We start from the raw sequence: 131,344 nt of genomic DNA on the forward strand, positions 1-131,344 counted from the left end.
CTCCGGTTCTCATTGGTTTGTATTGGCCGGATGCAACAGTCCGGCTCCGCTCCGGATACGTCTGCCGGAGGAGCCGGACCAAAAAATAGCGCATGTTGGATCTTATGCCGGAGTCCGGATCCGGTCCGGACGCATGTGAACGGACGCATAGACTTTCATTGCTATGCCGTGCGTCCGTTCCGTCCGTTCCGCATGCGGTCCGGCTCCGGCACGGCGATTCCGGACGGCGACCGCTAATGTGAACCGGGCCTTATCCGCTAACCTTTGTGTCTCCTTCCCTAATGTCTCCAACCTAATACCCTCTAGATTGTAAGCTTGCAAGGGCAGGGACCTCCTCCTAGTGTGTCTTACTATGCTTTAACTTATCATATGAAAGTGTACCAGTATGGGTGATGTCTCAAACCACACATCAACTATGTATGTGTTTGTTTTTGTATTGCTGGATGCCCTAATTGTACAGAATCTTGAATATCTCATGTGGTTCTCACCATTTATTTTGTACTCTGTACAGCGCCACAGAAGATGTTAGTGCTATGTAAACAAAAAAATAATACGCTATGAAAATAAAAAATAATAATATTCAACAAAAATTATTAACAAATGACATTGTAGTGTGCAAGTACGAAGATCATGTCACTTCATGGCCTGCTGTCCATTAATTAACTGCAGAAGAGGCGGGCACTGGGCAGCAGAGCTCACACAGAGAGGGCGAGGTCTCACAGATAGGCCGTCATGTGGCAGAGAGCCAGGGAACCCGACCCTGAATGTGTCCTGTGTCCATCATTTTACATGCGTTCTCCAGTAAGAGTGTTGGGGAAAGATGACTGTTTTGCCAGGTGTGATGGATGAATGAGCTTGTGTTCTCTGGACAAAGTGGAGTCACCAGGTGCTGCGGAGCTACACATCCAGCCTATAGACTGTGGTCTGCATCTCTTAAAAAAACGATCTGCATTTTAAAGTGTTAACTTCTATCGGTATTCCGCCCAAAAGTTAGAGTATACCACGTCTGTAAGGCCATTTGGGCTTAAAGGACAACTACTGCCAAATATTGTAAATTGCATACGTATAATATGTACATTTCTCCCAGAGTAAAATGCCCTATAATTTACTTTTCTTCTATATTGCTGTTGCTCTTGAAGGCTTCTGGAGCCTCTATTATGAACACAGATCTTCAGTTTTTTTCATAGAAATTCAATTGGATTCAAGTTGGATGATTGACTAGGCTTTCTACCAGCTTTATTTTATTTCTCGGAAACCAATTGAGAGTTTCCTTGACAGTATGTGTGGGATCATTTTCTTTCTGAAATGGGTCCACCCTTGTTTCATTTTCAGCATCCTGGTAGCATCTTTCTCTATTCCTACTTCCTTCAGTTATATTAAGTCTGCCAGTGCCATACGCTGAAAATCATCTTTACATCATGATGTTTCCACCGGCAAACTTCACTGTTGGTATGGTGTTTTTATGGGGTGATCTGTGCAGTTCCATTTCTCCTCCAAACAAGGTGTGTGCAATTCAGGTCTCATCTGACCAGACTATATTCTCCCAGTCTTGAGTGCGCCACGTTGACTGATTGCATTACTTATTATTTTCAACACTTCCAGGTTGAAAAGCTCACTGAGTTTGGTCCTTGGCTCTTGAACAACTTTTCTGATTATTCTTTTGATTCCTCTATTAGAAAGCTTGTGAGGAGCCCCCTGGTCATGGCCAGTGTATGGCGAAATTATGTTCTAACCATTACCGGGTTAAGGTGTTCTTCGGGTTAAGATGGCATTAGTTGCATCTGTAACTAATGCCATCAGTATATTTTGCAATAATAAGGTTGCAAAGGTGTTTTTGAGGACTCTTGCTTTTACCTATCATGAGTTATTTTTAAAGAGACTCTGTAACAAAAAAAGTTCCCCCGGGTGGGGGGGTACTCACCTTTGGAGAGGGAAGCCTCAGAGTCCCAATGAGGCTTCCCCCTCCGCTGTAGCTGCATGCAGTCCAGCGCTGGCTCCCCAGAGGTGTCCCGGAATCCTCCCCAACAAGCCTGACAAGCCCTGATTTATTTACCTCTCCTGGCTTCAGCGGGGGCGCTGTTGCGGCAAACTGTTTGGAGATAGGCGGAAATACCCGATCTCTGTCGGGTCCGCTCTACTATGCAGGCGCAGGAGACTTGCACCTGCGCAGTCAGTGCAGTTTCTAGGCTAAAATGCACCCAGGGCGAGGGTGTAAAAATTGCGCCCCCCCCCCCCCCCCGAAGCAAGGTATGGGTGCCCGCAGTGTAGGTTAGCCAGGTCTAGTTGCAGTATAGGTAGCCAGCTATAGGTCCCCCCAGTATAGGTGGCCAGGCATAGGTGAGCGAGCCAATATAGTTGCCTAGGTAGGTGCCAGGTATAGGTTAGCCAGGTAGGTGCCTCCAGTATAGGTAGCCAGTATAGTTGCCCACAGTATAGGTTAAATAGGCAGGCGTCCCCGGTAGATAGTTAGGTGCCCCCAGTACAGGTTAGCTAGGTGGGTGCCTCTAATATAGGTAGCCAGAATAGTTGCCCCCAGCATAGGTTAGATAGGTAGATGCCCCCTGTATAGGTTAGTTAGGTAGGTGCCTCCAATATAGGTAGCCAGTATAGTTGTCACCTGTATAGACTAGCTAGGTAGGTAGGTGCCCCCAATACAGGTTAGATAAGTTAATGCTCCCACTATAGGTTAGATAGGTAGCTGCCCCCCAGTATAGGTTAGGAAGGTGCCCCCCAGTATAGGTTAGATAGGTAGGTGCCCCCAGTATAGGTTAGATAGGTAGGTGCCCCCCAGTATAGGTTAGATAGGTAGCTGCCCCTCAGTATAGGTTAGATTAGGTAGCTGCCCCCTCAGTATAGGTTAGATTAGGTAGCTGCCCCCCAGGTTAGATAGGTAGGTGCCCCCCAGTATAGGTTAGATAGGTAGCTGCCCCAGTATAGATTAGGTAGGTGCCCCCCAGTATAGGTTAGATTAGGTAGGTGCCCCCCAGTATAGGTTAGATTAGGTAGGTGCCCCCTCAGTATAGGTTAAATTAGGTAGCTGCCCCCCAGGTTAGATAGGTAGGTGCCCCCCAGTATAGGTTAGATAGGTAGCTGCCCCAGTATAGATTAGGTAGGTGCCCCCCAGTATAGGTTAGATAAGGTAGGTGCCCCCCAGTATAGGTTAGATAGGTAGGTGCCCCCCAGGACAGGTTAGATAGGTAGCTGCCCCAGTATAGGTTAGGTAGGTGCCCCCCATGATGGAGGGGGGAGCCGCAGCCGCGGGGAGGGCAGCCCGACCTCTCCCTCCCTTCCTCTCCCCGGGCCGCCCTCCGTGCGATCCCCCCTCGGACTCACTGCAGAGTAATGTGCAGGGAAGCGCTATAGAAAACTACTCACCTCCCTGGTTCCGATCGCTGCTCTCTCGCCGCCAGTCTCCTCTCTCTCCATACACGCTGATACATACACACGCTGCTTCCAGCTAAACAGGAAGCAGCGTGTGTATGTATCATCGTGTATGGAGAGAGAGGAGACTGGCGGCGAGAGAGCAGCGATCGGAACCAGGGAGGTGAGTAGTTTTCTATAGCGCTTCCCTGCACATTACTCTGCAGTGAGTCCGAGGGGGGATCGCACGGAGGGCGGCCCGGGGAGAGGAAGGGAGGGAGAGGTCGGGCTGCCCTCCCCGCGGCTGCGGCTCCCCCTCCATCACAGCGCCCCCCTCCCAGCAGCGCTCCGGGCGGCGGCACGCCCCGCACGGCCGTAGAAACGGCCATGTGCGCAGTAGAGCGGGCTGACAGCGATCGGGTATTTCCGCCTATCTCTGAGCGGAGAGCAGATAATGCGCCTGTGCTGGAGAGGGAAGGTAAATATTTACATCCCCGTTGTTCGGAAGGGAACAGCGAGGCTGCCTTGGGACACAGGAGGATGGGGGAAGCCTCGGTCAGATCCCCCTATTGAGGTGAGTACCCCCCAGGGGAAATTTTTGTTGTTACAGAGTTTCTTTAAGGACTAAACCAGCTGATATTAATTTGTAATGATCGGTGACATGGTTGTTAGCGGCGTTACTACAGGGGTTCAGCCTCTGCGACCGCAGGGGGGCCCAGAGCTGTAAGGGGGTCCCAACTACTACTTCACTCCCTCTGATAAAGGGGTCTATCCTTCAGATCAGGTGTTATTGTGTGAACACTTGTTATGGGTGGTGATGATGCCGATGTCCACACTTGTTTTATGACCCTTGCAAGGTGGCCTCCAGGCTGTGAGGGTCACCAGGGGTAGGAAAGGGTAAGTGTGAACTCTGGGGGGCCCGTCAAAGTTTTGCTGGGGGGGAGGGGGGCATGATTTGTAATTATGCCCCTGAGGGTTGCCTTCTAAATACTGACAGGATAAGCCCCATTAGAAATGTATTTCTTGAGAAAAAATGTAATGTGTTCAATACTTATTTTTCACACTGATATATATATATATATATATATATATATATATATATATACATACATACTATAGGGATAGGCTCCCACAGTGCCACAGTGTTAACAAGGCAGCCTAAAGTTTTGCACACACACAACGGTTCTCAGCTGGTGTACAGCGCCTCCCGATCACCTCGATGCATCATCAGATGATCTGCTAAGGCAGACCAACTCGGCCGAGGGCCCTGTTCTCTCCCTCTGCCAGCCTTCAGCTCTGTCGGCCCACCTCCCACATCCAGAGTTACAGTTCTCTCCATTAACTTATTATGAAACTGTCACCTAAGGGATTGAGTCCCAATGCCTGCCAGGCAACCTTTGTCCTACGTGTACCCAGCTTCAAGGAAATTCGAGACAAACATAAATAGTGTTCTTTTACTTACCTGGGGCTTCTCCCAGCCCTCATAGTCTTGTAGGTACCTCCAGAGCCGGGACAAGGTCCTCCAGCATCCAAGGCGGAGACACCAAAATGCGCCCCTCCATCCCTCCCACCCCAGCCATCACACACTGATGCATTCTGCACATGTGCACTACATTAAGACTCGTAGTTGTGCATGCACAGAATACTCCCATTCAAGAGAGCGTGATCAAGGAGGTGTGCTGCCGGGTAAGCACATGCACAATACTTGACCACCCCCAGAGTTCAACTAAAAACAATTGGAGCCAGAGCTTTCTGTCATGCTGCCCCTACCCTGTGGAATTCCTCCCCAAACTTTATCAAAACAGCTCCAACCCTGGACCCATTTAAATCAAAACTGAATAGTCACCTGTTTAGTCTGGCATTTATGATCACATAACTTTTCCCCCCATACACATAACTATGTACTGATCTGAGTTTTGGGTCCTACAGGAGAATATCGCTTTACAAATGTTTTGTTGTTGATGTACTTTCAGCACAGTTCATTGGAGGAATGTCAATGTACTCTGTTTTGTGAGAAAAATGTGTTCTACTTTATGGTAGCGCAACAGACAAAGCTGCAATGGACTCTTGTGAATGCGTCAACATGTTATACAATGTCCTTTAACCTTTGCGATCCACTGCAGAAATATGCCAAAGGCACGTTTGTAGAATCATTTTTAGCTGTTACATCTTTCTTCCAAAACTGTCACACATCTATAGCAGTGTCACCCAGTTCCACTAGAAACATGCCTACAGGTCTGACGGACATGTGTGCAATGCTAGAATGGCGGACAGCAGTGACAGATCTATCCCAGGGCTGAGGCTGAAAGTCAGGCAGCTATCAGGTAACAGCAGAGGAGGAGGAGGTTCAGACAGGTTCCTGCCATGCTAACACTGTGACAGCGATCAGATAACAAACAGTACAGAGGAGGAGGAGCAGGTAGCCACCATGTGACAGATCAGGTAACAGCACAGGCTTCTGCTGTATCGTCATTGTCACATTGATCAGGTAACAGTGCAGGGGATGTACAGCCAGGCTACTGTACTGCCACTAAGACACTGATCAGGTAACAGTACATAGAAAGAGGACCAGTTAGTCACTAGGACACTGATCAGGTAACCGTACAGGGGGATACTTAGTCACGCTACTGCTATACTGTCACTGTGACACTGACCAGGTAGCAGTATATGGAATGATCAGTTAGGCTATTGCTGTACTGACACTGTGACACTGATCAGGTAACAGCACAGAGGATGTTCTGTCAGTTAGGTTACTGCTGTACTGTCACCGTGAAAGAGATCAGGTAGCAGTATATGGAATGATCAGTTAGGCTATTGCTGTACTGACACTGTGACACTGATCAGGTAACAGAACAGGGGATGTTCAGTCAGTTAGGCTACTGCTGTACTGACACTGATAAGGTAACAGCACAGGGGATGTTCAGTCAGTTAGGTTACTGCTGTACTGTTGCTGTGCCACAGATCAGGTAGCAGCATAGGGGATGATCAGTCAGTTAGGCTACTGTTATACTGTCACTGTGACACTGATCAGGTAGCAGTATATGGAATGATCAGTTATGCTATTGCTGTACTGACACTGACCAGGTAACAGCACAGAAGATGTTCAGTCAGTTAGGCTACTGCTGTACTGACACTGATAAGGTAACATCACAGATGATATTCAGTCAGTTAGGCTACTGCTGTACTGACACTGATCAGGTAACAGCACAGAGGATGTTCAATCAGTTATGCTACTGCTGTACTGACACTGATAAGGTAACAGCACAGAGGATGTTCAGTTAGGTTACTGCTGTACTGTCGCTGTGACACAGATCAGGTAGCAGCACAGAGGATGTTCAGTCAGTTAGGCTACTGCTGTACTGACACTGATAAGGTAACAGCACAGAGAATGTTCAGTCAGTTCGGTTACTGCTGTACTGTCGCTGTGACACAGATCAGGTAGCAGCACAGGGAATGATCAGTTAGGTTACTGCTGTACTGTCGCTGTGCCACAGACCAGGTAGCAGCACAGGAGAGGATAGGCTAACACTGTGGTGATGATCAGGTAGGGGAGGGAAGGATAGAGATGGTGATGATCAGGTAACAGGTGCAGCTCATCCCTCTCCTCCTCTCAGCACTGTACACAGGAGGGAAGAGGGGGCGGGGTGGGGCCGAACGGATGTGACGTCACCATTCACCTGCTGCTCGGTGGGCTGAGCTGGAGGCAGCGGCACAGTCAGAGACACACATAGAGGATCCCGGAGTGTTGGCTGCATCGCACACATGGCTCTCCCGACTCTGCTGCTGTGCCTGAGCTGCTGCTGCTGGGGTGAGTACCGCACCTGCTGCCACCACCACCACCCATCCCCAGCCTACTGTCACTTCTATTCTATCTCACACTGGGGACTCTCTCCAGCCACCCCGCACCAGGACTGCGGAGATCACAGTGCAGCCACCTCCCATCCACTGCCTGCTGCGGGGCTGCTCATTCTCTTTCAACTTTATTTTTTCCGATATCTGCTTTATACTCCCATAATGTGTGACTTTTTCCAAAGTTTTTAGTTTATCATCTAAAGTTACCTGCATTTTATTAATTTGTGTTGATTTGGTGTACTGTTATTATGATTTTATGCACTTAATTATGTCACTTAACTGGCCCTCCGAGGGGCTCAAAATCTATTCCTTACCATAGTCCTATGCATGTATCCTGTAGTGTATGTATGGTAGACAATTTAGTGGGAAGCCAATGAACTTATCTGTATGCTTTTGGGATGTTGGAGAAAACCAGCGTGTCCGGAGGAAACTCACACAGACACCCTCCATGCAGATAGTGCCCTGGCTGGGATACAAACTGGGGACCCATCGCTGAAAGGCGAGAGTGCCAACCGCCACCGTATATGGCACAATTCATCACAGGACCCCTTGCATCAGTCCTACATGGATGGATTTGATAACTGTTCAAAGCAATATACTATATTAGAAGTGACTGGACCACTAGATCCTGATTACATCTAGTTGGAGAAGCCTGGCCAATGTTTATCCAACAAATGATTGTATCACTGATGACTGGAAATTGTGAAGAAGCCCATTTGTAAACAAGTGATTGTTTCCTCCATCCTTTTTGCAATTGACCTATACAGGAACCCAAAAGATCAGCCGCAGAAGCATATGGTATTTTTCTGGCTGAGTAAGAAATCAATTTATGAGGATCGATCACCCCAAAGTTTTTGTGGATCTGCTCATGTGTACACAGCCTAAGCTGATTGAATTGGCTTCTATGGAAGCTTTGGTCCTAGTCTAGTTCAGGGGACCCAGCAGGGAACAGTTCTCCAGTCACAGCACCCTCTACAACATGAAGCGTTCTGATTGGCTGAATAGTGTGGGTGTACTTTACTGAAAACTAGCAGTTTGAGAGGTTGCTGTACACTCACTCATGTTAGCAGAATATCCCTATAAGGTATCCTGCTGGGTCCCCTGAACTAGACTAGTACTGTTCAAAGCAAATGAAATTGAAACCTACTGACCTGTCCAATCCCCCTTTTCAATTGACCAGAACCTCAAATTCTATCAGAAGTGATTAAGGTTGGAGACAAATTCCAAATCTGGAAGAAACTGATTGTTTAGGTTGAACTGTCCAAGATCACCTAGCAGATGATCAATCTCTACCCAACCACAAATCCTATAACATAGCTATGGCTGGTACCACCTTGTCCCACTCAATCTTGGTTTGAAGCAGCCAATCTCCTTTCTGAAAAACTTCCAGCCACTCCTACCGTAGTTAATCTTACAATCAAATTTTGTAAAATCAATCAAAATTTATTTTATAACCCAGTATCCTGGGTGCAAAAGATAACCAACTGATTTGATTAAATCAACTGAAAAAAAATCTGCTTGTGTGGCCGGGACAGATAACTTTACAATCTGAAGTTAGCATACATTTTAATTGCTGCCTTGTATTCGTTGTACAGTGCTGACATATACGATGCTTTAGAGTATAGAGAGGCTCACATCTGTCCTGGCCCCTGAGGGAGTACAGAGTCTAAATATATATCCTCTTCTTACCTGGTACAAATCATTTCCTGTTAATCTACAACTAAATGGAACAGATATTGAACTGCATTGTGTGCTGTTGTGCTTTTCCCCCTTCAGCCATCCACTGCATGGCACACATGCAAGTTGGGGTACCCTGACCACAGAAAACTTTGTAAAGTTAGCCATGCATACCAGTTATGGGCAGACGTGTCTGATAATATTAAGGTAGCCATATATCAGGTGATTTTTTGTGGTCTGATCAACCTTTTAATTGGATCATTTTATTGGATAAGATGAGAATTGATTGTTCTATTCTGCCTGATCCACAAAAACTGGTCAAATCTACCACTTTAGATGATCAAGCAGAGTGGAAGATGACGGTCGATTACACAGGAATCTGCAGCTTTTCCTGTAGTTTCAATCGACATGGAATTGATTTTTGGATTCAGAATATGAAGGCACATCATTGGTCAGATCGATTAGTGAATCGAATAGATATTGCTTGTAGTGTGTGGGCCATTAGTTGATCAACAGCACTGTAGTTGATTGCCCGGCACTAGTCTACTTTAGGGGAGCCAGCAGGAAAACTCGTAGGGAAATGCATCTATTGTGATTGGATGGACAGCACTCTCTCGACCTGCTGGGCCTCCAAAAGGCTGTAGTAAACTACACCCACACTATTTGGCCAATCACAATACTTTGTGCTGTGATTGGTGAACTGTTATGAGGTTACCTGCTTGGTCCCCTAAAGTAGACTAGCACCGATTGTCCAATAAAGCCGACCAATGCAAAATCATCTGTTTTCCTACCTTTACCCCATACCTGAACCTAGATTACTGTGAGGTGTCTGTAAGGAAGCTGGTAATCATCATGCTATCCGCTATACAATACTTCTGCTAGTTCGACATTTTCCGCTGCCCTGATTGCTTTTGTGCTTTGAATCAAATTGTACATAATTCAGGCATAAAGATTGACATTGGCCAGGTGTAATTGTTATATAAGTAAACCAGTTTGCAGTTTATGGTCCGTGGATTTGGTCGTACACCTAATCTCTTGTCTTTCTCTAATGCTGCTCTGAGTCAGTTGTGCAGCCGCTCACATGCTGGGCAGTTTGTGCAGTGATTCACCTCCTTTGACCAGCAGTCATTCCTACATAGTTTTTTAATATGTGTGCTAAATCATTTTTTACATGGTCGTGTAATGTGTTAATCTGTGAAGTGTGTACATAACCCTGTGCTGGTGCTTTGTAGCTGTTTAGCATTGTTGTTACTGGTTTTATATATTTCGGTGCTTTCCTATTGTTTACTCTGAGTAGACCTTCTTGTTTTTTTGCACGGAAAGGTTTTCAATCTTTCTGCTGCTTTGTATTGTTGCCGTTGGGCTTTTGTGGGTAATTTTTTTACTGGCTTTGACTGTCTGTAACTTTTTGATTCTGGATGGAGAAGCTGGAGGCAGAGAGGATTGTTGTGTTTATTATGTGTGCATTAATTTGCCTCTTTGCTTTGAACACATTGTTGGTGTAGGATGCCTGTTTGATGTTTATCTGCCAAAGCTGATGTAGAAGCAGTTCTTGTAAAGCCAGTTGTATCCCAACTTTGTTTCCCTGAAAGTTCATCACCCCTCCTATGTCCATGTGCTTTCCCTCTATCTCTTTCTCATCAGTAGAGATGGGGGTTGCACTGGGGGGATGGTGGGCTCAGACCTGATCCTATTAAACAATAAAGAAGAGGATCTTCACAAGGAGGGTGGAAGGGGGGCGCAGGCCTGAGTCCTTTACTCCTTTCTGTTGACTCTGGAGGAGGGGTAGATGGTACTGATTGTCTCAGAAATAAATTAAATTCCTCTTTGAATCATGTTAGTGGTATTACCATCGTTTTTGTCTTTGTCCGTGTGAGACAGCCGCACGTTTACTGTGTGTAAAGTGTCAATAAAGCTGTGACTGTCAAAGGTGTCGATAAAGTTGTGTGAACAATCGCTGAATTGGAAAAGTTAGAGGCTGATTCTTATTAACTGTAGGCAGATGGGCATCTTTTGATGGTCTTTGTTTGAATGAATATGTAGAGCCATTGATGAATTGGTTGTCTAGTTCTATACATGCTGTTTACTTGCGTTCCAGTAAAAGTGAGACCCGAGATTCGACCTGTCAATGCTTCCCATGTTCAGTTAGGCCCCTTTCACACTGGAGATCTCAAAAATGCGGCGTCGATTTTCATAGTAAAACGCTTTTTTTTTTTCGTTATGCATTTTCAAGATTTTGGAGCGATTGCGATTATCGCTTTTTAACATTGCGATCGCTCAGAAATCGCAAAAAGCGATGTATGCTTCACGTTTACCGTGAATCGCCAGTGAGATCACTGCCATATACGTTACACCATCGCTTTTAAAAGCGCTAGCAATCGCCAGCGATTAGCAGTGAAAGCCTGCTAATCACCCCAGTGTGAATGGGCCCTTACTGGGCTGATCTGGAGCATCAGCCAGGTCATTTTAATGTACGACCAACACGAGGAACCAGACGGCATGTTGTTTTCAGGACCGTTATGTACACATTTGCGGACTAGTTAAATGACCAACTAATTTTAAATACTGCACGCACACACCATGTCCGTATTTAAAAAAAAAAAAAAAAAAAAAAAAAAAAAATATCCTCCTCTAATCAGTCTCTTGTCTAGTCAATGCCACACATACACGTGCCAAACCTATCGTCCAACAGACACAAGTTTGGAGGATAGTTGGGTGGTAGTGTTTTTTTTTTTTTTTATTTTTTTTTTTTTCTTCCTCCATCTGTGTACTAGCCTATGCCCTAATACTCATGTACCTAAAGGCCTTTTTCTCCACTTGCATTTACTGCATGCAGATTCGCAAGACAATACAAGTAAATAGGTCTGTTTCCATGACAGGAGAAATTTGCTACACCCTGCCTCTGTAACCATTTTAAGCGTTTTGCGTTAATGCGTACACGTTTACGCATGCGGAAGTCAATAGTAACAAATGTCCACAGTAAAATAAAAAAGAAATTAGCGTACGCATGAAAATTTGCATGGAAAAACAGCATGCAAATGCACACGAATTCGCATGTGCATGCAAATCCATAGTTAGGTGTGTGTTTTTTTTTTTTTTTTTTTTGTTCCATGCAGATTTGCCTAGGAATAGTGGAAACGGGCCCTAAGGGCCCATTCACTCTTGGGCGATTTAGCGGGCAAGTCCTGCTAATCACCAAAGCACTATCGCTTTTTAAAGAGACCCTGTACTGAAAAAAAAAAAGTCCCCTGGGGGTTACTTACCTCAGGAGAGGGAAGCCTTACGGTCCCAATGAGGCTCCCCCCCTCCCCTGTAGCTGCAGGCAATCCAGTGCTGGCTCCCCCGAAAGTCTCCTGCAATCCTCGCTTGACAAGCGCTGATAAGCACTGATTTATTTACCTTCACTGGCTTCAGCAGGTGGCGCTGTTGTGGCTCTCAGCATGGAAATAGCTGATCTCTGTCGGGTCCGCTCTACTACGCAGGCGCAAGAGACTTGCGCCTGCGCAGTAGAGCAGCCCGACAGCGATCGGCTGTTTCCGCCTATCTCCAAGCGAAGAGCCGATACTGCGCTGGGACCGAGAATGTAAATATTTACATCCCTGTTGTTCGGAGGGGCTCAGCGAGACCGCCGTGGGATGGAGGAGGACGGGGGATGCCTCGATAGGATCTGGAGGCTTCCCCCACCCGAGGTGAGTACCCCCCAGAGGAACTTTTTTTCGTTACAGGTTTTCTTTAAAGCGATAGTGCTATTCTAACCTATGGCACTGTTCTCACTGCCATGATTGGCGCCTGTTGCGGGCGTTTGGTACTTGGTGCCAATCGCAAAATGCGTTACCTGCAGCAGTTTTGCTCCAATTCTGGACAATCATGGTACAGCGCTTAGTAAACCACTGATGGCTCTGAATCGCAGAAGTATCCAGTGATATTTTTTTTTTTACCGCGCTAATTGTGGTAAAATTACTTGCGGAAAATGCTAGCGCTAAGCGCTAGCATTTTGCGACTTCAGCTGTGATGGGGCCGTAATCATAGGCAGAGGATTTTTCTAAAGTGAGTCACAACCCATTTTACGGTGGTTTGTTTTTTGTGATACCAATTATTAGCCTTCTGAATGAGGGTCCTGTGCCCATTTCCTGTTCAGCCCTCCCTAATTTCAGGTCCTGTGTAGCCAATCATTCACAGAAAGTGGGATTTTACGCTCCAGTCTGGTTCGCAGCCGCCCATGTGTGAAGTATTGGTGCTTCCTCCTGGCTGTTGATGTAATCTCAGCACGCCAGGATAGAGTTCCCCGTTATTACTGAAGCATGGTTTGTCATTGTAAACAGACAGATGCTGCATGTAGGCTTAATCACCGTTTCAAGCAGCGTGTTTTGTTTTATAGCACACGGTGCGCGTGTCATGAATGCTCGTAAAAATGACTGACTTTATGATGGCAGCAGATTTGGCTGTTTGGAAGACTGGCATAAATATTGTCAACGTGCTCAGTACCTGTCGTTTTCTCTGATTGCGTGCGGATCACTGTCCAGTGCGACAGGAAGTGATAAAGGTCCAGTCATACAATTCTGCATGAGCGCTCGCTTTTGTTACTGCAGAAGCTGAGGAAAAATCACACACTTAAGTCAGAGGCGGCCGATGACGGCCTCAACCGATAATCAGTTTCGTGTATGGAAGCTGGCAACCCCTGAGCGATCTGCAGAGTCGGATCTACTCAACCCTAGCGACAATGATTCCAGCCTGGTCGATTGTCTCAACCTAGCACAAGCTGAGGGTATGGCTCTCCTACTCATCCCTCCCGATACGTGCTACTCCATCGTTTGCTGTACTGTTGCAGAGTTCTCCCCAGAATTTTTTTCCAGCCGGGTGGCATGAAAAAGTAGCCGGGTGGGGCGAGATGAGAGAATGCAGGGCCGATGCTTCTCTGCACAACTCTGCTTATAGCAGAGAAGGTGAGCCAATGACAGCCTGGTGCTCATCAAAACTAACCGGGTGGAGCACCCCACTAAAAGAGCCTGGGGAGAACACTGCTGTTGGCCCCTTCTCCTCTCCATAGCAACAGAATGTGTCGTTGGCCTACAGGCTAACGATACGTCAGTACAAAAGTCGACCCTGAACTTCTGCCAGAGACATGGTTACAATCCCTGCAGGCGATAGTACTCATATGCAGGGCTGTGGAGTCGGTACAAACATCATCCGAGTTTATGGCACCTCTGACTCAAGGTACCCAAATATTGCTCTGACACCTCCCCACAGCCCTGCTTGTACCTGTGTATGAGGCGGAGCTCACATTTCTAGTAATGATTGTTTCGGGCAGAACTTCACCGTATAGAGAAGATACTGGCCTCTCTGCCAAGCACCATGTTCTGCTCTATGGCGAGGGGAGCAAGCTGTCATTGCCTGCGGTGGTATGTAACCATAGCGATGTGGCATGGTTTTCCAGCATACCTGATGGGTACCAAGTTGTTGACGGTCATTGGATTACTCCGGTACACAGTAGGAAAAGATGCCTGAAATAATTATGACCGAACTTTTTAGAGACTTTGAAAGTTCACAGTGGGAGCTGCTTTGTAGCAGTGGAGGGAAAAAGTCCCATGACTGTTATGCCCCTGTTGCATCTTATGCAGACAATGAAAAGTGTGCTTCACTGCTACATGCATTATGCTGTAGCGGATGCTCCACGTTACACTGCCTCACGCTAGATGTAGTCTAGGTTGCATCACTGCAGAGGGAGTACACAATTGCCCCATATGTGGAGAGGCTAATCCACCTCAAAGACATGGATCCTGAGCCTGTACTGTCTGAGTGCCCACAGCCTGGAGATAGACAGGCAGGGCAGCACAGAAAGACATGGAAGCCCCGGGAGGAGAGACTGTGCAGACAATGTGAACAGGGGGTCTTGGAGGACTCTCTTCCTTCTACGCTGCAGCAAATATGCACCTGTGAGGACTGCCCACTTCCAGAGACTCTCCGCCCACATCCCAGATTTCACTTCCACAGATGGGAGGAAACTCTTCATCCTACTGGGAGAAGAGGAAGCAACCGTGCAAATAGCGGCACGATACGTCACTACCTGCCACCAACTGAGAGGAACATGCATACAGGTGCCCATACATTCGTCAGATTAGCAGCAGATAGATAAGAACTCCATCCGATGATCTATCTGATGCGTTTTTAGAACATTTTTTACTAGGATAGAATTCCAATAGATTTCAGCTTGGAATCTATTGAAATTCGATCTGATGGCATTTTTTTGCCATCAGATTTCCATTAGGGCCAATGCAAAATGATAAGCAATCTCATCAGATCGACCTACATTTTCCACCCTGCCAGTTCGATGGAAATCCATCGAAATCGGTCGATTGGCCAACCGATTTGCAATCGATCAATCGATTTTGATCGGTCGGCCAGAAAATCGGCAGAGTGTATGGGCCCCTTACCCCACAGACTGTATGCCCCCTATACCCTCCTCACCCTTATGAAGTATATATCCTAGCCCAATTTCCTTCATACCCTCCCCTTAAGCCCAATCTACACGATGCGATTCTTTGTACGATTCAATTACGATTCTATTTACGATCCGATTAAATCCTACATGTCCGATCGGGATTCAATTCGATTTGCCATTGCAAAACAATGGCGAATTGAATTGAATCAAATCCCAATCAGATATGTCTGATTTAATTGGATCGTAAATAGAATTGTAATGGAATCTCACAAAGAATCGTATCGTGTAGATTGGGTTTTAAAGGGAACCTTAACTGAGAGGGATATGGATGTTTCATTTTCAACAATACCAGTTGCTTGTCCGTTCTGATCTCTTTGGCTGCAGTAGTGGCTGAATCACACACCTGAAACAAGCATGCAGCTAATCCAGTCTGACTTCAGTCAGAGCACCTGATCTGCATGCTTGTTCAGGGGCTGTGGCTAAAAGTATTAGAGACACAGGATCAGCAGGAGAGTCTGGCAACTGGTATTATTTAAAAAGGGAAAAATCCATATCCTTCTCAGTTTAGGTTCCCTTTAATCCCACAACCACCCCCTCCCATGCTAATGTTAATGTTTTGCTTTGGAAATGCTAAATGTATTTGGTCCTGCTAATAAAGCTTTTGGACTTGCAATTGCAGTGCATTACTTTTTAGCCTTGCGCTGAAGGGTTTAACTGCATGTGTGCTTTAGCTAATAATTGGACTTATATAAACACCCTCAGTGTTCTCCCCAGAATTTTTTTTTTCCAGCTGGATGGCATGAAAAAGTAGCCGGGTGGTGCGAGATGAGAGAATGCAGGGCTGCTGGTTCTGAGCACATCTCTGCTTACAGCAGGGGTCTCAAACTCAATTTACCTGGGGGCCGCAGGAGGCAAAGTCAGGATGAGGCTGGGCCGCATAAGGAATTTCACAATCACGGCACATCGCCGCCCCTGCCCGCCCCTCTCACTCTTCCTTCACAGAAAGGGGCCGGGGAGAGGCGGCGATTGACATCAGGAAGGGCAGAGCTGAAGCTGAAAGCTCTGACCCTTCCAGGAAATGCCGGCGGATTGCCCCCCGGGCGATTTGGGGGCTCTGCAGCCCTCGTTTAGTGGCGGGGATTCGGCGGATTACTTGGGAGCACTGAAGCGAACTATAAGGAAGCTTTTGCAGGCGAGGGCCACAAAACATTGTATCGAGGGCCGCAAATGGCCCACGGGCCGCGAGTTTGAGACCCCTGGCTTACAGCATAGGAAGAGGTGAGCTGAAAACTGCCGGTTGTTTACCAAACTACCGGCTAAAAGAGCCTGGGGAGAACAATGACCCTATTTGCATTAAAGGTGCACAAATGAGACATTTATAAACTTCCACTTTGCAGGAAGTGGCTAAATTGCATGTGTACAGCTGGCCATACAGTCAATGGCCTAGCTAAGGAGTTGTGGGCCCTGGTGCAAGTTTTACAATGGGACCCCCCAAGCACTCTATACATAGCAATTGATACAGCGCACCAAAACCTGCCAATGGCAACTACAGTGTCAGAGGTGCAAGAAGGGGATGGGGAACAGTTTATTAATGTTTGACACTATTCAAAGCATCTATAGAAGTGATTATTATGAGCACAGGACTAATAGAGAGCTAATACTGTGGTTGAGGGAGGGCCCCTCTGGCCCAAGGGCCCCGATGCGGTTGCTACCTCTACGCCCCTGCATACAGTTATAGATTTCCACCCAACATTCCAAAACAATCAACTCATTTCTGAAAAGAATTGATTCCTACCATACACTTCACATCAATTCCCAATAGATTCCAGCAGGGAAACTCATCGAAATGCAGAGTAGCACTTTTGGAACCAGTGCAAAGCTATAGGTCTTTGATCTACCAATGCTCTCCCTCCACCCCTGATTGACCTACATTTTCCGTCCAATTACTACTGTTGTCTCCCAGCCATCATCTATTGAGGTGTGGTCTGGTGTTAGTTGTGGAATTTCCGAAGATATGCTGTTTGTCAAAACAGTGGGTTACCTTTACTGACTGCTGTACATAGTTTTCATGCAAGCTTTCTAAACTTCTTCTCTAGGCACGATACAGAATGTCTTCGGATCTCCTGCCATGAGCAATGACCAATCACAGATTCTATGTTTTACTTGCAGGGCAAACCTGCGCTGCATTACCCTATTTTACTGCAAGGGTCTGCAAAAGTAGACGTTCGCATCTACTGTGGAACACAGTAACCAAGCAAACCAAAACCACAAGGAAAGTATAGGGGACTAAAAGGGACTGAAAAGCCCTCTTGGTTTCGGGTTACCCCGAGCTGCTTGGCTACTGTGTTGTACTGGTCCAAGCCCTATCCCATAGAGCCATATCAATCCCTGATATGCACTGAGGAGGACCAAAAGTCCGAAACAGGCTGTCTGCATGTGGGGTTGATGTGGTTCTGTAAAATTTATAACCTATAGGCTTGCTAGACACCAGCGGTTCTGGATGCAGGCTTGGCTTAAAGAGACTCTGAAGCGAGAATAAATCTCGCTTCAGAGCTCATAGTTAGCAGGGGCATGTGTGCCCCTGCTAAACCGCCGCTAAATGGGGGTCCCTTCACCCCCAAACCCATCCCCGCAAACCTTGGTCGTAGAATTGGTCGTTCCTGGAGGCAGGGCTAACGGCTGCAGCCCTGCCTCCAGTCGCGTCTATCAGCGGCGCATCGCCGCCTCTCCGCCTCTCCCCCGCCCCTCTCAGTGAAGGAAGACTGAGAGGGGCGGGGGAGAGGCGGAGATACGCGCTGACAGACGCGCTTGGGGCAGGGCTGCGGCGGTTACCCCTGCCCCAACCAGGAAGAGGGGATGCGCTGCACGGAGGGGGATTTGGGGGTGAAAGGACCCCCCGCTTCAGACTCTCTTTAAGGGGCATAAACGGATAATTTTCATATTCAGTAGTGGTGCATTGTGGGTAACCACAGATGTTCACTTAAAGCTGAATTATCGCAAATTCCTTCTGTTTTAAAGGACTTACGAGGCCAAGAATAGAAAAAAAATTAAAGTTAGCTACCTGCATCAGCTTGTAAGGCACGGAGGACGCCGTCCGCGTCCTCCGTGCCAGTCCGCCGGGTCCCTGCTGCTCAATAGCCCCCCGACCGCGCGACCCGGGTCGGGCTCTCCAGCCTGTACAAAGATGGCCGCCGGAGCTGGCCGCGGCTACGCAGTCCACATAGCCGCGATTGCGGCTGCGCAGCTCTAAGGCCAACCCCCTGATCCACGTAACAGGCCTTTTCCTGTAGCGTGGATCGGGGGGGGGGTTGGCCTTAGAGCTGCGCAGCCGCACTCGCGGCTATGCGGACTGAGCAGCCGCGGCCAGCTCCGGCGGCCATCTTTGTACAGGCTGGAGAGCCCGACCCGGGCCGCGTGGTTGGGGACCGTTCGGGGGGGCTATTGAGCGGCGGGGACCCGTCAGAATGGCACGGAGGGCGCGGACGGCGTCCTCCGTGCCTTACAAGCTGATGCAGGTAGCTAACTTTTTTTATTTTTTTATTTTTTCTATTCTTGGCCTCGTAAGTCCTTTAAGAAGGCAAACCACACTAAACATCTATTGTGCATCATTGTGGTGCGCCAGAAGTATCTGATCCAACGCAAGGGCAACAGCGTGTTACTGCAAGCACTGCGCTTGAACGCACGATGCTTGGGTATAATGGAAGTCTATGGGCGACGCACTATGTGTAAATGACGGAACACAGTGCGTATGTGTGGGCCGATGGGACAGTGACGTACTTCCTGTCTATCATAGTGGCATCTTAGGCAATTGCCCTGGCACCCCTCAGTGCTTACCAGCTGCCCCCCCCCCCCCCCCCCCCCCCAATTCCCCCAGGGATCCCACTGAAATGTATAGTGTTCCCAGGGCACTTGCAAAGTTTTCAGCAGCATAGCCACTCACCTGTCCTGGCTGGTGCAGTACTCTATTAGTCCATGTGTTCATCCTCGCTGGCCGCATCTTCTCAGTTCTGGAGGAGGGGTGCCCTTGTGAGGATGAAGACCGGAATGGATGGACTAGTGGAGGAGCGTACCAGCCGAGACAGGTGTATCTCTGTGTTGTTGCCAAACTTTGTAGGGAACCGCTATAAAGTTGGGGAAGACCGGGGCAAGTTTGTGGAGGCTGTACAAAAATTGTTCGACTCCGACTCCTCAGTTTATGAAACCACTGACTCCAACTCCAGGTACCCCCAAATTGCTCCGACTCCTTAGTCTAATACTTCCCGGGGCTGTGGAGTTGGTACAAAAATCATCTGACTCCTCAGTTTATTGAAACTCCAACTCCAGGTACCCAAAATTTGCTCCAACTCTGACTCCTCTACTCTACATCCCTGCATCAGGAGGACTCTGGGAGTTGGTGGGGAAATTTGACACCACTGTTGGGGCGTTCATTTTGCCCAGGGACCCCACTGTCACTGGCCCTGGTTATTCTAGTAAGATAAAATCATCTTTTTGTTCTTTACAGTTTCCTGGTCTGATATCATGTTTTTGCACGACGAATGGGATGACATAGTATAAGTTTGTTTATTGAAGGCTCAGTTGGGAGGTGCACTGTGGCCTACTCTTCGCAAGTGGTTGTCCTCTCCAACCAATCTCTTTGAAAGCCACAAACCGGTTTTCTTTTGAACCTGTGCGGGTTTGTGTATACAGCTCACAGCTTTTCTACCAGCGTTTGTGAGTGACATAGTCCACCCCGCTGCTGGTGACTGGAGGCCGTAGAGATCTCACGTTGTGAAACAGTCAGCGGGAAAGGTGATCTCACCCCATGTCATACAATCTGCCAGCGCCCTTTGTACTCTCGTAGCTGAACTTATCTTCCAGTGAGTGGGTATCTGTTGACTTTCAATTGGCAACACACTGTTCTGTGCTGACAATTCTCCATGCCTGCTTCTTATCTGCACCGCTCTGATGTCATCCCAGAAACAAATGTACTGTCTGCTTATTTATACATCACGTCCACTCCTTTTTATAGTGTCTGCCAAGAATGTCGAGAGCGGCCCTCTTCTGAAGGGATGTTCCTGGCAGAAACTGGACAGGATAGTAAAGTATCTTCAGATGCAAATGAGATGATCTCCTGTTTTACACCCACAGCTTCTGTCAGACAATATGGCTGCAGTGGTGTGTGTGTGACCAGGAAGCTGCAATTCAATGCCCTGTCAACAATGGTGTCTTCAGGGAAGTTCACACTTCGAGTGATTCCTGGCATTTACTTTACAGCTCGAGCAAAATGCTAGAACAAAATAAACTCCATTGTTCCCCGTGAGTTTGCACTACAAGCTTGGCATTAACTGAACTTGATGAAAATTCTGCTGCAGGCATTTTGCTGGCACCTGCTAGTGATTGGCCCATTCTAGTAGTCCGTAGCAACCATGTTTCCAGAAAAATAAGATGGTGTCTTATATAAATTTTTGCTCCAGAAGATGTGCTAGGGCTTGTTTTCAGGGGATGTCTTCTATTTCTCTGAACGCAGAAGTTCCCGTGCTGTGTGTCTCCCTGTCTTTCTTTTCCACTGTGCCGACTCTTCCTTTGCTGGCTCCACCTCTTGTGTCCTCCCTGTCTTTGGCTGTGTCAGCATTTTCCTCCTGATGTCCCCCTGCATCCTCCTCCCTTCTCCCAGCTCCATGCTGCACTGTCCCCGAGCTTCAGCCTATCGACAAAAAGTATGGCAACTTGTGTTTCTCCTGGAGCCAATAGCTTTGCGGGCGGGACCATGGCTCCGTTATTGGGCCAATCACTGAACTTGCTGAGTAGCAGCGGAGCCATGTTCCCATCTGAGTCCATCGGCTCCAGTAATCACACAAGTTGCCAAACTTTTTCCATTTACTGCTGCCTGGGCTTACTTTTTGGGGTAGGGTTTATATTTCGTATGATGGAACAGCAGGGCTCGTAATCGGTCGGCAGAGTTTGTAAAAAGCATTGAGGACAAGCATGCTTGGGCATTGGGGGTCATTAAAAATCCATCAGGACAGATCTTTTACAATGCCCAAGCAATATCCATCACTGTACACACAACAATCGTTGGCTGAAACGATCATTATCGTCCATTTCAGACAGTGGTTATCACGTGTATACATAGCTTTAAGGTAGCCATACACTGGTCGATTTGCCATCAGATTCGACCAACAGACAGATCCCTATCTGATCAGAGAGGGATCGTATGGGTACCTTTACTGCAAACAGATTGTGAACCGATTTCAGCCTGAAACCGTTCACAATCTGTGGTGGTGCTGCCGCCGCTTCCCCCCCCATCCCGCATACATTACCTGCTCCGCCGGCACGACTCCCGTGTCTCCGCTCTTCTTCTCCGCTCTGGTCTCCGGCATGCTTCCCTTCTTCCTGTCTGGGGGAAGTTTAAACAGTAGCGCGCCCTCTACTGTTTAAACTTCCTGCCGGGACAGGAAGAAGGGAAGCATGCCGGAGACCAGAGCGGAGACGGAGAAGAAGAGCGGAGACACGGGAGTCGCGCCGGCGGAGCAGGTAATGTATGCGGCTCTATTGCGTCGGTCGTCGGGCACTCGAACGCCGCTAGTGATGCGCTCTTTACCTGCGGGCGATCGACTGTTATTTTCCGCACGGCGCGATCGACGGGATCGGACGGAATGGATCGAAATTCGGCGTGTAGCGTGAACGATTGGCAGCAGATTCGATCCCAGTGATCGAATCTGCTGTCGAAACGGCGGCAAATCGGGCCAGTGTATGGCCAGCTTTAGTGTGCATACACACATCCAATTATGATTGGCTAATTTTACCACTTCCATGTAGTATGAAAACTTGCCTACATAAGCTGTTCATAGTATTCAAAATCTGTTGGCCTTCATGCTACATGCACAGCATTACATGAGACTAGCAGTAACATCTAGCAGTAGGCGGGGACTAGAAACAGATGCACATAGATACCATTGAAGACAATAGAATACCCCAGCAGCTCAGGGTGACCCAAAACCACTCTGAAAGTGAGGACAATAGGTACTTTAGGACATCATTCAGGGAACTCCATTGTCAGAATATCAGCTGTAACACCCATTGAGAGACAGAGGTAGAGAGGCCCATCAGCAATAGACAATGACTAGAATAGGCCCTTTCACTAACGTTTTTGGTAGACAGTATCTGCGATACAGTGTGGCTTTTTAGCAGGTGGATTTCACTTTGCTACAAGTTCTGCCTACCATACAGTATCAGATTTCAAGAGGAACTTTAGTGAAAAGGGGGAAAAAAAATAAGTGAAGTTAAAAAATAGACAAGCGATCAAGAAATTTTTGATATTCTCCATGTAATTGATGTTGTTTGATACACAATCGGCCTACACAGCATCATCTTTACTGCTGGCAGACAAGAAAGGCCCCACGTCCACCACTGCTGTCCACCACTGCTGCCCAGCAAAGGTGTCCCCTGGCACCACAGGGCCCCACTGGGTCTGCACCCTCATCAACCAGCCATGCGGACCCTGAAATTAGGAGTGATTCTCCTCGAGCAACCTGGCTCAAGTGATCCCTGCTGGCCGCCTCCATCACGATCCCCCCCCCCCCCCCCCCCCCCCAGCATCCTCTCTACTTTCCGCGGACAATCGGAGCACCTGTCTAGTTGGGAGCGTGTAGCTGTGTAGCGTCCAGTGCCGAAAATGGCAGCGCTCATATCAGCTCTCAGGCTGCTCCTCCAGTCCCACTCTTTTTCTGTTCCCGCTATCAGTGTATGTCTTGCTATGCTATGTGTGTATTACGTTAATTGTACGGGTATGCTGTAATGCTCTGTTTGTATTATGTTAATGTACGTGTATGCTGTAATGCTCTGTTTTTGCTTTGATTTTGCTTTTGTTTATACGTATGTACCTATGCTTAATTGTATACGACGCTCTGCTTAAATGTACGCACAAACTGTAATGTTGCCCTATGTATGCTTGTCCCACGTCTACGTATGTACCATGCTATTTTCTGTTTTTCACCAACGACCCTGTATGCGCCAAAACCAATTCCGGGTACAATTCACCGTTGTACTTGGCGAAATAAATTCTGATTCTGAAAAAAAAAAAACTAGAGGGCACCAACTGCCATTATTTATAAACACTGCAAAAAGGATAAAGTGTTTTTTTTTTCCTCCATAGATAAACAGTACATATGCACAGTGCCCAGAGGTAGATACTGCTTGCTTGGCAGTTGGAAACTGCTGTTATTTCCCCATTTCACAGACAGGAAACTGTCATGACCATGGTCCTGAAATCACACTGAGGAGGGTACACATATCGCTCCCATCTGAGTACAGGCGGCGCCCCCCGCCTACGAGTACAGGCGGCGCCCCCCGCCTACGAGTACAGGCGGCGCCCCCCGCCTACGAGTACAGGCGGCGCCCCCCGCCTACGAGTACAGGCGGCGCCCCCCGCCTACGAGTACAGGCGGCGCCCCCCGCCTACGAGTACAGGCGGCGCCCCCCGCCTACGAGTACAGGCGGCGCCCCCCGCCTACGAGTACAGGCGGCGCCCCCCGCCTACGAGTACAGGCGGCGCCCCCCGCCTACGAGTACAGGCGGCGCCCCCCGCCTACGAGTACAGGCGGCGCCCCCCGCCTACGAGTACAGGCGGCGCCCCCCGCCTACGAGTACAGGCGGCGCCCCCCGCCTACGAGTACAGGCGGCGCCCCCCGCCTACGAGTACAGGCGGCGCCCCTACAAATACACGCAGCGCCCCCCCCTACGAATACACGCAGCGCCCCCCCCTACGAATACACGCAGCGCCCCCCCCTACGAATACACGCAGCGCCCCCCCCTACGAATACACGCAGCGCCCCCCCCTACGAATACACGCAGCGCCCCCCCCTACGAATACACGCAGCGCCCCCCCTACGAATACACGCAGCGCCCCCCCTACGAATACACGCAGCGCCCCCCCTACGAATACACGCAGCGCCCCCCCTACGAATACACGCAGCGCCCCCCCCCTACGAATACACGCAGCGCCCCCTCCTTACGAATACACGCAGCGCCCCCCCCCTACGAGTACACGCAGCGCCCCCCCCTACGAGTACACGCAGCGCCCCCCCCCCCCCCCCTACGAGTACACGCAGCCTGCGAGTACACACAGCATCCCCCTGGTCCCATTATCCTCCGCTGGCTATACGGCTCCCCTGTGGTTCATGCTGGGTTAATCCTGGCATTGTCCCCCCCCTGGATAATTTAATTATCTTGCTGCTAGGTAAATAACTGGAGCAGTGCTTATTTTCCAATAGCCTCTTGCACAACAGAGGTGATTAGATCCCTATCATGTGAATGTTCCGCCATGACTCTGCCCATTTGCTGACTTGTTCCTCATGATTGCCAGAAGTAATTAGCGTTTCCCTTGGACATGAGCTCTGGCTTTCTCTGCTTTCTGGGCCCTGTGAACATGCTGCTGTGTAAATTGAGGCTAAATGCAGGTTTCATGCTTTTATATAACCTGGCACAAATGTCCCACCACCCATCTGCTACCCGTCCACACTGATCAGACTAATGCCAGTTATATGAGAGCTGGACTAGAGGCGTGCAGAAGTACACGGTGGAAAATATATAATATAGAAAAAAGGTTTTAAAGTGGGATTCAAGGACCACTGTGACGAAACTTTTTTAAAATACATGTAAACACAAGTATGTTTCTTCCAGAGTAAAATGAGCCATAAATTACCTTTCTCCTATGTTGCTGTCACTTACAGCAGGTAATAGAAATCTGACATTACCAACAGGTTTTGGACTAGTCCATCTCTCCATAGGGGATTCTCAGCATAGCCTTTGTTCTTTATAAAGACACTCCCTGAAAAAAATTATACAAAGATGCTGGCCGGCCTCCCTGCTCACCGTCCACTTTTTTGGCAGTTGAACTTAGCAACTGCCATTCCCTAAGTGCTTTTGAAAATAAAGAAAACCCTGAGAACCCCCATGAGCATATGGCTAGTCCAAAACCTGTAAGTTCTGTCAGATTTCTACTGCCTACTGTAAGTGACAGCAACATAGGAGAAAATAAATGTATGGCTCATTTTACTCTGAAAGAAGCATACTTATTATTTGTGTATGTTTACATATATTTAGAATTTTTAAGATTTTTATGACAATGGTCCTTTAAACTCTGACATTCAGTAGAAACGTTTTTGCTACTTTTTATTACCCATACAGTTATCAAATTTGCTTTTGTGCACAAGTATTATTGTCTGTTTACAAATTACAAGTTTCCAAACTACAGTTTATACAGTTTTAGCTGCTGTATTTATATATTGACAATGTATCCAGTGAGAATGTGTCTTCTGTGTACAATTTCTGCTTGTATTCAGCTGAAACACTGCTAGGAATGTTTGCCAATAGTGGCTGATAAGAAACAACAAGATCATGTAATCACGGGCCGGTTTCCACTACATCTGAATTCGCATTGCGATTTTCCATGTCAAAACTGAAACCAATGTGTATCAATGGTGTAATTTGCGACCTGATAAAAGTCATTTGAAATGTACGAACCAACAGATTTTTCAGTTTTGGGTGACAGTCATAAAAAAAACAAACAACCCAATCTCAGGTGTTCTGCACAAGCCAACTGATCGATCAATTCATATATCTATTGGCCACATAATGTGTAGTCGACCGGTGTGTCCAAATGACATTGTGCATGTCATGTGACGTCCCTTCCAATTGCGCGTGCAGTTTCCAAACAACGTAATTGTATGGAATATCGGTGTGTGTGTGAACGTCATTTTAAACTACCTGTTCCTTTTTGCCGGGTAATGTCGTTTGAGCGATGTGGCTCTTTTGTGTGTGACGACTTCTATCTAGTTCTACAGACCACATGCATAACACAGATCCCCCTATATTCTGGAAAACAGACGTTACAGCTGGTACATTTTAAGAAGACAATCTTCTGCTTTGCGGAGCATTTTAGTTAGAAGGCTTTCAGGTCTCTTTCAGCCCCTTCACCCTTCTAGGAGTTAAAATAACCTCATCCTCACTGATATGGTATTTTGGGAAATCTGTTTTGATGCTTATGTGAAAATTCAAAGGAGTTGTTTTGAGTCCCGCCCACTCAATGCTTTTCACAGTTCACATCATTATGAGAGCTCAGCAAACTGACCCACCTAGAGAATGTGAGCATCTGGCAGCCGGAGGAGTGCTGAGAGTTTCATAAAATTCAGAGGTCATCCTCTAAGTGAACCCCCCCCCCCCCCTGAAAAGACAGTCTACAAATGAGCAAGCAGTGGTGTACAAAAGTAATATACATTTTATCTACATTCTCATTACCCGCTAAGGCCTTTTGCATGCTATGTACCTGATTCGCAAAGCTTTTCTGTTTAAATTATCTCACATTACTTGTTACCTCATAATTCTTGTCTCCTTAACTGACTAACTTTTGGTTTCTTTCCTTATTTGACTTAACTCATGATTTATCTCTCCTTGGACTTGATTCACAAAGCTGTGCTAACTGTTGGCACGCTGGTGAAAATAATAATAATAATAATAATAATAATAATAATAATAATAATAATAATAATAATCCGAACATTTGTATAGTGCTTTTCTCCTTTCGGACTTAAAGCGCTCAAGAGCTGCAGCCACTGGGACGCGCTCAGGAGGCCACCATGCAGTGTTAGGGAGTCTTGCCTTGAACTCCTTACTGAATAGGTACTTGACCTAGCCAGGATTTGAACCCTGGTCACCCATGTCAAAGGCAGAGCCCTTAACCAGTACACTATCCAGCCACCAAGCCCATTATTACGCCTAAACTCAGTTTAGGCGTGATAAAATAAACTCGAGCGTAAAGTTTTGCACGTAAAGTTTTGCGCACGCAATGCCATTAAACCATATGAGACGTTTTGCGCGCACCGGACTTTGCGTGCGATGTATCCGGGCACTATCATTTTCAGGCACTTGTATTGACCTGAGGAAGCGGCTGTAGCCGTGAAACGCATTGTCTAAAGTGAACTAGAAGAGTAAAGGAGTCGGCACTAGTAGCTGACGGCAACCTAGTTGGGGGTAGGTGGATGGTTCAATGTGCCCTCGGATTGGCCAAATACATCAGATCAAATACAGGAGAAAAGTAGAATCCGGGCACCATGAGCTGCAGTTACCACACTTTATTACATCCCCAATCACAGACAGATACAGGTGTATAGGGCTGGTCTGACAGCCGTTTCACAAGCAGGCTTGCTTGCTTCCTCAGAGACCTGCTTGTGAAACGGCTGTCAGACCAGCCCTATACACCTGTATCTGTCTGTGATTGGGGATGTAATAAAGTGTGGTAACTGCAGCTCATGGTGCCCGGATTCTACTTTTCTCCTGTATTTGATCTGATGCATTGTCTAAAGTGCTCCAATTAAACTGATCTGCTTAATTTGAATTTCGACCATATTTCTTATCCATAAGGTAGGACTACTTTATATTACTCATATTGTTGGGTCTACCTTGTGGAGGATCTATACTAGCTCACTAACATTGTGCATTACATACACTCCACCCCGGGCGCCTCCTACTTGCTTTCAAGACAAAAGTTTCCCAACTTTGTCCTCAGGGCCCACCAACAGTGCATGTTTTTTGGAAATCCACAGAGGTAGTTAATCAGCTCACCTGTGCATGTTTGTGGGTTTCTGCAAAACATGTACTGTTGTTGGGCCTTGAGGACAGGGTTGGGAACTGTGCTGTAGAAGACAGGCGGATCCATACTGCGAATGCGCGAGTGAGGGCGTGCGCAGTGGGGAGCAGCAAGTTGGTCGAATACTGCTTTCGGGGAGCCAGCGCTGGAAAGGGGGCCGAGAGAGGAGCGGGAGGGCTTTATAGGACCCAGAGCCTTCCCTCTCCTTAGGTAAGTATCCGACTTTTTTTTATATACACATCTCTATCTATCTATCCCCTTTTTTTGGTACAGACTAACCAGCAAGCTCATGGTGAACCAGAACTCATTAGTGTGTGTAAGGGGCTACAATGGTCCTAAAAGCCCCCTTACTAAAATGCTAAGAAAAACAAGTTTGCGGTCTTAAAACAGAAAGAATTTGCAATAATTCAGGTTGGAGGGAGCTTGAGATGTCTCCCAGTGCATTACTGCTGAATATATGTAAATTAACCATTGTTGCCCTTAGAAGCTAAACACACCTCCAGAATCGCTGGAATGCAGTGAAGATGTGTCAGCTTGTTAATTTGTACAGAGCCATAATAATCCAACATGCATTCAGACTGTTTTGGATTGTTTGATCCTCATCAGTGCATGGCATAGATTAATTTGGCTCTATGGAGTAGTGCTTGTAACACCGAGAGGTACAGACTAACCAGCAAGCTTATGGTGAACCAGAACTCATTGGAGTGTGTAAGGAACTACAATGGTCCTAAATGCCCCCTTACTAAAATGCTAAGAAAAACAAAAGTTTTTGGGGGAGCTATGTGCAATGTGCCACATAGCATCTAATCTAACACTAGACTGCAGTGATCAGTTAAAGGACCACTATCGCGAAAAAAGTAGGCAGTTAAAAAATGTGACAGGTTTTGGGCCAGTCCATCTTTTTTAAGGGGGATTCTCAGGGCTTTCTTTGTTTTCAACAGCATTTCCTGAGCAACAGTTGCAAAATCTAACTGACATAATAGTGTGCAAGTGATTAGGGAGGCCGGCTGGTATCTTGCTATTTTGGCAGTTAAACTGTTGTTCAGGAAATGCTGTTGAAAACAAAGAAAGCCCTGAGAATCCCCCTTAAAAAAGATAGACTGGCCCAAAACCTGTCACATTTTTTAACTGCCTACTTTTATCGCGATAGTGGTCCTTTAAGGATTGCCAGCCCACCTTCTCATTTATTAGATAGAAATTCTTGTAGTGTGAGTCAGTCAGGCCTGTTGTTGCCACAAACGACTTGAAACGCCGCCGGCACAGGGGGACACTTATCACCTGCATTGTGCTGCGGAAATATCTATCATCATTGTTTGGGATGGTCAGCAACTTCCAGCTTTATCTCCAGTTTCCTGTGAAGCTCATCCTGGCGGTGTGCTGGTCTAGCAACAGTCTGGTAACCGCGACTCCCAGTCATTTGGGATACCTTTTCTGAACATAGTGGCTTTCTGGGGATTGCAGATAATGAATTGGCCATTATGCATAATAAAGTCCCTTTCAATGGTGTTCCTTCTGCAATAGACCTTCTCCGCTGTGGAGAGGTTTCACTACGAATGTAGTTATTAAAAGGAGAAAGTGCAGATATCCTGACGTGATGCTTTGTGACGTGTATCAAATGAACAGAGACCGAAAATGTTCCAGGCTGATATTTTGATTGACTAACCAAGTGAATTCCATGTTCACTCAGGCCTGGTCACCAGTTAAAGGGGAACCTGAAGTGAGTGATATGGAGGATGACAACCATAGTACAGTACGTACGTATGCATGCACTACGAGTCGTGATGACATGCGCAGAGCTCTCCTGGCTACAGGAGTGCGATCAGTGACGCCCACCGCTGGGCCTAGCACTTGCGCACTGCTGCCCACTTGGAAGCAGCTTCTGATTGCTCTTACAAGAGAACAAGGGGGCACAGAAGTGTTCTAACAATGTCCTTCACCTCAGTTAAGGCAAATGCTGTAGATCCCTCCAGCAACACATGAGAGGTTGGAGATGTTTACACTAGTGGAGAGCTCATTTGTGTAACCCCAAAAGATTGGACAGTTGGCCACTAGACCAACCAACACTTGTGGATTGGGTGAATGATATCTTTAATGTACCCTTGAAGTGAAAAAATATATTGTGAATCAAACCCATGATGGTCTAGACCAGGGGTTTCAAACTCGCGGCCTGCGGGCCATTTGCGGCCCTCGATACAATATTTTGTGGCCCCCGCTGGCAAAAGCAAAAGACACAGAAGCGAACTATTTTTGCCTATTTGACCTTATAGTTCGCTTCAGTGCTCCCAAGTAATCCGCCGCATCTCTGCCGCTAAACGAGGGCTGCAGAGCCCCCAAATCCCCCGGGCAAACATCCATGACTGCGCTGAGGGGCAGAGCTTCCAGCTGTAGCTCTGCCTCTCTCCGCCCCTCTCTGTGAAGGAAGAGTGAGAGGGGCGGGCAGAGGCGGCGATCTGCCGCGATTGAAGTCAGGAGGGGCAGAGCTGAAGCTGAAAGCTCTGCCCCTTCCAGGAAATGCCGGCGGATTGCCCCCCGGGCGATTTGGGGGCTCTGCAGCCCTCGTTTTGCGGCGGGGATACGTGAAATCCCTTATGCGGCCCAGCCTCATCCTGATTTTGCCTTCTGCGGCCCCCAGGTAAATTGAGTTTGAGACCCCTGGTCTAGACTCTAGAGCAGTGTTTCTCAACATTTTATTGGTATGTACCCCTTTTTTAAAACCCTGTACTTAACAAGTACCCCCTAGCATAGTAAACATTATCACAAGTACCCCTTGACCAAATACATATTTAGTCGTACGTAGTGCATGATATTTGGTTCTAAATCATTTCCAAGAATTTACTATTGCTTTTAATTTGACACTAAAACACCAATTTGGTGGTGTTTAAATAAGATCGATCATTTTCTAAAACTCTAAATTTGTTATTCTTAAGTATATCTAGCCTGAGTACCCCCTGGAACCGTCAACAGTACCTCCTGGGGTACGCGTACCACATGCTGAGAACCTAGGGTCTAGAGCACATGCTGCTCTTTGCCTTTGGGGTCCCTCCCTTTTCTTTAATGTTTGACTAACCCCTTGGTTGAATGTTCTCAAGGAAGTGCCTGTGGCTGGGCACAAGCGCTCTTGAACAGGGCTAGCAAGTTCTGTACCATGTATGACCACTAAAAAGAAGCATGCGTACACCTAAGAAGTGCATGAGTGCTCCTTTTTTTTTTTTTTTTTTTTTTACTGGGCATGTGCGGTTTGGAACTGGAACTCTCAATGGAAATGGGAGAAAGGGCGACAAGGCGGTGCACAAGTGAGCAGCATCTAGCGCAGGGGTCTCAAACTCAATTTACCTGGGGACCGCAGGAGGCAAAGTCAGGATGAGGCTGGGCCACATAAGGGATTTCACAAAAAAGTCCTCAAATGTCATTATTAACAGTTTTAATTATTTCTTCTGAACATGAAGTGTCCTACCTTATAGTTCGCTTCAGTGCTCCCATTACAAGTAATCCGCCGTATCCCCGCCGCAAAACAAGGGCTGCAGAGCCCTCAAATCGCCCGGGGGGTAATCCGCCGGCATTCCCTGGAAGGAGCAGAGCTTTCAGCTTCAGCTCTGCCCCTCCTGACGTCAATCGCGGCGGATCGCCGCCTCTCCCCGCCCCTCTCACTCTTCCTTCATAGCGAGAGGCGGCGATCCGTCCAGCGATTGACATCAGGAGGGGCAGAGCTACAACTGGAAGCTCTGCCCCTCAGCGCAGTCGTGGATGTTTGCCCGGGGGATTTGGGGGCTCCGCAGCCCTAGTTTAGCGGTGGGGATGCGGCGGATTACTTGGGAGCACTGAAGCGAACTGTAAGGTAAAATAGTTCGCTTCCTTGTCTCTTTTGCCGGCGCGGGCCACAAAATATTGTACAGAGGGCCGCGATTTTGAGACCCCTGATCTAGCGGGTGGTGGTGGGTAAGTACAACCTGCTTCTTTGTTGCCTATTTTTGTCGGTGTTATTTAACCCTCCTGGCGGTAAGCCCGAGCTGAGCTCGGGGTAAGCCGCCGGAAGGCACCGCTCAGGCCCCGCTGGGCCGATTTGCATAATTTTTTTTTTCGCTGCACGCAGCTAGCACTTTGCTAGCTGCGTGCAGTCCCCGATCGCCGCCGATCCGCTGCTATCCGTCGCGCCGCAGCCGCCCCCCCCCCCCCCCCCCCCCCCAGACCCCATGCGCTGCCTGGCCAATCAGTGCCAGGCAGCTCTATGGGGTGGATCGGAATCCCCTTTGACGTCACGACGTCGGTGACGTCATCCCGCCCCGTCGCCATGGCGACGGGGGAAGCCCTCCGGGAGATCCCGTTCTTTGTCTCGCTACATGGAAAAAAAAAAAAATTTAAAAAAAAGATTTGCTGCCCCCTGGCGATTTTTTTTTTTTTTTTTTTTTTTTTTTTTTTTTTTTTTTTTTTTTTTTTTTTTTTTTTTTTTTTTTAGCAAACCGCCAGGAGGGTTAAAGATCTGGTGATCATCGTGGAACCAGTGTTTTTCTACTCTTTTCGGGGTGTTTATGGTCCTTTATGGTGTTTATAGTCTTCTCTGGAGATGTTGAAGTTAATCAGGCCTGTTGTTTTGCTAGCAGAAGTTTCTGGCTTGTTCCAGCTGTGTTTTGTCTCCATGGTTCCATTTTAAGGTCACATAAGTACCCTCTTCAGATGTCATAAACATGATGAGAAGCTGCATTAGTTAGACACAGGCTCTTACTGCTGACCTGCTGTCCTTTGCTGAAGGGCACTATCTGCAGCAGACTTCACAAAAGACCATGCCTGTGATCAGGTGTAATTTCCTCAGCACAGTTTCCATGGCGTAAATGCAAGCCCAGCATCCACAGAGAAGGATAAAATAGCTCCTCTAAGAGATAAATAATGTAGGCAGAAAAGTACAAACATTCAGACCAGCAAAATCTGTTTGTTCCAGTCGCTGTCAGGCTAACACAGCTGCTACTGCTGTTCTGGGGCTGTCTGCTATCTATAGCACCTCCATTGGGGTTCAATGTTAGAGTGGCCCCATCTTGTGACTTTTGCTGGATTAGGAGAATCCTTATGAGAGGAACGTAAAGATTTAAAGGTGACTTGGAACAAACCCAGAAATAATTGTGCTGACCTTTCATTGCCAAGATCTCAAGATGTAAACACTGACCAGTTAAGCATCATAGACACTTAAGAGGGATGTCACCAGAAGGGGATCAGTACTCTATCCCTCGGACGTCAGTGTGGGGCCAGGGCGGTGTAGACATATTGCTGGCCTTCAGGTTAGCAATACATTCTGTTTCTATGTGAGGGGAGGACAAATTGTGTCAATTGGGCGCCGTAATAGGCAGCCAACTTGACAAATGGGGGACCCAGGTCGTTATTTGGGCGCTTAGATTTGCATATGCATCAGTGAGCCCTGGGACACCCATGACCCCATCACCAATTCACAAGTTGACCATCGTTGTTTGGTGGTTATTAAGCACTGCATGCTCAAAACACCCCAAAAGATCTGCTCCTTTAAAGATTCTAAAGAGTTGAAGGATACAGGAGGTGACATATGACATAACATAGACATGTGTATGTATCGTGCCAAGCACACAAATAACTATGCAGTGTTCCTTTTTTTTTTTTTCTTACTCTGCCTGAAAGAGTTAAACATCAGGTATGCAAGTGACAGCTTCAGACTGGGTTGAACTATAGCGTAACTCTCACTGATAAGGAATCACATCCAGAAAATGGCTACTGAGAGCAGGGAAGAGATAAAAAATAAGTCATTGAGCAAACAGTAAAAACTTAAAAAGTAGTTTTAAATAGAAAATAAAACCATGGCATATTTAAAAAATAATTTTGAGGAAGGAGGATAGATACAGTTGTTTATCTCATCAGTTCATTTTCACCTAGTGTTTCCTATAACAACAAAAGTTGTTTTTGATGTCTTTACTGATTAACCTTGCAAGCTTTCTAACTTTAAAGTGGACCCAAACCAAACATTTTTTTTTTTAATTTAAAATATTTAGTTGCACTAACTAGTATAGTGGCTAGTATAGTGCCCAGTATAGCTAGTATAGTGCCCAGTATAGCTAGTATAGTGCCCAGTATAGCTAGTATAGTGCCCAGTATAGCTAGTATAGTGCCCAGTATAGCTAGTATAGTGCCCAGTATAGCTAGTATAGTGCCCAGTATAGCTAGTATAGTGCCCAGTATAGCTAGTATAGTGCCCAGTATAGCTAGTATAGTGCCCAGTATAGCTAGTATAGTGCCCAGTATGGGTAGGTAGCGCCCAGTATGGGTAGGTAGCGCCCAGTATGGGTAGGTAGCGCCCAGTATGGGTAGGTAGCGCCCAGTATGGGTAGGTAGCGCCCAGTATGGGTAGGTAGCGCCCAGTATGGGTAGGTAGCGCCCAGTATAGCTAGTATAGCGCCCAGTTTAGCTAGTATAGTGCCCAGTATAGCTAGTATAGTGCCCAGTATAGCTAGTATAGTGCCCAGTATAGCTAGTATAGTGCCCAGTATGGGTAGGGAGTGCCCCAGTATAGCTAGCTAGGTGGGTGGGTAGGTAGTTAGTGCCCCTCCCCGCTCCCCCCGCGGCCGCCGCTGCTATTACCTTAGGCGGCGCCGTTTCCTCAATCCCCGTCCTGCTCCGGTAACTAATTTACAGCAGCGCGCCCCTCGCTGCTGTGATGACGGAGGAAACCATAGAGCGGCTTCCTGTAGCGGCGATGCTGTTACTATGGGAACCGCTCTCTCTATGGTTTCCTCCGTCATCACAGCAGCGGGGGGCGCGCTGCTGTGAATTAGTTACCGGAGCAGGACGGGGATTGAGGAAGCGGCGCCGCCTAAGGTAATAGTAGTGGCGGCCGCGGGGGGAGCGGAGAGGGGCACCACCTGCCCACCCACCTACCCATGACTCGCAAGCAAGCCGACCCCCCAACTTTTGGGCCACTTTTGGGGGGTGAAAAATTCGGCTTGCTTGCGAGTATATACGGTAAATGTAAAATATTTTATATTTGTCATCATGCAGCTGAATAAAGACTGCTGCGGTATTTATTATTCTAATTTAGAAAATAGATTTTATTTCTGTAATCTTGTATTTTTAATTTGGGTCCACTTTAAGTTCATTTGTCAGGCATGTTACAGAACTGGATAGGAGCTGTACGGTTATAGTTCTGATCCATTTACCTTTTCCACTTAACCTTTTCCACAGCTGCCAAATATATCTCACCCACGGTGAGTAATTGTTATAAGATAATCAGTGTTATTTCCTTCTCCTTGTCCATAGTGTTAATGTTTGAGCTAATGAGTATGTCAGTAGCTAAAGGATGCCTCGGACCAACAAAGTCCACCTCTGTGAATTCTCACTGTTAAAGGGGTTCTTTCACGAAAAAGTAGGCAGTTACAAAATGTAACAGATGACAGGTTTTGGGCCAGTCCATCTTTTTAAGGGGGATTCTCAGGGCTTTCTTTGTTTTCAACAGCATTTCCTGAACAACAGTTGCAAAATCTAACTGACATAATAGTGTGCAAGTGAGTAGGGAGGCTGGCTGATATCTTGCTATTTTGGCAGTTAAACTGCTGTTCAGGAAATCCTCTTGAAAACAAGGAAAGCCCTGAGAATCCCCCTTAAAAAGATGGACTGGCCCAAAACCTGTCACCTGTCACATATTTTTTAACTGCCTACTTTTTTCGTGAAAGAACCCCTTTAAGAAGAAAGAAGTTTTGTCCCTTTGTGGTGTACGTTTGGCGTTATGCTCTTTCCTGTTTTTCCTCTGTGGTAGAAGTTCGCAGTGTGTGTGCTGTGCTTGGTGTCCAGTGTCTGGAAAGCAGACCTGCTGTCTGTGATGCACAGTGCTATATTACAGTGCTGCAGGATGACTTGTTTTGTTAGCAGTCCCAGCAGAGCGAGGTCATTACTCCACGTGTTGCTAGGGAACTCAGACGGGCTAAACATGACTCTCTGTGACTTGTAGCAATTTGCTTTGTAGTGTTCTCGGTGCTTGTGTACACAAAGTGCCACCATGTCAGTGGGGCTGCCATATTTCATGGGGCAATTAAATTTAATTCCATTTTTACAAATCTCACTGCAGGCTGTGCACACAGAACTGTCCTATATAGTGGACTGATCTGACCTCTTTATCTGCCCCTTACTCAAAGTCCTGAAACGCCTTTTAATTTTTATTATTTATTGTACAGGTAGTCCCCGGTTAACGAACGAGATAGGGACTGTGGGTGCGTTCTTAACCTGAATCTGTTCTTAAGTTGGAACATTGTGCCATCTCTGTCCCCTGTACCTCTTCTGTGCCTCCAGTGTCCCCCTCTGTGTCACCTCTGCCCTCTGTACCTGCTTATACAAGTTTAAAAGCCATATTTTCTTTGAATTTTTTTTTTTAAATTGATTTTCTCAAAAACTACAAGTCCAATTTGAAATATTTTTTTCTTTTACTTGTTCCCATGGAAACAGAATCCATGCCGTTCGTATCGGCGGTCATTCGTAAGTCGGTCACTACCTGTATTTATAAAGCGCCAACATATTACGCAGCGCTGCACAGTAGATAAATACAAGGTGGGACATACAAGGAACTCGCAACAAAACAAGATCATTTTTGTATTCTTTTTTCATAAGAATTTAACCGAAAAGGGATCCACTTGCAATTGCAAAACACTCTAAACAAAAATACTACTGTTTTTGTAAAGTGATTTTGCTACTTAACCCTCCTGGCGGTATGAAAAAATCCGCCAGGAAGGGAGCGCAGCAGATTTTTTTTTTTTTTTTTTATTATCATGTAGCGAGCCCAGGGCTCGCTACATGATAGCCGCTGCTCAGCGGCATCCCCCCGCCCGCTTCGATCGCCTTCGGCGATCTCTGATCAGGAAATCCCGTTCAAAGAACGGGATTTCCTGGAGGGCTTCCCCCGTCGCCATGGCGACAGGGCGGGATGACGTCACCGACGTCGGGACGTCATTGGGAGTCCCGGGCCAACCCTCGACGCTGCCTGGCACTGATTGGCCAGGCAGCGCACGGGGTCTGGGGGGGGCGCTTGGCGCGACGGATAGCGGCGATCGAGCGCGGGGCGGCGGCGATCGGTGTGCTGACGCAGCTAGCAAAGTGCTAGCTGCGTTCAGCAAAAAAAAATAAAAAAAAAAATAGACAAATCAGCCCAGCAGGGCCGGAGAAAACCTCCTGCGCGGCTTACCCCGAACTACGTTCGGGGTTACCGCCAAGGAGGTTAAAGGAAATTTCAGTGGAATAAAAAAAAATAAAAGATCTACTTATCAGGTCTTCCGCCAGCCCCTGGCAGCTGTCCCGTGGCGTCGCCGCAGCACTGGTGTCCTGGGATCCCCTCTGGTGGAGATGCCGACCTCCCCAGGTCAGCATGGTGACAGCGCTGGCATGGTTCGGCGTGTACTGCGCAGGTGCATTACTTCTGCGCCTGCGCAGAACGCTCAAGACCACATGAGCACGGTAGCCAGCAGGGCTCACACAGGCGCAGTAGATGCCTGGCGCAGTAGGCATCTCCAGCGGAGGGAATCCTAGGACACCGGATGACAGCTGCCAGGGGGTGGAGGAAGCCCCAGGTAAGTAGATCTTCTTTTTATTTTTTTTATTCCTCGGAAATCTATTTTGGGCCCTGCTTTCCCTTATGAGATTGCTCCGAAAATGCTGCATGCAGTGACTGCGAATTTATTTATTATTATTATTATTATTATTATTATTATAGATTTATAAAGCACCAACATATTCTGTGGCGCTGTACAAAGTAAGAAACAAACATGGGGTACATAATACAGACAATGGTGTACACCCACCAAAATACAAGAGACATAATTGGTGTCAAAATACAAATTATAGAATTGGTAATGACAGTGATAAAATTAACATGACGAATAAAATGTATAATGGTTACCAAGACACAAAAGGGTCAGAGAGTCCTGCCCTTGCAAGCTTACAATCTAAAAGGAATGGGGGGGGGGGGACAGGAAGAGGGGTAGTATGCAGCAAATCTATAGAGGATTTGTGTTTTAGGATACCTAGTAGGAGTGCAATTTGGTTTTAGTACAAAGGGAAGTGGCCTAAGGTAGCGCATATGCTTGTCGGAACAAGTGTGTTTTTAGAGAGCGTTTAAAGGTAACAAAGGTTGGCGAGTGACGGATGTGTTGTGGGAGGGCATTCCAGAGGAGGGGTGCAGCGCGCGCGAAGTCTTGTAAACGTGAATGTGAGGAGTTGATTCTAGAGGAGGACAACAGAAGATCATGTGCCGATCTGAGATTGCGAATGGGTTTGTATCTGGAAATTAGTGAGGCTATGTACCGGGGAGAGAGATTGTGGAGAGCTTTGTAGGTTAGGGTTAGGAGTTTGAACTGAATCGTCGGGTTAATTTGCAGCCAGTGAAGAGCTTGACAAAGAGGGTCGGCAGAGGAAGATCGAGAAGAGATGAATGAGACGAGCAGCTGAGTTTAGTACCGACTGGAGCGGGGCCAGTTTGTTAGAAGGTAGTCCACAAAGTAGTACGTTGCAGTAGTCCAGACGAGAAATTATGAGAGCATGTATTAACATTTTAGTTGTGTCTTGAGTGAGAAAGGGACGGATGCGAGATATGTTTTTGAGTTGGAGATCGCAGGAGCTGGTTATGGAGTGAACATGAGGAATAAAAGAGAGAGATGACTTGAATATCACCCCCAAGCACCGAGGTTTGGGAACTGAAGTTATGGGAGTGTTATTAACATTTATTGTTACTTCAGGCAGGGAGGTGGACAGAGACGGTGGAAAAATTATTAGTTCTGTTTTACTCATATTAAGTTTTAGGAAGCGAGAGGACATGAAGGAGGGTATAGCAGACAAGCAGTCAGGAACACTTTTAAGGAGCTCTCAAGACTCACCCTTTCATGCTCGCATACCCCCCTACACCAGCACCATAATATGTTCTGTTAGACACCTTCTCAACAGATACACAAATTGTCTCCACCCCCACCCTTAATATTGTAAGCCTCTGGCAGGGCCATCTCCCTTAGTGTTTCCAGCTTGATTATGCAATCTTACTGACAATCACCCCTCTTGTGGACTAGAACAGTCTCTATTTTGACCTATGACACTGTATTATCAAATCATTTGCATGATCTTGTTTTGTTGTGAGTTTCCTGTATGTCCTACCTTGTATGTTAACCCCTTTTTTTATCTATTGTGCAGCGCTGCGTAATATGTTGGCGCTATATAAATACAATTAATAATAATAATAATAATGAGGGAGTTAAGGTCTGGGGCAGAGAGGTACAGTTGTGTATCATCTGCATAGAGGTGGTATTGAAACCCGAATGAGTTGATTAAATCACCAAGACCATGCATGTAGATGGAAAAGAGGAGGGGACCAAGGACAGAGCCTTGGGGAACCCCGACAGACAAAGCATGAGGAGAAGAGATCTGATCTGAGTAGGAGACTGTGAAGGACCTTCCAGAGAGGTAGGAAGATAACCATGTGACAGCGAGGCCCTTTATTCCTACATTTGAAAGTATTTGTAAGAGTAAGGTGTGGTCAACCGTATCAAATGCTGATGACAGGTCAAGAAGGATGAGTATGGAAAATTGACCTTTGGATTTGGCTGTAAGAAGGTCATTGGCCACTTTGGTAAGGGCTGTTTCCGTGGAGTGGGGAGTTAGCAGATAAATAATGGCTTAAAGGGACTCAGAGCAGTGCAGAAACTATGGAAAGAGGCATATCATTTTAAAGCTCTCTTTCTCCTCTTTCCAATGATATATAAACTGCCGCTCTACGCCTTTTAGTTTTCGCGATTGAAATTGCCGCGGCCGCAATTTCAATCGCGAAAATAGAGAAAACTAAAAGGCGTAGGGCGACGATTTAGGTGTCGCCAGAAAGAGGAGAAAGAGAGCTTTAAAATTATCTCCATCTTTTCATAGTTACTTGTATTACACAGGGCGACTTTTTTTTCCTAAAGTCAGCAGCTCCATTCTGCTGAATGGAGCTGCTGACACTGGGGAAAGTGTCGTCCTGTGTAATACAAGTAACTATGGAAAAATGGATATCATTTTAAAGCGCCCTTTCTCCTCTTTCTGGCGACACCTAAATCGTCGCCCTACGCCTTTTAGTTTTCGCGATTGAAATCGCGGCTGCGGCAATTTCAATGGCGAAAATAGCGAAAACTAAAAGGCGTAGGGCGGCGGTTTATATATCATTTGAAAGAGGAGAAAGAGAGCTTTAAAATGATATGCATCTTTCCATAGTTTCTGCACTGCTCGGAGTCCCTTTAATTCTGCATGTATATGGCGTTCCAAGTAGTTTGGATGCAAATGGGAGAAGTGACACTGGGCAGTAGTTGGCAAGTGTGGTAGGATCTAGAGAAGGTTTTTTAAGTAGTGGTGTCACAACAGCTTTTTTGAGTGCAGACGGAAAGATGCCAGTAGAGAGGGACAGGTTAAATAGCGTTTAGTGCAGGCAAGAGAGATGAGGGTAGCTGCGGAATGAAATGGGAGGGAATAGGATCCAAAGAACAGGTAGTTAGATTAGCTTTGGCAATTATAGAGGAGAGAGAGAGTGTTCAGAGAGTGGAGAGAAGGCAGTTAGAGAACAGTCAATGAGAGGTGTGGAGGTGGGATTTGAGGCCTGCGTGAAGAATTCACTTCTGATTTTGTCAATTTTATCAGTGAAGTATGTTGCAAATTCTTCAGCTGATAAGCAAGATGGAGGAGGAGGGGGATGGAGAACGGAGTTGAAGGTGCTGAACAAGCGTTTTGGATTGTGTAAATGGGCGGATATTAGGGAAGAAAAATAGGACTTTGTTGCCACAGAGTGCATTTCTGAAGTTGTTCAAGGCAATTTTATATGAGATGAAGTCCTCACTTGTGTTTTCCTCCAGCGCCGTTCAGCTGCTCTAGAGCATCTTTTTAACTGTTTAGTGGTTTTGGTCATCCAGGGTTGGCGACAGACACTGTGAGGGCGGGCATTGACGAGGGGGGGGGGTGAAGTCATCCATGACTTTTGTAATGGAGCTGTTGTAGTGTATAGCAGCCGAGTCTGGGTCAGTGAAGGATTGTATGAGGAGAGGTGTCAGGGCATCAGAGACAGTTTGTATGTCTAGATTGCGATAGTTTTGCGATAGTTTCTTCGAGTATGTGAGCGTGCTTGTGCCAGGGTGGTAGGAAAAGAGGAGAGAGAGAAGCTAAGTAGGTTATGGTCAGAGAGTGGTAGTGGATCATTTGTAAAGTCAGTGACAGAGCAGAGACGAGTGAATACAAGGTCAAGCGTATGGCCATCAGTGTGGGTTGAGGTAGAGGACCACTGAGACAAGCCATAGGAGGAAGTGAGTGTTAGAAGGGGGGTGACAGGAGGTGATTGATGGGTGTCTCAGGGGGCGGTTAGAGGGGAAAATAGATGCAATCAATGCACTGGGGAGGTGATCGGAAGGGGGTCTGAGGGGGATCTGAGGGTTTGGCCGAGTGATCAGGAGCCCACACGGGGCAAATTAGGGCCTGATCTGATGGGTACGTGTGCTAGGGGGTGACAGGAGGTGATTGATGGGTGTCTCAAGGTGTGATTAGAGGGGGGAAATAGATGCAAGCAATGCACTAGCGAGGTGATCAGGGCTGGGGTCTGAGGGCGTTCTGAGGTGTGGGCGGGTGATTGGGTGCCCGCAAGGGGCAGATTAGGGTCTAATCTGATGGGTAACAGTGACAGGTGGTGATAGGGTGGGATTGATGGGTGATTGATGGGTAATTAGTGGGTGTTTAGAGGAGAGAAGAGATGTAAACATTGCACTTGGGAGGTGATCTGATGTCGGATCTGCGGGCGATCTATTGGTGTGGGTGGGTGATCAGATTGCCCGCAAGGGGCAGGTTAGGGGCTGATTGATGGGTGGCAGTGACAGGGGGTGATGGGTGGCAGTGACAGGGGGTGATTGATGGGTGATTGATAGGTGATTGACAGGTGATCAGTGGGTTATTACAGGGAATAACAGATGTAAATATTGCACTGGCAAATTGATAAGGGGGGGTCTGAGGGCAATCTGAGCGTGTGGGCGGGCGATTGGGTGCCCGCAAGGGGCAGATTAGGGTCTAATCTGATGGGTAACAGTGACAGGTGGTGATAGGGGGTGATTGATGGGTAATTAGTGGGTGTTTAGAGGAGAGAAGAGATGTAAACAATGCACTTGGGAGGTGATCTGATGTCGGATCTGCGGGCGATCTATTGGTGTGGGTGCGTGATCAGATTGCCCGCAAGGGGCAGGTTAGGGGCTGATTGATGGGTAGCAGTGACAGGGGGTGATTGACGGGTGATTGACGGGTGATCAGGGGGGATAGATGCATACAGTACAGGGGGGGGGGGGGGGGTCTGGGGAGAATCTGAGGGGTGGGGGGGTGATCAGGAGGGAGTAGGGGGCAGATTAGGGACTAAAAAAAAATAGCGTTGACAGATAGTGACAGGGAGTGATTGATGGGTGATTAGGGGGGTGACTGGGTGCAAACAGTGGTCTGGGAGGTGGGCAGGGGGGGGCCTGAGGGGTGCTGTGGGCGATCAGGGGGCAGGGGGGTGGGGAAATCAGTGTGCTTGGGTGCAGACTAGGGTGGCTGCAGCCTGCCCTGGTGGTCCCTCGGACACTGGGACCACCAGGGCAGGAGGCAGCCAGTATAATAGGCTTTGTATACATTACAAAGCCTATTATACATGCGTGCAGCGGCGATCCGGGTGCTAGTAACCCGCCGGCGCTTCCGAACGGCCGGCGGGTTACAGCGAACGGTGGGCGGAGCCAATCCCCGGCGGCTGATCGCGTCACGAATGACGCGATCGCCGCATAGCCACTCCCGCAGCCGCCCCCGCCGATGGGCGTATTGCGGTCGTTTGGGCCCGGACTTTGCCGCCGCCCATCGGCTGGGGGTGGTCCTCAAGTGGTTAAGTAGAGTATTTTCCACCATGTTCCTTCAGTCGTATCATATTTTCTATAAAATGGACACATTTTCTGTTTGCAAAGAAAAACGTTTCATTCGCTTTTGCTTGTATCGTGAATGGTCACCTTTTTGGGCCAGTTCACACTGGAGCACTTATTCTGGAGTGTTTTTGCAGCATTTGCATAATATGTATAAATCAGAAACTGATTTAGTCGCCAAGTTCGACAGGTCAAAACCACAAATGCATGCAGCTTTTAGGCTGCGATTCTCCTGAATGAGAATCTCAAAACTGAATTGCCGGAAAATGGCGCAAATGAGAGTTCAAACTATCACAGGACTGTGCGGTAGTCGTCTGGGATCTTAAAGAGAAACCGTGACCAAGAATTGAACTTCATCCCAATCAGTAGCTGATGCCCCCTTTTACATGAGAAATCTATTCCTTTTCACTAACGGACCATCAGGGGGCTCTGTATGGCTGATATTGTGGTGAAACTCTGAGGACCATGGTACTCCTGGCAGTTTCTTGTCTGTGAACCTTGTTGCATTGTGGGAAATAGCTGTTCCCAACTGCCAAAACAGCAAGCAGCAGCTACATCACCTGCCAGCATTAAAAATGTCACCATGTAATGTCAGAATGTAAATCAGGGATTTAAAAGATTTTTTACATCGGGCAAACACTGACTATATCATTTGTATATTATTATTGTAAAAATGAAGCACTTTTTTATTACATTATTTCACTGGAATTCCTCTTTAAAGATCCGTTCCTCTGTGATGGTCCTTATCGCTATGCATCGGTAAGCAGCATCTGGCAAATCGCGCACTCGTACTCGCGTATCGAGATCGCAGAAACGATCACTCGTCGCTCAAAGAAAATCACTGGTAGTCAGAAGAATCGTGCACAAAATCACCTGGTGGATATACAAGCCTTTAGGTTTATTACTTCTCCTGTAACCAGCCTACTAGGCGGTGAGATGTATGTGCCAAAAACCTTTACTTTGTGGGATATTATAGAGTTAAGGTTTTGAACTTGTTGACTTGGGCGCTGCTTTGTACGTGAGTAACACTTGGATTAATTTGACTCATGCTTGAAATATTCCATTCCCAATTAAGTACAGCACAGCAGTCAAATTACCGCCGTGTGTAACCGGCTATCGTTAAAGGAGCCGGTAAATGACTTTTTATAGCCCTTTTCAGTAATTTACTTGGATGGCAGCACTTGTTGGATTTTTTTTTTCTCTTTTTAAAGACATGCAATCCCCCGTGATAAAAACAAAAAAACCTTACAAGGCTTTGCTCTTGTTCTACAATACCAATGAAGCCAATTACTGGGCTAAAATGATGAAATATACATTACTAGCTTTTTTATAAGGAATAATTTAAAGCAGGGGTGTCAAACTTAAATACAAAGTGGGCCGAAACAGAACACTGGGACCAAGTCGCGGGCCAACAATGTCTAGTGGCCATCTTATACAGCTCCCTGGTGTCTAGAGGCCCCACCCTCCCCTATACAATTCCCTCATGTTTAGTGCTTTCCCCCTACCTCCCCATATGGCTTTCCTGGTGTTCTAGGGCTTCACCTCCAATATAGCTTCTCTGGTGGTCTAGAGTGGGCCAAACATAATGCGAAATGGGGAAACCACTCGAGGGCCAAATTTAATGGCACTGAGGGCCAGATTTGGCCTGTGGGCCGGAGTTTGACATGCATGGTTTAAAGATGGGGCTTCACAAATAGGTGGAGTCTGGCTGGAAATGTTGTCCACAAGTTCTTTCAACCTATCTGGGCTCAATTTGCTTGTGTCATATGTGACCACCTTAAAGCCGCATCTACACCAGTAGATGCGGCCGCGATGCTCCTTATCGAGCCGCTGATGCGGCTCGATTGATAAGATCCGACAGGACGGATCTCCGCACCGCCGATTCCCTGCTCGATCCCCGCGAGGGAACAATGGCAGGGAATCGTGCGGGAGATAAGCGGGGACGAGCGGGGAATCGAATGCGGCGCGGCGAGCGGGGACGCGCAAGAGGCCGCCGATCGCCACAACATCTCCCCAACATCTCCCCGTGTAGACGGGGCTTTAGGGCCAGTTCACACTGGGGTGCTTTTTTTCAGGAGCTGTTGGTGCAGAGCCACCTGATATATGTGAGGGTGAAGGCTAGAATGTAAAAAATTTATTTTAGAGCAGCGCCTGCTGCAATGCATGCTTGGAAATGTAGTCTGTGAATACAGAACACATCTCCCAACATGCATTGCAGTGGGTGCATGTGCACTAATTCGCCGGGAAGTTCATAATGCGGTACAGCTGTGGCTGGTGCTTGGAGAAGATGGGGGCTAGAGGAACAGGACACCTTGGGTAAGTAATTATACTTACCCTACAATACAAAGCACAAGCCTGATCTAGGGTCTGATCGGCTACTTGTCATTTTTGTGCATTAGCACAGTGTTTCTCAACATTTTATTGGTATGTACCTCTTTTAAAGCCCTGTATTCACCAAGTACCCCCTAGCATAGTAACAGGGCCGGCCTTAGGTTTCACAGCGCCCTGAGCGTATCCAGATTTTGGTGCCCCCCCCCCCCCCCCCCCCCCAGACTCCGACGCCCGACTCCTCAGTTTATAAAACCACGACTCCGGGTGCCCAAAATTGCCCCGACTGCACAGTCCTGGCTACTAGACTTGTATATGTAAGCAGATCCTCCACTTTAGTGTATGTATGTATGTGTATGTATGTATGTATATATATGTATGTATATGTATGTATGTATGTATGTATGTATGTATGTATGTATGTATGTATGTATATATGTATATATATGTGTATATATGTGTATATATGTGTATATATGTGTATATATGTGTATGTATATGTGTATGTATATATGTATGTATATATGTATGTATATATGTATGTATATATGTATGTATATATATGTATGTATATATATGTATGTATATATATATATGTATATATATATGTATATATATATGTATATATATATATGTATATGTATATGTATATGTATATGTATATGTATATATGTATATGTATATATGTATATATGTGTATATATATATGTGTATATATATATGTGTATATATATATGTGTATATATATATGTGTATATATATATGTGTATATATATATGTGTATATGTGTATATGTGTATATATATGTGTATATATATGTGTATATATATGTGTATATATATGTGTATATATATGTGTATATATATGTGTATATATATATATGTGTATATATATATATGTGTATATATATATGTGTATATATATATATGTGTATATATATGTATATATATATGTGTATATATATGTATGTATATATATGTATATATATATACATACTAAAGGGGGGATCTGCCTACATTTACAAGACTAGCAGCCTATATACACGAGGGGGGGATCTGCCTATTATAGACAACCCCCCCCTAGTGTATATAGGCTGCTAGTCTTGTATATGTAGGCAGCTCCCCCCTTTAGTGTATATGTAGGCAGATCCCCCCTTTAGTGTATATAGGCAGATCCCCCTTTAGTGTATATATAGGCAGATCTCCCCTTAGTGTATATGTAGGCAGATCCCCCCTTTAGTGTATATATAGGCAGATCCCCCCTTAGTGTATATGTAGGCAGATCCCCCCCTTAGTGTGTGTGTGTGTATACATTATATATATATATATATATATATATATATATATATATATATATATATATATATATATATATATATATATATATATATAATCCCCCTTAGTGTATATATAGTGTATTAGGCTGCAAGTTTCCCCTTTAGTTAGGCAGCAGATTAGCCCCCTCGCCCCCCCCCCCCCCCCCCCCCCCATCAAGCATAGAATAGGAGGGAGGGAGCCTTACTTTTGGTGGTCACTTGGGGAGCAGGGGAGGAGATGGCCAGGTCTCGCAGGACTCAGGAGGACAGTCGCAGGGCAGGGTAGCTGCCGGCACACGTGCTGCGTGCTTCAGCGCTCCTGGCTGGCTCCATCCCTCCTATCACGGGAGCCGAGCGCCAGGCGGAGTCTCGCACTGAGTGACTCCAAGAGGCAGCAGTTGCTGGTCTTCGCCCCCATCACCCCCAGCGGCAACAGGGGGCGGAGCCAGGGGGGAGACGCACTAGCCCAAGCAGCAGTCGCCGCAGCCGCTGCAGCACATAATAAATATGCGGCCAGGGCGGCAGGAGCGCGGCGCCCCCCCCCTGGAAGCCGGCGGCCGGCGCCCTGAGCGATCGCTCCGGTCGCACAGGTCAAAGGCCGGCCATGCATAGTAAACATTATCACAAGTACCCATTGACAAATATATATTTAATCATCGTACATAATTGGTTCTAAACAATTTCCAAGCATTTACTATTGCTTTTAATTAGCTAAAATACTTATTTGGTGTTGTTTATATAGGATTTATCATTTTCTAAAACTCTAAATTTGTTGTTCTTGGTTAAGTATATCAAGCCTGAGTACCCCCTGGAACCATCAGAAGTACCCCCCTGGGGTACGTGTACCACATGTTGAGAACCTAGGCACTAGCAGACACTTATTGTCTTTTTGTTGTCTTGCAGCTTCTCTGAATGCCCTGACTCTGCTGGCACCAGACAAGAAGTCCTACGAAGGTGTCCAAGGTAGTAAAATCACTCTGGAATGCAAGTACACTTTAGATCCTAATGACAATGGAACTCTGGACATCGAGTGGTTTCTGGTGGCAGCTGATTCCCAACAAGCGGATCAGATGGTATGTACTTTACAATAAATACTGTATCTGTTAAGGCAGCCATACATCAAGCGACATGGCTGCCGATTGACCATCCCATTCGATAGAGTATAGAATGTGTGCCACCAAGAGCAGGCCCGATCGACAATGGCACCAATTTTGGTCCGAAATTTATAGCATGTATTGATCAGACATACTGCAAGATGCTGGGCCGACATACTCAGTCGGCTGCGTGGCGGTAATGGCGTGCAATATTAGGATGAGTGACAAATGTGACGGAACCCCCGGGGATGTCGTCGTGCCCTGTGCGTGCCTACTTTACGTATCTGTGTCTGCCGCTGGCTTGGTCCTCAGTCCACATACATGTGCCCTTCGTGATTGCCGTTGTATACGTGGGCACATGAAGAGCTTACCGATATGGTGGCAACCACGTGTTGGGGGGGGGGGGGGGGGCCTCATATATTAGTACTGGTTAAGGGCCCATTCACACTAGCAATCGCAAAAACCATTCACACTAGCAATCGCAAAAACCACGATTAAAGGGGTAAAAATCACTGTACACTCGTGATTCTAGAGCGATCGTGATACAGTGCTTAAAAAGCACTAAATCACGATCGCACTAGAATCGCGGTAAAATGCTACATTCACCGCATTTGCAATTGCCTCTAATTGCGAATTGCCAACAATTGGTGACAATCGCGGCAGTGAGATCACTGCCATTAAGTTAGTATTGCGACTGCGCTTTGGCGATTTAGCGGGAATCGCCCGCTAATCGCACCACTGTGAATGGGCCCTAAAGAGTGCTTGAGGTGTAAATGACAGAACCTGTTATGACAAGGTCTGTCTATATGATGAAGAATTGGGGGGAGGGGTCATGGGGTTTATGGCTGTATGTGGTGATCGCTGCAAACCCCGACCCCGCCAAAACACTAGAGGCACAGGGGGGCATAGAGGAGGTACAGGAGACAGATGGCGCAGAGTTGGGACGGGGGGACGACAACACTGAGGCAGGGGTCACACTTGCAGGGCCGTTTTCCCCTGTGTTTCCCAGGTTTCCATCGGGTTTTGCGGTCGCGTCTAACGCGTGCGTTTCTGCGTTTATGCGTTTGCATGGCATGTACTGCCATGCAACGTGCGGGAAAAAGCAGAAAACTGTGCGTTTAGAAAACGCTGAAAAAAACGCAAACGAATGTGGTACAGCGTTTCCTGCGCTAGGCTATTCATTTCAATAGCCTCTAAAATCGCGCGCGTTTTGCCGTTCGCGGCAAAACGCGCAAAAACGCATGTAGTGTGTTCCCTGCCTGAAGGCACAAGGTAAAAGCGACACAGAGGGGGACACTACAGGCACAGGGGGCATAAAGGAGGTACAGAAGACTGGGAACTACTATTGTGTAAAAAAAAAAAAAAAAGATTCATTACTTTTCGCTTCAGTTCCTCTTTAATATATTGTTCATTGAAAAAGATACAAGCATCGGATTGAAATGTATTCTGAATGTATGTGGTGTCGGCTGCTGTGAGAGAATTGGTCGTACTCCTGCAGGCATGTTGGGTCTCTCTGGTGTTGGGAGAGCTGTCAGCAGACAGGATGAGCAGCTCACAACAAGCTTCATACAGGCACTTCTCTTCTGTCACATCAGGAACATTTGTATATCAAACTTCCTGAAATGGACAGTGAACTTTAGCCTGCTATGAAGACTATAAATCTGTCTGCTGTGGCAGTGATGGTAATCCTGCCATGGCTATAACTGCATGTTTACTCAGCTTGTCACTGCACTGTGGAAAGTCACACTGTGGCTGGCGATAGGGCGAAAGGTGGCAATTACTGAATACATGTGTCTGGCTGATTTATTAATACAGGTGCATGGCTCCCTAGAGATTAAGGGGAGGGGCTGCTCAGGGCAATGAAACCTATTTCAGCTGCTTATTTAAAGGAGAAGTGACTGGTTACTCTTAAAGGGGAACTGAAGTAAGAGGTATACGGAGGCTGACATATTTATTTCCTTTTAATCAATACCAGTTGCCTGGCAGCCCTGCTGGTCTATTTATCTGCAATAGTATCTGAATAACACCAGAAACAAGCATGCAGCTAGTCTTGTCAGATCTGACATTAATGTGAGAAACACCTGATCTACTGCATGCTTGTTCAGGGGCTATGGCTAATAGTATTAGAGGCAGAGGATCAGCAGGGCTGCCAGGCAACTGGTATTGCTTAAAAGGAAATAAACATGGCAGCCTCCATATACCTCTCTTCAGTTCCCCTTTAAAGGATCCCTGAGGTGAGAGGAACATGGAAGCTGACATATTTATTTCCTTTTAAACAGTACTAGTTGCCTGGCAGCCCTGCTGGTCTATTTGGCTGCAGTAGTGTCTGAAGCACACCAGAAACAAGCATGCAGCTTATCTTGCCAGATCTGACAATATTGTCAAATGCCTGATCTGCTGCATGCTTGTGCAGTGTCTATGGCTAACAGTATTAGAGAATCAGCAGGATAACCAGGCAACTGGTACTGCTTAAAATAAATATGGTCTCAGGTTCATTTAAAGCTCTTTAGATTTTGTGAAGGAGTAAGGGGTGCGCTGAGTAAATGGTAATGTACATTACAGATATTTTTACTATGCACTTAACCATTCTTAGTTGAACTTTTCCCACCTAGTGTTCCCATCTAATACCTAATACTACCCCCTCCTTTCAATAACCCTGCCCCCCCCAAATACGTCTGCAGTAGCCAGACCTCTGCATTCAGACATCCTGGGTTAGGGATTACGGGTTTTTTTTTTTTTTTTTAGTTCCTTGATGCGCTCTGTAGAACAAATGCAAAACTGTGTGTCTGTGCATGCGTAGGCAGACGCAAGTACTGCTATTCTACAAAGGAGTTTTTCGTTTTAGTCTGGAATAATACAGTATAATGTTAATCCATGTTGGCAGGAGCTGGTCGTATTCAGAAGCTGCAACCTCTGGGCACTCCAGTCTCCTCCCATTTCCCCAAAAACATAAAAGTGCATTTTTTTTTTTATCCCAAAGTTGGCCTTAGAATATGCTATGGACACGCCACCATGACTTTAGTAAATATTACATTGTGAGCTCCTCCAGGGGACAGCTAGTGACATGACTATGTAAAGCATTGAGGAAGGTGTCAGTACTGTAGAAATATATACATTAACTGAGGGCAATAAACCAGGTAAATTCCTAGTTCCCCATAATAAATCATTTCCCCTCTGGAGCCGCTGGTTCCCTGTTCTGCGTACAGCCCTGTGGCTGGTGTTGGCGCACGGTCTGTCTTGCACTCGTCGTAGGAATGCCTGGCACACACTCTGCGTGCACACAGGGCCACGCCTACAGGAAGGCTCTCCCACTGGTCAACATTCTCCCACATCTCAATCACCTTTCCATAAAATAAAGTGCTTGCCACCCACGTGCTGCTATAGTGTAACATAACCGCAGTAAACTTGTGATATGAAATGGATATGTTTGCCTCCTAGTGCTATAATTCTTTTGTGCTGAAACACAATATACGGTACATACGCTGGTGTGTGTTCAGGATTTGTGCTGCCCTAGGCTCTTGTGAATGGTGACACCTTGTGTTATAGGCTTTACTCCACTTACACAGGAATGTTGTCAGGTGCCTTGTTCAAGAAACGGACTTGCTAGATTTCAAACCTGGGCTACTTTTGTGAAATTCGCTGCTTCTGTGCTATTGTAGCTCAAATACAGGCACATATGCCAGGGGACTCAGTGGCAGAAAGGCCCGCTGCTAGGGGTAAAGATCCCCAAATCTATGCTGGGCTGTCCCAGATGTCAGGTGCCGATCTCCCCCTTCCCTCCAACGTAGCACAGCAAGCGGCACTACTCAACTTTTCCAGTCACTTGATCTCTGGTACCCTGACCAGACGTCCCATTTTACCTGGGATACATTCCAGGTTCAGGGTCCCCTGTCCCAGGCTGCAATGTGTCCCAAGTTATGTCCCACTTTTGGCTGCTGGGTGTCCCAGCCGTTCGACTCTGTGGCTGCATGAGGTAATGTTTGCCTCATTTACCATTTGTGGAGTCGGCGTAATCATTTTCTGCTGCATTTCATGTGTCAGAGGTAACGGTAGTTGCAATTCATGTGCCAGAGATAACGGTTGCTGCAGTTATTACTTGATGGTCATAGAGACTGCATTGGCTACTTTGGAGTTATTTTTGCAGCATTTGGCATTTTGGGGACTCATGGTTATTAAATGGTATGCTAATCAGCAGCTTCTGCAGGTTTCACAATCTATTCCCACCATAGTCATAGTCTGTTTTACGATATTATTATATATTTATGTAGCACTGACATCTAAGGCAGCACTTTGCAGAGAGTGTAGTCATGTCCTTGGCGGAGCTCACAATCTCTAATCCTGGCCATAGTGAAAGTCTATTGTCCCACCAGATCATTATTACCGTATGTTTTTATGTAGCACTTGCATCTTTTGCAGAACTTTACAGAGTACATAATCATGTCATGGACTGACATCCATGATGCAAAACCCCTATTTCACCACATCATTGTGGGAACAATGCTTTTTCTTATGTGGTTGGGGAACATTGCCTAATTACCTTTAGTTTGCTTTTGTTCTGGCCCACTGCCTCAGTTACATTACAGTTCGCTCCGCCCACACCATGTCAATTACATGCCCATTTTCCACCATAGTCATGGACACGCCCATTTTTTTGGCACAGAACTAGCACCCCCCTTCTGTCCCAGGTTTAGCCAAGAAAAATCTGGAGACTCATGACTTCTTCTGTACCAGGCTTTTCCCCCAGTGTCTGAGAATCACTAGCCCAGGGAATACTTTTTTGGGGGACCACTGGGCTACCAGGGAATACTATTGGGGGTTTGGGGGCCACTAAAGACCCATACCCCTGCTCCATTTTTTGAATTTGCTATTTTGTTGAGCGATGAGGGATCATTTCTATGATTTCACTACATGGGTACAGGCGCGGGATTATGCAACAGACGCTTGGTGAGATTCCCGACAACGCCACGCAAAGTACAGTGACCGCTTGGCTTCCTATTCGCGCCCATCATGTGTTGTGTGTGCCCGCAGGAGGATGGATCAGGGAATGCTCGTCGAGGGACGTCACTGAGATCCCTCTTCCTGGGTAGCCAGGTGAGTATTCAGCTTAAAGTGAACCTCCAGACTAAAAATCTACTCAGCAGCACCGAAAAGGCTTGGAGTTTCTTTAACAGTTTCACAACATCAGAACTTTGTTTTTCTTACCCAAGCCTAATTTTGCTGCATAGGCCTAGTGCACACCAGAGCAGTTCGGTTGCAGTTTTAGGAACGCTTGCGGCTGAGGAAACGCTTGGGTAATGTATTTCAATGGGCTGGTGCACACCAGAGCGGGTCGGTTTTAGCTGAAACGCAAACTCCCGGGCTGCAGCATTTTTTGGATTTCGGAGGCGTTTCTGCCTCCAATGTTAAGTATAGGAAAAACGCAAAACGCTTGATAAAACGCCAGATCAGAGCGGTTTTCCAGGAGTTTTTGTTACAGTAGCTGTTCAGTAACAATATCTGTAATCTGCTACACAAAAACGCTTCACTTTAAGTAAAAAACGCTACACAAAACCGCAAACCGCTTCATAAGAAAAACGCTTCGAAAACCGCTAGTGTTTTGCGGATCTGCTAACGGTTTTTGGTGTGCACTAGGCCTCTGACAAAATCGTGTGCAAGTGATTAGGGAAGCTGGCTGGTATCTTACTTTATTGGCAGCTAAACTGCCATTCAGGAAATGTTGTTGAAAACAAAACCCTGAGAATCCCCTATGAGGAGATGGACTAGCCCAAAACCTGTCGGTTCTCTCAGATTTTAACTGCCTACTTTTTGTGATAGTGGTCCTTTAAGTAACCAGGGAATATGAGGTTATAGGGGGGGCCACTAGACGACCAGGAAATACTATGGGGGGAAAACTAGACGACCGGAGGGACTGCCAGGCCCATTTTTTTTTGGCATGGAGTGCTGCTAGAGTGCCTAAAGGTGGCCTGGATCTTTCAGGACACTAGCAACGCCCCTGGTGACAGAGCTGGTTTGTAGATAAGTCACTATTGGGAGGCAGCTTTCTATGACCCGCCCCTTGCAGTACATTGACAGGACTAGAAATAGCTATAGATGCTACCAGTGCTCTTTTGTGAGGAGCCACTTTTCTGACCGTAAAAGCAATCCTTAAGTGAAAATAAGCTGAGATATACTATTGCATCTATATTCTTAACTAGGAATTTTATGTTACCATACAGTCTTATTTTGTGCACTGGGCTTTAGCCATAGTCACTGCACAAACATGCAGTTCAGGTGCTCTGACAGAAGTCTGACTCTATCAGCTGCATGCTTGTTTCAGGTGTGGGATTCAGACACTACTGCAGCCAGAGAAATCTGCAGAATGCCAGGCAATGTGCATTGTTTAAAAGGAAATAAAATATTGCAGCCTCTCTATCCCTCTCACTTCAGCTTTGCTTTGATGAAACGTGAACCCGATGAGAGAGTGATATGGAGGCTGCCATATTTGTTTCCTTTTTAACAATACCAGTTGCATGGCAGCCCTGCTGGTCTATTTGGCTGCAGTAGTGTCTGAATAACACCAGAAACAAGCTTGCAGCTAAACTTTCAGATCTGAAAAACACCTGATCTGCTGCATGCTTGTTCAGGGTCTATGGCTGAAAGTATTAGAGGCAGAGGATCAGCAGGATAGCCAGGCAACTGGTATCGCTTAAGGAGTCTGAAGTGACAAAAATTGCATGTTTTTATTTCAGAATGCTCTTCAGCCTTGAGAGCAAAGATAATTTGCTGCATCCCCACGGCTGTATGAGGTCTTTATTCCCCCCCCCCCAAATCCCTGGGCAAAATACTACGGCTTTCAATGTTGCAGATTTTGCTGCCCGGGGGAGGCAGAGCTTTGTGCTGTAGCTCTGCCTTCAGTCCATTCAATCACCTCTGATCTCTGCCTCTCCCCGCCTCTGTCAGTGAAAGAAGACTGAGAGGTTCTTTGATCGGCGGTGATTGAATGAACTGAAGGCAGAGCTACAGCGCAAAGCTCTGCCTTCCCCGGGCAGCAAAATTCTGTGCTATGAAAGTCGTAGAATTTTGCCCTGGCATTTGGGGGGGAGGGGGGATAAAGACCTTGCGCGGCCGCAGGGATGCGGCGAATCATTTCTGCTCTTAGGGAAGAAGCATTCTGAAATAAAAACAGGTAATTTTTGTCACTTCCGACTTTCATCAAAAGGAAATAAATATGGCAGCCTCCATAAAACTCTCATCTCTGATTCACTTTAAACCTGTAGAGTTGTGCTCTATAATGATATCTCAGATTGTGGCACAGCTGCAGTGTCTCCTGGATAGGACATGATGATGATTTGAAGCCGGTCTATAATGCCTGGTACACACCATGCAATTCCCATCAGACAGACAGGTCAAAACAATTTCCGACAGGTCCAATCTGATTTCTAATCGTTTTTCTGATTGATTTTCCGATCACTTCTGTACAAGATCGATCAGAAAAACAATGGGTAATCCATATTGGATCTGTCCAAATGTTGTTTTGACCTGTCTGATGGGAAATTGCATGGTGGCTACCGGGCATAACAAAGCGTGTGCTATAGAGAGAATGTGGTGATCTTAAAACATGCATTTATTTCAGTAATCCTTCATAGTGTGATCAGGGGAGTTCAGGGATGGCTCTGCTGATATTTACTATAGTAACACATGTGAGTCATAAGCTGGCCTTGTATTCCCAGCTGAATTCTGCTGCTCCTCCTCAAGGCCTGTCCCCCATCCACCCTGGCATGTTTTATATCTGGTTACATTTATGTACACTGCATTGTCCATAGCAGCTGCTCTACAATAGATAAACCCAACAAATAAGATGCCAACAATTAGGTGCACCTGAACTCCTGCACAGGACAGAAGGAAAACGGAGAAATGCACCCTGTAGGTATTTAAAAAGTTTAGCCTGTCCAATCCCCCCTCAACTGTGACTAATCACTGCTGTAATTTGATCTTTCGGCTGTGTCACCTACCTGCCTCGCCAGAGCAGCTAATTGGTAAATACATGTTAACCCTATGTCTACTTCCATGAAAGCAGGAAGTGGACACACTACAGGATTTGTATCAGCTGTGACAAAAATCTATGCTGTTGCGTATATTTTAGAGAGGAAGTGCCGAGTTCAGGTCCTCTGGAGGACCTTCAACTTTTTTTTTTTTTTTGTAAGTGGAACTAAACTCAGAACTTCTTCTCTGCTGTAAAGGATTAGCTACGGCATGATAATCTTTATGGGGGGGGGGGGGGGGGGGAGACAAAGTAAGTTTTGAATTAGAAAAGTGTCAAAATGTGTCCCATGTTTTACTGCCTGTATTCTCCATTCAAGAGATCCTCTTAATTTTTTTTTTTATATTACCAACTTCTTATCTGGTAAACCAGTAATAAGGATGCTAACCAGGCAATCCAAAAGTTAAAATTGCATACTTGTCGTTTAAATGATCCGTCCCCAATTTACCTGATTCTTATTTGATACACACTAAGGCCCCGTTCACACTGCACGCGTTTCCAGCCGCGTTTTGGAAACGCGTGCAGGTGGCCGACACGCACGACATCAGACATTGCATAGAGTGCAATGTCTGATGTTCACACTGCATGCGTTCCGGACCTGTGCGGTCCGGGAACGCATGCTGCACGCATTTTTTGTAAAAACGCATGGCTGTCCCATTCACTTTTCAGTGATGGGATCAGCCACGCAACGCACACAAACGCAGATGGCTTGCGTTCCGCGTGCCCGTCCGCGTTTGTGATGTGATTTGGTACACAAGAAGTTGCAGGGCATGCTGGGTTGTCCTTTTTTGCTTTTCTGCTTCCCCTCAGACATAATGCAGCCTGATTGGCTGAGGCCTCTTTCCCTCCTGGTTTCCCCTCCCTCACCTCTGTTCCTCTCTGGCCATATTTCTCATGCTGAGACGATGCACTTTCTATAGTGGAGGGCGGGCAATGCATACACAATCAGGCAGAGCAGAGTAAGGGAGGAAATTACATCAGGATTGGCTTCAATCTTTTTTCTGAGGTAGTATCGCTGACCGCTCCTCTATAATCAGGAGCAGGAATATGTCTTGTATGGAGATGGGAGGGAGCCGCCATGCAGAGTATCAGGTGAGTGTTGTCAGCTGTAGGACAGTAATGACCGCGCAGTGATTTTCTGGCGTGTCCTGTCACCTTTGTCCCTGGCAGACCTTGGTCAGCAGTGCTACCTGGCTCCCTAATGGCATTTGCTGAATGTTAACCTTTAAAGGAGAAATCAATATTTCTTTAGGATAGGGTTCACAGTGGGCGTTGCCTTCCTGTAAAAGCAGGAGTGGATAGTTATCAGTGTGTTGCGTCACCAATATTGATGCATGTGCTCAGTAAAACATATGCAGTGACTGAATAAAGTGCTGCCTTTGGGTCAGGACACTATCTCCATGGAGTTTGTATTTTCTCTCATGTTTCCATCGGCTCCCTCTCCCTCTCTCTCTCTCCCTCTCCCTCTCCCTCTCCCTCTCCCTCTCCCTCCCTCCAAGCATGCAAACAGTAATTTACCCTCTGTACCCGATACACCTGTTCATAACCAGCTGAAACACAAAGTAATAAAAGCAACTGAACTGTCAAAAATGGAGGATCTTGTGGGCATTGTTTCAAAGTACTGTATTTTTCGGACTACAAGATTCACTTTTTTCCCCCAAAAGTGGGGGGGAAAAGTCACGGCGTCTTAGTCCAAATGCAGGGAGTTCCTGACTTGTGAATGCTGCCAATAGGAACCTCCAATCCGCCGCACTGTCGGGGACTCCCTGTACTGTGCACATGCAGAGGAGGACACTGGGACACAAAGGGGCATAGAGGACACAAAGGGGCATAAAGGATGGCGCATGGGGGACAGAGGACGACGCAGGGGAGACACAAGAGGTACAAAGTGGACATAATCCACAAGATGCCCCTTCACCATGGATGCACCAGGTTTAGTATATATATTTATATATTTTCCTTTTTTTTTTTTTTTTTCTCTAAACCTAGGAGCGTCTTATAGTCTGAGAAATATGGTATATTCTAAGCAAAAGAAACTGTTCAAATTTGAATTCTAATAACTTGTATAAGATCTTGAAGTTTTTTATAAATGATTTTTATGGTTTTGTGTTTAAACAGATCATTAATTACCATATGGACCAGGTGTACCAGCACAGCGGTTCCCTGAATAACCGCGTGCACTTTGCATCTCCTGACCCCAGGAATGGCGACGCCTCCATAGAGATCGTACAGCTGCAGGCATCTGACACTGGAACCTACCAATGCAAAGTGAAGAAGCTTCCTGGCTCTGGAAACATGAAAATACCCCTCACAGTGTACAGTAAGTCTGAGCAGCTGTCAGGAGCACAAGGGAGGGATGTGGAGTCGGTGCAAAAATAATCCAACTCAAATTCCTCAGTTTATGAAACCACCGACTCCAGGTACCCAACATTGTTCCGACTACGCAGCCCCTGCACGACTATGGTGTGGGTACAAAAATCATCCGACTCAAATTCCTCAGCTTATGAGACCTCCGACTCCAGGTACTCAAAAATTGCTCTGACTCCACAACCCTGATATAAGGAAGGGGTTATTCCATATGCACAGTGCAATACCCAGAATCCTCAGAGCACTACCCACCAGCCAAATAAATATAGTACTAGTGTGTCTAATCCAGAGTCTGAGGTTTGGTATGCACCAGCTGATGCATCTGGGCAATCATCCCCAGTCGATTTTTCCCTTTAGTGATTGGTGCAAATTTTTGAAATGCCTAAATCCTGTTACACACCTTCAACTTTGATTGGCCTATCACTGACCAATTTTACCACCTCCCTGTAGTATAAGTGCCAACAGATATTGAATACTATGAACAGATTGTGTAGAAAAACTCTTACTACATGGAGGAGGAAAAATTGGTCAGTGATTGGCCAGTCAAAATGAAGGTGTGCACCAGGCTTTATAAGTTTTGACAAGTTTCTGCAGATTCCTGTATATACTGTATTGAGTTTTTGACTTGTTCAGTCACACAGCATGTGCGCAGTCCATGTTTACCTGCATGTCTGATCACTCATGAGCCAGTAGTAATAATCAATTGTTTTCTCTGAGAAGTCTGTAGCAGAAGCCTTTGACTTCTTCGGTGCAGCTGTAGCGTTTATAGTGTTGACTAGCTGATAAAGCAAGATATTTGGCTGCTTGGTATAGGCAACAAGCACAAATACTACCCAGACGAATGCCCCCATTGTAGTCTGCAGAGCATGTTTTTTTTTTTTGTTTGTTTTGTTTTTTAAAGGGCAACTGACATGTGACATGATGATCTAGACATACAGTGGAGGAAATAATTATTTGACCCCTCACTGATTTTGTAAGTTTGTCCAATGACAAAGAAATGAAAAGTCTCAGAACAGTATCATTTCAATGGTAGGTTTATTTTAACAGTGGCAGATAGCACATCAAAAGGAAAATCGAAAAAAATAACCTTAAATAAAAGATAGCAACTGATTTGCATTTCATTGAGTGAAATAAGTTTTTGAACCCTCTAACAATAAAAGGCTTAATACTTAGTGGAAAAACCCTTGTTTGCAAGCACAGAGGTCAAACGTTTCTTGTAATTGATGACCAAGTTTGCACACATTTTAGGAGGAATGTTGGTCCACTCCTCTTTGCAGATCAACTCTAAATCCCTAAGGTTTCGAGGCTGTCTCTGTGCAACTCTGAGCTTGAGCTCCCTCCATACGTTTTCTATTGGATTAAGGTCCGGAGACTGACTAGGCCACTCCATGACCTTAATGTGCTTCTTCTTGAGCCACTCCTTTGTTGCCTTTGCTGTATGTTTTGGGTCATTGTCGTGCTGGAACACCCATCCACGACCCATTTTCAGTTTCCTGGGAGAGGGAAGGTGGTTGTCGTTCAGGATTTCACGATACATGGCTCCGTCCATTTTCCCGTTAATGCAATGAAGTTGTCCTGTGCCCTTAGCAGAAAAACACCCCCAAAGCAAAATGTTTCCACCCCCATGCTTGACAGTGGGGACGGTGTTTTGGGGGTCATAGGCAGCATTTTTCTTCCTCCAAACACAGCGAGTTGAGTTAATGCCAAAGAGCTCTATTTTGGTCTCATCAGACCACAGCACCTTCTCCCAGTCACTCACAGAATCATTCAGGTGTTCATTGGCAAACTTCAGACGGGCCTGCACATGTGCCTTCTTGAGCAGGGGGACCTTGCGAGCCCTGCAGGATTTTAATCCATTGCGGTGTAATGTGTTTCCAATGGTTTTCTTGGTGACTGTGGTCCCTGCTAATTTGAAGTCATTCACTAACTCCTCCCGTGTAGTTCTAGGATGCTTTTTCACCTTTCTCAGAACCATTGACACCCCACGCGGTGAGATCTTGCGTGGAGCCCCAGAGCGAGGTAGATTGATGGTCATTTTGTGCTCCTTCCATTTTCGAACAATCGCACCAACAGTTGTCACCTTCTCTCCCAGCTTCTTGCTAATGGTTTTGTAGCCCATTCCAGCCTTGTGCAGGTCTACAATTTTGTCTCTGACATCCTTGGACAGCTCTTTGGTCTTTCCCATGCTGGAGAGTTTGGAGTCTGCTTTATTGATTGATTCTGTGGACAGGTGTCTTTTATACAGGTGACTAGTTAAGACAGGTGTCCTTAATGAGGGTGACTAATTGAGTAGAAGTGTCTAACCACTCTGTGGGAGCCAGAACTCTCAATGGTTGGTAGGGGTTCAAAAACTTATTTCACTCAATGAAATGCAAATCAGTTGCTATCTTTTATTTAAGGTTATTTTTTCGATTTTCCTTTTGATGTGCTATCTGCCACTGTTAAAATAAACCTACCATTGAAATTATACTGTTCTGAGACTTTTCATTTTTTTGTCATTGGACAAACTTACAAAATCAGTGAGGGGTCAAATAATTATTTCCTCCACTGTATGTACAGTGCCTAGCACACAAATAACTAAGCTGTTAGATAAAGAGATAAAAAAGCTTTAATAATTTTATAGATTTGAGCTCTAGCATACTTCAATGAAGGTGTCATTGAGCAGAGACAATGAAAAACTAGATTTAATTATAAAAGAACTGTGGGATATCTAAAAAAAAAGTCATTTTTTAGGAGGAGGATAGATGCAATTGATTTTCTCATCAGTTCATTTTCACCTCGGAAGTCCTTTAAAGAAAGCTCAGGTGAGAGGGATATAGCGACAGCTTTGTGAAATTCCCTCCCACACCTGCGTTCCTCTCTGGCCAATAAATTTCTTATGCTGAGACAATGCACCTTCTATAGTGAAGGGTGGGCAAGGCATACACAATCAGGCAGAGGAGAGTAAGGGAGGAAATGACATCAGGATTGGCTTCAAAATAGCCACAGTTAAAATGGGAAACGGTAAGAAGGATTTTCTTTTTTAATGTAGAAAAATAACTAAAATGAAAACCTGGACAGTGCAATACACAGGGGCGTTGCTAGCCCCAAAGATCGGTGGCACGTGCCTCGGATCTATTCTAGGGTGCCCCAGATGTCCCCTAGGCAGAGTCAGCTGTGGTTCCTCAATGGCAGGCATGCTGGGAGCTGTGGTGCATCAATCAGAGGTATGCTGGGTGCTGTGCTGCCTCTATGTAGGCATACTGGGTGCTGTGGTGACACTCTGGATGCTATGATGCCTTTATGTGGGCATGCAGGGAGCTGTGGTTCTTCTATGGGGCATGCTGGGAGTTGTGGTGCCTCAATGGGAGGGCTGTGGGAGCATGGGAGGGGGTTCACTAGAAGGTCAGGGAATGCTATGGCTTCCAGTCAACCTGGCAGCAAGTCAGCCCACCCAGCACAAAGTCAGACCAGCCAACACAGAAGCCAGGTAACTCTACCTAGAAGTGACACTGCCTATTTATGCGATATACTGCACTTTTTGTTTTTTTGTATTAATGGAGAGTGGGGTTCATCCAACATTTTGCTGGGCAGACCTGCTTAGACTGCTGTTAAGTTCAGGTAAGTTTGGCTCCACCCATGGCCACACCCACATTCTGGTACGTGGCCATACCCATTTTCCAGTTGGAGTGATCTCTGAGGATCCTAGCAACGCCCCTGGCAATACATATGTTATGTTAGAAGAGCAAGTATGTATCTACTTATATATGTTGGGTTTTTTTTTCTGAGATGGCTGACAGCTCCTCTTTAAAGAAATGTTGGTAGAAACCACATTTTTATTCTTACAGGTAAAATTTTAAGGAACAAGGAGGCTTGTAGTGAAGTTGACATGTGGGCCTTCGGTACAAGTTCTAATCAATCCATTTTGTTCACAGTTAAGCCAGGGCACACCAGGTGCTTCATTGATGGAAGGCCGGAGATTGGGAATGATCTCGCCCTGAAGTGTGCTGCCAAAGAGGGATCTGCACCGCTTACCTACTCCTGGCAGAAGATCAGCGACCTGGGGAAGCTCCCAGCTACAGCCACCGTTGGTATGGTTATATTGCATTGTTAGTTTGGTTGAAAAAAAATACATCTGTACAAGTCCAACCAGAATCAAGGCTGTGGAGTGGGTACAAAAATCATCCAACTCTGATGACTCTGTTTATGAAACCACCGACTCCGGATACCCAAAAATTGCTTTCTACTTCGACTCCACAGCCCTGATCAGAGTAATGGAAAAATAAACATTAGGTGATTAGATAAAGATCTCCCTTTTTAAAAAGCTAGTTTATACACATAGGAAGCATGTCCAGCAATTTCACTCCATTTTGGATAAATGGAAACTGGTCGATTTTCAGCCATTGATCGATCGGAAAGCGATTTTATCAATCGATTTACGGCCGATTTCGATTGATTTTGATGTATCTGACAGAATGGAAAATCTAGGTTGATCTGTTGCTGGCAGCAGATCGATGGCCCATAGAGTTGCATTGGATCGAATAGTCCACTAATGCATTTAGATCGATTTCCAATAGATTTCATTCGAATTCTATTGGAAATCTGTTCCTAGTGTGTGGCACACATCAGATAGATTCCTGTCAGATTCGACTTGACAGGCATCTGCCAGAAATCTATCTGATGGTCGAATCTGTTGCAAATCTATAAGTGTATGGCCACCTTAATGTGTAATGTTCTAATAGAGGTGATGTTTGTTGATCAGGATGGGTGTATGTTAAAGTAATGGAGACGGCATCTGTTACCACTGGCAACGGTTGTACGATACCTTAATTGTGGAAGTAGTATCATATCAGTTTTTCATACGATGCCAGTGTTGGCAGAACAGCCCATCTTACGCCACTTTTGTTCTAACTGTACCCCACCCCCCACCTATGCATTATGTATTTTTCTAATATTCTCTTCTGTTCTGTATAAGACTGTATGTACCAGTTGCTTTTTAGCTATAAGTTTATTGTATTATATGACCACTGGTCAATAAACATTTCTCTGGTTAAAAAAAAAAAGGAAACATTAGGTCTTCTCCTCCCTCAGGGCCAGTTCACATGGGCATTAAACCAGCATTAATCGCAACACTTGGCGTTCGTTGCTGAAGCACTGTCCATTCAACTGAATGTATGGGGGATTCTAAGAGTCTATACTGGCTTTTCCTGCCTGTGTAAAGGCCCTGCTTGATACCGTTGTCTCGTCCCGGTGTCTCGTTTTAGCGTCCAGGATTGGCTAAGCGTGGCACTTTCAATGTCTCCGTGCGGTGGTCAAACGTGGTGCGTCAAGTGAACGACCGAAACCATTGCTGAACTCTTCTCGTTTGCAGAGAAGCTTTTAGCATTGGCTAAGCGGTACATCTCTGAGTGCCCATGTGACTCTGCCCTAAATATAGGATGGGCTGGAGTTCTTGCCTGGACTTCACAGATCTCACTCACTTGTTTGTAAAAGTAAACAAGTACTTACTTATTTAGAAACACTTGACTTGTCAATCATTTTTTTTTTCTTTTTTTTATCTCTTCCATTTTCATAAAGTAGATGTTTTGCCGCATTTATTGAATTGGGGGGGAACTCTCCTTACTGTTCCTCTATAAAGTGGACCTGAACTCGCAACGTCCTTCTGCTCTTAAAGATAAGCAACAGCATAATAACCTTTAAAGAAAAAATGTCTTACAGCTGATACAAATCCTGCAATAAATCTGTGGTGTTTACTTCCTGCTTTCATGAAAGAAGACATAGGGTTAACATCCTGTGTTTAAAAAGTAGCTCTGTGCTATGGCTCCCAACTTGTGATTAGTCACAGATGTATTATATGACCACTTAACTGTTCAGGCTAAACTCTCTAAATACATACAGGGTGCATTTCTCTTTTCGAGCAGAGAGAAAATTCAGAGTTAAGGTCCACTTTAAAGGACTGCTGATCCTCTGTTGATTCAATCTTTTAATCTATTCTTGTTTGTTCTTGTCTTGTTTGTAAGGACCCATGTCCTTATATATTGTGTACTGGTTTTTTGTTTTGTGTGCGCAGATGTTGCTGACTTTGTTATACTTTGCTCTCCTTAGATCCAACGGGAGGAATTCTCACAGTGAAAAATGCCTCCAAGGAGTACAGCGGCACCTACAGATGTATCTCCCAAAACAGAGTTGGAAACGATGAATGCCTGCTCATCCTCAATGTAGAACCACGTGAGTAATGGATTTGCTTTATAGCGGTTGTGGAGGCAGGTCTGCTTGTTACCTAGGCAGACACTGACCCTGGGAAGAACCACTGAAGGCATAGCCGTTTGCAGGAGACTATTTCGTTTTCCAGGATACCCAATTTTACACTGGTTATCCTGGTTTCAGCATCACACACGCATACAATATGTAGATATTGCTGTATCATTGGTTTGTAACCCCGCCCTCCCAGTGATGTTCAGCCTAGGACTGTGCCGTCCAACATCACGAGCATGGAGGACCAATTTTTTTTTTCAGACTGATTTCAATAAATGAGGCTCTTGCTAGACCCCCCCCCCCCCAAGGAAAAAAAAACTGGCAGCAGTTTTCCACGAGATACACATCTGGCAGCTGCTTACTACAAAATACACATGATCTGGCAACCACTTCCCACAAAATACACATGATCTGGCAGCAGCTTCCCACAAAATGCACACAATCTGGCAGAGGCTTCTCAGCAAATGCACACAATCTGGCAGCCACTTCTCACAAAATACACATCATATGGCAGCAGCATTCTCCACCTGCCAAAAAATGGGCAGTGTTCCGCCGGTAATTTCATGACCTTACATCTGCCCTCCGATATCCATTCCCTCGTCAGGTACCTGAAAACGAAAAAAAATAAACTCACCTGACAGATAACTCCTCCAGCCTGATCTCCAGTCAGTTGTGCAGCAGCTCTGCCTGTAAATCTCCTGCCTCACACTGAGCCGCTAGTAATGAGTTGGAACTCAGGTGATGCGGTTGGAGTGTGTATCACTCCGCATCATCTTTCCGCTCATTTACAGCCAGCCCAGCTTTGGTTAAGATCACTCCACTGCCGCTCTGCCTTCCGGGACTTTGGGGTTGAGTCAGCGGCTGGTGGGACACAGCAGGAAGCCTGGCGGGCCGCCAGTTGGACACCGCTGCCTAGGATATTTAGTAATGCAGCCTTCTACCCCAGAACACTGGGAGACCAAGTGTTTCTGATCACCTCGAAACACTCAACAAAAATGTTCCGCAGTGATGCCTCTTGCCAGCAGTAGATGCTGCCACCTGTGATAAGTTTAAAGGAAACCTAAAGTGGCATTAAGGTGCCCAGTTGAACCTTTTGCCGACCGCTCCATGCCAATTGGCGTGACCGCGGCGGCAGCCCAGGACCGCACAATGCCAGTTGGCTTGAAGTCCTGTAGGCGTGTTTTGCAGGAGATCGTCCGCTAGGAGACTGTTAGACGGCGAAACCGCTGTCTATTTAAAATGTACAGCGCTGCGCTCTAAGCCAGCGCTGTACTAGGGGCAGCTGTGTCACTCGGCTGTCCCCTCTGGAGGCACATAAGTGATTGGCTGTCATAGGCTGATGCATATGACAGCTGATCGCTCTGATTAGCAAGAGGGAGGGAGTATTAAAACAAACAAAAAAAAAAATTCATTACAAATAAACAAATAAAAACACAAACATGCCGGCATGGATCAGAGCCCACCAACAGAAATCTCTGTTGGTGGGCAGAAGGGGGGGGGGGGGGAAATCAGTTGTGTGCTGAGTTGTACGGCCCTGCAGTGAGCCCTTAAAGCTGCTGTGGCCTAATATGTGTAAAAAAAAAACAAAAAAAAAAAAAACCCTGGTCACTGGGGGGGGGGGGGGGGGGTTAAAGCCTGTGGTCCTTAAGTGGTTAACTTGAGGCTTCTTCCAGCCCCTGTGACCGTCCTGATCCCTTGCAGTTGTTGCGCTGTTGTCTGTTCAACAGCTGTCACCTTTGCAAGCTGTGCGTACAGTAAATGACTGTAGAAGCGTAATCCTTTATCTGCAATATACATATTCACTGGTGGAAATCCGTTTCTCGTCTGTGTACATTGTAAGAGATCCTGAATATAAGCAGAAAGACTTGTTGAATTGTAATTTAATGGTTACTGTATGACAATGATCTGTTTTGGTTTCCTTAGCTGCAAACACCGCTGGGATCATTGCTGGAGCCATCATTGGGACCTTGCTGTTCCTTATTATTTTGGGACTATTGATCTTCTGCTGCTGTAGAAAGCAACAAGAGAAGAAATATGAGAAAGAAATTCAGCATGAAATCCGGTAAGAGACGCTGGTTCTACCTAGGGACACCGGGCCAAATTACTGACTGTGATCATCAGATATTACCTGACCTGTGTTAATAATAAGTCATCCACTGTTGGGTGGCAGCAGTTGGCTACCCTTGTCTGGGCCATACTACAAATCACATAATAGGGGTTACTGACATGTCCGTAACTTAAGATGCCGATACACTACTTGATTTACCATTGAGCGATTTGACTTTATTGGGTAATCAACTAAAGTGTGGTCGATCCCCTAGTGGCCCACACACTATAAGCGGGATCCTATGCAAGTCTCCTTCACTCTGAACGATGTGCCTTCATGCTCTGAATTTAAAAATCGATCCTGTGACATTCAAAAGCAAAAAACGGGAGTCTTCTGCTGCACTCCTCATAGTTATTCTGTAAGGAAGAGAACTCACAATAGCGTAATACTGTTCAATATGGAGCATGCAGTGAACAACCCACAGTGATGCTGCACACCCCGCTATACTGTATTCACTCACTGAGTAGTAGCTACCTCAGAAACCAGGTGGATCTAGCGTATAAACCAGTATAAGGCTTCTCTAGCTTTCTAGCATCGCTTCCAAAGTCCAATCAGACCCAACGTCCCCACTAATCTTCACAGCTTCAATTTTAATCCAATCTCAAAATATAAAACCAAATTGCACATAGTGTAATCCGATAAAACAGGGCTCTTTAACCTGCTCAAATCATATTGCACTTACAGAATGTCAGTATGGATTGGCACATATCATAAGGCTTTATCCTGGTCCACCCGGGCGCTGGCTCTGTGTGGAGGGCTGCGTCCCACTAACTCTTTGACCAGAGTTAGTTGATGTCACTGCGTTCGGACTCCTCTCTACGCGTTTCGTATAATGTACTCATCAGGGGCTGCAGAGTCAGCACACCTAATCCACTATACACGGCAGGAGGTTCTGGGGTGTCTGTAGGATGCATCAATCTAGAGAATCATGTGATCAACACATGATCTCTGCAGCCGTTCGTGTGACTAAACGTCACAGCCTTTTGTTGCAATAGAAGCGTAAAATCTCATGATCTAAGCAGAGGCTACCATGGCAGCTGACAGCGGTGGTTAGACAACATCTCCCTTTATGCCTCAAAATCATGTGAACAGTAGCCAATTTGCTTACGATCGACCAATCATTTTCCATCTTGCCCGATCCAGTAAATTGGTGGATTTGACCAGATATTGGCCAATTTCCATTGATCGAGAAGAATGGAATATAATCGGTTCTCTCCCGATCCAATAAAAGAATCGAATGCTCATTCGCATAGGAAAATCGAGCAATTTATGGGCACCATTGGAACTTTACATTCTTACCTTCTCCGGGTTTCTTCCGGGCACTCTGATTTCATCCGGCATTCAAAAAAAGAGTATAGATAAGTTGATTGGCTTCCCCCTAAATTGGTCCTAGACTACAATAGATGCATGACTCTGGTAGGGATTAGATTGTGAGCTCCTCTGAGGGGCAGTTAGAGGCAGGACTATATATACTCTGCACAGTGTTGCATTATATAAATACTAAATAATATTCATAAAGCATACATAAGCAAAATGAAAGCATTTCAGATTGACTTACCTGGGGTTTCCTGCAGCCCCTAGAAGCCCATTTGTCTCTTGCCACAGCTCCACTCTCTGCCAGTGTCCTGGTGTCCCCTCCATAGCCGCCGCCACCACCAGCATAGCCAGGTTGGAGGCTTCTGCGCATGTGTGTTCACGAGGCTGCACGCTCCTGTGGCCGGGAGTGTTCCGTGTAGGTGCAGAGGTACCGCCACAGGTCAAGTTGTCTTGCGGCTTCTGCACACGCGTGAGTGCCCGGATATGGCGCTCACGGTCCTGCCCACATAGCCGAGAGCATTCTGTTCTGGTGCAGTACTTTTGCACCTGCACAGAACGCTCCTGGCCACTGCGAGCTTGCGCCTGCACAGAAGCCGCTGACCTGCAGCAGTATTTCTGCCTCTGCACAGACTGCTCCCAGCCACAGGAGCGCAAGTGGTGCAGCCGCGTGGTCACGCATGCGCAGAAGCCACCGACCTGGCTGCTACGGAGAGCACCCCAGGACACTGGCAGAGAGCGGAGCTGCAGCGAGGGACACATAGGCTTCTAGGGGCTGCAGGAAGCCCCAGGTAAGTAAATCTGATTTTCCTTATATTTGGCTCAGGAATCCTTTATGAACAAACCTACAGTCCCTATCTTGTTCATTAATTGGGGACTGCCTGTATATATATTTCACTAACCTGGTCCAAGTCTGTAATGCCAGTTCTTGCTATGGCAACATCTATAGGATGGTTGATCCTCTGGCTCACATTGTATCATCCCTTCTTATACAGTGATGCTACTCCTGCCACGTACTTCACAGGGTCATGTGAGATCTCTGCTAATCTCCAGCCTGCTTATGGCTTAGTAGATCAGACAAGGTTCCTGCACTGCAAACAGCATTAATTCCTGCTTATTTTTACTTCTGCTCTGCAGTATGACTTTGTTTTATTATGGCACTTGGCTAATCTCGGGGAAAAATATAGCAGCTGCTGTAAGTCTCCATAGTCTGTGCTGCTCACATGAAAAGCTTGTCAGAGGCGAACTTCAGATTGATGATGGTACGCTACATACAGACTCTGTTACCGTCATCTGGAATGATTGATTGGTGGTCATTCTGGCTAACATGTTATACACGATCGCTGTACAGACATGCTGCTCGCCATAGCTGAGGAGAAAGGAAGGAAATGTGCAAGCAGTACCCTGTAGGAGGCAGAACATTTGAGAACATTAGCACTTGTTCATCAAGCAGTAGTCAGTTATGCATATGATAGATTTTCAGGCTTTACAAAACCAGTGGAAGGAAGACTGGAGCAAAAATGAAACAGGCAGTTAACCCTTTGCACACTTGCATGCAAATGTTCATACAAATGCATTCACAGGAATCAATCATCCAGGGACCACTGCTATCCCTACAGTGAAGTTAAAAGCCAGGGTCTTCGTTACAAAAGAATTCATTCCCTTGCGTAGTCACCTACACTGCGCAGAAGTATCCAGGTAATCGTAGGTGTCTTAACGCTGGCCCTGTAACATGCATAGTGCAGACATTGAAACATTCATTGCATCAAACCCATCTAAAGATTAGGAGCACATACTGTATAAGCAGATTTTTTGAGGCCAAAAAAGTGGCCCAAAAGTGCGGGTCTTGGCTTGTACTCGAGTCAGTCATTCGTGCACCCTCCACCGCAATGTGTAAAAAGACAAAATGCAGAGCAGCGCTAATGATCACGTGCCCCCTACTTGCCGCCATGCGTAGAGTAATCCGAGTGTCCCTCGATTGCTGCTATGCATAGAGTAATCCGCCTGCCCCCTCCCCCGCTTGCAGCTATGTTATATGTAGAGTACAGTAATCCGCAGGTTTTTCCTTCTCCGCCAGATTGGAGTGTATGGCCATCCTTTGAAGTATCCACCATGTCCCCTGGGTGTCAGGCTATGCGGCGTAAGTGGTTCTTCCCGATCCGGGCTGCGTTGGGATGCCTCTTCCTGTCTGATGCAGGCTTGTTGCTATGACGCTTGCAGTGGCAAGCATTTAAAAGCCACTAGAGGGTGTCATAGCAACAAGCCTGCGACAGACAGGAGGAGGCATCCCAGCGCGGACCGGTCAGAATCGCTCACGCCTCGCTGCAAATCCACTTGGTGGACATGATAAAGGCTGGCCACACACTACAGTCTGGAGGAGGGGTAATAAACCATTGAATTACCATACTCTTCACATAATGGCAAGCGGGGGAGGAGGGGCACTCGATCATTAGTGCAACTTACTGCCCCCCCCCCCCCCCCCACTACTTTGCATGCGCAGCCCGACAAAGCTAACTCCTGTATACGTTTACACAGCCGTGATCAGTCTGCGCAGGCTCAGTACGTAGTGTCGACAAATTGCGTCTGTACAGAGCGTTCCCTCTCAGCCACTTGAAAGCTTTGCTGGGCAGCACCCGCGCAGTAAGCCACGATCCACCCCATGTTTTGTTTCCACTAAGGTATCCTTTAATCACAGCAAGTTAGGGAGGTCTGTGGGGCACGAGGACCCACACTCTAGTTGACCTCTGTCACTACTAGTAGATGGGTTGTAAAGTTTGAAACTTGTAATGGTTTACACATATAGTATCTTAAAAAAGCTGCAGCCCCCATAATGTCAATAGATGTTACGAACACAAACATGATACAAAACAACGGCTAAATACTGTTATATCAGAATATCAAACTATTGAGAATAATTTTAAGAGACCTAAAGCTGGCCATACACTGGCCCGATTTGCGCCCGTTTCGACAGCAGATTCGATCACTGGGATAGAATCTGCTGCCAATCGTTTGTGCTAAACGCACCCGCCGATCGCGCCGTGCGGGAAATTACCGTCGATCGCCCGCGGATAGGGAGCACGTCGTTAGCGGCGGCCGATCCGATCAAGTATCGGTTACCTGACACTGGCTCCCGGGCATCTTCTCCGCACCGCTCTGTTCCTGCTTCCATCCCAGCGTACATGTACTTCCTGTGTCACTCCAGTGACCAGGAAGTTCATATAGAGGGCGCTCTATTTGAACTTCCTGTACACGGAGTGACACAGTGTACGCTGGGATGCGGTGCGGGATGCGGTGCAGCGTGGAGAAGAGGACCCGGAGCCAGCTTCAGGTAATGTATACGGGGGGGGGGGGGGGGGTAGGGCAGGCGGCAGGAGCAGCTCAACAGATTGTGATCTGTTTCAGCCTGAAACCGATTCACAATCTGTTTGCAGTAAAGGCAGCCATACGATCCCTCTCTGATCAGATTCGATCAGACAGGGATCTGTCAGTTGGTCGATCTAATGGCAAATCGACCAGTGTATGGCTACACCTTGTACCTTAACCACCCTGGCGTTCTATTAAGATCGCCAGGGCGGCTGCGGGAGGGTTTTTTTTAAATAAAAAAAAAAACTATTTCATGCAGCCAACTGAAAGTTGGCTGCATGAAAGCCCACTAGAGGGCGCTCTGGAGGCGTTCTTCCGATCGCCTCCGGCAGCCAGAAGTAACACGGAAGGCCGCAATGAGCGGCCTTCCGTGTTTTGCTTACTTCGTCGCCATGGCGACGAGCGGAGTGACGTCATGGACGTCAGCCGACGTCCTGACGTCAGCCGCCTCCGATCCAGCCCTTAGTGCTGGCCGGAACTATTTGTTCCGGCTGCGCAGGGCTCAGGCGGCTGGGGGGACCCTCTTTCGCCGCTGCTCGCGGCGGATCGTCAGAGTGGCGGCGATCGGGCAGCACACGCAACTGGCAAAGTGCCGGCTGCGTGTGCTTCTTTTTTATTTCAACAAAATCGGCCCAGCAGGGCCTGAGCGGCAGCCATCGGCGGTGATGGACGAGCTGAGCTCGTCCATACCGCTAAGATGGTTAGGTACAAGTACAAACAAGTCCAAGAAACAGATGGAAAGGAAAGTCACCATATTACTGGCAATATGAACATACCTTCATGTACTCTTCCTGAAGACAGGCTACGATGGCAGAACAAGTCTCGGGAATTATCAAACCAATCGCTTGTGGTGAGATGCCTGTGCTAAACTTTAAGTCTTGCAGCGCCCTGCCAGTGGCCAGATAGCGTAGCGTAGCCATTAGCCTTTGTTCTGGGGTAATGGCTTGGCGCATGTAGGCGTTTCGTTTCTGTATGTGTGGTCTTACAATTGTCAACAGCTTGTGAAAGGAAGCGTCAGACATCCGAAGATAATTGCGATAGTCCTCAGGTGAAGATAGCTTCAGCTCGCGCAGCAAGTTATCATGCGAGATATTTTCGCGATCCAAAAGCCAATCCTTTACCCAAAGTCGACACTTTGCTGCTGTACTACTCTCTGCTGCTCTCCGCTCCGCATCATCTATCAAAAGCAGAACGCAAGCTGCTGCTAGCAGTCTCTTCCTCCTTCTCATCCTAATCCGTTTCGAAACCATGCTGGAAACTGAAGAAAAACTGACGAGGACAAAGGCTGGAACTACCGTATACACCGTATATACTCGAGTATAAGCCGAGTTTTTGAGCCCAAAAAAGTGGCCCAAAAGTGGGGGTCTCGGCTTATACTCGAGCCAGATGCAGTTGTCTCCCCCACCGCATGCTTCCAGATGCAGATTCAGATGTATGCAGTGTCCCTCCCCGCATATCTTTTTTTTTTTTCCCCGTGTCCCCGCTTTGTGCTATTCTTCCCAATCTAGATGGCACAGTGCTGCCGTGTCTCCCCCCGCGTCCATTGAATGTCTCGGCATGTGCAGCGCGCTGTCTCTTGCCCCTTACCTGCCAGCTACTACCAGAGCAGAGCATAAAGAACAGATCTTTGTACCCCCGAGTGTCTCTCCATATGCAGCACCGATGTACGGTTCTAATTTACCGGGGTCCATGCTGCGAGGATTCTTCTTTAGCTGACGTCAGTAGCATTCACTCATTACTATCATGCCCTCTAGTGGCGCCTCTCATCACACACGCCACCGCAGGGCTGATAGCGTTGAGTGAATGCTACTGACGTCGGCTAAAGAAGAATCCTTGCAGCACGGACCCCGGTAAATTAGAACTGCACATTGCGCTGCATATGGAGGGACACTCGGGGGTACAAAGATCTATTCTTTATGCTCTGCTCTGGTGGCAGGTAAGGGGGAAGAGACAGCGCGCTGCACATGCCGAGACATTCAATGGACAAAGGGTGTTATGCTCAGCTCTGGTGGCAGAACGGGGGAGACACTGTGGCACTGTGCCATCTAAATCCGCAAGTAAAGTACAAAGTGGAGTCAAACTGCTCAGTGCACATGGGTGAACCTGGCAGCATGTGGCCATCTGGACTGACACATAATGGGCAAACAGCTCAGAGCACATGAGTGGGGTTACTCAGAGGGACACAGAGGTCTGCCATAGATATTGCCCAGCTCTGGCTGGGTATCCATCAAAAACCTGCTACCAAAATCTGGTTTAGAGGTTGACCACATCCATCAAAATCTGCTATGTACTCTGCTTATGGGGTGGCGCAAAGGTCTGTATTTCCTACCCTCGGCTTATACACGGATCAATCATATTTGTCCGTTTTTTATAGGTAAAAGTTGGGGTGTTGGCTTATACTAGGGTCAGCTTATACTCAAGTATATACGGTATGTCCACCATGCACACGCCAATGTCCTAACTTGAGGTGATGTGCCGGGATTTGTGTGTTTGTTTTTTCTTCGCCAAAAAAATGGAACAGACTTACCAGATCAACAATTCTGATTGGTCACTCTGAGCAACTGCTGTATTTCTGCAGCTACAGTAATTACAGTACTTAGTGACAAATGTAACATGATGAATAAATGTATAACAGATTGCAAGATACAAAATAAATAACATATCCAAGACACAAAAGGTTGAGAGAGCCCTGCCTTGTGAGCTTACAATCTAAAGGATATATACAATAGTATACAATATAAACAATCTAAAGAATATATACAGTACTGTTTTTTTATTACATATTTTTATTAAACATTACGGTACTGTATAAACAGTTAGAAGTAGTTTAAAACACATTAAAAGCACATTGAGGACAACCACAAAACATAGTTTATACTGTGGGTCCGAATCCAGAGCTGTCCAAAAGAAAATCATTTATTCACGTTTCACCATGTTTAACACTGGACTCGACTAACTAATAGTGGCCATTAACGGTACAATTCCACGGGTGATTTAGCCCATGCCCATTAACGTCCAAATTCCTGCTAACCAAACAAATCAATACGAAAAACTGATGGCTAGCAAGAATTCCGCTTTAAAGGCCATGGACTGTGAAATAGCTTTTGAGTCAGTGGTCCAGTTGCGCACACAGTGGAGAAACACTGCTCACCACACCGCCAGTCCAACAGAAGCAGGACCAAACTCCTCCATCCTTTCTAATGGTCCAGTTACTTTTGAGCCCCTGAAATGAAGGGTTGGTGTTTAAAAATAAATGCTTTAGTTGCCTCACATTTTTATTCAATTGTTTAATCGTTCATTATTCAATCCAATGCTTCATCCCATTGGATTAAAGATGAAAGTCTAAACTTCCACTGCATCTGAATTGTTTAATTGAAAGTGATCCTGTGCTGAAGCTCGGGATCAAAATAAGATACTTACCCGAAGAGAGGAAAGCCTCAATATCCTACTGAGGCTTCCCTCAGTGCTCCGATGTCCCCCATCGCTGAGCGTGGCTCCCCTCCACAGTGGTGCCATTCTCCTCCTCTGTTATGAGCGTGGCAGTGCAGTAGCGCAGAGTGGCTCATACACGAGTGGCTCCAGCTTACTGCGCAGGCGAGCTTGCACGGCTCAGATATGATTAGCGACGATGACTTCTCTCTAATCTTCCGCTGGGGGGGGGGGGGGGGGGGTCTTGCTTAGCGACAGGGGGACATCAGAGCACTGAGATGAGCCTCAATAGGATCCTGAGGCTTCCCTTTCATTCAGTAAGTATCTCAATTTGTACCCAAGCTTCGGCTTGGGTACACTTTATAATTTGTTGTGGTAATGTGCAGAGCCAACATTAGAGAAAATTGTCTGTCTAAATATTTGTGGACTTGACTGTATGTAAAAGTATGGTAATTGATGCATTATACCGGTGACTGTGCTGACCACCAACAAGCTGATGGCTATACTCCATTCCTCTTCTAACTACTTCTGCTCTGTCCTACAGAGAGGATGTCGCTCCACCTAAAAGCCGCACCTCCACAGCTCGAAGCTACATCGGAAGCAACCACTCCTCACTGGGATCCTTGTCTCCATCAAACATGGACGGCTATTCCAAAGCTCGCTACAACCAGGTACCGGGTGACGAGCAGGAGCGTCCGCCAAGCCAGATTCCAAGCCAGATTCCAAGCCAGAATGCCAGCTTCTCGGGACCCAAGGTAGCCGGTCCAAATCTTAGTAGAATGGGAGCTATTCCTGTCATGATCCCAGCACAGCACAAGGATGGCTCTATAGTGTGAGAGGGCATGGGGTTTCCTGTGTGGGCAGGGTGGCAGAGCATCCGCCAGACTTCTTATTGATTTTACTCCTCCCCTGCTCATTCCATAAAGGATCCGCCTCCTTCAGCTGGGGAACACCCCCGAGCACCCAGCTCTATAGCAGGTTCTGCACAGCAGCTACAATTCCACTTCCCTCACAGCCAAGTCCACGTTTCTGCTTTGGAAAACCCATCGTCGTTTTATCATCCACTGGAATTTTTTATTTTTTTTTTAATTGGGGTTTTGACACAAACTGAAGAGCAAAAAGGAAGTTGTCATGTCCCATATTTCAGCGTTCTCGCGGAAGGTACCAGTCAAGTATTAGGCACCTTGTATAGCTGTATAGTTTTTATCCTTTTTCATGAACTGTGAAGTTGGAGAAGCCGGTCTTTTTTGTAGGAAAGTCGCTGTTCGTGGCATATGCCCACGTGGCAGCATCAGGCATTGCTTCAGTCTATGTACGGTGTGTTTTATCTTTTATTTATTGTTTTTTGTTTATTACTAATGGTTAGTGCATACTATTATGTTGTAGCAAACTTCCTGGCATGGAACCTTCTTTAGATCAATTTTGAGTACTTTATATACTACTTGGCACATGCAGGTTGCTAACACTGAACACCAGTTGGCAACTGGTCTTGTAGATGGTTGCATTTCTTTCAACTAGGTTTTGCTCTTGAAACCGGAACAAGTGATTTCTGCCTTAGAGGTAACATGATGTAGAATAGAGCAACTGCTATTGGATGCTCATCTCTGATGACACTGTGTTCATACTAAGGGGTCAATTCACTAAAGAACGTTAATCTTAAAGTGTGCATATAGTGCACGTTAAGAGTACCAGCATTTACATTACGACTTGCGCAAATTGTGTAACTCTCTATATACATGCTTCACTTACGTTGCTTGAGTAACCTGGAAATGGCGCATTACATCCAAAGTAAGAAGGTCCTAGGTCTGGCTTTAGCCTCTGAAGACATGGGACACACAAAACAATTGTTAGGCAGGCCACTGCTGCCACGCTGCCCCACAGCCGCACCACAATGCATTGGTATGTCGTTTTTATCTTTATAAGTCTTTTTTTAAAGGGATACTGTAGGGGGATCGGGGGAAAATGAGTTGAAGCTACCTGGGGCTTCTAACAATCCCCCGCAGGCATCCTGTGCCCATGCAGCCACTCACCGATGCTCTGGCCCCGCCTCCGGTTTACTTCTGGAATTTCAGACTTTAAAGTCTAAAAACCACTGCGCTTGCGTTGCCGGGTACTCGCTCCCGCTGATGTCACCAGAAGAGTACTGTGCTGGCACAGACCATACTGGGCCTGCGCAGTATGCTCCTGGTACCATCAGCGGGAGTGAGGACACAGCAATGCAGGCGCAGTGGTTTTCAGACTTTAAAGTCTGAAATTCCAGAAGTGAACCGGTGGAGGGGCCGGAGCATCGGTGAGTGGCTACGCGGGCACAGGACGTCTGTGGGGCACCATTAGAAGCCCCAGGTACCTTCAACTCATTTTCCCCCGACCCCCTACAGTATCCCTTTAAGAATAGCCATTTGGAATCAAGCGTTTTTAAGCAGCAGGTAGTACCGGACCTAGAACTTTCTTTGGATATAGTCACACTGACTGACCAATAGGCCCTGAGCACAACCTGGTGCATACCCAGAGCAGGCTAATCTACCAGGAAACCTAGGCGGGTGCCTGGGGCATAGTGGAGGTCAAGGGGCCCACTTGCCACCTTCTCTGACCTCTCTCCCCTTCAGCTTAAAGGCCCACAAGGGGGTGCCAAATCCACGACCCTGCCTAGGGCCCATTACATCTTAAAGTGGACGTGAGCTCTTGCAAAGAACAGACTGAAAAGTGTTCATTCCACATAGAAATGCTGTAGAAATCAGCTGCACTGAGCTGTGTTAGTTTATTTAGTTACAGTTGTGTGTAATGAGTAGGCATGACTCACAGGCCTCAGCCTTGGCTGCCCTGGAAAGACAGATACTTTAACCCTTCCTTTGCTCCCTGAAATTTCATCCAGTAAATTTTCAGGACTTTTTGGGGGGATTTCTGTGCATTTTTCCCCTGATTGTTTTCATACTGTCCCTAATCTTTTAGAGTAGAGAGGAAGTTCTGAGCTCAGATCCACTTTAATCCGGTTACTCATCCGTCCCCACCCTGTCTGTGTTTGTCCACCATGTTTCCACAACAAAACACACTTGATCTGCACAGTTTGTATTGGCTAGCGGCTGTTGCCATAGAAAGGCAGACATCCACTTTTGAGCACGGCAACTGCCACGGACTGCTGTAGTGCACAGCGTACCTCTACTACACAGGGATGCTGTGTAGTAGCCTTATTCACAAGGGGGGAGGGGGGATGACTAAGGTATGATTTCAAGGGCAACCTAGTTGAAAAAAAGCATCCTGCAGCAGAGAATGTTTTCTATTTTTTCGCATTCTTTTCAGATCAAGGGTTTGTCGTAGACCAGCAGGGCACGTGTGAGATCACCTACTTTCATATGTAAACAAGTTAGCCACCATGTTGAGTGACCGTGGCCTGCAACAGCTGATTGCTGAACATTGCTTTACCCACGCTTCTCCAGGTCAGCTGGGGGCAGCTCTTTATGGCTCTATAGTCCTCTTCTGCCCACTTAATGGCATGGTGAAACCATGCCTAACCTTTCAGCCACCGGCTAAAGTGGATTCTGCATATTTTCCATTTGAAGGCTAGTACCAATGGGAAGTTAGTGTTTTCTCCCCTCTACTCTCTACTTTTTATAGGGATACATAGAGAATTCATATGGTGACACTGACGGGGACTCAAATGTCAAACTGAGCCTAGCACGGCTGTGATGGTGAGCTATAAAAACTGTAAGGTAACAGAGCTCTGCTTAATCCATCCAGATTGCAGTAACCTGCTTTGGCTGGAGTTCCTCTTCAAACTACAAATCTGGGTGGCAAAAAAACAAAACCTAGATGAGTATTATTTATCCTGCACCTTAATTGGCACTTTCCAGCAATGGTCATGTGACCTCTGCATGCACATTCCTCCTATCACAGAGCTCCGTTTAGGAACTGGCACAGTGGGACAGAGAGAATAGAACTTATTGAACATGTCTCTTTCACCCAAGCTACTTATGTACCTGTGTAATAAGTGCTTCTCCATCTCCAGAGCTGTGAAAGGGAGGAGCCTATGTTGGTCATGTGACCATAGCTTGGGTTAGCTGCTAAAGGTGTAGGGAGGCAGGCACTGGCTACTGCTGTGCCTCTTCTGCTTTGGGTTATTCTCATTGCAGGATAAGCAGCAGGTAGGGGTCTAGATACTGTATTTGGGTACTATGGTAGAATGCCGCCAGCACAGGAGAATTCAGCTTGGTCAGTAATATATCCAAGCCAACTAATTTTACCTGCATCAGGCTCTAAGAGCCTACCTCACAGCAGTGCTATCCTGTCAGAGAGAACAGTGACCCCTAATGGCGGCATATGGGTGGCCGCATCCCACACGATACAGCCGTGCTGTCCTGTCAGTGGGAACAGTGACTACTAATGGCAACATATGGGTGGCTACAGGATCTGTAATGGGCTCCTGTGCACTCCCGCTATGAGGCAAAGGAAGGCTGAACTGAGAGAAATATGGAAGGAACCATTTCTGACATTATGATTATTCCACTTATCTGGTTGCTGTGGCAATCCTCTACTTATAGAGTTTGAGCTACTGACTCAGAAGAGGTATACAGATCAGCTGACCCACTGACTCAGAAGAGGTAGACAGATCAGCTGTACCCACTGACTCAGAAGAGGTAGACAGATCAGCTGTACCCACTGACTCAGAAGAGGTATACAGATCAGCTGTACCCACTGACTCAGAAGAGGTATACAGATCACTTATACCAAGTACCCAGAGACTCCCCCAGTTTTGGGTAGTCCCCCAGTTGCAGGTATGTGACTCAAACCCTACTGAAGGCAATGACACTTAAAGACAGCCACACAACGTTCCAAAGAAAATCAAAATGGTGCCGCCTCTTCAAATGAGTTCAGAATCTCTTTCAAAAGTTTTTGTTGTTCAATTATTTAGATTTAAATTCAGCCTGGGTTGGGGGGTAAGCCTGATATTTGTATTGCCTGTAACTGCGTTTATCTTATTTCCATTGAAGTTCAGTACATATTTGTTAGTCTGTCAGAATATAAGCGCACAGGCCCTGGCTGAGAGATGCTATTCCCTGCAGGGATGGGATGCAAATAATGTGGAGTTGATGCAGCATTATTCAAATGTATGCAGCTTGGACCAAGAGTCGCATAAATTAGCATACAAAATGTACATAATCCTGCATCAACTCAAAATGATTTGCCTCTCATTGACCATCTCCAATTCTCTGTCACGCTGGATGTAGGAAGTGCCATTGCTGGTTTCGGTGTGTCTCCTCACTGGATAGTCATGTCGTGTGCTGCCATTTTATATGTGAGCGGTGCAGTCCCATTCCACGTCCGCCCCGATAGTGCCTTTTTATACTTACCAGAACCTTATGCAGGAATGTAACTGAAGTGTGCCTACACTTGTGTTTCTGGACAGGTGCTTTACATGGGAAGGCACGGGATTCTCATGCCTCTACACCTCTCTAACTACACTGAGTGATTATTTGTTTCTCTGTCGCCGCCAGCCTCATACTCAGGCGGCCCATACACACACAGGATAATAGCGCTGAATGCAGAGCGTCACGGAACCTAGATCATGATGTGTAATAAGCCTGAGTATGACGTGAGCTCGCTGTATTTTCCTCCTTGTACAGACGCAGTCCATCACCGGGGAACGGCCAGCTGCGGACACTGGAGGCCTTAATGTCCTATCATAACATGCAAAACAAACGTTTGCCTAAAACTCAGAAGATATTTGGAGTGAGCTCTGAGATGTCTCCCACAATGCAACACTGCTGAATATGCAAGTCATCCCTTTGTTTTCCATGTAAGCTAGCCACACCTCCAGAACGGCTGGAATGCAATGATGTGTCAGCTTGTTAATATTACAGAGCCACAATAATCCAACTTGCTTACAGACTGTTTTGGATTGGTTGGTTGAGCCTCATCACTGCATGGCATATAGTAATGTGGCTGTATGGGGTAGGACTCGAAAATATCCAGTTACAGATTACCCAGCAGTTCTGGAGGAGTTTTTAGCTTTCAGGAACAACAAAGTAACGATTTGCATATTCACTCAAGTGATGCATTGTGGGAGATGACATATGCTCACTCCAACCTGAATAATCACAACGCCCACTTACACACGCCTGGGAGTTCTGGTTCACCATGAACTATCATAACAGAGAAATTCTGTCAAGTAAAGGAAACTGCCCAGAATACAGCAAAGTCATTGTAAGAATGTGCAAGAGGGACTGTGAGATGGAAATGAACTCACCACCAGTGTGAAGCGGATGGCGAGTTTGTCAGAAAACCCAAAGGGTTTTTTTTCTCATAGGGAAAAAGGTTCTGCAGCCAATGGAAACAGCTGAAAGGGTGAAATCCCTCCTACTCAATGACGTTAGTCCTAGGCCTTATTAAAATTCAGCGTTGGATGCAAAGCCTTGTGGGTAATGATATCACATGCTGCAGTTCCTTCATACCACACATCAAGGTGGGGGCGGGGGGCTACCTACATATACTGGAGTGCTACCTTTTTTGGGTGGTGAGGGACACACACCTTTGGTTACCACCTATTATTATTATTATTATTATTACGGGAGAAAGGGGGCACAAATTATATGCTGCCCTGTTACCCAGTCATACAATGATTTTCCACAATGTCGGGGTGTGCAGCCACCACCCAAATCAAAGCTCTGACACCAGCATCCCTTATGTTAGACCAGATTGCCATGACATGCTGGATCCTACAGAGGAGCTGTGGCCAGAGCTGCAGTTTTGAAGATAAACACTTGGGAGGGTAGGAGGAGGCTACACTGCACTATGGGAAATTGCTTCTCTGCTCAGTAAGAGGTGCAGATTGGTGATGAACTAGTCAGGACTAGCCCTACTGCCTGTCTTTGGGCTTTATTGTAAAAGGATGGGGTCTGTCTTGCACAATCCTATCACTAGTTTAAAGTGTTGGTATATTTTTACTTTAGAGTGCTTAAAATGGGTCCCAGTAGCCTCGCAGTATTGTTTCTACCCCTTTTTGGATGCTGTTCCCCATTGCTAGTCTGCCTACCCTCAGTAGGAAAACCTGAGTTGCTGTTGCACTGGGACTGGACTATGGGAAGGAAGACAGAAAAGTGTTTGAGCAACTTGTGAATTTTTAAGGGTGGTATCCTTAAAAATGTTACTTCAGAAGGCACAACATTGTTCTTACAGTGACTTTGCTGTATAGTGGGCTGCTTAGTTTATCTGACTAAAATGATGTTAATTACAAATTACTCAAATGTTGGTCCCCAGGTGACATTTTCAAGGAGCTCCTGGGATATGTCCAGCTCTGATCACAGGTGGTCTTAAAATGTACCTTAGGTGTTGGAAGGTTTACGTAGCTGATTGGTTTCTAAGGTACTCAGACGTTGGGTACCCCCATATTATGTCAGACTTCCTCTCTGTGCTGCCGCTGTAGACCCTGTTCATAGTTCCAACTTGTTCCAGTTGGGGCGTGGCACATGCAATGTCCACTCTATGCACCCTCCTGAATGTCTGCAGAGCATCTCCAAACGAGGTCGTCAGGGGCATTGGTGGTTCAGAAGCATTAGTAACTGGTCATGCCTAGTACACCCTCGGTGGCTACACAGCCAAGCAGGAGCATGTGCGGAGTGGACAGAACGGGGGCTGGAGCAGCTGCATGGAGGGGAGGCAGGCCACAATTGTGGGATGCTGAGCGTCTCAGAACCTCAGAGAATAAGCAGGTATACAGAACTTCATTTTTTTTTTTTTTCCATCTCTCCTTACCTCAGGTTTACACATGAACTGAGAAGGATATGAAGGCTGCCATATTTATTTCCTTTTAAACAGTGCTAGCTGCCTGCCAGTCCTACTGATCTCTTTTGCTGCAGTAGTGTCTGAATCGTACACCTGATACAAGCATGCACTGAATACAGTCAGTCTTCACTCACGCCTGATCTGCATTCTTGTTCAGGGTCTATGGCTAGGAGTGTTAGAAATAGAGGCTCAGCAGGACAGACGTTGTTTAAAAGGAAATAAATGTCAGCTTTTATACCCCTCTCTGTCTAGGTGGGCTTTAAAGGAGAGGAATAGGGAGGATGACCTGTTTATTTCCTTTTAAACAATACACATTGCCTGGCTGTCCTGCTGATCCTCTGCCTAATACTTTAAGCCATAGACCCTGAACAAGCATGCAGATCAGATGTTTGACAAGATTAGCCACACTCAGGTGTGTGATTAACCACTTCGGGACCACAGTCTTTTCGCCCCTTAAGGACCAGAGCCTTTTTCTCCATTCAGACCACTGCAGCTTTCACGGTTTATTGCTCGGTCATAAAACCTACCACCTAAATGAATTTTACCTCCTTTTCTTGTCACTAATACAGCTTTCTTTTGATGCTATTTGATTGCTGCTGCGAGTTTTACTTTTTATTATATTCATCAAAAAAGACATGAATTTTGTCAAAAAAATGACTTTTTTAACTTTCTGTGCTGACATTTTTCAAATAAAGTAAAATTTCCTATACATTTGAGCGCGAAAGTTATTCTGCTACATGTCTTTGATAAAAAAAAAAACATTCAGTGTATATTTATTGGATTGGGTAAAAGTTATAGCGTTTACAAACTATGGTGCCAAAAGTGAATTTTCCCATTTTCAAGCATCTCTGACTTTTCTGCGCACCTGTCATGTTTCATGAGGGGCTAAAATTCCAGGATAGTACAAATACCCCCCAAATGACCCCATTTTGGAAAGAAGACATCCCAAAGTATTCAGTGAGAGGCATGGTGAGTTCATAGAAGATTTTATTTTTTGTCACAAGTTAGCGGAAAATGACAGTTTGTGACAAAAAAAAAAAAAAAAAAAAGTTTCCATTTCTTCTAACTTGCGACAAAAAAAAATGAAATCTGCCACGGACTCACTATGCTCCTCTCTGAATACCTTGAAGTGTCTACTTTCCAGAATGGGGTCATTTGTGGGGTGTGTTTACTGTCCTGGCATTTGGGGGGTGCCTAATTGTAAGCACCCCTGTAAAGCCTAAAGATGCTCATTGGACTTTGGGCCCCTTAGCGCAGTTAGGCCGCAAAAAAGTGCCACACATGTGGTATTGCCGTACTCAGGAAAAGTAGTATAATGTGTTTTGGGGTGTATTTTTACACATACACATGCTGGGTGGGAGAAATATCTCCGTAAATGACAATTTTTTTATTTTTTTTACACACAATTGTCTATTTATAGAGATATTTCTCCCACTCAGCATGGGTATGTGGAAAAATACACCCCAAAACACATTATACTACTTCTCCTGAGTACGGCGATACCACATGTGTGGCACTTTTTTGCACCCTAACTGCGCTAAGGGGCCCAAAGTCCAATGAGTACCTTTAGGATTTCACAGGTCATTTTGAGAAATTTCGTTTCAAGACTACTCCTCACGGTTTAGGGCCCCTAAAATGCCAGGACAGTATAGGAACCCCACAAATTACCCCATTTTAGAAAGAAGACACCCCAAGGTATTCCGTTAGATGTATGGTGAGTTCATAGAAGATTTTTTTTTTTTGTCACAAGTTAGCGGAAATTGATTGTAATTGTTTTTTTTCACAAAGTGTCATTTTCCGCTAACTTGTGACAAAAAATAAAATCTTCTATGAACTCGCCATTCTCCTAACGGAATACCTTGGGGTGTCTTCTTTCTAAAATGGAGTCATTTGTGGGGTTCCTATACTGCCCTGGCATTTTAGGGGCCCTAAACCGTGAGGAGTAGTCTTGAAACCAAATGTGGCAAAATGACCTGTGAAATCCTAAAGGTACTCATTGGACTTTGGGCCCCTTAGCGCACTTAGGGTGCAAAAAAGTGCCACACATGTGGTACCGCCGTACTCAGGAGAAGTAGTATAATGTGTTTTGGGGTGTATTTTTACACATACCCATGCTGGGTGGGAGAAATATCTCTGTAAATGACAATTATTTGATTTTTTTTACACACAATTGTCCATTTACAGAGAGATTTCTCCCACCCAGCATGGGTATGTATAAAAATACACCCCAAAACACATTATACTACTTCTTCTGAGTACGGCGATACCACATGTGTGACACTTTTTTGCAACCTAGGTGCGCTAAGGGGCCTAACGTCCTATTCACAGGTCATTTTGAGGCATTTGGATTCTAGACTACTCCTCACGGTTTAGGGCCCCTAAAATGCCAGGGCAGTATAGGAACCCCACAAGTGACCCCATTTTAGAAAGAAGACACCCCAAGGTATTCTGTTAGGAGTATGGTGAGTTCATAGAAGATTTTTTTTTTGTCACAAGTTAGCGGAAAATGACACTTTGTGAAAAAAAAAACAATACATATCAATTTCCGCTAACTTGTGACAAAAAATAAAATCTTCTATGAACTCATCATACACCTAAAAGAATACCTTGGGGTGTCTTCTTTCTAAAATGGGGTCACTTGTGGGGTTCCTATACTGCCCTGGCATTTTAGGGGCCCTAAACCGTGAGGAGTAGTCTTGAACCCAAATGTCTCAAAATGACCTGTGAAATCCTAAAGGTACTCATTGGACTTTGGGCCCCTTAGCACAGTTAGGCTGCAAAAAAGTGTCACACATGTGGTATCGCCGTACTCAGAAGAAGTAGTATAATGTGTTTTGTGGTGTATTTTTACATATAACCATGCTGGGTGGGAGAAATATCTCTGTAAATGACACATTTTTGATTTTTTTTACACACAATTGTCCATTTACAGAGAGATTTCTCCCACCCAGCATGGGTATGTGTAAAAATACACCACAAAACACATTATACTACTTCTCCTGAGTATGGCGATACCACATGTGTGACACTTTTTTGCAGCCTAGGTGCGCTAAGGGGCCCAACGTCCTATTCACAGGTCATTTTGAGGCATTTGTTTTCTAGACTACTCCTCACGGTTTAGGGCCCCTAAAATGCCAGGGCAGTATAGGAACCCCACAAGTGACCCCATTTTAGAAAGAAGACACCCCAAGGTATTCCGTTAGGGGTATGGTGAGTTCATAGAAGATTTTATTTTTTCTCACAAGTTAGTGAAAAATGACACTTTGTGAAAAAAACAATAACAATCCAATTTCCGCTAACTTTTGACAAAAAATAAAATATTCTATGAACTCATCATACACCTAACAGAATACCTTGGGGTGTCTTCTTTCTAAAATGGGGTCACTTGTGGGGTTCCTATACTGCCCTGGCATTTTACGGGCCCAAAACTGTGAGTAGTCTGGAAACCAAATTTCTCAAAATGACTGTTCAGGGGTATAAGCATCTGCAAATTTTGATGACAGGTGGTCTATGAGGGGGCAAATTTTGTGGAATCGGTCATAAGCAGGGTGGCCTCTTAGATGACAGGATGTATTGGGCCTGATCTGATGGATAGGAGTGCTAGGGGGGTGACAGGAGGTGATTGATGGGTGTCTCAGGGGGCGGTTAGAGGGGAAAATAGATGCAATCAATGCACTGGGGAGGTGATCGGAAGGGGGTCTGAGGGGGATCTGAGGGTTTGGCCGAGTGATCAGGAGCCCACACGGGGCAAATTAGGGCCTGATCTGATGGGTAGGTGTGCTAGGGGGTGACAGGAGGTGATTGATGGGTGTCTCAAGGTGTGATTAGAGGGGGGAAATAGATGCAAGCAATGCACTGGCGAGGTGATCAGGGCTGGGGTCTGAGGGCGTTCTGAGGTGTGGGCGGGTGATTGGGTGCCCGCAAGGGGCAGATTAGGGTCTAATCTGATGGGTAACAGTGACAGGTGGTGATAGGGGGTGATTGATGGGTAATTAGTGGGTGTTTAGAGGAGAGAATAGATGTAAACAATGGATTTGGGAGGTGATCTGATGTCGGATCTGCGGGCGATCTATTGGTGTGGGTGGGTGATCAGATTGCCCGCAAGGGGCAGGTTAGGGGCTGATTGATGGGTGGCAGTGACAGGGGGTGATTGATGGGTGGCAGTGACAGGGGGTGATTGATGGGTGATTGACAGGTAATCAGTGGGTTATTACAGGGGAGAACAGATGTAAATATTGCACGGGCGAATTGATAAGGGGGGGGTCTGAGGGCAATCTGAGCGTGTGGGCAGGTGATTGGGTGCCCGCAAGGGGCAGATTAGGGTCTAATCTGATGGGTAACAGTGACAGGTGGTGATAGGGGGTGATTGATGGGTAATTAGTGGGTGTTTAGAGGAGAGAATAGATGTAAACAATGGATTTGGGAGGTGATCTGATGTCGGATCTGCGGGCGATCTATTGGTGTGGGTGGGTGATCAGATTGCCCGCAAGGGGCAGGTTAGGGGCTGATTGATGGGTGGCAGTGACAGGGGGTGATTGATGGGTGGCAGTGACAGGGGGTGATTGATGGGTGATTGACAGGTAATCAGTGGGTTATTACAGGGGAGAACAGATGTAAATATTGCACGGGCGAATTGATAAGGGGGGGGTCTGAGGGCAATCTGAGCGTGTGGGCAGGTGATTGGGTGCCCGCAAGGGGCAGATTAGGGTCTAATCTGATGGGTAACAGTGACAGGTGGTGATAGGGGGTGATTGATGGGTAATTAGTGGGTGTTTAGAGGAGAGAATAGATGTAAACAATGGATTTGGGAGGTGATCTGATGTCGGATCTGCGGGCGATCTATTGGTGTGGGGGGGTGATCAGATTGCCCGCAAGGGGCAGATCAGGGGCTGATTGATGGGTGGCAGTGACAGGGGGTGATTGACGGGTGATTGACGGGTGATTGACAGGTGATTGACAGGTGATTGACAGGTGATTGACAGGTGATCAGGGGGGATAGATGCATACAGTACACGGGGGGGGGGGGGTCTGGGGGGGGTCTGGGGAGAATCTGAGGGGTGGGGGGGTGATCAGGAGGGAGTAGGGGGCAGATTAGGGACTTAAAAAAAAAATAGCGTTGACAGATAGTGACAGGGAGTGATTGATGGGTGATTAGGAGGGTGACTGGGTGCAAACAGTGGTCTGGGGGGTGGGCAGGGGGGGGTCTGAGGGGTGCTGTGGGCGATCAGGGGGCAGGGGGGGGGGAAATCAGTGTGCTTGGGTGCAGACTAGGGTGGCTGCAGCCTGCCCTGGTGGTCCCTCGGACACTGGGACCACCAGGGCAGGAGGCAGCCAGTATAATAGGCTTTGTATACATTACAAAGCCTATTATACACTGTTGCAGCGGCGATCCGGATGCCAGTAACCCGCCGGCGCTTCCGAACGGCCGGCGGGTTACGGCGAACGGGGGGCGGAGCCAGTCCCCGGCGGCTGATCGCGTCACGAATGACGCGATCGCCGCATAGCCACTCCCGCAGCCGCCCCCGCCGATGGGCGTATTGCGGTCGTTTGGGCCCAGACTTTGCCGCCGCCCATCGGCTGGGGGCGGTCGTTATGTGGTTAAGACCCTGTCTAGAAAGCTTAGCAGGGTTGCCAGGCAACTGGTATTGTTTAAAAGGAAATGAATATGGCAGCTTCCATAGGTCTCCCAGCTTCGGTTCCTTTAAAGTGAAAATGTCAAAATGATCAGTAGTCCTGGAGATGCTGACCGCTGGAGTAATGAGCAAATTGTGACAACTTGAAAAAGTCCAGCTTAGTCCCGCCCCATGTATTCACTCACCAATAGGGAACCTTCTGTATCTTCAGCTACTTGACTTGAACTAGGAAATAAACTGGCCAGCACTGCTTCCGAACTCCCAGGTGCCTCCACTGTCTGCAGCCGACACACTTTTTTGGCGTTTGAGATTTTGTTCATGGCCGGTGATGAACTGCATCAACCTCTGTAAATGTTGTAATAATATAATTGGGTGAACATGTATGTTTTGTCTAATTCTGCTGTTTATAATTCCTCCTAACACTTATACCTGTTACAGCCACACATTCCCGCTGTGCTCTGTTTTTAAACTCTTGAAACAGGGCAAGCTTTTTCCTTGTTGTACATATCTGATCGCTGTATCGCCAAAATAATCAATTAATGAGTGACGGACCTGCTTTAAAGCTGTGATGAGATTGGAGCAGGACGTATCCCGTGGCAACCATTAATTGTTTTTAAAGGATAACCCTGTTTTTTAAATATTTTCCTCACCGAAAAGCCCGGGAAGCATCATTGGGCAGGAAGACAGTAGGGGATAGTATCTGTACAGCTGCGGCATAAAGCCTATGCAAAGTTCCTGTCTGCACCCCTGGCCCCTTGCCCTGATAACACCACAACTAAGAACAGCCTGCGACTTTTGGAAATTGTTGTACTAAGGGATAGTCTAGTGTGAGAAATCAAATATGCCTAATGCTGGGAACACATTCGATTTGTTTCTGATTGATAAAGAAAAAAGGGAACACCGAGAGCCCAATATAGTGTAGTATGTACAATAATGGGTAATGAGTGGTATATAGATGAGTATAATCACAAGTCTCACTGATCGATAGTCTCACACTTACTGATCGATAGAGATCGATTTTACAGCGTTATTAGAAAATGAATCCCTTTATTGATTGGGAGCAGTTTGGATTGTACACACAATACAACTTCCTGTCAGATTACCCATCAATTGGATGGGAAATTGCATCGTCGGTTCCCAGCATGATGGATAGCAATCCACCCACCAGCCAATCAGCTTTGTGTGTCTTCATAGTAGAAGGCCCGCTGCTCTCCACTCATCCCAATTGATCATCTTGGTTGATTTCTGGATGAACTCTATCAAAAGTATCAATTGGGCATGCTGGAAAATCTCGGTTGCAAGAGCTGGATTGGGTGTGTGGTGGCACTGGCGTTCAACTGGAGGCGCTAAGAGGTTTTCCATTATCCAATAGATTTCATACTGAAATCTATTGGAAATCTGTCTGCAGTGTGTGGAAAAGCAATAGATTTTTCTTGGATCAGATTTGATCAGAGGGATCTATCTAATGGTCGATCTGGTGGCAGATAGACAGGTGTTGGACACATCTGTCACACCATCTGCACCAGTGCTGTGTGGTCACATAAGGGAAAGGAGGCAAGCCCGGAGCAAGGTCACATGGGGATTGTGGGGTGGGCAGCACAACCATGTTCACCATTCTGTGGCACAAGCACTCAGAGGCTGGGCGGAGCCAAGAGAGAATCTGTAAAAAGTACAACTCACCCTGGGTTTCCTTTGGGTGTAAAGATTTGATATAGGTTCATTACATGGCTATGAGCATAATGGAGGCCTCTGACAATGTACATATGGGATGAACAGCCACCGGTTGTTTCCTCACAGATCTCAAGACTGGGAAAGCATTCTATACACACTGGACAGAACTCTGCCCTCAGGGCTATCTAGGCTGAGAATCTAGTGGGTAGGGATGGTCAGTGAGATGCAAATCATGTGTTGATGCAGCATTGTGCAAATTTAAGCAGCTTGAACATGAACCAATCAAATCCTTCTGAGGTAAAATGTGATTGGTCCAATTTCAAGCTGCATAAATTTGCATTATCCTGCATCAACTCAAAAATATTTGCATCTCATTGACCATCCCTACTAGTGGGGGTAGCAGTGTTTTGTGGGGTCCCTTTATAGAACTGGCATGCCTCATCCAACAACCCTCTAGCGTTGTGGACCGAGGTTTGATTGTAGCGTTAGCAGAGTAATGCTGGGAATACACTGACAGATGGCTCTATAGATAATTTACGACAGGCCCGATTAGATTTTAATCATTTTTCTAGTCCATTATCTCATAAAAGTGAATAGAAATTGATCAGGAAAAATCAGAAAATCCATTGGCCAGTAAATTTGCAGCGACAACTCATCGTGTATTCCCAACATAAGCTGCTGGGAGTGCAGTCAGTAAGTGCAGGGCTCTGTGCTGCAGCTGTATGTAAAGAGGCCCTGTTCTCTTCACATCTTCCTGTCATAATGCACTCTATTGGGGGCTTCTGTGAGGTGATTGGGGTATCCTTTAAACACCCCTGGTTTGCTGCGCAGTAGAGTTTTCCTATGATGTGGAAGCTGTACTTTTCTAAAGTGTTTCTTTCAGGAGATCCACTGAAGCACAATTATCCCTCATCATTTTTATATCGCTTTCTTGATGAAATGAAACAAAAAACATTGTGTTCAATTTTACTCTTCTTTTTTTTATGTACCCAAAGGGCTTTCAGACTTGTTATATTTTGCGTAGTTTTGTGAAATTCCTGTACTTTTTAAAATAAAATATGATTGAAATCCAAAACTGTCTCTCTCAGCTTTTTGTCTCCCTATTCTTGATTTTTCTGCCTCTTGTATGTTTTTAGTTCCGTGATTGACTAAACTAACCAAATCTGTATAGCTGTCTGCTGCTTCTGCTCGTCTTGACAAATCATGGGTGACCTGGCGTTTATATGAAGTACTGTGATTGTACAGCTGCTGTGGGACTGGTGAGAATGTCTGTGCAATGTGTGAATGAAAACTTAAAGGAGAAATGTAGTGAGAGGGATATGGAGGCAGCCATATTGATTTTCTTTTAAGCAATACACGTTGCCTGGCAGCCCTGCTGAGCTATTTGCCTGCAGTAGTGTGAATCACACCGGAAACAAGCATGCAGCTAATTTTGTCAGATCTGTCAAAAATGTCAAACACCTCACCTGCCTGTGCTTGTTCAGGGTCTAGGGCTAAAAGTATTAGAGGCAGAGGAGCGGCAGGTTAGCCAGGCAACTGGTATTGCTTAAAAGGAAATAAATATGGCAGCCTCCATATACCTCACTACAATTCTCCTTCAAGGTGGCCGCACACGATACAATAAAACAATCAGTTTACAGCTTTTCCATAAACTATCATTTCCACAGAAAAATCGAAATCTATGTATTTTTTGCGTGTAGATTGCGATCGGATTTCCTGTTTTTTTCTTTTTTCTCGATTTGGAGTGGTGGAAATTTCTGATAATTTTTTTTTTGCGAGATTGTATGGTGTGTGGTAGATTGGCAATTTTGCAATGTAGAAACGCAAGTATAGTATCATGGAAGCAGCAAACATGAGCTTGGAAAAGCTTTGAGGGCAGTAGAAGAGAGGGGCTTGGCGTGGGGTCACAGGGAGAGGGGCACGACTGAATAAGTCGGTGGCTTCATAAACTGATGAGTTAGGAGTCTGATGATTTTTTTTACTGACTCCAGAGCCCTGCTCCTAGCGTTAGTTTTTGAAACTGGCATTGCCTAGTTTTATATCCTACCTAATAATATACAAGTGTCCTTGTGTCAGTGCTTTTGCGCTATGCGCTACTGCGCATGTCCTGCACTGACAGCGGTTGGGATAGGACGCAGGACAAGCCGGCCGGGAGGGTGTGTGCATGGCGGTGACAGACCTAGAACCCGTTTTTAAACTGGCTTAGGTCACTAGCGTTAACATTTTTGCAAATATGTACTCCAAAAGGGTAAGTTGCACCAGGTTCATAAGGAGGTGACAAAAATGTTTAATAATGACAAAGGACGTAAGTGTTGTGCCAGCAGCCAAAACACTAGGTCCAATGGTTCACGTTTAAATATTGTTTGACTCGCGACCATGAGTTTCATGGAGCGCAGTCCACTTCTTCAGGTTAATAATGAAAGTAAAAAAAATTGCTCCTGCTCAGTCCATCGTTTCAGGGATAGGCAGATCCCGATTGTTATAGTGGAACTACCTTATTAGATTGAGGCTAGAAACCCACTAGAAACGATTTCTAAGCGCTAGCGATTTGAAAAAGCTCTTGCTAATGCAATGCTATGGGGGATTTTTATAAAATAACATCCCTCAAGTGGAATCACACCCATAGCATTACATTAGCAAGAGTTTTCAAATCGCTCAGAAAATCACTCCTAGTGGGTTTCTAGCCTGAGGAAGGGGATTGGCGGATCCCTGAAATGATTGTCTGAATGCTGATTTATAGAATAATTTGGAGAAGCTGTATCCAAGTACCTAATCCCTTTCTTCTTATTTGCTTGATTACACTGGTGGGCACCAACCCCGGGGGTGATTGCACCTCAACTATTATCTACAGGGAACGGATTGTGCGATTCTACTTATGACTTTACGTCTACTCAGTTGAGTGGCTCTTGACTGAGCAGCAATTTTGTGACTTTTGTGAAAGGGGGGAGGGGGAATGATAGGAGGTGAACACAGGTTAACCCTTAAAGTGTATCCGAGATAAACTTGTACTCCTTGCATAATTGTGTTCCTTTCATATAGTTTATAGGGCATTCCTCAAGCCAAATCCTTTTTTTGTTTTAATACTCTAATTCCCTATAAACTAAACAAGCCTCGCCCACAGCTTTTCACAGTGCCTTGGAACTATAGCAAAGGCTTATGGGAGCTCAGTCTGGACAGGAGGAGGAGCATCTCCAGCCCTCAGCCTGTGACAATGTGACAAACAGAACATGGCTGCCCTCATTGTATCACAGGAATAAAAAATCATAACCTTTTGAAGCTGTTTGCAGCTAGATATGCGGTGTAAACTATCTAAACTTTAGATAAGATATAGACCAGTTACTTGTTATGGTTAATATTTCATCTCGGATCCGCTTTAAAGGACAACTGTAGTGAGAGTGATATGGAGGCTGCCATATTTATTTCCTTTTAAACTATACCAGTTGCCTGGCAGCCCTGCTGGTCTGTTTGGCTGCAGTAATGCCTGAATCGCACCGGAAACGCACAACTTACTAATAGGAAGTAACAGGAGAGGTCTTAAAGGACAACTGAATTGAGTGATACGGCAGCCTCCATATTTCTTTCCTTTTAAACCACAGGTGTCGAACTCCAGGCCTGGAGGGCCAGATCCATGCCAGTGTTTAGGATTGACTGAGAAAGAGAGGAACGTGTTCTACCTAATGGACCACAACTTTCCTGATTTCGATCCATCAATTAATTTGAGCTGTGTCAAAAATGTGTGAGGACCTCGGCCCTCGAAGGACCGATTTGACATCCCTGTTTTAAACTATGCAAATTACCTAGATGTCCTGCTGATCCTCTGCCTCTAATAAGTTTAGCCATAGACCCTGAACAAGCATGCTGATCAGATGTTTGACTGCATTTGACGCATGCTTGTTTCAGGCAGGTGATTTAGACACTACTGCAGCCAAAGAAATCAGCAGGATGCCAGGCAACTGGTATGGTTTAAAAGGAAATATTGTAGCCTCCATATTTAACTCACTTCAGTTGTCCTTTAACTACTTTGGCCGCCTGGACGTACTAGCTACGCCCAGGAGGCCATGTGCGCGTCCGCGCGCTCCCGCGGCCGATCGCACGTGTGCTCCCGGCCGCGGATCGTTAGCCCACGAATCAGTGAATCGGGCTATGGTGCCCGATCACTGATTCCTCTCCCCCGCAGAGAAAGCTACAGCTTCTCTCAGAAGCTCCGCTTTTTCTGGCTGTTGCGTCCCCCATGCGTATGTTATGCTTAGAGTGACGTCATGTAAACAAACTCATGGGCCCCATCTTGTGGCCAAAAAGTAAAACTACAACTAAAAGTAAAAAAAATAAAACTCAACACACACTTACATTATAAAAGTTCTGTTTACATCCCACCCTCCCAAAAAATACCCAAATAAAATGTTTAATATAAAAAAACAAAAAAAAAAAAACATTACAATAATAAAAAAAAATGTAAATATTTACCTAAGGGTCTAAACTTTTTAAAATATCAATGTAAAGATGAAATATTTCTATTTTTTTTTTTAATTCTAAACTTGTAAATAGTGATCGATGCAAAACAGAAAAAATGCACCTTTATTTCCAAATTAAATATTGTCGCCATACATTGTTATAGGGACATAATTTTAATGGTGTAATAACCGGCACATATGGGCAAATACAATACGTGAGTTTTAATTATGGAGGCATGTATTATTTTAAAACTATAATGGCTGAAAACTGAGAAATAATGATTTTTTTCCGTTTTTTTTCTTATTCTTCCTGTTAAAATGCATTTACAGTAAAGTGGCTCTTAGCAAAATGTACCACCCAAAGAAAGCCTAATTGGTGGCGGGAAAAACAAGATATAGATCAGTTCATTGTGATAAGTAGTGATAGTTATAGGCTAATGAATGGGAGGTGAACATTGCTCGGATGCATAAAGTGAAAACGACGGAAGGCTGAAGTGGTTAAGCATGTATGGATAGGTGTGCTCCTACTCCAAGGTTTTTTTTTTTTTTTAATTGGAAGAGTTAATTGTCACAGGTAAGGCTTTATAATTTACACTATTCCGCAGGACTCATGTCAGAGTTTGCCTTCTACAATGAGAGTAGTAGGGCTCTAACAGAAACTAAACTTAATTTTTCTATTTCCATCTTGAAGTAGAACACTAGTCAATAAGGTAATGTACCGGCCTTATTGATCTTACCCTCTTCATTAGATACAGGGCATCTACAGTCAGCTGACTAAGGAATCCTCATCTTCAGAGAGACTTGACTGCAGACTGCAGACTTTTGGGGAAGGGGGGGAGAAATCAGAGGTAAACTGTGACCATGCTTCATTTGGCTTCACATAGACTTTTTAAAAAGAGAAATATGTTGAGCCATTTCACATGAGCCATTGGGGATGGAAATGGCTGGCAGGCTTTTGTCTATAAACTGTAAAGGTAGCCATACACTGGTCGATTTGCCATCAGATTCGACCCAACAGATAGATCCCTCTCTGATCGAATCTGATCAGAGAGGGATCGTATGGCTACCTTTACTGCAAACAGATTGTGAACCGATTTCAGCCTGAAACCATTCACAATCTGTGGTGGTGGTGGTGCTGCTGCCGCTCCCCCCCCCCCCCCCCCCCCGCATACATTACCTGCTCCACCGGCGCGACTCCAGTCCCCAGGTCTCTGCTGTCTTCTCCGCTCTGGTCTCCAGGTCCAGCATGCTTTACTTCTTCCTGCCCGGCAGGAAGTTTAAACAGTAGAGCGCCCTCTACTGTTTAAACTTCCTGCCGGGCAGGAGGAACTGAAGCATGCCGGAGACCAGCGCTTACGCAGAGCAGTGGTGACCGGGGGTAGTCGCACCGGCGGAGCAGGTAATGTATTGCCGCTCTATTGCGTCGGTCGTCGGGCACTCGAACGCCGCTAGCGATGCGCTCCCTACCCGCGGGCGATCGATGGTAATTTTCCGCACGGAGCGATCGACGGGATCGGACGAAATGGATCGAAATTTAGCGTGTATCGCGAACGATTGGCAGCAGATTCAATCCCAGTGATCGAATCTGCTGTCGAAACGGCGGCAAATCAGGCCAGTGTATGGCCAGCTTAATGGTGCCCTGTATCTAATGGAGTGAGAAAAATCAATAAGGCAAGTAGATTGTGCTATTGATTAGTATTATTTTTAAAAAGTTGTGTGTGTGTGTGTGTTTTCTATGGTGACCGCTAATGAGCCAATCTTTTTCATCCAATTTTACCAAATCCATTTAGTATAAGGGTAAATTGAGTGAATATGTTAAATGGATAATTTTAGGCAGTTCCCTTATTGTATAGAAATAAGATTGGATCATTAATGGCCTCCATTAGACACGAGCTAAACGTATTTTGTTATCTAGAAGCAGTCAGTTATTTTTTTACACAGTGGGAGACATGGCAGCGCTTTCAAACAACCTCATACCTGAATGATTTAACTGCAATGGTGAGCAGAGCTCCAGAAACTGAACTAAATTACACACCCAGCATACACTGCAGGCAAAGAGAGGGAGGGGGAATTAGTGATTAAGCTGCATCAGTGGGCAGAGCTCCAGAAACTGGACTATATTACACACCCTGCATCACTATAGACCAAGGGGGGGGGGGGGGGGGGTGTTAGCTTCAGTGATAATTAGTGCACAAATTATGACCTAATAGACTTCCCCACGGCGGTGACGTACCCCCTTGGGGAAGACCTACCTCTAACCTAGCAATAAAAACATAATTCCTCGTGCTGCTATTCATAAATGGTATACACATTTCATAAGACAAACAAAACAGACATATGATAAGCGCTCAAGGATGCACCTGAATTGTAAGCCATCAGCGGCAATGCAGAGCCCCCTAGGGCTGAATACATGCCTCTAATGCAAAACAGATGCAAAATTATGTGCTAACTCTAATCTAAAAATTTGAGAGTGAATTTAAAACAGTGAAGGCAGCTAGCCAATAGTATACTTACATTTAAGTTTGCACAGTGGGAGACATGGCAGCGCTTTCAAACAACCTCATACCTGAAGGATTTAACTGCAATGGTGAGCAGAGCTCCAGAAACTGGACTAAATTACACACCCAGCTTTAGTTATTTTTTTACATCAGGGGTGTCCAGATTTTTTAAAACCAAGGGCCATATCACCACTCTTCAGATTGCTAGGGGGCTGAAACAGCAAAATTAAACACAATTTTTGCTGATTCCCCCTAGGTATGATATGCCTATTATATTTTTTTTAAATAACATTTCCAGGGAAAATAAACCATAGACCATGTGTGCAGTCAGCATGTTCCCTTCAGTGTCCAGGCATACTGCTGCTGCTAACGTGGTGGTGGCTGTTACTGCTGCTAATATAGTGGCGGCTGCTAAGGAGTGGCTTTTACTCCTGCCGGTGCAGTGGCAGCTGCTAATGAGTGGCTGTGGTGGCTGATAATCTATGCTTCTGCTGGCTCTGTGGCGGCTGCTAATGAGTGGCTGTTGCTGCTGCTGGCACATTGGTGGCTGCTAATGTGTGGATGTTGCTGGTGGCACACTGGCTGCTGCTAGCACAGTAGTGGGTGTTAATGAGTGGATGTTAATGTTGCTGGCACAGTGGTGGCTGCTAATGAGTGGATGTTAATGTTGCTGGCACAGTGGTGGCTGCTAATTTGTGGCTGCTGCTGGCACGGTTGAGTCTGTTAATCGGTGGTTGCTGCTGGTCCCCCCCCCCCCCCCCCCCTCCATATTCACTCACCATGTCCAGTTCTGCCTCCCCCTCTGCTGTTCCTCCTCCTTGATTCCTGTGGCCATTTTTACTTGTAGTGCAGTTATTAGAAGACCACAAAAATGACCACCTATGGCCACATTTATGGACCTATTTTCCAGCATATACACTATGAAAAAATATATCTGTAAGGGCTCGTTCACATCAGGGACGTTTCTGTGCGCTTTTCACAGCACACTGCCCTGTGTGTTCTGCAAGGTATTGATTTTCCAATGTAATTAAATGTGTCTGGTTCACATCTATGCGCTGCGCTGAGCAGCGTTACAAAAGCGTAGGGTTGCATGCATTTCTGTGCGTTGAGCTGTAAAGCGCACATCAATGCAAGTGAATAGGTCAGCTTTTTTAGCGCATACAAGCGCGTAGAAACGCATGTGTTTTTTACCCCTAATTGGGAAAAAATACATTTACATATGAAAACAATTGACAACTGCTACAATAAGAAAAACAGGCTTAAAAAAGCACACTGCAACGCACTGAAGCGCACAATAAAGCGAGCACAAGCACATGCGTTTTTTAACACGCGCTTTTACGCGTTTCTCAGCGCAACAGATGTGAACTAGATGCGATCTCCGGGTGCTATTTTTTAAAGTCCTATAGTAATTGCTATGTGTCTATACCAGGCAAGGGCAAACTTTGCCCTCCAGCTGTTAAGGAACTACAAGTCCCACAATGCATTGCAGGAGTCTGACAGCCACAGTCATGACTCATAAAGGCAAATGCATTGTGGGACTTGTAGTTCCTTAACAGCTGGAGGGCCAAGTTTGTCCATGCCTTGTCTATACCACTGTAGGAGAGTGGAGGGGGAGGCAGAGTGGCAACAGCGTGGGCCCTAGTATTAATGCATGCAGCACCACAACAATGGCCTGTGGGCTGCATGCAATTAAACACTCAAAAGCACTTTGAGGACCACTGGGAAAGGCTCTGCAGGTGGCGTATGGCCCGCAGGCTGGACCTGGATAAAGAAGCAGGCTGAGTTGGGACAATTCTTCACATCTATGTTCAGCTGAGTAAATCTTTTCCTCTATACTTTGTAAATGCCCATTGGCTACATTGCTTTGTCACCCTGAATGAAGGGTACAGAAAACATCAACATTCAAACTTTTTATTTATATAGCAGCAACATATTCAGTGGCCCTTTATAATTACAGTAAAGGTGGCCACACACTATACAATTTTTAAAGATCTGTTCAATGTAACCACTTAATGACCTGCTGACTTATAAAAACGTCCTGCTAGAGCCTCTTAATGGCTCCAGGACGTTTTTATAAGTCAGGCAGTGCTGCTGCCGCTGTGCGTGTGAAAATAGTGGGGGAAAAAACCACCCCCCCCAAAAAAATACACCTTTTTATTTCCAAATGATATATTGTCACCATACTTTGTACTAGGAACATAATTAAGATCTTGTGATAACCAGGACAAATGGGCAGATAAAATGTGTGGGTTTTATGCACAGTAGCAGTGTTTATATTAACCTTTTCAGCCGCGCGGACGTGAGCTTCACGTCCGCAGCGGCAAGTGCTAGAGCCGCAGGGACGCGCTAGTCACGTCCCTGCAGTTTGGGTGGTCTGCAGGCGATCGTGCGGGCAGATGCCCGCGATCGCGCTGCTGCTGCTAGCAGAGGGGATTGGCTGCAGGGGACAAAAGTCCCCTGTGCCAATCCGAGCATGTCCGCCGAGAATAAATACTGTTTTTGTTCAAAAACAGTGTTTATTCTGTAAATGGAGCCGCCGCGCTATCTCCCGCCGCGATTTCCGCCACCCGATCGTTAAATTTATGAATGGAAACAATGTTTCCATTCATAACTTCCCCGCCGCTGCTGTGATCGGAGGCTTCCGATGGAAGCCTACGTCACTTCCCTGGTTACAATGTAGTGATACATTGTATCCCCATTAGCGTACATTGTACGCTAATGGGATTTTTGCTCAGTAGGGACATCTTGTGGCCAAATAGTATAACACACCTACTAACTTTGGGGAATAAAAATAAATGGTTATTTATGTCAAGAGGACATAAAATTAATAAATATTGGGCTAAAAATAAGTGATGGATGTAAAACTGAAAAAGTGCACCTTTATTTTCAAATAAAATATTGTCACCATACATTAAACTAGGGGTATAATTTTAACATTTAAATAACAAAGACAAATCGCCAAATAAAATGTGTGGATTTTAGTTATGGTAGCATTAATTATTTTAAAACTGTAATGGCTGAAAACTGAAAAATGCATTTTTTTTTTTATTATTCCCATTATAATACAGTTAGATTAAAATAATTCTTAGCATAATTTACCACCCAAAGAAAGCCTAATTGCTGGCGGAAAAAACAAGGTATAGATCATTTTGCTGTGATAAGTACTGATAAAGCTATTGGGGAATGAAAGGGAGAAGCGCTGACAGGTGAAAATTCCTCTCGTCCATAAGGTGAAAAATCCCCGCGGGCTGAAATGGTTAAAACCATAGGGGATGAAATTGGAGAAATAGTGTATTTTTTTGCATTTTTTCCATTTCCTTTAAAATGCATAGAATTACTGAAAACAAATATCAACCCCAAAAAGCCCAATTGGTGGTGAAAAAAACAAGATATAGATCATTTCATTGTGATTACAAACAAACAAACAAACACATTTATATCGCGCTTTTCTCCTGGCGGACTCAAAGCCCCAGAGCTGCAGCCACTAGGACGTGCTCTACAGGCAGTAGCAGTATTAGGGAGACTTGCCCAAGGTCTCCTACTGAATAGGTGCTGGCTTACTGAACAGGCAGAGCCGAGATTCAAACCCAGGTCTCCTGTGTCAGAGACAGAGCCCTTAACCATTACACTATCCAGCCATTATTCGTAGTGATTAAGCTATTGGCAAATGAAAGGGATGAGCACTGAAAGGGGAAAAAGTCCGTTAGGGTAAAAACCGCCTTGGGGTGAAGTGGTTAAGAATAGCAATCAATTTTACTAACAGTTCAAAAATCTGACCAATGTACCACATACCTAATGTTAAATTTTCCCCAGTCATGAATAAAATAATTGAAAGCTCAGAAAAAATAAAGATAAATTTGGTCTGAAATTTCCAAGTTGTCCAATCTTCAAAAATCGAAAAAAGGGGAAATTCGATCGGGTTTATCGATTGAAAACAAAGAAAAGCTCTTAATTTTTTGGGGACAACTGATCGAAATTATGGAATTGGTGAAAAATTTGATCTTAATTGTATGGTGTGTGTGGCCACCTGATTACACTGCACAGATCAAAAACTGATCTGTTTACAGTTTCAAACGGATCAGTGTTTAAAATTGTGCAGCAGTTTTTCCATCTGTGTTAAGTTCCAACTCAGTATAACCGCAATGCTTCCTCATCGTCCATTCAAGAGTGGCATCCTCCTCCCTCCTCTCCCCCAGAGTAGCACCCTTCACCCCACCCAATGTGGCACCCTCCTCTCCCCCCAGAGTGGCACCCTCCTCCCACCCAAAATGGCACCCTACCACCCACCCATGTTGGCACCCTCCTCTGTCCTCTCCCCCCACAATGGCACCCTCCTACCCAACCAATGTGGCTCTCTCTTCTCTCCCCAGAGTGGCACCCTTCTTTTGTGGGCAAACGCATGCGCGGTAGTGTGCGGCTTGCCGAAAGGAATCACCCCCCCTTGAAAATCCTGGGTTTGCCCCTGCCATGTATCTCATCTCTGGTTCCCTTAAAACCCACTGACAGGCGGGAGGAATAACACAGATTGTCATTACAGTGGGATACATTAGGTCAGGCATGTCCAAAGTCTGGCCTGGGGGCCAAATGCAGCCTACCGAGCCTTTTCTGGTGGCCCCCAAAGCTCTCTACAGTTGGTAATTCCATGCAACAAATCATACAGTAGCTATGAAAAACAAGATATTACAAAAATGCGAATAAAAGTTGCGTAATGCATTCTTTCTGTGTAACTTCATTTCTCTGTATGCATCATGTGATGTCAGATCTGCCTTATCTATAGGAGGGAGGAGCTATGGAAAATGTTTGTGTCTTTTTTTTCCCCTACTTATAATTCTCTTAGCACTACTTTACCATTTCATACACATAACCCAATATGATGAATGTATATGGTGCAAGCATATTACATTCTGGGAAACACATATATCGCTACAGGTCATCAGAGGGGTTATCAGACAGATGTGAAAGTAGCAAGGTGAAAAGTACACCTGTCATAGCCAAAAATATAGAGGTGGGATGGGATATCCAGTAAAATCAAAGCAAAAAATAATTTAGATTTAACACCTCAAAGCAAGTACACTTTATTTAAATCATTTTTGGCCATCACCTGTTCCAAGTATTTACAGCAGTGAGATGCGCTGTGGGTGTGGACAGGCCCTAAGGGGTAGTAACTGGAGAGGCAGCAAACTGTACACAAGCTGGAACTGTGGGCCATATTCAGTAAACACACAGGGAGTGCACAGCAATTCCGCTGACTACATAGCATGCGTCACCTGAGTAACGCTCTTGTTGCCTGGGTAACCTGCACTATGCAACTCCGTGCATTAGCCTTACTTGCGTATGCCTGGTCAGGATGCGCTTGTATATCATTGGGAGCGCAGCAACAGTGGGCTTAAAGAGCAGAGGATTTGGAAAGCCCTCTGCCCAGTTTTGTAGCATACATTTAAAACTGCTGCAAGGAGAAATGGGCGCAATTTTTTACGCAGATGAACACATGAGGAAATACGTGCGCAGTTTCCACACAAACAAGTGTGAACCTGCTCTAAAAACCCGGCCCCGTGTATAACTAGTGTTAACGTCTTTTATCTTCACAGCTGTGATGCAAATATTCTCTCTCCGATTATTTCCTTTGAATAGGGGGATCGGCCAGCTGGCTGGGAAGAGGGTGTGTAATTTATACAGCTGATTTCTGAAGGGTAAAAAAAAAGATATTTCTGACAAATGTTATTCCTATTGAACATCCAGTCCATTTACTATAACCTCTTCTGGAGCAGATTCTGGTACGTCTTGCCTTTAGCAGGAGACAAAGCCATGCCGTGCAATTATGTGAGGAGTCGGCAATTATAGCTTTGGCGTGGTTATGTTTGGGAGTAATTGTTATTTCCTGAGGACATATTTGGCTGTGTTGATGTGGTGATGTGCTCCAGTTACAGATAAGTTATTAGAGCATCTATCCTAGGCCTCGTCTCTTATACAGGCCTAGCTGGGATCTACCCAGACCATCCTACTAAACTGAAGCTAAAAACACTGGTGGAGGCACCCATGATGAAAGAAAACAACTTAAGCTACTATATAGGTGAGAAGTGTCTTACCTTCTCAGGACAAACCAATAAGGTTTTTTATTCATGCACAATAGACAATGCGTTTCACGGGTATCGACCCGCTTCATCAGGTCAGTAAAAGTGCCTGAAATGCTGTAGGTCACTTTTATTTTTTTTTTTGTTAGGGCCTATTGCCCAGCTGTAATCTACTATGTTAGTGGAGGGGATAATAAAATATTGTTAATGTTACTGGCATTCTACTATTGCCTTCTTCCAGCGCCCAAATTAACACTGCCTCGATTCCATGTACATGTCACTCTCCATCTGTGCCTAAAGGACAACTATCAAAGTTACCTAAAATATTAAATGCCACATATATTTCCAGTAATTACTAGAAAATGGCAATACAAAGGCTTTTTTTTATATTTTCATGTTTTATGTGAAGAAAATATGACATTTACAGAGAACAGTTCTCACTGTGGGCATTACTATGGAGGACTGTGCCCAGCACATCCAACATACAGAAACCATCTTCACTAGCTGTAATACTGTGAGTAAAATGTGTTCAGAATAATAGAAAGCCGAAATACAGCTTCAAATGTGTGTAAATAATCATCAGCTGCAGCTCTGTGTGCCTGATCCTGTGTCTCTCTGCCTTGCAGAGTACAGTGAACAGTTTACAGCCAGGGAGAGCTCATTCTGAATGGGGGGTTGGGGGGAGGGGGGGGGGCGCAGCATCCAAGTAAGTAAAAAGTACAGGTCCTTCTTTTCAAATCCTTCTCTGTATCTAAAAAGCTCTCAGCTGTTCTTAGATCATCTGTGAGAAAGCAGGCAGGGTAGAAATAGTAAATCATTCCTCTGAATAGTGACAGAGAAGTGTAACCTAGCTACATGGTATAGCTCTAGCCCGATGCAGACACAAATTGTTACAAACCGCTGGTAAACAAGGCTGTTTTTGTACTTGACATATTGGGCCATAATCGACAGTGGATAGCAAATGCTACTGTACTTTGCATATTGGGCCATAATCGACCGTGTATGGCTAGCTTTAGTCATGTCTTTAGATCCTGCTTTTTATTCAAAACAGAAGTTTAACTTCTTAAAACAGAAGGTATTTGCAAATATTCAGACTGGAGTGAGCATATGATGTCTCCCACAATGCATCACTGCTGAATATGCAAATCATCCCTTTGTTCTTCCTGAAAGCTAAACACACTTCCAGAACTGCTGGAATACAATGATGTGTCAGCGTGTTAATTGTATAGAGCCACAATATAATCCAACATGTAAACAGACTTTTTCAGACTGGTTAGTCCACATCAGTGCATGGCATGGATTAATATGTGGCTCTATGGAGTAGCGCTTGAAACACTCAGACTACAGAGCAAGTGCATAGTGAACCAGAACTCCAAAAAGCCTAACTTACTAAAATGTTATGCAAAACAGAAGGTTGCCTTCTTAAAACAGAAGTTATTTGCAATTATTCAGATTGGAGTGAGCTCTGAGGTGTCCCACAATGCATCACTGCTGAATATGCAAATCGTCCCTTTGCTGTCCTCATATACTCACTCCAATCTGAAGTCGCAAAAAGGCAAATTTCTGTTTTGCATAACATCTTATGTCTGGTACACACCATTAGTGTTGGGCGAACAGTGTTCGCCACTGTTCGGGTTCTGCAGAACATCACCCTGTTCGGGTGATGTTCGAGTTCGGCCGAACACCTGACGGTGCTCGGCCAAACCGTTCGGCCACATGGCCGAACTAAGAGCGCATGGCCGAACATTCCCCGAACGTTCGGCTAGCGCTGTGATTGGCCGAACGGGTCACGTGGTTCGGGCCCGAACGCGCTCTGATTGGCCGAACGGTCACGTGGTTCGGGTAAATAAATACCCGAACCACGTCATATCTCCGCCATTTGTCTGTGGGTTTAGCTTTGGGTAGGCAGGCAGGGTAGTTCGCTCTCCAGCCACGCTAGCCAGGGTCCCCCCCAGTCATTGTGTGTCGCTGCTGGGAACAGTAGTACACCGCTCGCTCAGCCACACTATATATAGCATTGTTTACTGCCACTGTGTACCTCGCTCAGCCACGCTATATATATAGCATTGTGTTTTCTGACACTCTGTGTACACGGCTTAGCCTGACTAATATAGCATTGTGTGTACTGCCACTGTGCACCTCGCTCAGCCACGCTATATATAGCATTGTGTGTACTGCCACTGTGCACCTCGCTCAGCCACGCTATATATAGCATTGTGTGTACTGCCACTGCGCACCTCGCTCAGCCACGCTATATATAGCATTGTGTGTACTGCCACTGTGCACCTCGCTCAGCCACGCTATATATATAGCATTGTGTTTTCTGACACTCTGTGTACACGGCTTAGCCTGACTAATATAGCATTGTGTGTACTGCCACTGTGCACCTCGCTCAGCCACGCTATATATAGCATTGTGTGTACTGCCACTGTGCACCTCGCTCAGCCACGCTATATATAGCATTGTGTGTACTGCCACTGTGCACCTCGCTCAGCCACGCTATATATATAGCATTGTGTTTTCTGACACTCTGTGTACACGGCTTAGCCTGACTAATATAGCATTGTGTGTACTGCCACTGTGCACCTCGCTCAGCCACGCTATATATAGCATTGTGTGTACTGCCACTGTGCACCTCGCTCAGCCACGCTATATATAGCATTGTGTTTTCTGACACTCTGTGTACACGGCTTAGCCTGACTAATATAGCATTGTGTGTACTGCCACTGTGCACCTCGCTCAGCCACTCTATATATAGCATTGTGTTTACTGCCACTGTGTACACCGCTCAGCCAGACTATATACCGTTGTTTACTGACACTCTGTGTACACCGCTCAGCCAGACTATATACCATTGTTTACTGACACTCTGTGTACACCGCTCAGCCAGACTATATACCATTGTTTACTGACACTCTGTGTACACCGCTCAGCCAGACTATATACCATTGTTTACTGACACTCTGTGTACACCGCTCAGCCAGACTATATACCATTGTTTACTGACACTCTGTGTACACTGCTCAGCCAGACTATATACCATTGTTTACTGCCACTCTGGTTCTGCTGGGAACAGTAGTACACCGCTCGCTCAGCCAGACTATATGGCATTGTGTTTACTGCCACTCTGTGTACACCGCTCAGCCACACTATATAGCATTGCGTACTCTGCCAGTCAGTGTGTATATTGCTGGGATCAGTAATACTCCACTCACCGTCAACCACTATATGAGCTCAACATGAGTTCCCCAGAGACCTCCGCTGTGAGCAGCACTCCCAACAACAGCAACAGCCAACGCCCCACGCAAGCTATAACATCCACCCCAGCAGCCAGTGGTCAGCAGCAGCCCTCCCCGGAGGAGAACGTTGTGTCCATCGGTCCGGCGCCAGAGCGATTAATGAGGGCTGCCATTGAGGAGATGATGGGGCCTGATGTGGAGGAGGAGGTCTGGCTCAGGCCAGCATCCCAAGTTAATGTTGAGGACGATGAGGGGTCTGTGTCTGGGGATGTTGGGGTGGCAGAGGTGGTGGGTGGGTCAGACTCAGGAGAAGAGTTGTATGATGAGGATGATGATCGGGACCATCTGTATGTGCCTCAGAGTCTGACCCCGGAAAACATGTTGTATCGTGTGTTTAGGTACTAAAATCTGCGTTCCCTCCCAGTAGTGTTGGGCGAACAGTGTTTGCCACTGTTCGGGTTCTGCAGAACATCACCCTGTTCGGGGTGACTATATAGCAGACTATATAGCATTGTGTTTAATGCCACTCTGTGTACACGGCTCAGCCACACTATATAGCATTGTGTTTACTTCCACTTTGTGTCTGCTGGGAACAGTAGTACACCGCTCACCCGCCACTGTATAGCATTGTGCTCTGTGTCGCTGCTGACAAAAGTGGTACACCGCTCACCCACCACTGTATAGCATTTCTGTACTGCCACTGTACTGCTGCCAGTCAGCGTGTACTTTAAGGATAAGTGAAATGAGGAAGAAATCCGGTGAAAGAGGGAGGGGCAAGGGAAGAGGTGTTTCCCCTGACGGTTCACGTACAGGCCACAGGGGAGCACCCAAGAAAACCCACTCAATACCGCCCATGTTGTCCAGGACAACAACCCTCACAGATCCAAAAGAACAGGACCAGATAATTACTTGGATGACCTCTCAAGCGTCCAGCAGTGGGTTAAGCAGCACCAGCACATCACGCACGAGGTCCGAGTCCTCAGCCAGTTACAAGGAGCCAGTGGGCACAAAGCTGACACAACCGGCAGCGACACCACGCACACAACTGCCAGATAACCAGACGACGTTGGAGTGAGCTGCGTAGAGGTTGTTCTGGGGAGCTCTACTCCACGGCGGCGGCCCCCCACAATGACATATGACGAGTTTGAGGAGATGGAAGAGGAGGGTATGGACAATGTGGACATAGACCCAGATTTTGTTTGTGAACGAGAACATCGCCGTCGTAGCAGCAGCACAGATGAGTCTGTTGAGGAACCCACTGCTGCACGAGTTCGCCTTGTGCCACAAGGTAGGCGGCGCGCAATTTCAGGCACCGCAAGCATGGTTCAAGTGAGAGGCAAAAGAGGCGCAAACAGAAATCGCCAGCAAGGCAGGTGCTCCAAAGTCTGGGCTTTCTTTGAAGACTGCACTGAGGATGTTACCATGGCGATTTGCAAGGTGTGCAAGACCCGCCTGAGCAGGGGGAAAAGTATTAACAACCTCTCCACCACCAGCATGAGCCGCCACATTCTATCCAAACATCCCACACTGTGGGCAAACGCGGCAGGACAGGGTACCACCAGCAACACTGCCTCCCTTGGGTTCACCAGACTCACCACCAGACCCGCCTCAGCAGCAGCAGTAGTCCAGCCATTGCGTGGTTCACAACATTCACAAACATCAGACGATGCTGACACTGTCACTTTCCGGACTAGTGCTCTTGAGGTCTCCCAGTGTTCATCAAACACAACAACCAACAGCCCTTCGGTGTGCAGCCCTACGGTTGAGTTGTCTGTCTCTGAGATGTTTGAGCGCAAGAGGAAATTGCCAGCAAATGACCCCCGGGCCGTGGCAGTAACAGCCAGCCAGCATAGCCAAGGTTCTGGCCTGCGAAATGCTGCCATATCGAGTGGTGGAGACAAACAGCTTCAAGGGCATGATGTTAGTGGCCATCCCACGTTACGTGGTTCCCAGCCGCTACCACTTTGCGCGCTCTGCAGTGCCTGAGTTGCATGAGCACGTGGTCAGCTAAATAACCCGAAGCTTGAAGAATGCCGTTGCCTGCAAGGTTCACCTCACCACTGACACCTGGACGAGTGCGTTCGGTCAGGGTCGATACATCTCCCTTACCGCGCACTGGGTGAACCTTGTGGAGCCTGGCAGCGATTCCTCACCTGCTACGGCGCGGGTGTTGCCCACGCCGCAAACAGCTGCACCGCCGTCCCTCCCACTGGATAACAACAGCGGCACCTACTTCTCTGACTCCTTCTCCTCCAACGCATCTCAAAGCTGTACCTCATCCGGAAACGCTAACCCAGCACCAGCAGCAGTAGGATCGTGGAAGCAGTGCAGCACAGCTGTTGGCATGCGTCAGCAAGCGTTGCTGAAGCTGATCTGCCTTGGGGATAAGCAGAACACAGGGGAGGAAATTTGGAGGGGAATAAAGGAACAGACAGATTTGTGGCTGGCACCGCTGGACCTGAAACCGGGCATGAAGCTAGACACCTGGCACGAACTGGCAATGTACGCAATAGAGGTGCTGGCTTGCCCGGCAGCCAGCGTTATGTCGGAACGCTGTTTCAGTGCTGCCGGAGGCATCGTCACAGATCGGCGTATCCGCCTCTCCACAGAAAATGCAGACCGTCTGACTCAAATTAAAATGAATCAATCCTGGATTGGAAACGACTACGCAACACTCCAGGACCCCAACCAAGTAACATGACCAATGAACATCTGGGATGGTTTAGCGTTTCCGGTCCCTGTTTATTGAACCTCTCATCTGTATTACATTTATGACTGCATGGCGGTACAAAGCATGCTATCCGCACGCTTCTTGTCCTCATGCAAGGCCTGGGTTGTTGTGTCTCACAAAGCGTGGCCTTCTCCTCCTGCGCCTCCTCCTGTTCCATCACGTGTGCTGCTGCTGCTGGGTTAGCGTTGCCGGTCCCTGTTTATAGAACCTCTTATCTTTATTACATTTATGACTGCATGCATGGCGGTAAAAAGCATGCTATCCGCACGCTTTTTGTCCTCATGCAAGGCCTGGGTTGTTGTGTCTCACAAAGCGTGGCCTTCTCCTCCTGCGCCTCCTCCTGTTCCATCACGTGTGCTGCTGCTGCTGCTGCTGCTGGGTTAGCGTTGCCGGTCCCTGTTTATGGAACCTCTTATCTTTATTACATTTATGACTGCATGGCGGTACAAAGCATGCTATCCGCACGCTTCTTGTCCTCATGCAAGGCCTGGGTTGTTGTGTCTCACAAAGCGTGGCCTTCTCCTCCTGCGCCTCCTCCTGTTCCATCACGTGTGCTGCTGCTGCTGCTGCTGGGTTAGCGTTGCCGGTCCTTGTTTATGGAGCCTCTTATCTTTATTACATTTATGACTGCATGGCGGTAGAAAGCATGCTATCCGCACGCTTCTTGCCCTCATGCAAGGCCGGGGTTGTTGTGTCTCACAAAGCGTGGCCTTCTCCTCCTGCGCCTCCTCCTGTTCCATCACGTGTGCTGCTGCTGGGTTAGCGTTACCGGTCCCTTTTCCTGGAACCTCTTATATGTATTACATTTATGACTGCATGCCGACAAAAAACATGTTACCTGTGCAAAGAAAACAGACATTTCCCGCATTTAAAAGACAGTTTTCCCTTTGAAACTTTAAAATCGATTTTCTCAAAAACTATAAGCTCTTTTTGCTAATTTTTTTTCCCTCTTGTACCCACTCCCAAGGTGCACATACCCTGTAAATTTGGGGTATGTAGCATGTAAGGAGGCTTTACAAACCACAAAAGTTCGGGTCCCCATTGACTTCCATTATGTTCGGAGTTCGGGTCGAACACCCGAACATCGCGGCCATGTTCGGCCTGTTCGGCCCGAACCCGAACATCTAGATGTTCGCCCAACACTACACACCATGCAATTTCCCATCAGATTTCGGGTCAAATCAATAGTTTCTGGCAGGTCCGATCTGATTTCCGATTGTTTTTCAGATCGATTTTCCAGTCAGTTCTGTGCAAAATAGATTAGAAATACGATCGGAAATCATAACAGGTCTGGCAGAAATTATCTAGAAGACCTGAATTCTGACAGGAAATTGCATGGTATTTTAATAAGAGGGGTTCTTTGGTCCTTTTTAGCCCCTAAAGGTGGTCATATACTTAGATTTTCAGCAGATTCGACCATCAGATTTCTGTCAGATGCTTGTCAAGTCGAATCTGATGTGTGCCACACTCTAGGAACAGATTTCCAACAGATTTCAGAATGAAATCTATTGGAAATTGATCTAAATGCATTATTGAACCATTATGCTGGGCATACACGCCTCGATTTTTGCCGCTTTATTCTCCCGCTCGATTCCGTAGCAGATTCTCTTATCTTCCGCTCGGTTATCTTTTTTTTTTGCATTATCTTCAATGCGGAATTGAGAGGCGAAACGATTGGGGGTACACACCATACAATTTTCTGTTAGGCTGCATTTCCACTTGTGTGGTGCAAATTGCCGCGGTAAAAAAAAATCGCATGCAGATGCGAATTTCGCATGCGGGTCTATGCGAATTCGCATGGATGACGATGTATGCGAATTTAACCATGGCAGTCCTGGTGTGCTTTTCCATTGTTTCTATGCGAATTCGCATGAAAATTCGCATACCCAAACCTTATGCAAATTTCCTATTAAATACATTGTATGCGATTCGCATAGCGGTATGCGAATTCTGATGGCTCTGCCATGCGAATTTTTTCTGCACAGAAAAACGCAAAGGAATCCTGACAAGTGGAAACAGTCCCATTCACTTGTATTGCTATGCGAATTTGCATGCGAATTTGCGATAGTGGAAATGAGCCCTTAGATTTAACTGCCAGATAGATAATTTCACACATGTTGGAAATTATCTAACCATCTATCTGCCTAGCAATTAGGCATTGTTCTACTCAGCAGGGGATAACCAGAAGACAATGCACCAGAGATAATGACCAGTCTCTACCAGTACTACAGAAAATAATCTAACAGAAAATTGTATGGTGTGTACTAGGCATATGGGCCATCGATCTGCTGTCAGCAGATCAACCTGATTTTCCATCCAGTCAGATAGATCAAATCGATTGAAATCGGCTGCAAATCGATTGATCGATGGCTGAATTGGACCAGTGTATGGGCCCCTTTACACACTCCTGGGAGTTCTGGTTCACCATGAGCTCTGCTTTTTATTCCGTGGGTGGAATGACAACTAGCCGGGTGCTAGTGAGGGTGGGACAATAACTCACTTCTTGAGGCCTATTGATAAAAAACAAACGGTCTCTTATCTTTCTGCAGCACCCGGTTGGTCTTAATTGCTGAGGACCTGTGTTGGCTCAATCACAATAATATGTTTTCAATAATGCGTGAGTAATCGCTGCTGCAGATAGGGTGCTGGGCTGGCTCTTATTTGCTGAGCTAAGTAGAAGTTTCTGTTTGCTTTCTCACTATTATATAAATAAGAGAATGATGATAGACTATCCTAGGAGATTAGGCTGAGATTAGCGTGTTTGTACAGTACATGCTCCTGGAATCACATCTACACATAAAGTATATCCATCACTTGTACACAGAACAGAGTCCTCCTGCCTGCACTGTATTAAAGTGGACCTGAACTCAGAATGTCATCTCTGCTCTAAATGATTAGCAACAGCATAATAACCTTTAAAGAAAAACATTTCTTTGTTACAGCTGATACAAATCCTGCAATAAATCTGCAGTGTGTCTACTTTCTGCCTCCATCGAAGCAGACGTAGAGTTAACATACTGCGTTTACAAATTAGCAGCTCTGTCGAGACAGCCAGCTGACATATCTGAGAGATCAGATTACAGTTGTGATTAGTCACAGATGAGGGGGAATTAGACAAGCTAAACTCTCTAAATACATTTCTCTGTTTTCCTTCTGTCCTGTGCAAGAGTTTAGGTCCTCTTTAAGGCCCATACACACGCCTGACTACGGAGACTGACAGCGATCACCTGAGCCAGGTGGGTGTGTACAGTGGCTGTCGGCCCCCAACTCACGAGTGATCCACCTGGTGGATCAACTCACCCTGCGACGGCTGATCGCGTTGTCTGCGCCGCTCTCCATCCACCACGTGACGTCAGGTACACATGCGCTGCTCTGTCCTCCCTCCACTCCCCCTCTGCATAGCAACAGAAATGTGTTGTCAACTATAAAGATAAAATGTGTCTGTACAGGCCAGCAATGTAACCCTACATCAGTCCCGATCCTCCACAGGCAACATAAAACCAAGATTTTTTTTGATCTTCAGCCTAAACAAACATACTGACATTAAGTTACATTAGTTATGTTAATTAAAATAGATAGGTAATATAATCTCTTACCCACCTTGTTTTAAAAGAACAGGCAAAGGTTTGTGATTTCATGATGGCAGCCATCTTTTTGGTTGAAAGGAGGTGACCGGGAGCATGAGACACAGTTCCAACTGTCCTGTGTGCTGATCACCCCTCCCAGTTACTAGGCAACGAGACCAACAACATCAAAAAACCCATCATGCTTTGCACAGCATCAGGGGAAAAATACCTGGGCAGATTTCTTTGATGGGGCGGAGCTTAGCTTCTGTGCAGCTAAAAATGAGGTTTGGGTAAGAAAAACAAATCAGATGCTGTGAAACTGTTAAAGAAACACCAAGGGCTTGATTCACAAAGCCGTGCAAACTGTTAGGCAAACTGTCAGCTTCTTCTGCCTATGGCTAAAAGTATTAGAGGCAGAGGATCAGCATGACAGCCAGGCACAGAGGCGTAGCTTGGGCTTTCAGCGTCCAGGGACAAAGACTATTAATGCGCCCTGTAAGGAGGGTTCACGCACTGCGCCAAAAAAGGGGCATGCCCACGCAACAGAATGTGGGTGTGGTAATGGGTGGGGCCAAATATACATGACCTTAGCAGTGGTGTAAAAGGTCTGCCAGAGAAGTTTGTGCCATAGTGTTTCCCCCCAAAATACATGTAACCTGACAGCATTTCACCAAAAATACATGTAAATTGGCAGAGGTTCTTCCAAAATACAGATATGGCAATGTACATTAATTAGACCTAAATAGACAAAATAGACATAATCTGGCAGCAGTGGTTCCCCCAACATACATATAATCTGGCAGCTGTTCCCCAAAATACACTTAATCTGGTAGCAGCTGTTCCCCAAAAATTCAGTTAATCTTGCAGCGGTGTCCCCAATATAGGTAACCAGGTCTATAGGTGTCCCCAGTGGACGTAACCAGGCCTATAGGTGTCTTCAGAATAGGTAGCCAGAAGTATATGTGTCCCCAATATATGTAGCCCGGTGTATATGTAGCCAGGAGTATATGTAGCCAGGAGTATATGTGCCAAGTATATGTAGCCAAGGGTATAGGTGTCCCCAGAATAGGTAGCCAGGTGTTCCCCCAGCAGGAGGGGTGGCAGCTCAGATTAGGGGAAGCGGTAGGAACAGCGGTGGGGAAAGGGGGGAGTCTCCTCCCCCTTCCCTCTCCTTAGGGCTCCCCCTCCCTCGCTCCCCCCCCCCCCAAATATGAGCGGTGGGTGGGCAGAAGAACAACTTACTCTATTCCGGCGCGGTAGAGAGATCTCTGTCAGAGGCGCTCACACGCTTTATGGACCTGAACCAGTTTTATATGCTCCTGTACTGCCTGATGAAGCGGGATTGTTGACCGCGAAACGCGTTGCGATTTTATGGAGCTGTGAATAAATTGTATATTTTTTACTCTGCATTTGAGTATATGTCCACTACCAGAGGGAGGTAAGTCCACCTCGACTTCCCTCTTTTTATCATTTTTATAACATTGTTTTACTCTGCTTGGCACCTCTGTTCATACATATTACAGCAAGGTTAGGGATATACACAGATTGATCGCTTACTACAGGCAACAGTTTATATTCCTGCTTGTCAGACTGGAACAGTCCTTCTTTAGTTACATTTTCACTTTCAGGTATTTGCTGTCACCTGGTGGTGATAGTGTAATCCACACTACAACCATTCAGTTACCGTTTAGTAAAATATATTATTTAGTATTTATATTGTGCCGACATCTTCCAAAGTGCTGTACAGAGTATACTGTCTTGTCACTTAACTGTCACTCAGAGGGTCTAACAATCTAATCCCTACCATTGCCATATGTCTATGTATTCATCATGTAGTGTATGTATCGTAGTCTAGTAGTCTAGGGCCAACTGGGGAAGCCAATTAACTTACAAGTAAATAAGTAAAGTATTTACAAGTAAAATATAATCACTTCCTGAAGTCAAATACATTTATTCAGACTTGCATATAATGCTTAACCTCTTAAGGACCGCAGGCTTAAACCCCCCTAAAGACCAGACCATTTTTCACAAAAAGGGCCACTGCAGCTTTGAGGCCTCGCTGCAGGGCTGCACAACTCAGCACAAAAGTGACACACCCCCTTTTCTGCCCACCAACAGAGCTCTCTGTTGGTGGGCAATGATCGCTCCCAGGATGTTTTTTTTTTTGCCAAATATTATATATATATATATATATATATATATATATATATATATAAATTTTTTTTTTTTTTACACTATGGACCCTCCCTCCCTCCCCCTGCCAGCCAATCACCATGATCAGCTGTCAAAGGCATCAGCCTATGACAGCTTTCACTTCTATGTCTCCCAGGGGGACAGACGTACTGTCCCCAGTACAGCGCTGCCATAGATTGCAATGTATGTACAATGTATGGCAACAATATATTTGGAAATAAAGGTGTATTTTTTCTGTGGTTTTTTTGTGTCCCATCAATTGTAAGCCCAGATCTACTAAAATTATAATAAATTAAATCACTTCCAAAGGCCCTCCTCCTCCCCCAGTTACCAAGCAAACAACTTAAAATTAAAAAAACAAAAAACAAAATCCCCTAATAGTTGCCTTACGGGTTCAGAGAAGCTTTCTTTCTCTTCGTGCGGCCCCGCGCACCCTGTAGGTTCAGCGGTTTGCAAATTGGACGAGAATTCTCGTCCAGCTTGCCTTTAGCTGCACCTATCTGGACAAAAATACTTGTCCAGATAGGCTTAAATGGTTAAAGGATACCCGAGGTGACATGTGGCATGATGAGATAGACATGTGTATGTACAGTGCCTAGCACACTAAAAACTATGCTGTGTTCCTTTTTTTCTTTCTCTGCCTGAAATAGTTAAATATCAGGTATGTAAGTGGCTGACTCAATCCTGACTTAGACAGGAAGTGACTATAGTGTGACCCTCACTGATAAGAAATTCCAACTATAAAACACTTTCCTGGCAGAAAATGGCTTCTGAGAGCAGGAAAGAGATAAAAAGGAAGAACGGTTCATAGATTTTAGCTCTGGCATACTTAAATGAATATGTCATTGAATAAAAACCAATAAAACAGTGTAAACTTAAAAAATAGATTCAAACATAAAATAAAACTGTAGAATATCTTAAAAAGTCATTTTTAGGAGGAAGAAGATAGATGAAATGTAATGATTTTAATGTAGAAAGATTTTGTTGATCACATCTAACATCCATTTTATCTTCTTCATTCAAGTATCATGGCTTAACTGTGGTGTAAAGCGGAGAGCCCCTTGAAGACGGAGGAGCAGCAAGACGAGGCACGACACTGACTTTACTGGTGCACTTTTATATGGTTTGCATTTTTACTGTGGAACTTGTTTACTCTGAGATACAGAAGATATATTCTACGTGTGGACATTGGAGGACTTTGTGAAGGACAGAGAAGTATGGAATGTATTGCAGAGTTCCCCGGGCTGGGTGTATATACTGGAAGCGTGTTAGCACTGCTCATATCCATGGATGAGACGTTTACTGCAGCCAAAGAAGCAATTCCTAAGAAGCGATGTCATCTGCTGCACTTATTTGTACTGTATATATGGCCATACACATACAACTTTACTCTGCAGATGGGAGGCTGACAATCTAGGCTGGATTTATACTTGCTTGTGCCCCCTAGGCCAAGTATGTTGTGGTTGTGGATTCCTGTTCAGCAGCGCCCCTCCCATACTATGTGCAGCCCCCTCTTTCATGTGTTTCATCTATGTGCTGCAGCCCCTCTCATGCAAGGCCGGGCAGAGGCAAGAGAGGCTCCAGCCTCGGGGCACAGTGTAGGAGGGTCGCACAACTCACCGTTATCAATCATTCTCTTATGTTTGAAGCAGAGAGAAATAAGAAAAGGGGCTACATGGCACTGACTGCAAGCCAGATAACTAGAGATTAAGGTGTTTAGAAGGCGTACGAGAGAGAACGGCGCCGGAGACTTGGGCGCAGGACACAGCCAGTATATGGCTGATCCTGCTGCCGCACAAGTCCGGGCCGTGTTAATTACTATTCCCCCTCCAGGCCGACATGGATAGTGGGGGAATGAAATAATTCGGCTTCCAGCAATCGCTGGAATCCGAATTATTGTTTTAAAAGCAACTTCAGGTCCGTCTTCTGACGGCGCTGAAGTTACTCCCTGTGCCTGCGATAGCCGTAGTTCCTATTACGGCCTATGGTGGCGCCGGCTGCGCCCAAGTCTCCTGCGCTGATGCGCCCAAGTCTCCAGCGCTGGATTTACCGTGTTCGGTTTAGAAGCCCTGGGGCGCCTCTTAGTCTAATAGCAATCAGTGTGATGGTTGGGGAAAGGAGGGACAGCATGCGATAATGCTTTATGAATCTACCCCAATGTAGTTTTGTTCTGCGCTGCAGTAGTGGACTTCAGGTAGGCAGCTATTCAGTTCTCATTCAGTGATAGAGAAGCTGGCGAGTGGCAATGAACGAGTTACATTGGTATTTTTTAAAGTGATCAAACGCAGCCACAGTTCATTGGTTCCATTCTGCTCAGCTCAGAACAAAAGCACCGATTTCCCTAAATTCAATCAAAGTTTTCTATTGCGCCTGACTTCACCTTGTTCCATCCCCTCCTCTAAATCAATCAAAAGGTAATAGCAAGGCAGGGAGTCCGGAACCTTCAGAAACTTTCCAAGGGGGAGGGGGAAGTTTGTTTGCAGAAGTAGGAGATGTGGGTCCTTTTTCTCACTCAACTCTACAATACCTTCTCAGCACACAAGCAAAAACACACAGTTGAAATAAGTTGTTTCTGATCAACTTAAAGGATACCTGAGGTGACATGATGAGATAGGCATGGGTATGTACAGTGCCTAGCACACAAATAACTGCAGGGTTGGACGGGGATGCTAAGGGCCCACCAGGAAAGTTTCAGCCTGGTTAGGGCAGTTGTGGCTGGGGCAGGGTGCAGTGCAGGGACAGGGTGCTGGGGCATGGTGCAGTTACACACCTCAGATCTCGCGGCGACCGATCCCCGCCACTTGCCCCCAAATCTCATAGTGACAGACCTCAGATCGCGGCGACAGCAGAGTCACAGGCCACGCAAGCTATCCGCGCTCAATGTACTCTAAATGCGGAAGTGACATCAGAGGCCAATGACGTCACGTCCGCATTTGGAATATGTTCAGTGCGAATAGTGTGCGCAGCCTGTCACTATAAGAAGGAATTCGGGCTGCATGGAAAGGGGGGGGGGGTCAACTCCCCCCCCCCCCCTGCTACTCCATCATGCGTTGCGCCTGTGACCAATTCTACAGTGCCCGGGGCCCCCAGGGACGAACTGGGTCAGACTACAGTGTGACCCTCACTGATAAGAAATTACAACTAAAATACACTTTCCTGGCAGTAAATGGCTTCTGAGAGCAGGGAAGAGATAAAAAGGGGTCAATAGTTCATAGATTTTAGCTCTGGCATACTTCAATGAATGTGTCATTGAACAAAAACAGTTAAAACTTAAAAAGTAGATTTAAAAACTTTGGAATATTTTAAAAAGTATTTTTTTTAGGAGAAGGAAGATTCATACAGTTTATTTCATTAGTTTATTTTCACCTCGGGTGTCCTTTAAAATGGACCTGAACTTTTGCGCAGGACAGAAGGAAACCAGAGAAATGCTCCCTGTATGTAATTAGAGTTTAGCCTGTCTAAATCCCCCTCATCTGTGTCTAATCTCAACTTGTAATTTAACTTTCAGCTAATCTGGAACAGGATACTAATATGTCTGCTGCCTTGAAAAGCAGGAAGTAGACACTGCATATATGTTGCAGGATTTGTATCATCTGTAACAAAGACATGTTTTTCTTTAATGTTGTATTATGCAGTTGCATATCTTTTAGAGCAGAGAGGAAGTTCTGAGTTTAGGTCTGCTTTAAATTATACATGATTTTTATTCACCTAATTCTTAGGACTTGCTGGTTAGAGGCTGAACATGTTTGGTATGGATAAGGGGAGAAAAGATTTATGTAATAGGGTCGTTATACTTTTATCACCTTATCTACAGTACAGAGTACTTTTTTTGACCACCTAGCCAGTGATAAAGAACTCATAAGGTGGAATTCCACTTCACATAACCAGAGAAATTATTTTAAAGAGAACCCAAGGCATAAAAAGTTTGAAAAGCAAATATTTACCTACAAAGACAGAAGCCTTGGGATCCTCCCACACCGTCCTCTCTCTCCCCTTCCCTCAGAAGTTGTATTCTGCCAGTAACACTTTTGTGGCTATAATTTGCTTATCAGTGATGTTTACTATATTCCCGACAAGATAAAAGCTGTCACTTGCATGCCTGAAAATTAACTCTTTCAATCAGGCAGCACAACAACAAAAACTAAAGCTAGCCTGGTTATTAATGTACTGCACATGTTTAACTCATCATGAATTTAGTTGGATCTTAAAGGGGCTATACATGATTTTGTTTTTATTTAGTTTTAGTTTTATTTCCTGTTAGCAGTGTAAAAAAAAAAAACCTTTTGGTTTTCCAAATCGTGCCAGCAGGTGGAGCTTTACTGTAATATCACACTTTTATTCTTAATATTTCATATTTTGCTAATTAAAAAAACCTACAAATTGAAATTTGTAGTGCTATACAATAAATAAAATTAAGATGGAAAACACCACCTATCCCTTTAAACACAAAATTGTTCTGTTGTCAATGGCCTCAATTCACTAAGCTTATCTCCTGTCTTTAATAATATTTCTAGAGTTATCACCATGGTGACGAGGCACGTAGTATTCAGGAAACAGTTTACCTCAGGCAAACCTAAAATTAACTCTGTCTTCAAGTTAAAGGCCCATACACACGTTGGATTTTTCTGAACGATGGGTCGTTTGAACGTCCCGTCGTTCAGTCGTCCGCACGCTAAATCGGGCGTGTGTACAGACTGTTGTTTGAGTGATAAGACCAGTCTTATCACCCGAACGACAGTCTGTACACACGCCCGATTTGGCGTGCGAACGACTGAACGACAGGACATTCAAACGACCCGCCGTTCGGAAAAATCCGACGTGTGTATGGGCCTTTAACTTGAAGACAGACATCCGACGTATGTATGGGCCTTAACTCTTCAATCCTTAAAATAACACCAGAATTCTAAAGTGAAAGACAGTCTTAATTAACTGCATGTGAAAATAACTACAGAGGAGGTAACTTTAGGAATCAAGAGATAAATTAACTCTCTCACTGTGTGGAGGTAAGTTTTCTCTTGCCTTATCTCCAGCATGATATTAGTGAATTGAGGCCATTGTCAGAGGACACATCCTAGATGATATCCAATCACAGAACAGCAGTCATTGTGAATGCTCCGTCAACTGCATTGAGAAAGTTATTCTGTCAGGTGGCTCGGAAAATAGAGTTTGTTTTGTCTTTTTATTGCAGTTGCCTTGGCTATACTGTATATATCGGGAAATGTTTTTGTTTTCTAAAAAAGTCTATTTGCTTACTGTGAATATGTAAATAAAAAAAGGTTTTATTTGGCATTTGTATGTGTAGCTGTATTATAAGAAAAATTAAACAAAATCGTAAAATAGAGGATGAGATAATGTTTCACGAGAAATCATTTTATAGAAATGCCTGCTTTTCACCTTCATGGTTGTCACAAAGATATTGATCTTATGCTGGGGATACACGGGTCAGACGGCGGCTCGATTAGCCGCCGGATCTACCCCAGCCGTGTCCCCGCTCATCGATTACCGTTCGCCGGTGCTTCCTTATCAGCGCTCAATTCCCTGCCATTGTCCGCAGGCGGGAATCGAGCGGGTGCGGGTCGAGCAGCTTGATCGGGCCAGCTGCATATTATCAGCTGGCCGATACACGGTACAGAAACGTACCATGTATCCCAGGGGTCTCAAACTCAATTTACCTGGGGGCCGCAGGAGGCAAAGTCAGGATGAGGCTGGGCCGCATAAGGAATTTCACAATTGCAGCGCATGGCCGTCTCTGCCCGCCCCTCTCACTCTTCCTTCACAGAGAGGGGCGGGGAGAGGCAGCGATCCATGCGGCGATTGACGTCAGGAGGGGCAGAGCTGAAGCTGAAAGCTCTGCCCCTTCCAGGAAATGCCGGCGCATTGCCCCCCGGGCGATTTGGGGGCTCTGCAGCCCTCATTTAGCGGCAGGGATGCGGCGTATTACTTGGGAGCACTGAAGCGAACTATAAGGAAGCTTTTGCCGGCGAGGGCCACAAAATATTGTATCGAGGGCCGCAAATGGCCCGCGAGTTTGAGACCCCTGGTGTATCCCCAGCATTAGCGTTTATGAAGATGTATAAAATACTAACATTTGTATAGTACTTTACTCCTATCAGACTCAACACATGCAAGCTACAGGAGGTGTGCTCTATAGGCCAACCTGCAGTGTTAGGGAGTCTTGCACAAGGACTCCTTACTAAATAGGTATTGACCCAAAGCAGGATTTGAACTCTGGTCTCCCATGTTAAAGGCAGAGCAAGCCCTTAAAAGGAAACCAGAGATGCTTTGGCACAAAAATAAACATATTCCCGATAGTTTTTACTTACTTTCAAAATCACCTCGCTTTAACACCCTGCAATAAATAATCAAAGATTGCACATAGTGCCCAGTACTGCCATAAACAGTTCACAATAGACACCCCGTGCTGCACTCCAGGGGGTAACTAGCGTAATTTATAATTAGACCTATGTTACTTAAATTTAGTAGATAGGGTTCAGTGTCACTTTATTGGATATACAGGGGTGAGTATTTATGGAGAGGGTGGGTGAATTAATAATCCTTATAAAGGATATGGTATCACTTTAATTGGCCACAGAGGGATGTGCAATGACATTCTTGTGAGCTGGTGGGTGAGTTGGAGTAGATGTAATTTCACTATTGAGTGAGTGAGGGCATGAAGTCACTTTAAATATGGGGAGGAGGTATGAATTTTTCGGTAGTAAATTAGATAAACAAATAGGTAACTAAGTGGGGTATATATATAATATAATGTATTTAGCAATTTTGGGGTGACGGGTATGAACAGAGGGGATGAAGTGAATCCTATGGGAATATCAGTCATGTATAGTAAAGCATAAGAGCTGTAGCCTTAAATAATGTGTAGGATTTAGTTTGGATAGGTTAATGCACATCTGGTTTGATATTTTTTATAATTTTATGTAGTTTGATAAGTTTTTAAATGTGGAATATATTGTATGTAATGCCATACTGCGGATATCTTCGAGCCAGCACGCTCTGGCTGATGCCTAGCAACAAGATAGAGGGCGGTGCGGCGGGCGGAACCAGAGCAGAGGAGGCGCGGTGTGACTATTTTAACTTGACGTCGGATCGCAGTCTCCAGCCCCTGAATGAGTTACGTACTGTAACGAAACGCGTAGGGCGGAGTCGGAGGCGCGTTGACGTCATACCAGGAAGCAGGACAGACGGGGACGTGTTGCTCGAGGGTGTCCGTGGCTGGAGCTGATGCGCCTGATCTGTAAGCCTGCGTGCAGAAATTATTTTAATAAAGCGAGTTGCTGAGACAAACACGTACTCTACTTCTTGGCTGGCCGGAGTTGTGGATGTTATATGCAGTGACCCAAGACGCGCTTCTGGTGAGTGCACCCACAAAGGGGGAGATCAAGCTATATTCCCTATAAGGTGGTGGCACTACCTCCTGGAGTGCGGCACGGGGTGTCTATTGTGAACTGTTTATGGCAGTACTGGGCACTATGTGCAATCTTTGATTATTTAATGCAGGGTGTTAAAGCGCGGTGATTTTGAAAGTAAACAATTGTTAAAGGTGAAGTGACCTGTTTCATTGCTGCGATCCCCTGGTGTGCTGACTTGGTGGTCCAGTGGAGCGCAGTATATTTTTCCTCATACTTGATCGTTTTTACTAAATAAATACTTTACCTGGTATTTTCGCCGCTCTGGTGTGCCTTTTTGTCCCCCCCCTAAAACTCCATGCAAAACACAGTTCATCAGAAGAGCATATTAATTAGTGGGCTGTGTGCAAAATGAAATCACCATTTCTAAAAAACCTCTTATGGACTAACAAATACAGGATTTAAAAAAAAAAAAGTTTCAACATACCATTACATCAGCAGCTCCTCCCATCTCATCCAGTGCTGGGCCGAAATTACGCATTAGCGTAATTACGCATCGTAATTCACTACAAATGCACCGTAAGCGTTACGTGTAAGGTTACGGTATTACGCGTAATTAATTACGCGTAGACCGTGGGTTACGTTTTTACGCGTAACAAATTACGCGTAAAACAGTAAACTCCCATTGAAATTACACAGTCTTCCGTAATCGCGTAATATTACGCTCCCATATAATATAAAAAAGCCGCCGACTTTAAGAGTTAATAGCAAAGCCTCCTTAAGTGCTAAGAGCCTCAAATTTGGAGAATATATTAAGGAGATCAAAAGGAATAAGAGGAATTTTTTTTTTTTCAAAAAGACCTTATAGTTTTTGAGAAAATCGATGTTAAAGTTTCAAAGGAAAAATATATACATTTAAAAACCCGCCGACTTTAACGGTTAATAGCAAAGCCTGCTTAAAATTTAGGAACACCAAATTCACAGGGTATATTAAGGGGATCAGTGGGAATAAGAGGAAACATTTTTTTTTTCAAAAAGACCTTATAGTTTTTGAGAAAATCGATTTTTAAGTTTCAAGGGCAAAAATGTCTTTTAAATGCGGAAAATGTCAGTTTTTTTTGCACAGGTAACAATAGTGTTTTATTTTCATAGATTCCCCCAAGTGGGAAGAGTTTTACTTACTTCGTTCTGAGTGTGGGAAATATTAAAAATAAAACCGACGTGGGGTCCCCCCTCCCAGACCTCTTTAACCCCTTGTCCCCCATGCAGACTGGGATAGCCAGAATGCGGAGCACCGGCCGCGTGGGGCTCCGCACCCTGACTATACCAGCCCGCATGGTCCATGGATTGGGGGGTCTCGGAAGGGGAGGGGCAGCCAAGCTTTCCCCTCCCCCTCCGAGCCCTTGTCCAATCCAAGGACAAGGGGCTCTTCTCCACCTCCGATGGGCGGTGGAGGTGGAGGCCGCGATTTCCTGGGGGGGGTTTCATGGTGGCATCTGGGAGTCCCCTTTAAAAAGGGGTCGCCCAGATGCCCACCCCCCCTCCCAGGAGAAATGAGTATAGAGGTACTTGTACCCCTTACCCATTTCCTTTAAGAGTTAAAAGTAAATAAACACACAAACACATAGAAAAAGTATTTTAATTGAACAAAAAACATAACCACGAAAAAAGTCCTTTAATATTCTTAATTAACCATTAATACTTACCTGTCCCTTTAAAAGCCAGTTCCCACGCAATATCCTTGGAAATATACTAATCAGTTACAATGTAACAACTTTGTTACTTTGTAACACCACCGCACCCGACGTCACTCGCCGCTCACCCGCCGGCCGCCGCATACACGCTAAGTCCCCGCCGGCTCCCGCCGTCCACTCCGCCCACACCTGTCACCCATATACATGCTGGCACCCATGGGTGCCAGCATGTATATAGGTGACATGTGGGAGAGGCGGGGAGGGCAGCGGAGCCGGCGGGGACTTAGCGTCCCTTCACCCGACAGAGCTCTGAGCTATATAGCTCAGAGCTTTCGAAAGCATCTTTGTATTTGGGCTCCAAGGAGCCCCATTGGTGCTTAGCAGACCAATGGGGTTCCTTCTGATTTGAAGGAACCCCATTGGTCTGCTAAGGACCAATGGGGCTCCTTGGAGCCCAAATACAAAGATGCTTTCGAAAGCTCTGAGCTATATAGCTCAGAGCTCTGTCGGGTGAAGGGACGCTAAGTCCCCGCCGGCTCCGCTGCCCTCCCCGCCTCTCCCACATGTCACCTATATACATGCTGGCACCCATGGGTGCCAGCATGTATATGGGTGACAGGTGTGGGCGGAGTGGACGGCGGGAGCCGGCGGGGACTTAGCGTGTATGCGGCGGCCGGCGGGTGAGCGGCGAGTGACGTCGGGTGCGGTGGTGTTACAAAGTAACAAAGTTGTTACATTGTAATAACTTTGTTACATTGTAACTGATTAGTATATTTCCAAGGATATTGCGTGGGAACTGGCTTTTAAAGGGACAGGTAAGTATTAATGGTTAATTAAGAATATTAAAGGACTTTTTTCGTGGTTATGTTTTTTGTTCAATTAAAATACTTTTTCTATGTGTTTGTGTGTTTATTTACTTTTAACTCTTAAAGGAAATGGGTAAGGGGTACAAGTACCTCTATACTCATTTCTCCTGGGAGGGGGGGGTGGGCATCTGGGGGACCCCTTTTTAAAGGGGACTCCCAGATGCCACTATGAAACCCCCCCAGGAAATCGCGGCCTCCACTTCCACCGCCCATCGGAGGTGGAGAAGAGCCCCTTGTCCTTGGATTGGACAAGGGCTCGGAGGGGGAGGGGAAAGCTTGGCTGCCCCTCCCCTTCCGAGACCCCCCCAATCCATGGACCATGCGGGCTGGTATAGTCAGGGTGCGGAGCCCCACGCGGCTGGTGCTCCGCATTCTGGCTATCCCAGTCTGCATGGGGGACAAGGGGTTAAAGAGGTCTGGGAGGGGGGACCCCACGTCGTTTTTTTTTTATATTTCCCACACTCAGAACGAAGTAAGTAAAACTCTTCCCACTTGGGGGAATCTATGAAAATAAAACACTATTGTTACCTGTGCAAAAAAACCTGACATTTTCCGCATTTAAAAGGCATTTTTGCCCTTGAAACTTAAAAATCGATTTTCTCAAAAACTATAAAGGTCTTTTTGAAAAAAAATTTTTTTCCTCTTATTCCCACTTATCCCCTTAATATACCCTGTGAATTTGGTGTTCCTAAATTTTAAGCAGGCTTTGCTATTAACCGTTGAAGTCGGCGGGTTTTTAAATGTATATATTTTTCCTTTGAAACTTTAACATTGATTTTCTCAAAAACTATAAGGTCTTTTTGAAAAAAAAAATGTTTTCCTCTTATTCCTTCTGATCTCCTTAATATATTCTCCAAATTTGAGGCTCTTAGCACTTAAGGGGGCTTTGCTATTAACCCTTAAAGTCGGCGGCTACCTAACATTGATCCATGCGTCAACTTTTCCGCTTGGCAGCATGACCTTACGCATTAATTGCTAGTAGGATTTTACACGTAAGCCTATAACGTAACAACCTGAATTACGGTATTCTTACGCGAAAATTGCGTAAGGGCAATGCGTAATTACAGACATGTACCGAAATTGAATGTCTATGCCGTAAGCGTAATTTCGTAATGCGTAATAGCGTAAAATTACGCGTAATGATCCGTAAGCGTAGCTTTTTCCATTACGACCAGCACTGATCTCATCACAGCTCTCTGTGATGCTGCAAATGTACAGAACATGAAAGCAGAGCCAGAAGGGGGCAGGCTTGGGCTTGAAAAGACATTAGAGAAGACAGACTCAGCTATAATGATTCCTGAGCAAAGCCAGACAATGCTCAGTTGGGGATTTTATCAGGGCTGATAACAAGCAGGCTGAGCAGTGAAGAATGAAACAGAGAGCAGGGTAGGTGTTTTCTCTAATATTCCCACTGATATATATGGTAAAATACACGAGGGTCTCTGGTACACTTTAACCAGTACACTATATGTATGGATTAATCTGCTCACCTACTTGCATAAAGAAATAAGAATAAGAGTAAGTCTTGGATTAAAAAGTTAAACACGAAAAATTCTGTCTTGGTGTCACAAAATCACACCTGCATGGTCTCAGCAGAGTTCAGAAAACATCTATGTGGGAGTGTACTGCTTTATTTTCTCCTTCCAACTGACATTTACTGTGCTTGTGAGTTTACAGAAAAAGCAGAAAAGAGGCAGAGAAAAGATATTTAGACAAGAGTAAATCTACTCAGAGGTAGAGCAAAATATATACGGTAATGATTGCACAACCAGCCACTAATGGGGGCAGCCAACAGAGAAATGTTATACACAGTAACGCAATATTAGATCATTGTATCATAGTGCACTAATAATGTCAAACTCTTAATTCAAAATTTTTTGTTAGGTAAACTGCATGTAACATACAAAAGGCCTGATGTATATGTCGTGACCAAATTCACTTTGTCAAGGCAACTCATGGGCTGACACAATTATGGAGAGAGTGAGATAGGAATAAATAATAGCAATGCAAACACAATGATTAATGAAACTGAGAGGTGATCGAGTGAAACTGAGAAATGTGTAAAATACATCTAACACCACCGCAGTATCACAGGGTACAAAGTACACAGGAAGGACAGGAACATTGTCAGTACAGTATTGTGCTCATTTTAAACAAAGATGTATAGTCTTGGGTGAGAAATACTTGTTCTACCACAATGGTGGTACAAGGTCCTGCAGGGAAAGAAAACACAGGTAATGATTAATGGTCGAGTATACAATAACTCAAGCTTTACCATTTTCTTCAAATTGACACCAGAACTGGACTAAAATTCAATTTAGGGGGGAACAAGGAGGAGTAAAGAAAGGGCAGGGAGTGAGGAAGGAAAGTCCCAGCTGCTTACCGGTAGCCGTGTTTCGGCGAGTCCTCCAGGATGGCTGCTGCTGAGAGACATTGCTTGTCCCCTCCCCAAACGGAAACACCTGTAAGAGTAATCAATTTAAAAGAACCCGCCCTTATATAAGGACTCCTCCTCCCTCACCAACTCAGTTATTAAGAGTACATCACCTTTAACATAAATCAAACTTAGCAACTATATTACAATAGGAATGGGAACTCGGCAGCCATCCTGGAGGACTCACCGAAACACGGCTACCGGTAAGCAGCTGGTACTTTCTCCCATCGTCCTCCAGGATGGCTGCTGCTTAGACCAGCGAGAAATTTTCCTTAGGGAGGGATGATGGCTTGTAATACTTTCTTCCAAAAAACTCTGATCCTGGCTTAACAGTAGTTCAACTCTGTAGTGTTTCACCAAAGTTGTGTGTGACGACCAGGTAGCTGCTTTACATATCTGTTCCAGGCTTGCTCACGACCTCTCTGCCCAAGAGGCTGCCAAGGATAGAGTAGAATGTGTCGTAATTCTAGTATGGAATACTTCCTGCAATTCCCTGTAAGCTCAACCTATTAGCTCCTTAACCCATCTAGCTATAGTGTTTTTTTTTTTATGCCTGCAATCCTTTTGAGGCTCCCATATATGATACAAATAAATAGCTAGATCTTCTCCACTGAGCTGTCCTTTCTAAATAAACTATGATAGCTCTTCTCACATTAATCTGTTTCACTGCTCCTCTAACATCCTGCGGCTTGGGAGAAGAAGACGGTAAAACAATCTCCTGTGAACGATGAAAAGCTGAAGATAGCTTTGGAAGATAGGCTAGGTCAGGCAGGTCTGAACACAATTCTGAATGAATAACCATATAAAAAGGTTGTTAACTGATAATGCCTGAATATCCCCAATTCTTTTAGCTGACGTTATTGCTACCTTTAATGTTAGATTATTTAAAGGGGTCTGAGCAATAGGTTCAAATTTATCAGAAGTCAAGAAATTTAGAACTAAAGATAAATCCCAAGGAGGAACTAATTTTTCTGGCATTGGTTGGAATTTCGCTACTGAAAATAACTGAGTTGGTGAGGGAGGAGGAGTCCTTATATAAGGGCGGGTTCTTTTAAATTGATTACTCTTACAGGTGTTTCCGTTTGGGGAGGGGACAAGCAATGTCTCAGCAGCAGCAGCCATCCTGGAGGACGATGGGAGAAAGTGTGGAGTGTGAGGAAGGAAGGAAGGAAAGTGTGGAGAGGGAGGATGGAAGGACAGAGGGAGGGAGGATGGAAGGACAGAGGGAGGGAGGGAGGGAAGATGGAAAGGACAGAGGGAAGGAGGATGGAAAGGACAGAGGAAGGGAGGGAGGGAGGATGGAAAGGACAGAGGAAGGGAGGGAGGGAGGATGGAAAGGACAGAGGAAGGGAGGGAGGGAGGATGGAAAGGACAGAGGGAGGGAGGGAGGATGGAAAGGACAGAGGGAGGGAGGGAGGGAGGATGGAAAGGACAGAGGGAGGGAGGGAGGGAGGGAGGATGGAAAGGACAGAGGGAGGGAGGGAGGGAGGGAGGGAGGGAGGGAGGATGGAAAGGACAGAGGGAGGGAGGGAGGGAGGATGGAAAGGACAGAGGGAGGGAGGGAGGGAGGATGGAAAGGACAGAGGGAGGGAGGGAGGGAGGGAGGGTGGATGGAAAGGACAGAGGGAGGGAGGGAGGGAGGATGGAAAGGACAGAGGGAGGGAGGGAGGATGGAAAGGACAGAGGGAGGGAGGATGGAAAGGAGGGAGGGAGGGAGGATGGAAAGGACAGAGGGAGGGAGGATGGAAAGGACAGAGGGAGGGAGGATGGAAAGGACAGAGGGAGGAAGGATGGAAAGGACAGAGGGAGGAAGGATGGAAAGGACAGAGGGAGGAAGGATGGAAAGGACAGAGGGAGGAAGGATGGAAAGGACAGAGGGAGGAAGGATGGAAAGGACAGAGGGAGGAAGGATGGAAAGGACAGAGGGAGGGAGGATGGAAAGGACAGAGGGAGGAAGGATGGAAAGGACAGAGGGAGGGAGGATGGAAAGGACAGAGGATGGAAAGGACAGAGGGAGCGAGCGAGCGAGCAAGGAAAGGGCAGGGAGGGAGGGAGCAAGGAAAGGGCAGGGTACGAGGAGTGAGAGAGGAAGGAAGGAAGGGGCAGGGTACGAGGGAGGAAGGAAAGGGTTGGGAGGGAGGTTAAAAGGAAATGGCAGGTAGGGAAGAATGAAGGAAAGAGCAGGGAGGGAGGAAGGAAGGGGCGAGGGGGGAGGACGGAAGAAATTGGGCTGGGTAGGAGGAGTGAGAGAGGAATGAAGCAAAGGGCAGGGTAGGAGGGAGGAAGGAAAGGGCTGGGAGGAAATAAGGGAGGTAAAAAGGAAGTAGCAGGTAGGGAAGAAAGAAGGAAAGAGCAGGGAGGGAGGGAGGAAGGAAGGAAGGGGCAGGCCAGGGTAGGAGGAAGGAATGAAAGGGCAGGGAGTGAGGGAGGAAGTGAAAGGCCAGGAAGGAAGGAAGGAAAAGGGTAGGGAGGGGAATAAGGGAAGATAGGGGGAGGAGTGTTTGAAGAACTGATGAAGTGGGAGGGGGTAAATAGGAAGGGAAGTAGGGGGAGGGGCTGGAAGGAAGATAAGGATAACAAAGAAAGTGCTAAAATAAAAATAAACCATTTACAATGAATTGTAGCAAAAATGAATTGTTCCCAACATAGATCAAGAGAGCAATAAAACATGACCCAGGTTCTCACTCTTTCCTGCTTTAGGGAAGAAAATAGTCATTGCTGTCTTTTTCCAGACACTGTCCCTCACTTCTTGGCAGAGTCAGATTATCTACAAGGCAAAATAGGCAGGTGCCTAGGGCCTGTTGGGTGTCCATGGGCCTGACTTGCACTTAGGGTGCATACACATGCAATTTTGATTGGCCAATCACTGACCCATTTCACCACCTCCATGTAGCATGAGTGCCAAACGACTGAATACCGTACTATGAGCAGATTGTGTAGGTAGGCTCTCATACTGCATAAAAGTGGTAAAACTGCCCAATCAAAATTGGATGCATGTACCCTGGCTTTAAGCCTAGCACACACTAATTGTGATTGGCCAATCAATGACAGATGTTATTACCTCCCTGTTGTATGAGGGTTTACCTACACAATCTGCTCATAGTATTCAATATCTGTTGACCCCTAATCTGATGTAGAGGTGGTAAAACTTGAGACACAGAGACATTCAATCAGAGAGAGATCTGTCAGCTGCCCATAGATTCCCAAATCGATTTCAGCATGAAATCTCTTGAGAATTGGCCTAGCAACCATATCTGAGACCTCCCCTTCCCCTCCCAGCAGTTGTACTTTACCAGTGCGCTGTCACCAGTCGCTGTGCCCAGACATCTTTGGGTTTCTCCATTTGCATCTTACGCCGCCAGTGTATAGCACAGGACACGTGTGACACGTTAGTGGAGGAAGCAGAACACTGATGGACACCGTGGTAGGAAACAGTGCTGGGCTTTCGAGTAGTTTACTACTCGAATTCGGAATTCCAATGAAGTCTGACGTCACGTGTGACCACAGGCAGCGGGGAGTTAAAGGACAACTGAAGTGAGAGGGATGGAGGCTGCCATATTTATTTCCATCTAAGCAATGCCAGTTGCCAGGCCCTCCTGCCGATCCTCTAATACTATTAGCCATAGCCCCTGAACAAGCATGCAGCAGATCAGGTGTTTCTGACATTAAAGTCAGATCTGACAAGACTAGCTGCATGCTTGTTTCTGGTGTTATGCAGATACTACTGCAGAGAAATAGACCAGCAGGGCTGCCAGGCAACTGGTATTGATTAAAAGGTAATAAATATGGCAGCCTCCGTATACCTCTTACTTCAGTTCCCCTTTAATTAACCCAGACTTCTTTTGAATTCCGAATTTGAGTAGTAAACTACTCGAAAGCCCACCACTGGTGGGCAACTGCGGACAGGGAAAGCACAAATACACGGGGGCACATTTAGACTAGGGGGGGCAGTGCCGGGGGTCCTTCCAATAGTGCACCCAATCGACCACGTCTGCCTGAGATTTACCAGCATGTCCGATCTATACATACATGATCAGGCATGCTCTTGGCAGCACCAATTTTCATACAATTCAATAGTTATCCGATTGGATGGTCACCTTTAGGGTCACAGTGCAAAGATCTGGTACACCAACTATGCAGAGGACTGAAAAGCAGTAACGGAGGTAACTTCAGGTCATAGAATAATGCATAAAATCAGGCAGTGTATTTATAGATAGACCTACACTGAGTTGTGCAGACTAATGTCAGGTCTTATCAGTGTGGGAAAGGTTAATGGTCAGGGTGAGGGTTGTTATGTGCAGACAAGTCTATACAATGCTATCAGCATGGACATTATTAGCAGATAGCTTGAGTGCAGAAATAAAAAAATGACCTGTGTAAACACAGTAATGAGGACAGTGCCACCTGCTGTCTGCTAGAGTGTACTGCAGCGCATGGGGATTTCCAGCTTTGAACTTATACATTGTGTTGGCTTTAGGAAACTGCAAGACAAACCATTTCATTTTCTACATTCATTTCTAATTTTGCTTGTCTCTGTGCATACTAAATGGTCTAATTAGATTTCCTAAAGCAATATGAGTGATTGAATATTTTAAGGGCAACTGAAGCAAGAGGGATATGAAGGCTGCAATATTTATTTCCTTTTAAGCAATACCAGTTGCCTGGCTATCTGGCTAATCCTCTACCTTTTAAGCCATAAACCCTTAACAAGCTTGCAG

General features: G+C 45.9%; 1 protein-coding gene across 2 annotated transcripts; it reads left to right on the forward strand.

Moving 5' to 3' along the window:
* Positions 1–7,056: 7,056 nt before the first annotated feature.
* On the forward strand, positions 7,057–118,914 carry CXADR (CXADR Ig-like cell adhesion molecule). Of its 2 annotated transcripts, XM_068270566.1 has the most exons (8): positions 7,057–7,168; positions 47,415–47,584; positions 57,744–57,945; positions 61,907–62,062; positions 64,077–64,199; positions 66,150–66,288; positions 74,984–75,194; positions 115,293–118,914. In XM_068270566.1, the coding sequence occupies exons 1-8, from the start codon at positions 7,123–7,125 to the stop codon at positions 115,314–115,316; spliced, it is 1,071 nt and encodes a 356-aa protein (XP_068126667.1). In that variant the 5' UTR covers positions 7,057–7,122; the 3' UTR covers positions 115,317–118,914. The 2 variants fall into 2 exon arrangements, with proteins under 2 accessions (XP_068126667.1, XP_068126666.1); XM_068270565.1 differs by lacking the exon at positions 115,293–118,914 and having other exon boundaries at positions 74,984–76,383.
* The last annotated feature ends 12,430 nt before the right edge of the window (positions 118,915–131,344 follow it).

This window comes from Hyperolius riggenbachi, chromosome 2 (assembly GCF_040937935.1).
Source record: "Hyperolius riggenbachi isolate aHypRig1 chromosome 2, aHypRig1.pri, whole genome shotgun sequence".
Taxonomy (NCBI): Eukaryota; Metazoa; Chordata; class Amphibia; order Anura; family Hyperoliidae; genus Hyperolius; species Hyperolius riggenbachi.

Coding starts and splice junctions, on each gene's coding strand:
- CXADR (XM_068270565.1), top strand. CDS start 7,123: ATGGCTCTCCCGACTCTGCTGCTGTGCCTGAGCTGCTGCTGCTGGG. Junction 62,063..64,076: donor CCCAGCTACAGCCACCGTTG/GTATGGTTATAT, acceptor TGCTCTCCTTAG/ATCCAACGGGAGGAATTCTC. Junction 64,200..66,149: donor CATCCTCAATGTAGAACCAC/GTGAGTAATGGA, acceptor TGGTTTCCTTAG/CTGCAAACACCGCTGGGATC.